Source organism: Pongo abelii, chromosome Y (assembly GCF_028885655.2).
Source record: "Pongo abelii isolate AG06213 chromosome Y, NHGRI_mPonAbe1-v2.0_pri, whole genome shotgun sequence".
Classification (NCBI taxonomy): Eukaryota; Metazoa; Chordata; class Mammalia; order Primates; family Hominidae; genus Pongo; species Pongo abelii.
The window spans coordinates 8,413,880-8,558,058 of NC_072009.2; the positions used below are offsets into that span (position 1 = coordinate 8,413,880).

Here is a 144,179-nt window from a genome sequence, read left to right on the forward strand (position 1 = left end):
AAGGAAAAGTGGTGGGATCTTTTAGCCTGATTTGGACTGGAGGGGCATTGTTTGCCCTTCAAAATTGTCCTTCTAAGGCCCAGACCTCAAAGTTGATTCCTTCTTCAAGTAGGAGACAACAAATAGGTAATTTGTTCCCTATATTCATGTAGATAATGGTCCTAGCTTTGGCTAATATGTCCCTCCCTAATAACAGCGTTGGACTTTTGGGCATAACAAGAAAGGCACATGAAAAGACCAAAATCTCCCAGTTGCAGCTGAGGAAGTGAGATAAATACCTGGTTACAGGCTGTCCTAAGATTCCTTGGATAGTAACTGACTGTGAGGACAGTCATCCAGGGCAGGAGATTAAAACTGAGAAGGCTGTGCCAGTGTCCAGGAGGAAGTCCACTTCCTGGCCCTCAATGGTCAAACTTACCCAGGGCTCCGTGAGGGTGACGGCATGAGCTGGCACTTGCCCTGGGCACCCTCATCCTGTTGCTGAAACATCTGCTTGGGTGCTTCTGGCCCAGAGGGCCTTTATCCTCTGGGGCAGTGTGCCTTCCAGTGATTACGTTGGCATATTAGACATGGGTGAGGGGGCAGTTTTTTTGTTTTGTTTTGTTTTGTTTTTTTGACACTTTTTTTTTTTTTGAGATTTTGAGATGGAGTCTTGCTTTGTCACTCAGGCTGGTGTAGTGCAGTGGTGTGATCTCTGCTCACTGCAAGCTCCACCTCCTGGGTTCATGCCATTCTCCTGCCTCAGCCTCCCAAGTAGCTGGGACTACAGGCACCTGCCACCATACCAGGCTGATTTTTTGTATTTTTAGTAAGAGATGAGGTTTCACTGTGTTAGACAGGATGGTCTTGATCTCCTGACTTTGTGATCCATCTACCTCAGCCTCCCAAAGTCCTGGGATTATAGGCATGAACCACCTCGCCTGGCCTGGACAATCTTTCTTAAAGTGTCCTTGCAAACCACACTGATAACAAGCCCTACTAGGCAATTGGCCTGCTCCTCTCTCGGTTCCCTCTGAGTCACCAAGGTCTGTTTGTCTGAGGGCCATGACTAAGGCTGCAGCCTTTCTCTTATCTCACTTTTCCCTTTCTGTCTGTTCCTCTTGGTCCCTGTTATAGAACACTGAGGTTGCCAGGTTTAATAATGTCTCCAAATTTTGTTCTGGTCCTAAAGCAGACTTTTGGAATTTTCACCTAATGTCAGCCACTGATTGGGTGACAAATTTATCCTTTAAAATAAGTTGGCCTCCTACAGAATTTGGAGTTAAGGAGACATGCTTTCTGAGGGCCTCCCTTGGCCTTTCTAGAAAAGCAGAGGTTTTTTTTCTTTCTTTTCCCTATGTAATTGTGGATAGCATTGAATAGTTCATCGGCTTTTTCCTAGTCTTCCTCAACCCTTCTAGAATGCAAGTTAGCAAATGCTTGTGGCTCCAATATCCATGATCAGAGTCAGTATCCCAGACAGGGTCTACAGTGGGGACTGCCTGTTGCCCTGTGGAGAATTTTTCCGTCTCCTCCAGGGTCATTTGATCATTTATCTGGCTAAGGTACCACAGATCCCCAAATTGATGAGGTGCTGCTAAAGCTGATTCTTTTTCAGTAGGACTTAAGGTCTGATCAAGAAGCAACAAGATATCTCTCTCTATGTTAGATCAAAGGACTGCCAGCATCCTTGCAGGACATCTATACAGTTATCAGGATCATCTAAGAATTTCCCTAAATCTGACTTTATTTGTTTTAAATCTGAGAGTGAGAAGGGGGTATGCATGTGAATGGACCCAAATTCTCCTCCTACTGTTTGTAAGGGACATAGGTTGGATATCTGGCTCATGGAGTTTACATTCTCTTTCCAGTGTGCCTTTAACACTTCAATGGGGATGGATGGAGGAGAATCAATAGGGGAGGAGAATGGGGCTGAAGGAAGAGGCCCTGAGTATGGAGGTAATTGTGGGCCTCTGTCATTTTGGCAAAGCTTGCAGGCTTGGCACAGGGCAGTATTGTCATGAAGGGCAAAGAAAGCCTGTACATAAGGGACTTTATTTATCTTCCTGTTTACAGAAAAGTTCTAGCTGTAGAAGGGTGTTATAATTAATACTTCCCTCAGGGGGCCATGTTTTTCCATTTTGTAAGAAATTCCATGGCCAGGCAGCTGTACAGAAGAAAATCAGCTGCTTCTTTTTTAAGGTTTCAGGGCCAAATTTGTCCCAGTTATTCAGGACATATCTTAAGGGAGAGTCTGGTTTTGAAGGTGTGGTGCCCATCTGGAATTTTAAACACAGAGATGCCCATACCCCTGTTTAGTCCTGGGACTCATCTTCTCTTAGGATGTCCCCCAAGGGTCAGGTCCAGTTGTGCTCAAAGCTCATGGCTGCTTTTCCTGAGCCCTCCATCTACCGGATTTAACCATGCTTACCAGCAGGATGGAAATTTCCTTTGCCCCTGCCGTGCACCCATTGAACATTAAATGGGACATAAGGACTGTTGAATTTATTGTGGTCCTTCTTCCAACACATCCTACCTGTTCCAGGGTGGCAAGGCCTGGGTAAGGAGAACCACTGATGCTTGCATACAAAGGCCCAATTTACATGGGCCTGGCCATAAAACTGTCCTTCAAGGAAGAATCTCTGAATTAGTGACAAGAGGCTTAGTAAGCTTTAAGGGGGTGGTGCATGTCCTCTAGGCAAGGGCTGAGAAAACATCTGCTGTACTCTAGCCTTCTGTCCACACTTGCCATCAAAGGAGTAAGCCCCTCTTTTAAGGTGGTACAAGTATCTTGTGTCCTAACTGACTTTATTTTCTTTCTTCCAATACCAACTATTGAATGGTTCAAATAGCAATTCAATGGCTCTAAGAGCTGTACCCATGCACCACAGATTGTACTTCAGAGGCCCCAAGGAAGGGGAAAGTCTACCTGGGGAGCAATGGAGGAAATGCCCTAAGGCTTTTATTATCCACATGAAAATTATAGACCTGTTTTTAAATTGTCCTGATGTGGGGGACCATACACTATGGTGGGGAACTGGCCCTTCAAAATAGCCATTGAATGGTGACACCTGTCTTAACCCTGGAGGGCACCATGAACAGGGATCTTCTGGACACCATCCCAGAATTTAAGGCTTCTAAATAGGGAATCTTGATCCTGCATAGCAAGAATAACCTTGCCTGTGAGATGAGGAAAGAAGTCTAGCCAGTGGACATTAGCATCTAGGAGGCTGGGGTCAGAAAATGTTGTGGTTTCATGCTCAGTAACCCTTGCAGAGGGAGCCTCTGCCAGGGCCATGGTCTTAACCAGGAGATCTGGGAGACTAGAACATCTGCTGATAACTCCTGGGTGTACTTTGGGACCACCACGGAAAGTTAAGGAGTATGAACTAGGTCCAGACTAACTAATGTTCCCAGTCTCGGAGGGTCAGGAGTTGTTACAGAACACTTTTCCAGACAGCCTAACACCTGTGCCTTCAGTCCGGTGGCTGTGCTAATAGCTTTTAGTGACTGACAGTTGCCCAGTTGAGCCTCCAGATTCTAAGGAAGGACAGGACAGAATAGCAAGTGAAAGAGGTCTAACCATACTCACTACATGATGATCTGGATGCCTTTCCTGGAGATCCTCCTGGCTGGCTTGTGAAAATGTAATGCCAAAGTTTCTTGCCTTAGCCATGCCAAAGATTTGGTGTGGTGGCAGCCCACGTTGACAGAGGGACACAGATCAGACTGAGAGAAAAAAGCGTAGGCTTCATTGAGCAGAGTGACAGTACAAAGCTTCCACAGCATGGAAGGGGTCCCAAGTGGGTAACCAGTGTTAGATTTTTTCATCACCTTTTAAACTCTTTAAGGTGGGAAATACATGCAGTGGGAAGATGTTACCAGAGCAGGAAACAAAGACAATTAACATGTCTTAGATCTTGAGGGAAACCAAAAGTGTAACTTAAGTTTTATATGCTTTATGACCTTGCAGCGGCATGACAAAGGAAACAGGATCTCACAGGATTTTGCAAATTGTGTTTACAAGGAATTGAAATTGGGAGCACAGATAAGGTCTTCTGGTCACAGAAAAACAGGCTTTTAACGTTCTGGGTACACACTGAAGCTTGCAGCAAAAGTTTCACTGTTTATAGCTTTCTTGGGGAAGAAAACACACGCACAAATTCTGATGTTAGGAATATTTTAAGCATATATCTTCAATATTATTCATCCAAGACCAAAGTAAGTCCTGATGCAGGAAATAAGTGAGTTTCACAGCTTTCTCAGCCCCTACTCTACCCAGGAAGCCCAGCTGGAACCTCCTCTCAAAATAACTTTAAAAATTGTTCTATTGGAATAGAGAAAAGAAAACCAAACTTCTAGGATTCTCATGAAAATCTAATGTGTTAAAAGTTGCTAAACATTTTGTTTCCAGTCAAAAGAACTTATTTCTTTACAGCTCTTTGCAACTTTTAACAAGTGAGTAAAATATACTCTTGTAAACAAAATTTGAAGCATATTTGTTCCTATCTGATTTCTCCATAATTTGGAAACTATTAGTAAATAGTCTCAATTTATAGCAATATAGTTAGTTGTGTAAGTGCAATTAGAATGTTTTCTTTTGTAACAGGACACAATTGGAAAAACTGATTATTTTACCAAGGCTTTCAATGAAATGATATGCTTTTTTAAAATAATCAAAGTTGACTTATAAAGCCAATAAATGTCACTGTGGAATCTGGCTGCATACCATGTCCACACAGAGTCCCTGTACAGCATTTCTGACCTGTGGTAAGTAAAAATTGTTACTTACTAATAGGCCCGGGAACCCCAAGTTATCTTGGGACCTCAAGAGGAAAGAAATTTACCTAACTCATAGGTACTTGAGGGTACAAACCCATTGCTAGGCTCAGCTTTTAAAAGGTCTTATCTGAGATTCTTCATGAAATAAAATTCTATTAAAGCTAATTTAAAAGGCCTGAATAAAAAATAATTATTCTTGATGAACTTTATGCAAATAATTAGCCAAGTACAGTAAAATTGAAGTTTATTTTATAAACAAAACAGTTCTATCATGATTTGTTTTTAATAAAAAAATGGGACTGGAAAAATAAAAATTATGCTTTAAAAGAAAAACTATAGTATGCAGTTGTTAGCTGTTCTTGAGGTTTTTTTCCTGCAGTTTAGACTAAATTCTAAATTATATATTGTTTGGAAGTCACTAAACTAATGCTTTCAACTCTTTGCTTTTGAAATTGGGAATTGTAGACCTCATCCTAGGACTCATTATTTATAATATAGTAGACTGTTCACTTAAACCCTGTAGTAAAACTGTAGATAAAAGTACTAGTGATTCTGCCATGCAAGTCTTCGAAGCCCTGTCAGACCTGCATGAGTACACTCAGACAGTAGCAAAGTGGTTCTACCCTTCTCAACTTGGGGTTCACTACTCTTCCCACTAAGTCACCTGTCAGCAGGAAGAACCAAAGCTATTGATGACTTTTTCCCATCTTCATAGCCTACACCTTAAAATTAAAGTGTTACAAAACTCAGAGGGAGGGATTGAAACCATGTTTTCAAGCTGCACATGGTGGCTCACACCTGTAATCCCAGGATTTTGGGAGGCTGAGGTGGGCAAATCACAAGGTCAGGAGATGGAGACCATCCTGGTGAACACGGTGAAACCCTGTCTTTACTAAAATACAAAAAAAATTAGCCATGTGTGGTGGTGCACACCTGTAGTCTCAGCTACTTGGAAGTCTGAGGCAAGGGAATTGCTTGAACCCAGGAGGTGGAGGTGACAATGAGCTGAGATTGTGACACTGTACTTCAGCCTGGTGACAGAACAAGAGACCATCTCAAAAAAAAAAAAAAAAAGAAAGAAAATAGAAAAAAGAGACTGCCTTTGCAAAATTATGACTGAGATAGTGAAAGAGATCTGACTTAACTGACCTCATCCTGCTTCTAACCTCCAAGTTGTACTTTTTCATTCCTGGGCATAGGCTAAATTAACTTTGGGAGAAACTTAGTTTATGGTTTAAACAAACATGGTAACAGCCCCTTCCCAAAGCAGAATTTCTTCTTACCTGTAGACTAAATTACCTTTGTAGGACTAACTTAGCCAGAAAATTAGAAATTATGGCTTCAGAATCATGCAGCTGGAGGCTACACAACTCTGACCCTCCCTAAACTGCTCCGAAGATCTGTGATTGAGATATTTTGCAGATCTTGCAGTTGATGAATCAGCTGGCCCCATCCAGATCAATAAACTGGCTCATCTGATCTTGTGGCCCCCACCTAGGAACTAACAATGCAGGAAGACAGGTCTGACTCCCTGTGATTTCACCTCTGATCAATCAGGACTCCTGGTTTGCTGGCTTTCTCCAACCCCACCAAGTCATCCTTAAAAACTCTTATCCCTGTATACTCAGAGAGATTGGTTTGAGTAATAATAAAACTCCAGTCTTTCACACAGCCAGCTCTGCATGAGTTTTTCTGTATTGCAATTCTCGTGTCTTAATGAATCAGCTCTGTCTAGGCAACAGGCAAGGTTAACACCTTGAGCAGTTATAGTTTCAGCAAATAGGTCAGGTGATTTTATGTTTATTTTAGCAGTAAAACTTTGTTCTATCTGAAAATTTTTTAGTCACCAATAAAGTCAAGGGAGGTTTTCATGATCAATGGACTCTTTCTATGCTTTTCAAAAATGAAGTTGGTTCAATGACTATGATTTATTGGGGGAACTCTTTACAATACTGAAATTATTAATGACCTGTTACATATGTTCTCATGTTACACTATTGCCAGTGACATAGATGCTCTGAAATACACTTCTTAGCTTAAACTAAGTCCTGCAATGTTTCATCTCTGCTCTGATTTGTGCCATAATTATATTTGAACAAAGAGAGATAAGCAGAACTCTGAGCTGTTAAATCCCTTAGATAGCTCACAGTTCAATGCACCCTTGAAGAAAGGGAAATAGAATCTGATGAACGTATGTATTGGCCCTACATCAAGCAGGTAAAATTCACAGAAGCAATACCAAAAATGTTGCCTGGCTTCTAACCTAGTGAGATTTCCAAAGCTCTCTTTAATACAACAGACCTACCTCAAAATCTGGCCCCTTAATCTGTAGCTCAAATATCGACATCATCTCAGCTAAGCCATGCAGTAGAGAAAGGCTCAATTATGCTTCTCAGCTTGGCTGCACCTTGGAATCACTTGGAAGCTCTGGAAAAAGAAATGCCTCCAAAAATAGTCTATCTATCAGAGACTTACTTAGGTGTTTAGAAATGCAATCATGAAAATGTAAAATTTGAAAGGTTCCAAAGTGGGGCTAATGTGCAGGTAAGTTCAAGAACCAATACTCTATGTAAACCTAGAAATGAGGGATCCATGGTCTCCCATGATGCTTTTTGCATAGGCTTTCACTATTTTTATGTGTGTGTCAAGCACGATACTTTATCTAAGTACAGCGCATGTTAATATGCATTGTAAAAGAAGTTGCATAGTTTGTTTTTTATTTTGTTATTATTATACTTTAAGTTTTAGGGTACATGTGCACAACGTGCAGGTTAGTTACATATGTATACATGTGTCATTTGGATTTGCTGCACCCATTAACTCATCTTTTTGCATTAGGTATACCTCCTAATGCTATCCCTCCCCCCTTCCGCCACCCCACAACAGACCACGGTGTGTGATGTTCAACTTCCTGTGTCCATGTGTTCTCATTGTTCAAGTCCCACATATGAGTGAGAACATGCGGTGTTTGGTTTTTGTCCTTGCGATAGTTTGCTGAGAATGATGGTTTCCAGCTTCATCCATGTCCCTACAAAGGACATGAACTCATCATTTCTTATGGCTGCATAGTATTCCGTGGTGTATATATGCCACATTTTCTTAATCCAGTCTATCATTGTTGGACATTTTGGTTTGTTCCAAGTCTTTGCTATTGTGAATAGTGCCGCAATAAACATATGTGTGCATGTGTCTTTATAGCAGCATGATTTATAACCCTTTGGGTATATCCTAGTAATGGGATGGCTGGATCAACTGGTATTTCTAGTTCTAAATCCCTGAGGAATTGCCATACTGACTTCCACAATGATTGAACTGGTTTACAATCCCACCAACATTGTAAAAGTGTTCCTATTTCTCCATATCCTCTCCAGCACCTGTTGTCTCCTGACTTTTTAATGGTCACCATTCTAACCATTGAATGTGTGTGAGGTGTGAGGTGGTATCTCATTGTGGTTTTGATTTGCATTTCTCTGATGGCCAGTGATGATGAGCATTTTTACATGTGTTTTTTGGCTGCATAAATGTCATCTTTTGAGAAGTGTCTGTTCATATCCTTTGCCCACTTTTCAATGGGGTTGTTTGTTTTGCTCTTGTAAATTTGTTTGAGTTCATTGTAGATTCTGGATATTAGCCCTTTGTCAGATAAGTAGGTTGCAAAAATTTTCTCCCATTCTGTAGGTTGCCTATTCACTCTGATGGTAGTTTCTTTTGCTGTGCAGAAGCTCTTTAGTTTAGTTAGATTCCATTTGTCAATTTTGGCTTTTGTTGCCATTGCTTTTGGTGTTTTAGACATGAAGTCCTTGCCCATGCCTATGTCCTGAATGGTATTGCCTAGGTTTTCTTCTAGGGTTTTTATAGTTTTTGGTCTAACATGCAAGTCTTTAATCCATCTTGAATTAATTTTTGTATAAGTTGTAAGGAAGGGATCCAGTTTCAGCTTTCTACATATGGCTAGCCAGTTTTCCTAGCTCAATTTATTAAATAGGGAATCATTTCCCCATTGCTTATTTTTGTCAGGTTTGTCAAAGATCAGATAGTTGTAGATATGTGACATTATTTTTGAGGGCTCTGTTCTGTTTCATCGGTCTATATCTCTGTTTTGGTACCAGTATCATGCTGTTTTGGTTACTGTAGCCTTGTAGAATAGTTTGAAGTCAGGTAGTGTGATGCCTCCAGCTTTGTTCTTTTGGCTTAGGATTGACTTGGCAATGTGGGCTCTTTTTTGGTTCCATGTGAACTTTAAATTAGTGTTTTTCCAATTCTGTGAAGAAAGTCATTGGTAGCTTGATAGAGATGGTGTTGAATCTATCAATTACCTTGGGCAGTATGGCCATTTTCATGATATTGATTCTTCCTATCCATGAGCATGGAATGTTCTTCCATTTCTTTGTATCCTCTTTTATTTCATTGAGCAGTGGTTTGTAGTTCTCCTTGAAGAGGTCCTTCACATCCCTTGTAAGTTAGATTCCTAGGTATTTTATTCTCTTTGAAACAATTGCAAATGGGAGTTCACTCATGATTTGACTCTCTGTCTCATTGGTGTATAAGAATGCTGGTGATTTTTGCACATTGATTTTGTAGCCTGAGACTTTTCTGAAGTTGCTTATTAGCTTAAGGAGATTTTGGGCTGAGACAATGGGGTTTTCTAGATATACAATCATGTCATTAGGGCATACAATTTTCCTAATTTAATGCCGTTTATTTCCTTCTCCTGCCTGATTGCCCTGGCCAGAACTTTCAACACTATGTTGAATAGGAGTGGTGAGAGACGGCATCCCTATCTTGTGCCAGTTTTCAAAGGGAATGCTTCCAATTTTTGTCCATTCAGTATGATATTGGCTGTGGGTTTGTCATAGATAGCTCTTATTATTTTGAGCTACGTCGCATCAATGCCTAATTTATTGAGAGTTTTTAGCATGAAGGGTTGTTGAATTTTGTCAAAGGCCTTTTCTGCATCTATTGAGATAATCATGTGGTTTTTGTCTCTGGTTCTGTTTATATGCTGAATTACATTTATTGATTTTTCTATGTTGAACCAACCTTGCATCCCAGGGATGGAGCCCACTTGGTCATGATGGATAAGCTTTTTGATGTGTTGCTGGATTCAGTTTGCCAGTATTTTATTAAAGATTTTTGCATCAATGTTTATCAGGGATATTGGTGTAAACTTCTCTTTTTTTTTGTTGTGTCTCTGCCAGATTTTGGCATCAGGATGATGCTGGCCTCATAAAATGAATTAGGGAGGATTCCCTCTTTTTCTGTTGATTGCAATAGTTTCAGAAGGAATGGTACCAGATCCTCCTTGTACCTCTTGTAGATTCGGCTATGAATCCATCTGGTCCTGGACTGTCTTTGGTTGGAAAGCTATTAATTATTGCCTCAATTTCAGAGCCTGTTATTGGTCTACTCAGAGATTCACCTTCTTCCTGGTTTAGTCTTGGGAGGGTGTATGTGTCGAGGAATTTATCCATTTCTTCTAGATTTTCTAGTTTATTTGTGTAGAGGTGTTTATAATATTCTCTGATGGTAGTTTTATTTCTGTGGGATCATTGGTGATATCCCCTTTGCCGCTTTTTTTTTTTTTTTGCATCTCTTTGATTCTTCTCTCTTTTCTTCTTTATTAGTCTTGCTAGCAGTCTATCAATTTTGTTGACCTTTTCAAAAAACCAGCTCCTGGGTTCACTGATTTTTTTGAAGGGTTTTTTGTGTCTCTATTTCCTTCAGTTCTGCTGTGATTTTACCTTCAATGTGCACTGACAAAAACTCTCCCTGCCTTCTCCATTGGGAATGCCATATGAGACAATGGCCAGAAGGTGGTGATGTTTATTTGACTTGCTAAATCAGGAAATTTTCCATAAAAATCTGGCATCTCCATGTGACCCCCTCATAGGTTTGCTTTGTTTTAACTACAGCTGCAGCTGCCAATGCCTGAAGACGGTCAGTTATCCATAGCGAGCACTCATAACTGAGGTGCTGAAAGCAAAACTTTGTCATGGTATTTGCTCAGATCATGCAAATGCTTCAATCATCTGTATTTTTTCAATATTCTGGTGACATGAAAATATAAATACCTAAATGAAGTCTTTCCAGACAGGTATTTGGTGATGGGCATTGATTGCAGAAAAGGAGCATTCTCCAAAAAAGATGCTGATGAGGAGAGCAAGTCAACCTTTTGCAAAGAAATATTTACCTGGGTGTGACAAAGGAAGTTGAACCAAGCTGAAAAGAACTGTATTTCTCCTAGTTACATTAATGGACCCTTCAGTGAATTAAACATTATTTTTCATTTCTGCACACTTAAGAAAATTGAATTCCACCCCAAACAGATGGGTGAAAAGAATTAGATTTTCACCCATCAGAGATGAATTTGAAATGCTAATATGACCAGGTTAGAACTAGGAAAAAGACATAATCAGGAATATTTCTGGATAATTCACTTAGTTTCCATTTCAGTGAAATGGTTATAGACAGCATTGTAATTTGTATTGGCTGTATTTTTCTTCCACACATGTCAGTATAGGCATTAGACTATTAATTGGTCACTTTGTCCATTCGTTGAAGCTAGATCAAGTGCCCACTGTGTGGTAAAGACTGCACACTGTGTAGCCCTTCAGAGACTAAAGTAGATTACTTTCAGTTTTTTCTAGAAGTTGTTCTCCCACCTTTGGTGCTAGATCTAAATCACCTACCCTTTGATTTCTATTCCCTTTTCCATGTTAATAAATATTTCTGACATTTAAAAAATTATGGACAGAAACTACAACTTCACTCAGAGTAATACTTTTAAGGACATGCCTCTTTTTAAAAAATGCATTTGAACATTCTACTGAATGCCAGCAATTTAAACTCAGGGTTTTAAGCAGATTAGCTTGAAGCCCTTCTTCTTTACAAAATAAAAAGTTTAGCCTTCTAGCTTACATTTAGGATGTAGAAAGCTGGCAAGAAGATCATTGCTCCTGAAATAAAGGCAAAATGAAGGACATATCAGAAATGAATTCAAATTTTCTTGAATCTGTTAGAAAACCACAGTTGCAGGGTGTAATGGTTAATATTAGGTGTCAACTTGATTGGACTGAGGGATGTCTTGATAGCTGGTAAATTATTGTTTCTGGGTGTGTCTGTGAGGTTTTCACCAGAGGAGATTGACACTGAGTCAGGGGGCTGGGAGAGGAAGACCTACCCTCAATGTGGATGGGCATCATCTAATTGGCTGCTAGTACAGCTAGAACAATGCAAGTGGAAGAAGGTGGGAGAATCTGGCTTGCTGGGTCTTCAGGCTTTCATCTCTCTCCCATGCTGGATGCTTCATTCTGTTACTTCTGATCTTGAACCTGAGACTCCAGGTTCTTTGGCTCTGGGGCTTTTATTTATTTTATTATTATTATTCATTATTATTAGTGGTATTTTTATTATTTGAGACAAAGTCTCACTTTATCATCCAGGCTGGAGTCCAGTGGCATGATCTTGGCTCACTACAATATTTGTCTCTTGGGTTCAAGTGATTCTCCTGCCTCAGCCTCTTAAATAACTAGGATTACAAGCACTCACCACCATGCCTAGTGAATTTTTGTATTTTTAGTAGGGACAGCATTTCACCATGTTGGCCAAGCTACTCTTGAATTCCTGACTGCAAGCAATCCACCTGCCTTGCCCTCCTAGAGTGCTGGGATAACAGGCATGAGCCACCATGCCCAGCTAGTTTTTGGGCTCTTGGACTTACACCAATGATTTGTTGAGGGCTCTTGGGCCTTTCACCACAGACTGAAAGCTGTGCTGTCAGCCTCCCTGCTTTTGAGGTTGTTGGACCCTGACTCAACCACTATCAGCTTTTGTCTTCCCCAGCTTGCAAATGGCCTACAGTGGGACATTGCCTTGTGATGGTGTAAGCCAATTCTCCCTAATAAACTCCCTCTCATATAGACATAGATTCTATTTGTTCTGTCCCTCTGGAGAACCCTAATACATAGTGCAAAGAATCAGCCTGAAATACAAGGAAAGGCAGGTGTTTCTAAGGTGAGATAGCATTTGTGCACATCTTGCCATGAACAGACATGGAAAACACACAAATGGATAAGACACATGCAGAGAAAGTATCAAAGGGCTTGCTGAGGCTGACAGTGGACTAGGGTAAAGTTACTGGATATCTGGGAGATGTGGCCACAAGAGAAATTTGCAGCTTTCACTGAGTCTTCACAAAATTTTCCTGGTACCTACAAGGAAGAGTGGGGACAGGTTGAGGGAACTGAAGAAGCACCCACAAGATGATGTCTGGGGAGAATTGAACAGCAGTGGAGGAGACTCTTCTCCATGTGTCTCTTGTCCTCCATAACTTATGGGTGTGATAAGAAAGAATGCCAGACTCTGAGCACCCTTTACCTGGAGTATTTCTCATGGTTGTGATTCTACTCCTTGTTCAACCTTGAAGGAGGCGGTGACATATTCCTCCAGGACAAGAGCAGGCTCTGCTTATTGGGGGTTACAAAGTGGTAGAGTTTTCCCAGGCTCCGTGTCTCCATCTTGTAATACAGCCCATGGCAGGTGCAGGTTCCTATCCAAGTTCATCCACAGCACCCCCTTGTAATACTGATAAAAAGAAGCTGATGTTCTGGCAATGACTTTGGTGGAAGCAAGCCTCTCTATTCTTAGACCTAAAAGTTCTGTGTCTTCTGCCAGCATCCATAGAATTGCCGCAAGCTATTTTGTTAACTTACAAACAGGATATAGTCCCAGACTCCCCATAGTTCTTGAAGCATGGCCATTGTGAGAAAGGCAGGAAGCCTCTCCTGGCTTGTAGTTTGCAAGTGAAACAAAAGCCTTTAGCTTCAGGAAATCCTGTGTAGCTGAAGATACTATAGAGCCTTAAGAAAATAATAATAATAATTTTATTACATATTATACTATATATAAGGAGTATTATATACAATATACACAGTTGATCCTTGCACAACATGAGTTTAAACTATGAAGATCTACTTATCAATGGATTTCAGTATGCTGTTAGTTACGTTTTGGGGGATTTAATATACGTGAACTTTTTTTGAGATTGCGTCTCACTCTGTCACCTAGGGTGGAGTGCAGTGGTGCAGTTTGGGCCAACGGCAACAATCCCTTCCTGGGATCAGTAATGTTTCCTGTCTCAGCCTCTTGAGTAGCTGGTTACAGGCATGCACCACCATGCCTGGATACTTTTTGTATTGTTAGTAGAGGGTTTCAGTGGGTTTCACCATGTTGGCCAGGCTGGTCTTGAACTTCTGACCTGAAGCAATTGTCCACTTTGGCATACCAAAGTGCTAGGATTCTAGGCATGAGATACCATGCCCAGCCTACATATGAACTTTTAACTGTACAAGAGATTGGTGTCCCTAACCCTCACCTTGTTCAAGGGTCAACTGTATACAATTATATATATAATATAATCATATGAAATATATATTATATAATTGCATATTATGCATTATGGATATTATATATAGTTATACATATATGATGTATATTATACATTATATTCTATATCATATATAATATATTTAAGTATGTAATTTATAATATATATTTTATAACATATAATTATTTTATTATTAATTTTTAATATAATATACTATGTAATATATATCTGTATCTGTCATCTATCTTTCTGTGTATTATCAATGTATCAAATCTATCATTTCTGTATATTCTATGTATCACCTATGTATCTATCGTCTATCACCTATTGATCTATCTATCTATCTATTATCTGTCTGTTATCTGTCTTTCCTATATCTATCTATGATCTATTTCTCTATTATCTATCTATCTATCTATCTATCTCTGTATCTCTGTATCTATCTATCTATCTCTTTATCTCTTATCTATCTATCTATCTATATCTGTCTCTCCATGCTAGTGAGATGATGAGAAGGGCACTTCATTTCTGTAATATTTTTTCCAGCATCCCCTAACCCCACTCTTATAATAAGACAAACAACAGACAAATCTGGCATTGGAAGTATTCCACAGACTACTTGAACAGTACTCAAGACTGTGGAGGTCACGATAAAGCAAGAGAAGGCTGAGAAATGCCACAAACAAGAGGAGACGGGGGAGAGGTGACAAGTAAATGCAGTGTGCTCTTTCACTGGGATCCTGTGATAGAAAATATATCATTCACAAAATTCTGGTGGAATCTGCCTAAAGCCTGAGGTGTACTTAAGAGTACTTTATCAGTGACATCGGATTCTTAGCTTTGGAAAGTACACCATAACCATGTTAGATGTTAATAATGAGAGGAACTGGATGACAGTTGTACAAGGAGTTCCTGCACTCTATGGCAATCATTCAATCAAGCCTATTTTAAAAATTCCATCTTAAAAAATGCACAGTCTGGAATACCAAATCAACAATCCAATTAAAAAATGGACTAGTAGGGCCAGGTGCGGTGGCTCATGCCTGTAATCCAAGCACTTTGGGAGGCTGAGACGGGCATATCACGAGGTCAGGAGATTGAGATAATCCTAGCTAACATACTGAAATCCTGTCTCTACTAAAAATACTATGTGTGTGTGTGTGTGTGTGTGTGTGTGTGTGTGTGCGTATATATATATATATATATATATATATATATGCATGCAAGGTGTGGTGGTGGGCCCCTGTAGTCCCAGCTACTTGGGAGGCTGAGGCAGGAGAATGGCATGAACCCGGGAGGCGGAGTTTGCAGTGAGCTGAGATCGCATCACTGTACTCTAGCCTGGGCAACAGAACAAGACTCTGTATCAAAAAAAAAAAAAAGGACAAGTAGTTTGAACAGAAACTTTACCAAAGAAGTTACAGAGTATAGTCTCATGAAAAGATGCTCAACATGTTTAGTTAAAGAAATGCAAATTACAACCACAGGGCAATATTACTACACATGAGTGAGAAGGTCTAAAATTTAAATCAACGTACAAGAACAAAAATACTAAACCATACCTATAACAATATGAGTGTCAGTGAGGAGGCGGAGTAGCAGAGAACCTTTCTATGTTATTGGTGGGAATGCAGAATGGCACAGGCACAGGAAAACAAAGCAGTGGCTTCTTATGAAACTAAACATGGAAGCACTATTGAAACAGGTGAGTTCCCTGACCTTCCTTGTGGGGTGTGTAACAGGGGTGTGACATGTCTCTTCGGCTGCTGCTGCTCAAACCCCTTATGGGAAGAGGACCATGCAGACAGGCAAGCACAGGAGCTGGGTTGAGGGACTTTGGGCCCTGACCCCATGGTAGTATCCAGAGGTGGGTGCCTGCCACTTCTGAAGCCCCAGTGGGTGTGTTACAGTGCTCTTTTAGCTTTGCCATCCACAAATGGCTTAAGTTTTAGCCATTTTAGTGCCCAAGTACCCAGGTTCTTGTCTGGCATCCAGGAAAAATCAGGACACACAGACAATTTGGAGAATGGTAAATATGGGGTATTTTATTGCCAGATGGAGGTGGCTATCAGTAAGATGAATGGGGAGATGGAAAGGGGATGGAGAGGAAAGATGATCTTCCCCTTGAGTTTAGCCATCTAGTGGATAAGCTCCTTTCTGACTGCCCCTAGTTGAACTCTAAATGTTCGGGTACTCCTTCTCTTCTCTCCTCTGCTATGCCACTCTTCTGCTCCTCTGCTCCTCTGCTTGTAGAGCCTGGAGTTTATATGGGTACAGAACAGGGGGATGTGGTGGGCCAAAAGGCAACATTTGCATTTGAAAACAGGAATGCCTGTTCCTGTTTAGGGCCATGGGTTTCCAGGCTTGAGGGTGGGGCTTTTGTTGGGTAATCTCCCTCTTCAACCCAGTATTTCCCTGTCTCCTGTCCATATCATTACCTGACTCAATAGGACTCAGAAATCTCTTCCTAAGCGTTAGCAAAGAGAAATGAAAATTAATGTTCATTTTAAAAAAAACCTGGTACTTAGTATTTAGTGTGTCTTTAGTTGTAATCATCAAAAAATGGAAACAACACAGGTGTCCCTTCAAAGATGAGATGATTAAGTAAAAGAAAATGAAACTGTAGTATATGTACAGAATGAAACACCATCCAGCAATAAGAAAGAAATTAATTGCTGATATGTACAACAATGGGGGAAATCTCAACTGTATTAACCTACATGAAGCAAACCATTGTAAATAGGGTGTGTATTGTGTTACCCAGTTATAAAATATTCTGGAAAATGCACTATACAAACGAACTAGTTGTTAGATTGGTAGTAATTGCAGGCTGAAGTAACAGAAAGGTTAATGACAAAAGATCAAAGAATGACGTGTAGGTTGAGGCGCTACTTTATGCACAGATTATGTTGTCCGTATGCTAACTATTTTTATCAAAACTTGCAAAACCCTACAATAAAAAGAATGAGTTTTACTTTAGATATAAGATAACCACAATTATTTTTAAAATCATCATTGTGAGAACACACATAAGAAACATATGAAACATAAAACAGGTGCCAGGCTTGCAGTATATTAGATTTAGAATATTTAGAATATTAGATTTTCTACAATTCCCTTTGTGAGTTAGAAACCACGATTCATTTTCAGCATAGAAGAGAAAACCAAAGCTCAGAACAGTTTGACCACACGTCCTCAGTCACACAACTGAGAAATGCTCAAATGCAGGTGGGATTAGCTCGAAAGTCAACACCTTTCTGAGTGCCTCTCTGCAGTTCTTAATTTCTGGCACAATCATAAAGCTTTGGGGGAAAACAAAGGCAGAGAGCTCAAAGGGTACTGAAATGGAGCAACTCACAATACATTTGTTATTAAAAAGACTAATTAATGAGTCATTTTTTTCCTGTTACATGAGACTGTAAGACTGTCAGCACTCATGATAACAAAAAATTTATTCACAGACTTGATGAGAATAAAAATGCCTCAGATGAAATGTATGGTTTTTTATTGTTAATTTTTGTAAGTACATAGTAGGTGTATCTATTTATGGGTTACGTGAGATATTTTGATACAGGCATACAATGTATAATAATGAACATCAGGGCAAATTGGATATGACACCCTCAATTATTTATCATTTGTGTCCAGTGATTTGCAACAACATGGATGGAAGTGGAGGTCATTATGATATGTGAACTAAGCCAGACACAGAAAGACAAACTTTGTATATTCTCATTTATTTATGGGAGCTGAAAATCAAAACAATTGAACTATGGAGATAGAGGGTAGAAAGATGTTTATCAGAGCCTGAAAAGGGTAGTTGGGGTTTTGGTTAATGGGTACAAAATATAGTTGGAAATAATAAAACCTGTAGTATTTAATGAACTTTATATGGCCTTTCAGCAAACAGATGCTAAACATACCACTTATATGACCTTTCAGTGAACTGATCCTAAACTTAATGTTTTAGAAGGGAATGTGCCTCTTAAAGGGTTGTGTGAACCTGACTTTCAAATTCTCCAGTGTTGGGACTGTATCTAATTTATCTACTTTCCAAGGATATTAATTTTAGGCATCTGCTTAGGTGTGTTATTTGTAGTGTACTGAAAAAGGCAGTTTTGTGGTAAAGGTTTTCCATAGTTTTTTAGGTTTAGTGGCAGAATCCCTTTGCGTTTGATTAATATTTTTCTACCTGCTGGGATGACTATGGAATAGCTGTGCATTGAGGCTGAAAGAACTCGTGATTCAAAAGACAGAAAGATACAAAAGCCTTGGTATCTTGGTATTCCAGGAGTAGCAATTAGGTGAATTTAGATAAACAATGAGAGGTTGAGCATTTTGTAAACTGTCATTCCTGAGATCAGTGGGAACGGTCCACTCTAGGGACCCCAGCCTTTATATGTAGTCTTACTTTAAAAAAAATCATCAATCCTGGCTTTTTAGCTGATGGAAAAAAAAATCCAGCTAGTTTTCTGGTATCCATACTACAGCTCCCAAAACAATGGAATAGATTTAGAGTATGCTTATAATATTCTTTCAACACTGAAGTTAAAATTACAACAGGACAAACTTCATTTAGAATCTCTTTCCATAGCTATTTTCTCCTTGGTTTTTCATTTACATCAGATTCTAATATTAAACATACTTTAAATTTATCATTCAACAGGACACAGAAGCAAATGCAGTTCTCTCAGTAATCAGCATTATGAGATTTTGTTTCTTACAAAGAGGCTAGTGCTTATGTAAAGGTGGCTGAAAATATATTTTCTAAAAAGCCAACTGGAAAAAAAAGGGGATAAGGCCCCAGTAGAATTCAAGTACAGGATTAAGTCAAACAGCCAAACACACTCCTACATGGATAAACTGTTGAATCAGATTCACTGAAACCTGAAACAATGAACAAAAAGTCTCTCTAATGTTCTAAAGTAGTAGCAAAAATTAACTCTCCTTATGTATACTTAGTAAACCTGATGCATCATGCCATTAGTTAACATTTGTGCATTTTGTTGTTTATGTGCTATACTTTAAAGAAAAAAGCAATAAAAATAAAATAACATGACAAACTATGCTGTTTCTTTATAATCAAACTTTTTCTTTCATCTCCCCTGGCATTTTGTGGTATGACAATCATTTTAAAAGTGCCACTAAATTTGTGACTTCTTTAAAAAAAAAAAAAACTTTAAATTCTCGGGTACATGTGCACAACATGCAGGTTTGTTACATAGGTATACATGTGCCACGTTGGTTTGCTGCACTCATCAGCTCGTCATTTACACTAGGTATTTCTTCTAATGCTTTCCCTCCCCCAGACACCCCACCCCCTATAAGGCCCTGGTGTGTGATGTTCCCCACCCTGTGTCCATGTGTTCTCACTCAGCTCCCACCTGTGAGTGAGAACATGCCATGTTTGGTTTCCTGTCTTTGTGATAGTTTACTTAGAATTATGGTTTCCACCTTCATTCATGTCCCCGCAAAGGACAGGAACTCATCTTTTTTTATGGCTTCATAGTATTCCATGGTGTGTATGTGCCACACATTTTCTTAATCCAGTCTATCATTGATGGACATTTGGGTTGGTTCCAAGTCTTTGCTATTGTTAATAGTGCCACAACAAACATACCTGTGCATATGTCTTTATAGTAGCATGATTTATAATCCTTTGGGTATATACCCAGTAATGGGATCACTGGGTCAAATGGTATTTCTAGTTCTATATCCTTGAGGAAATGCCACACTGTCTTCCTCAATGGTTGAATGAATTTACACTCCCAATAACAGTGCAAAAGCATTCCTATTTCTCCACATCATCTCCAGCATCTGTTGTTTCCTGACTTTTAGTGATTGGCATTCTAATTGCCACAAGATGGTATCTCATTGTGGTTTTGATTTGCATTTCTCTGATGACCAGTGATGATGAGCATTTTTTCATATGTCTGAAGCCTGCATAAATGTCTTCTTTTGAGAAATGTCTGTTCATGTTTTGGCCACTTTTTGATGGTGTTGTTTGTTTTTTTTCTTGTAAATTTATTTAAGTTATTTTTAGATTCTGGACACTAGCCCTTTGTCAGATGGGTAGATTGCAAAGATTTTCTCCCATTCTGTAGGTTATTTGTTCACTCTGATGATAATTTCTTTTGATGTGCAAAAGTTCTTTAGTTTACTTAAATCCCATTTGCCAATTTTGGTTTTTGTTGCCATTGCTTTTATTGTTTTAGTCATGAAGTCTTTCCCCATGACTATGTCCTGAATAGTATTGCCTAGATTTTCTTCTAGGGTTTTTTATGGTATTAGGGCCTACATCTAAGTCTTTAATCCATCGTGAGTTAACTTTTGTAAACGATGTAAGGAAGGGATCTAGTTTCCGCTTCCTACATATGGCTAGCCACTTTTCCCAGCACCATTTTTAAATAGGGAATCCTTTCTCCATGGCTTGTTTGTGTCAGGTTTGTCAGAGATCAGATGGTCGTAGATGTGTGGTGTTATTTCTGAGGACTCTGTTCTGTTCCATTGGTCTATATATGTTTTGGTACCAGTGCCATGCTGTTTTGGTTACTGTAGCCTTGTAGGATATTTTGAAGTCAGGTAGAATGGTGCCTCCAGCTTTGTCCTTTTTGCTTAGTATTATCTTGGCTATGTGGGCTTTTTTTTTGGTTCCATATGAACTTTGAGGTAGTTTTTTCCAGTTCTGTGAAGAAAGTCGTTGGTAGCTTGATGGGGATGGCATAGAGTCTGTAAATTACCTTGGGCAGTATGGCCATTTTCATGATATTCTTCCTACCTATGAGCATGGAATGTTCTTCCATTTGTTTTTGTCCTCTTTTATATCATTGAGCAGTGGTTTGTAGTTCTCCTTGAAGAGGTCCTTCCCTTGTAAGTTGGATTCCTAGGTATTTTATTCTCTTTCTAGTAATTTTGAATGTGAGTTCACTCATGATTTGGCTCTCTGTTTGCCTAGTATTCGTGTATAGGAATGCTTCTGATTTTTGTACATTGATTTTGTACCTTGAGACTCCGATGAAGGTGCTTATCAGCTTAAGGAGATTTTGGGCTGAGATGATGGAGTTTTCTAAATAGATAATCATGTAATCTGCAAACAGAGACAATTTGACTTCCTCTTTTCCTAATTGAATACCCTTTTTTTCTTTCTCTTTTGTGATTGCCCTAGCCAGAACTTCCAACACTATCTTGAATAGGAGTAGTGAGAGAGGGCATCTTTGTCTTGTGCCAGTTTTCAAAGGGAATGCTTCCAATTTTTTGCCCATTCAGTATGATATTGTCTGTGGGTTTGTCATAAATAGCTCATATTATTTTGAGATATGTTCCATTAATACCTAGTTTATTGAGAGTTTTTAGCATGAAGCGGTGTTGAATTTTGTCAAAAGCCTTTTCCTCATCTATTGAGATAATCATATGGTTTTTGTCTTTGGTTCTGTTTATGTCATGGATTATGTTTATTGATTTGCTTATGTTGAACAACCTTGCATCCAAGGGATGAAGCCGACTTGATTGTGGTGAATAAGCTTTTTGATGTGCTGCTGGATTCAGTTTACCAGTATTTTATTGAGGATTTTCACATCGAAGTTCATCAGGGATATTGGCCTAAAATTCTCTTTTTTGTTGTGTCTCTACTAGGTTTTTGTATCAGTATGATGCTAACCTCATCAAGTGAGTTATGGAGGATTACTTCCTTTTCTAGTGGTTGGAATAGTTTTAGAAAGAATGGTAACAGCTCTTCTTTGCACCTCTGGTAGAATTAGGCTGTGAATTCATCTGGTCCTGACTTTTTTTGTTGGTAAGCTATTAATTATTGCCTCAATTTCAGAACCTGTTATTGATCTATTCAGAGATTCAACTTCTTCCTGGTTTAGTCTTGGGAGGGTGTATGTGTCGAGGAATTTATCCATTTCTTCTAGATTTTCTAATTTATTTGTGTAGAGGTGTTTGTAATATTCTCTGATGGTAGTTTGTATTTCTGTGGGATTGGTGATGATATCCCCTTTATCATTTCTGTTGTATCTATTTGATTCTTCTCTCTTTTCCTCTTTGTTAGTCTTGCTAGTGGTCATTGTATTTGGTTGATCTTTCAAAACTCCAGCTCTTGGATTCATTGATTTTTTTGAAGGGTTTTTGTGTCTGTATCTTCTTCAGTTCTGCTCTGATCTTAGTTATTGCTTGCCTTCTGCTAGTTTTGAATTTGTTTGCTCTTGCTTCTCTAGCTCTTTTAATTGTGATGTTGGGGTGTTGATTTTAGATCTTTCCTGCTTTCTCTTGTGGACATTTATTGGTGTATTAGACATATTGGTATGTAGTGGCCTTCTTTGTCTCTTTTGATATTTGTTGGTTTAAAGCCTGTTTTATCAGATACTAGGACTGCAACCTCTGCTTTTTGTTTTACATTATTTATTTCCCTCTACACACTGCTTTAAATGTGTCACAGAGATTCTTGTATGTTGTGTATTTGTTCTCACTGGTTTCAAAGGACATCTTTATTTCTGCCTTCATTTCATTATTTACGCAGTTGTCATTCAGGAGGAGGTTCTTCAGTTTCCATGTAGTTGTGCAGTTTTGAGTGAGTTTACTAATCCTGAGTTCTAATTTGATGACACTGTGGTCTGAGAGACATTTTCATGTGATTTCCATTCTTTTATATTTACTGACGAGTGTTTTACCATTTCGTCAATTATACAATAAGTGTGATGTGGTGCTGAGAAGAATGTGTATTCAGTTGATTTGTGGTGGACAGTTCTGTAGATGTCTATTAAGCCCCATTGTTGCAGAGTTGAGTTCAAGCCCTGGATATCCTTGTTAATCTTCTGTCTTGTTGATCTGTCTTATACTGACAGTGGGGTGCTAAACTCTCCCATTATTGTTGTGTGGTAGCCTAAGTTTCTTCATAGGTCCCCAAGGACTTGCTTTATGAATCTGGGTGCTCCTGTATTGGAGCTCCTGCATGTATATTTAGGATAGTTATCTCTTCTTGTTGAATTGATCTCTTTACCACTATGTAGTGGCCTACTTTGCCTCTTTTGATATTTGTTGGTTTAAAGTCTGTTTTATCAGATACTAGGATTGCAACCTCTGCTTGTTTTTTCTTTCCATTTGTTTGGTAGATCTTCCTTCATCGCTTTATTTTGAGCCTATGTGAATCTTTGCATATAAGATGAGTCTCCTGAACATAGCATACTGATGGGTCTTGATTCTTTATCCAATTTGCCAGTCTGTGTCTTTTAATTGGGGCATTTAGCCCACTTACCTTTAAGGTTAATATTGTTGTTTGAATTTGATCCTGTCATTATGATTTTAGCTGGCTATTTTGCCTGTTAATCGATGCAGTTTCTCCATACAGTTGATGGTCTTTACCATTTGGCATGTTTTTGCAGTGGCTGGTACCAATTCTTCCTTTCCATGTTTAGTGCTTCTTTCAGGAGCTCTTGTAAGGGAAGCCTGGTGGTGACAAAATCTACCACCATTTGCTTGTCTGAAAATTCTTTTCTTTAAGAATGTTGAATAATGGCACCCACTCTGTTCTGGCTTGCAGGGTTTCTGCTGAGAGATCTGCTGTAAGTCTGATGGGCTTTCCTTTGTGGGTAACCCAACCTTTCTCTCTGGTTGCCCTTAACATTTTTTGCTTCATTTCAACCTTGGTGAATCTGACAATTATGTGTCTTGGGGTTGCTCTTCTTGAGGAGTATCTTTGTGCTGTTCTCTGTATTTCCTGAATTTGAATGGTTGCCTGCCTTGCTAGGTTGGGAAAGTTATCTAGGATAATATCTTGAAGATTGTTTTTTAACTTGGTTTCATTGTCCTCATTACTTTCTAGTACACCAATCAAATGTTTATTTTGTCTTTTCACATACTCTCATATTTCTTGGAAGCTTTGTTCATTTCTTTTCACTCTTTTTTCTCTAATCTTGTCTTCTCACTTTATTTCATTAATTTTATCTTCAATCTCTGATATCCATTCTTCCACTTGATTGAGTTGGCTATTGAAGCTTATGCATGCATCATGAAATTGTCATGCCATGGTTTTCAGCTCCATCATGTCATTTAATGTTTTATCTACACTGTTTATTCTAGTTAGCCATTCATCTAACCTTTTTTCAAGGATTTTAGCTTCCTTATGATGGGTTAGAACATGCTCCTATAGCTTGGAGAAGTTTGTTATTACCCACCTTCTGAAGCCTACTCTGTCAACTCATCAAACTCATCCTCCATTTAGTTTTTTTTTTCCTTGCTGGTGAGGAGCTGTGATACTTTGGAGTAGAAGAGGCATTCTATTTTTGGAGATTTTCAGCTTCTCTGCTCTGTTTTCTTCCCATCTTTGTGGTTTTATTTACCTTTGGTCTTTGATGCTGGTCACCTGCAGATGGGGTTTTTGTGTGGATGTCCTTTGTGTTGATATTGATGTTATCCCTTTCTGTTTGTTAATTTTCCTTGTAACAGTCAGACACTTCAGCTGCAGGTCTGTTGGTGTTTGCTGGAGGTCCATTCCAGATGTGGTTTGCCTGGGTATCACCAGTGGAGTCTGCAGAACAGCAAATGTTGCTACCTGATCCTTCCTCTGGAACTTTGTCCCAGAGGAGCACCTACATGTTTGCAGTGTCTGTTGGCTCCTACTGGGAGGTGTTTCCCAGTCAAGCCACACAAGGGTCAGGTACCGACTTCAGGAGGCAGCCTGTCTGTTCTTGGAACTCCAATGCCATGTTGAGAGTACCACTGCTCTCTTCAGAGCTGTTAGACCTGGATGTTAAAGTCTACAGAAGTTGTCTGCTGCCTTTTGTTCCTACTATGCCCTGTCCCCAGAGGTGGAATCTATAGAGGCAGTAGGCTTGCTGAGCTGCAGTGGGCTCCACCCAGTTCATGATTCCTGGCCTCTTTGTTTACACTGTGAGCTACTCAAGCCTCAGCTGTGGTGATGCCCTCACCCTATCAAGCTGCAGCATTGCAGGTCAATCTCAGACTGCTGTGCTAGCCCTCAGCAAGGCTCTGTGGGTGTGGGACACATTAAGCGAGGCACAGAAGGGTATCTCCTGGTCTGCTGGTTGCTAAGACTGTGGGAAAAGCACAGTATTTGGTCAGGAGTGTACCATTTCTCCAGATACATTCTGTCACAGCTTCCCTTGGCTAGGAAAAGGAAATCCCCATCTCTTTGTGTTTCCTGGATGAAGTGATGCCCTGCCCTGCTTTGGCTCTCCCTTGGTGGGCTGTACTCACTGTCCAACCAGTCCCAATGAGATGAACCAGATAACTCAGTTGGAAATGCAGAAATCACCCATCTTCTGTGTTGATCTTACTGGGAGCTGCAGAACTATGCCTATTCAGCCATCTTGGAAGTGACCAATTTGTGACTTCTAATATCACTTTGGTCACTTACCTGTGGTTGTTTAAATTATTCTTCTATGGAATCTGTAATATTACAGTTTTTAATATTGATAAGATTTTTCTGCTGGAGCCTTTTCATACAATAAATTGAGTTTTTTGTTTGTTTGTTTGCTTTTATCTTTTTTCCAGATTTTGTTGTTTGTTTTGTTTTGTTTTAACACCATGATTATCTTTCTTCTTTTCAGAGTCTTTTTGGAGTCTCAAGTTTGATAAAAAACTACCAATAATGATTTGTTAGAAAAAAACTTTTGCAACTTTGCTGTGCCTCCTCAGAGTAAATGCTGTAAGACCATGTATTATATCTTCTCCAGCATATAAAAAGAAGAATTTTGGTCAGTTCAGGGTAAAACTCAAGCAGTAATGCTAACACATAATATGTTGTGATTTAATAAAAAGAGTTGACATAATAAATACCAGGCATGTGATTGAATGACCAAGTCTCAAATATAGTATACCCTACAGCATTATGATTTGTGTTCTTTTTTTTTTTTTTTTTTTTTAAGTTCAGGAGTACATGTACAGGACCTGCAGGTTTGTTACAGAGGGTAAACATTTGCCATGAGGGTTTGTGGTACAGATTATTTTATCATCCAACTATTAAGCCTGGCATCCATTAGTTATTTTTCCTGATCTTCTCCCCTTCTCAACCTCCACTCTCTAATAGACCAGTGTATGTTGTTCCCTGCTAAGTGTCCATGTGTTCTCATTGTTTAGCTACCACTTAAGGGAGAACATATGGCATTTGGTTTTCTGTTCCTGCATTAGTTGGTTAAGGATAATGGCCTCCATCTCCATCCATATCCTTTCAAAAGACATAATATTTTTGTTTATTAAGGCTGCTTATTATTCCATGGTGGGTATGCACCACAATTTCTTTATCCAGTCTATCATTGATGAACAGTTGAGTTGTGTCTTATTATAATGACTTCTCATGGTTTCCAGCATAGGTTAGATGAAGGATGAAAAATCCTACTTCATTCAACCAGCATTTATGAAAACCTTTAAACAAGCATCAGTTGCCTACCAAGTCTAATACATTTTTTTTCCCAGAACTTGATGAGGTCTGAGATATTGTCCCCATTTTGTACATATTGGACTTCCAGAATTAACAGAATAATTATTAGCTGGGTCCTCTGTTCATCACCACACATGCTTAGGTTTACTTGGAAGTGAGAGATGACTTGGCCCAAATTGTATTTCTCCAAAATATTTTGTTGTTGTTTTCTAATTTTGGATATTTGCTGCAACCACACTTTGTCATTGAAATTCCTTCAGTTTCTCTAACCCAGGTGCCCATCAGTCAACAAGTAGATAAATAAACTAGTATACATACAATGAAATACTACTCAGTTATAAAAAGGAATGAATTAATGGCATTCACAGCAATCTGGATGGGACTGGAGACTATCAATTACAAGTGATGTAACTCAGGAATGGAAAACCAAACATTGTAAGTTCTCACTCATAAGTGGGGGCTAATCTATGATGACACAAAAGAATAAGAAAGACTTAATGGACTCAAGGGAGAAAGGGTGGGAAGGGGGTGAGGGATAAAAGGCTACAAGTTGGGTACAACATATACTGCTTAGGCAATGGGTGCACAAATGTCTCACGAATCACCACTAAAGAACTTACTTATGAATACCGATACCACTTGTTCCCCAAAAACTTATGAAAATGAAAAATTAAAAGAAAAGAAAAGAAGAGCTTGAGGTTTCAAACTGTCACATGCTGGTGGATTTCATTCTTAACTCATGGTCCCATTTTTCTAATGCTGACCTGCTATGGATATATGTTTGTATATTTTTAAGTATTTGTAAGTACAGAAAAATGAAGGAAAAATAATGAAATCCCAGTAGCCACCATCTAGAATTAAAAAATGCAAATATTACCTTTCCATTTAGATATTTATATTTAAAAAATGATTACAGGATTATCCCTTTAGACTTATGCTAAATCTGTCTCCCTCCATCACCAGAAAATCATTTTCATGAATCAGTCTTGTATCATTCCAGTGCAAATGAGAACACTTTCAAAATACTAATACACGGAACGATTAATCATAGGATTTCTCTTTTTTTTAACATTCAAATGAATCATTATTCTTCTTAGAACATTTTCACACATTAAGTCATATATAATAGCTCTCGTTCATTCACTTCAACTGCTGAGATAATTTTTTATCCATTTTTTATTACATGTATGACTATAAATTTGTCCATTTCTTTTTTATATATAACGTATTATTTTTTCTGTTTTCTGTTCCTCCTATTTTGTTTTTTTATTGGTGCCATCTCTTAGATTGATAAGGTTCATCAGCCTTTTTTCCCCTTACATTGGTTTGGAATGTCACTTTCATTTTTAATCACTTCATCTTTAATAATGGTTAATTCTAAAATGTTAACATATATGTATATGATTTATCAATATCTCTAATTTTCTTCTAGATAACAAGAGTCATAAAACACCACAAACATCACCTTCATCTTCTATCTTTCATGCAGTATTTTTCAGTATAATAAATCTGCCTTTTTACATACTCCACAAAATTAAACATTTTATTTACTAGTATGGCTACAAAAAAGAAAGAAAGAAAGAAAGACCTAGTATTTGATACCATAACAAGGGGACTGCAGTCAATAATAATTAATTGTACATTTTAAAATAACTGAAACAGGCCAGGCATTGCAGGCATTGTGGTTCATGCCTGTAACCCCACTATTTTGGGAGGCTGAGGTTGGCAAATCAGCTGAGGTCAAGAGTTCAAGACTAGCCTGGCCAACATGGCAAAAACCCATCTCTAGTAAAAATACACAAATTAGCCAGGCATGGTGGCAGGTACCTATAATCTCACTTACTTTGGAGGCTGAGACAGGAGAAATGCTTGACCCAGGGAGACAGAGGTTGCAGTGAGCCAAGATTGCACAACTGTACTCCAGCTTGGGTGACAGAGTGAGATTCTATCTCCAAATAAAATAAGTAAATGAATACTAAAATAAATAAATGAACAAATAATTGAACTGATTGTAACACAAAAGATAAATATCTGAGGGTTGGATAGACAATTTTGCATGCTGTGATTATTACACATTGCATGCCTGTACCAAAATATCTCTTGTGCACCATAAAATATATGTTCCTACTATGTACCCAAAAAAATTAAAAAATAAATTTTTTAAAGTACATTTACTACCATAGTTACTAGTTTCTGGCTTAGTATTGTTTCTTACATCACAACTTTATTTATGCATCCAATTGTCATGGTTTTGAAGCATATTTTCTGGAAATTGTTTTTATTAGGGTCATATTGGCAGCACATAATCTGTATTCCTGGATGTCTAAAAATATTTTCTTGGGTCCTGAATCTTGAATGATATTTAAATGTTTAGATATTTAAATATCTAAATGATATTTAAAGGTTTAGAATTCTTTGTTAATATTTATCTCCATGCAACTTTTTAAAGATACCTATATATTCTGTAGTCTTGCCTTGAGTGGAATTATGTATATTTTTATTTCTTTATATATAATTTGCCTTTCCACATCAAAGCTTCAGCTCTGTGTTATAATTTAGAGTGTTATTTTATCTTCTATGCTGACCCTTGGAATTACTCTTCCTTGCTTTTGAGGTCAGTGATGGCTTTAACGTTCCCTGCTCCCCCTCAGTATTCCTTAGTTTTTGCAGCTGCACAGGGATTCCTGCGTCAGTCAGACAGGATGTGATACAACACTAGCTTAATTGAGGCTCTGATTTGTGTTTTCTTCTTGTTTAGACTTCATGAACCTTAATTTGTACCTACCTATGCTATCTGGCTTTTCTTTAGCAGCCACTGTATTTAAAAAAAAAAAAAAAAGTTTATAAAGCCAAGACAATCTAGGTCACTGCTCTCAAGGAATGCTCTTGGGGAATGTTTAGTATAATCAGATACATTAATAATTACGTATGTGTTTTTGACATAGTGCAATCATTTCTACCACAGTACATAGAGAGTGCATTAAGACAGAGAAACATCTGCCTACCAAATACCTGGGGAAGAAAATATAAATGTTTACTTTCGAAAGACAGTTGAACTCAGTTACTCAGGGTGTTGTTACTCGAGGAAGTGAGGCCAGTGTTGGACCTCTGGACAGGTTACTTTTTTGCAAAAGTTCCTTTAGCTCTCTGAGTCTCAGTTTTCTTGCATTGTTACACAGATGGCAACCGTGTGCCCCACGTGAGCTCCTTCCCATATTAAAGTAGATAATGCCCTGGAGACATTACCTAACACATAGAAAGTGCTTGCTACAACTTAGCAATTGTGATGTTTCAAGGGAGTGATATTTGGGCTCAGTGCTGCAATATGGACAGCAGTGAGCAAGTGGAGGAAATGGGAGCATGTTGATCCATGGGGATGGACAAGCAGATAGAAATGCACAACCATGTTGGGCATGGTAGGCAGAGATGTGATATCTATATCTTCTATTTGCTTCAGCAATATTGGCTGTATTTGCACATTCACATCTTTTTTCCTAAAGCCCAGGGCAGTCAAGGCTATGAACTGCAAATAATAGCATTATTCTACTGCAAATAATAGCATTATAATATTAATGTTAATATGCATGTTCCAATTTATTGCAATTGCCATGGCAATTGTTATGTGTCCTAAAAAATAATAAGGGAGTGACATTTGTATTGGAGAGTTTAGGCTATATTCGAGGGAAAAAACTTAAGATGAAACGATTCAAATATTGACTCTTGCGTGTCCACACACACAGACACACACACACACACACACACACACACCTTTACAGAGATGGTCCAAGGTAAGGAGTACAGTTTCTCATAGAAGGGAAATAAAAATACACTCTTGTGTCTTCATGATAGTTATTTTTCCAGATGTGTCCTGGCTGGAACCAATCTCTGTAGGATTAATAGTTTCCTTGAGCACAATAAAAATTGTAATTTCTTAAAACTTTCCTCATATTATTCATTTTTTAATTTGACAAATAAAAATTATATAAATATTTAGGGTGTACTATGTGATCTAAAGAATTTTAAAGATCTAGCTGGTGCTTTAATTCTTTAAGAAACTGAAAATCATGTACATCTCAAAATATGATTTTTATACTAAGGGATGAAGAGGAGTTGGCATATGAAATGTGTGTTTAGGGATTCTTCCATAATGTTGTGTTTTAAAGGTGGTGCTGGTGGGCATGGTGGCTCATGCCTGTAATCCCAGGACTTTGGAAGGCCGAGGTGGGCACATCATGAGGTCAAGATGTGGAGACCATCTTGGTCAACATGGTGAAACCCCATCTCTACTAAAATACAAAAAATTAGCCAGGCATGGCGGCCCACACCTGTAGTCCCAGCTACTCAGGAGACTGAGGCAGGGGAATCGCTTTAACCAAGGAGGTGGAGGTTGCAGTGAGCTGAGGTCATGCCACTGCATGCCAGCCTGGTGACAGAGCAAGACTCCATCTCAAAAAATGAAATAAAATAAAATAAAATAAAATAGTAAAGTAAAATAAAATAAAGGGGGTGCTGTTTGCTGGGGCACTTCAAACTGAGGCTTATTCTTATAATTAAATGTCTGGGATGGTGCTTTTTAAGACCTCTTTGAAATATGTATTCATTTCAAGCTAATTAACATATGCATTACATTACATACTTTTCAATTTTTTTAATGTGAGAACACTTAAATCCATTATTGTAGCCATTTTCAAGAGTATGATATGTTGTTATTAGATGTAATATTGTATCAGGTAGTGTTAGACCCTTAACATAGTGTGATGCCGCTATGCTGTACAATAGATTTCTTGGAGTTATTCTTGCTGTTTAACTAAAAGTTTATATTTTGACCAATGTCTCCCCAGACCACCAAGCACTTCCAGCCCCTGTTAACCACCTCTTTATGCTTCTGTAAGTTTGACTGCTTTTATTTCTAGGTATAAATGAGATTATGTAGTATTTGTCTTTGTGTGCCTGGCTTATTTGACTTAACATAACATCTTCTGGGTCCATCCATGTTGCTGCAAAAATCAGATTTCATTCTTTTTGGGGCTGAGTAGTATGCCATTGCAGATGCATAACATAATTTCTTTATTAATTCGTCCATTTATGGACACTTAAGTGGATTCAATATCTTGTCTATTATGAATAGTGCTGCAATAAACATGGATTGTACCCAGGTATTTTTCAAAGAGTAAAATTTCAATTAAGGCTATTTATCAAATATTAAAACTGAGATGATTTAATTGCTTAAGTAAAAGATGGATGGGTTTCTGGAAAGATGATAGTGGTAGTAACTGCATAGTTTTTATCTATTGCCAAATTCCCACCCAAAAACAGACAGAGCAACTAGAAATCAAACCCACTAATTCATGGACAATATGGCCAGCAAACTAGATGCCAGAGTATCTCAGAACCACCAACACATTAGGTCATTCTATGCCACCAGCAGCCCCTTTGTATGAAGTCAGCTGTCAGCTGTCTCTGTGAAAAAATTTAGGTGGTGCTTCAGTTCTTTAAGAAATTAAAAATCACATACATATCAAAATATGATTTTTATATTAAGGCATGAAGAGGAGGAGTTGGGTGCTTATTTGACATTGATATGAAATGGGTGCTTATTTGACATTTCTATAATTGTTGTGTCTTAAAGGTTGTGCTGTTTGTTGGGGCACTTCAACCTAAGATCCATTCTTATCATAAAATATCTGCAATGATGCTGTTTTACATCTCTTTGTTTGATGCTTTTCATACTATACCCAGCTCTGGAAACACCCAGCTTTTAGTCTTTTATATATATATATTTTTTTAATGTATGTGTGTGTGCATGTGTGTTTGAGTGTGTGTAAACACACACTATATATATATATAAAATCTCATATATTCAGATTTTAACTATAAGTCTATGCCGCTATACACCCAATAAAACATGTATGATGTGTCCCATTGGGCTAATTTATATAAAGAAATCATAAAATACATAAGCAGAACCAGTCTGTTTTCTTTAAGAGGGATCTCATAGATATATTCCACAGAATAAAGATCTAACTCTCCTAAATGATAAATTGCTAGGTAGTCCTAAGGAATTAAAATAAAATGAACCAGAATTTATTTTTGTCAGTTTTTTTTGGTAGAGTCACTACTCTAGCTAAAATAAAAATATTTGCTCTGATGTTGAAGTGTTTATGAAGAACCTCCATGTATCCATGTACCTTCTTATTTGTCTACACAATCTTATGACCCATCCCTAACAAATTAAGAGGCATATTAGCTCTTGTATTCTCTATTCTCACTCTGGCAGTTATGCCCATGCTTCACACATCTAAACAACAAAGAGTGATATTCCAACCATTAAGTCAGGGCCTATTCTGAATTCTGGGTGCATCCAATGACAAACTCTACCAGTAATAAGCAGAAGACCCCCCACACACATTTGCTCTGTAACTATGATTTTTTTGTTTGCATTGGCTTAACTAATTGGAGAGACCAATTTCTGAAACTTATAAAGAGTAATAAGAAAAGTATACTTCTCTGTAAAATTCATTTACCTGACTTACCTATTCGTGAATTAAAATAACAATTTTAGTGGAAAAACAGTCCCCTGATACAATAAATTGTGATGTCAATATTTTTATTAAGTATGGCCTCTGGTGTTTTCTTAGTCCATTTGGGTTGCAAAATACCAAAGATACTGGACAGGTAATAAACAACAGACATTTATTGCCCACAGTTCTGGAGACTGGAAGTCCAATATCAAGATGCGGCAGATTCAATGTCTGGTGGGGTCCCACTTCCTCATTCATAGACAGAGCCTTCTCGCTGTGTCCTCACACTGTGGAAGGGGCAAGGTAGCTCTCTGGAATCCTTTTTGTAAGAGTGCTCATCCCATTCATGAGGCTCCACTCTCATGACCTCACCACCACCCAGAGGCCCCACCTGGAACTACAATTGCATTGAGGTTTAGGATTTCAACATATACATTTCAGAGGACACATTTGGAGTTAGATTTCCACATATGAATTTGGCTAAGGAGCAAGAATTCTGCCTATAATTGGTCATAAGCAGACAAGTGTTTTAAACTCATCAAAACAAACATAGATACTGGTTTAAATGTGTAGAAAGGCCAGATGAGGTGGCTCAGGATTATGCCTGTAATCCCAGCACTTTGGGAGGCTCAGGTGGGCAGATCACCTGAGGTCGGGAGTTTGAGACCAGCCTGACCATCATAGACAAACCCCATCTCTACTAAAAATACAACAACCACAAAAAAATTAGCTGAGTGTGGTGGTGCATGCCTGTAATCCCAGCTACTCAGGAGGCTGAGGCAAGATAAGCACTTGAACCAGGAGGAGAAGGTTGTGGTGAGTTGAGATTGTGCCATTGCACTGCAGTCTGGGCAACAAGAGTGAAACTCCATCTCAGAAATAAATAAATAAACAAACAAATAAAATCTAGATAACCACTGGATTTCAGAAAGTGCTAGAATCAAGACATGGCAGGAGATCAAAGAATGATTCTCACCCTCATGCCTATGACTTCCTGATACTTTACTATTTTCATCATTTTTCTAGAAAATGTGACAGAATGTGCACCTCAACAGCTCATGGAGCAATGAGTTCTGCCTCCGTCCACCACTGGAAAAAGTCATTTGATGGGCCCACGTTGCTTCACTCTTAGTCGGCTGGGTAAGGCTAGAGATGGTCAGACATCAGGCATGGAGACTTGAGAACTGCACTTGAAAATAGGGCTGTGTTTCTCAGAGAAGAAGGAAATGCAAAATTGCAGAATGCTATTGACTAAATGTTTGTGTCTCCTAAAAATTCATGGTGAAGAGCTAACTGCCAAGGTGATGGTATTACAGATGGGGCTTTTGGTCAGTTATTAAATTTAGATGAGACTATAAAGGTAGAGTTCCCTTGATGTGACCAGGGTCCTTATAAACAGCAGAAGAGACCAGAGCTCTCTCTCTCCCTTTCTCTCTCCACTGTGTGATGACAAAACAAGATGACTATCTGAAAGCTGGGAAGACAGCCCCTACAAGGGACTAAATCTATCAGCACCTTGATCTTAGACTTGATAGTATCCACCTAACAAATATCTCTCTCTCTCTCTCTCTCTGTCTCTCTCTCTCTACCCCTCTCTCTCTCTCTTTCTTTTTAGAGATAAGTTCTTTTTAAAGATAAGGTCTCTGCTGTCCAGGCTGGAGTGCAGTGGCATGCATGACCTTGGCTCACTGCAAATTCCAACTCTGGGCCCAAGCCATCCTCTCACTTTATCCCCCCAACTAGCTAGAACTACAGGTATGTGTGACTATGGCCAGCTAATTTTTAAAAATTTTATAGAAATGGGGTCTTTCTATGTTACCCAGGCTTGTCTTCTATGCCTAGCCTCAAGCATTCCTGCCTTAGCCTCCCAAAGTACTGAGATTTATAAGCGTAAGCCACTATAATTAGCGTAAGCCCAGCTAATCCTCTTTTTGAAGAAGCCCAGTCTATGGCATTTGGTTAAAGCACCCTCAGCATTCTGAGTCACAAATGAGGCAGACACCCTTCCTTGCTAAATTGAACCTATTCCATTGCCTCCTGCAAGTCATAGGAGAAGGGTATGTGTGGGGCATTTCCATATATGCTCCAGAGGAATTTGTTAATGATAAGCCTGGCATAGGTGCAAATAATCTGTCTCCTGTTCCTCTGTTTGACTTCAAACTTCCTCCAAACATAACTTCTTTGTATTTCCTGGAGGTGCTGGTGATATTGACTCCTATTTCATTCAAATACGATTTTCAGCTAAAGAATAAATATCTTCCTCATCATCACTGTGATGGTCAGATTTATGTGCCCATGAGGCTAGGCTACTGGGCCTAGCTTTCTAATTAACTATTAATTTAGAGGTTGACATGAAGTTATTTGCTAGATGTGATGAACCCCCTTGTTTGTCGATGTAAAGTAATGGAGATTATTCTATATAATCTTGGTGGGTCTGACTCTGTTAGGCAAAAGGCATTAAGAATAGAGGTGCAGCCATGCGCTTGTATTGCAGCACCATTCACAATAACAAAGACATGAATCAACCTAGGTGCCCCTCAATGGCAGATTAGATAAAGAAAATATGGTATACATACACCATGGGATACTATGCAGCCATAAAAAAGAATAAAATCATGTCCTTTGCAGCAATATGGATGCAACTGAAGGCCATTATCCTAAACAAATTAACTCAGGAACAGAAAACCAAATACCACATGATCTCACTTTTAAGTGGGAGCTAAACATCAGGAACTAACGGACGTAAAAAGGGCAATAATGGAAATGGGACTATAATGGGGAGAGGAAGGAAGAAGGGCAAGGGTTAAAAAAACTACTAGGCAATATGCTCATACCTGTGTGATGGGATCATTTGTATCCAAAACCTAATTATCATGCAATATACCCAGGTAACAAACCTGCACATGTACCCTCTGAATCTAAAATTAAAGCTGTGGGGGGGAGAATGTTAGGTGAAGTGCTAACAAAATAAATAAATAAAGTGCCTCTATTTTTATATCATAAAAAAAAAAGAATAGAGGTGCAGCTTCCTGGGCCAGAGAAGATTCTGCTCATGGACAGGAGTTTCCACTCACTTCTGAGAGTTCCAGCTAGTGTTTCTTGCCTTATAGATTTCAGGAATGCCTCATCAGCTCCATGATCACATAAACCAATTCCTATGTCTTCATTTCTATCTCCCATTGCCCTTGCTGGTTTACCTGAACTGACACATTCACATTTTCTTAAAATGTACTATGAAAGTCTTACTGTCTTGCAGCTTCCTTGCAGAACTGTAACTTCCCCAAAACCACAACCATGCAGCTCAGTTTTTTAAAGTAAATGTTCCTTTTTCATACTTTGTTCTTGTGGGAGGATACATTGAGATGTGAAACATGTGTTTCAAAATGAAGGGGTGATATGATTTGACTATGTCTCCAGCCAAAACTCATTTGGAATTGTAGAACCCATAATCCCTACCTGTTGTGGGAGGGACCCAGTAGGACATAATTGAATCATGGGGAAGGTTTCCCATTCTTGTGGTAGCAAATAAGTCACAAGATATCTGATGGTTTGAAAAAGGGTTCCCCTTTCTTTTGGCTCTTTTCCTCTCTTGCCTGCCACCATGTAAAACATGCCCTTGCTCCTTCTTTGCCTCCTGCCATGATTGTAAGGTATCCCTAGCCATGTGAAACTGTGAGTATATTAAACTTATTTTTCTTTCTTTGTTTTTTGTTTTTTGACACAGAGTCTAGCTCTGTCACCCAGGCTGGAGGGCAGTTGCATGATCTCGGCTCACTACAAGTTCCACCTCCCCAGTTCATGCCATTCTCCTGCATCAGCCTCCCAAGTAGCCAGGACTACAGGTGCCTGCCACCGCGCTTGGCTAATTTTTTGTATTTTTCGTAGAGATGGGGTTTCACCATGTTAGCCAGGATGGTCTCGATCTCCTGACCTTGTGATCCACCCACCTCGACCTGCCAAAGTGCTGGGATTACAGGCGTGAGCTACCACACCCAGCCACCTCTTTTTCTTTATAAATTACTTAGTATGTCCTTATAGCAGCATGAGAATAGACTAATACAAGGGAAATCCTGAAAATAATGAAATTTCAATGGACTTATCCACAACTCATGATGCCCAGTGGTATCATTCAAAGACCTAACAAGGCGGGTTCTGTACAGATGCTGGACACAGGATCTTAGCTTTTATAAATGAGATATGAGATTTGATATAAAAGACCTCAGAGGCAAGTGACAGGCTAGACTTTAAGTTAGTCGTGAGTACACAGCTATTCATTTATCATTCTGCATTCTGCTGTGTATTGCAGCAGATTGAATGCTAGCTCCCAAAAAGTATGCCTGTGTCCTAATATTGGCAACCTGTAAATGAGATTTGACTTAGAATAAGGGTGTTTGCAGATATAATTATGTAAATAATCTTGTAATAAAGTTATCCTGAATTAATGTGGACCCTAACTCCAGTGACTGATGTCCTTATAAGAGACAGCAGAGGAGACTCACATAGAGGATAAGGCCATATGAGATGGAGACAGAGAATGGAGTGATGGGTCCACAAGCTCAGGGACTCCTGGAGCTACCAGGAGCAGGGAGAGGGGTGAAGGATATTCCTCTAGAGTCTTCAGAGGATGGGTGTCCCTGATTCACCTTGATCTCAGACTTCTGGTCTCCAGGACTGGGAGAAAATTTATTTCTGTTGTTTCAAGCTCCAAGTTTGTTATATTTTTCTTATTACAGTCATATACACATAGCTTATGTTCTTTTATCTCCACATAGAATTAAAAAAGAAGAAACAGTAAGCCTGAAGTTATAACTACATGATAATTTCTCACTGGTTTTCCAAGTGGTACACTCAAGAAACCCAGGATGTTTCTTGGAGAACCCTCCATAATTTTCTTCATTCTAACTTGATTCTCCTCTCTGTCTACTATGTTAAATGCATTTTCTCTGTGAAGATGGGTTCTTTTCTGAGGCCTCTCCAGATCTTCTACTAGAAAAAATAATTGTAATTGGACCAGAGTTTCTTGGGGCTTTTCATGTGTCTAAGTTTCAACTAATTTTGAATAAACATTGAAATTTACAATTTTTACCTGAATAGGGCAGTGTCCTCTACTTAGCTCCAGTTTCATCTGTGACTTTAGAATATCACTTAACCCTTATGAGCCTTGATTTCTTCATCTGTAAAATGCACTTCAGAAGAACTCACCTCATTTGATTTGGACATTTAAAGAGTAGCTGTAGGGCATGTTGTACAACTTTTAGAAACTTTCTGAAATGTTGGCTGTATTTCATTATTTGACCCTCCACTTTCATCTTCCAATTATCTCTTTGGAAAATGCTGTGGCTTTCAAAAAAAAATATTTCTAAACTGTGGTTTACCATTATTGCCATGGGGTAATAAATACTCAACAGAAATTTCTAGCCAGTACCAATTCCCAACATGTTGTGTCCTATGAACAAATATGCTGAAATGTCATTGGGAAGGACAAAATTCACTTTATCTCAACCTGATAAGCATATATGTCTTTAGCAGTGGGAGTTATTTTCTTTTCTTTTTCTTTTACTTTTTTTTTCTTTTGAGACAAGATCTTGCTCTTTCACCCAGTCTGCAGTACAGTGGCATGATCATGGCTCACTGCAAGCCTTCATCTTCTGGGCTCAAGAGATCCTCCCATCCCAGCCTCCCAAGTCACTGGGACTATAGGTGAACACCACCATGACCAACTAATTTTTGTATTTTTTTTGTAGTGGTAGGATTTTGCCATGTTTCCCAGGCTGGTCTTGAACTCTTGAGCTCAAGTGATCTGCCTATCTCAGCCTCCCAAAGTGCTGGGATTACAGGGTGTGAGCTACTGCACCTAGCCAGAGTTATTCTTAAATTGTGAACCATAGTAACAAATAGGAAATAATCTTAAATGTCAATAATTTTCCATTATATTTCTGGAATTCATGGATCTTTCTGTTAGAACTGCATGCTTTATTCTGTCTAAAGCAAAAAAGTTCTTTAAATCTAAATATGTTCATAAACACTCATGGGAAGTTAGAGATATGATAATTCCTAAAAAGCCTGCATGGCAAAGATGCACACAATATCAATATGGAACAGACATAGAACATAATTGAACCAATCTTATTGGTACTCAATTTAGCAAGGTTGCGTTTTTTAGAGCTAACATTTTCATAGTTGCAGGCAGAGTAATGAAAGATGCTGGCAGACAGCCTCTTCATATAGACATCAGGAAGTGAAAAAACCAGCATGAATTGATACATAATTTAAGAGAAGGTGAAGGACGTAGTATGTAACAAAATGCTGAAACCAAAAAACATCCTGCACGTGCTTGGAGCAAGAAGTGTTGCTTTTAACTATTTCTGCATTTCAGCACTGATAGGTAGATAATCCCAAGGCCTCCTGGTGTTGCATTTGAACAACACAGAGTTACATGCTTTCTTGCAAAGTGTCAGACTATCCATGAGTTATTTTATATCACTCAAACAAAAGTCCATGGTAACACCCCACTTCTAAACTGTTAAGGAGAGGGCTTTAACCACATCTTCTAGGTTGATGAATTAAATGGAGTAGGGAGAAGATAAGAGATTTTCAACTATGCTTTTTAAAAAATTACTGTAGATACCTTTTTAAACTTTATGCCGTCTGAATTTTTTCAAGATCTGAGAAAAATAAACTTGAGAGCAAAAATTTTCATGCACACAATAAATAAGCAAAATAAAAAATCCTGTAAGCCCAACTTTCTCACTACATAGGGAAATGTGTCTCTTCATTAGAAATCTCCATCTTAGAAAGCTGAGCTCTGCACTGCCCTAACATAAGGGATGCTTACAGTGGTTATCCAAGTCTCAGAACTTGAGCCTTCTTGCCATTTATTGTCTGTTTGCAGCCCAAGATAAATTTTTCTTCCCCAGGGACAATGTTATGTGCTGACAGACTACAGGTCAGACAGAGTTCCTAGCAAATCATCTGCTTTTTTTCTTTCTGTTATATTTTCATTTACTTCTATTTTACAAAGTGTACCACTCTGACAGTCTACTGTATGCATGTGTCATCCCCTAAGCTGTGCTGGTTGAATCAAAAGGATAAAATTGACTTATTATTTAAGAGAAAAAAATGCATGAATTGATGAAACACATGGAAGGGCGGTTTTGCCATCATTTGGCATTCTACACTTTGCAGACCTTGGCATATTGCTTGGCAGGTAGTTGGACCTTAAATACTCACCCAGACTTTTTGGAAAACAAAGTTCACAGAATATATACCTGTTCTGCTCCAGTCTATTCTCTTTGGAGGATGGAATTTCTATAATTTTTAAACATAGCACAGCGATTTTTATTTTTTCTAGCTTCCAAAGGAGGAAACAGAGCAAGCTCTGGCTGCAGAGGCCCCAAGTATAGGCAGCCAATATGGAAAGAATTTTGGCAACCAATGATAGTTCACTTGTTAATGATTTCCTTTGCTCTTGCAAATCTCAGGGTTGTCTAAGGTAATTTTAAAAGGCACAAAATTTTGATTACACTATGTGAAACCAAACACCATTGTGTGTTAGAATTCAACTTTGTGGCAGATGAGTCATTCAATGTATGCCAGAACAAAATTCACGTCACCGAGAGAGAGAGAAGAAGAGAAGGAGGGAGGGTAGGGAAAAGAAGGGAAAGAAGGAGGGTGGGAGTGAGGAAGAAAGGAAACAAAGACAAAAAATTGTTTAAATAGACAAAGTAATATCCAGCAGGAGTGAAGTAATCTTAGGTTTGATATTGAAAATTCAAATTCAAATGCTATGGCAGCATCCTAGCTGGTAGAAATGCCCCCAAATAGAGGAAGAGTCTGAAATTAATAGATTTCTGTGTGCATTCAACCCCACTCATTTAAAGTTTAGGTATGTGATCATGACTGGCTTCTATTGAGGATGGCTGTATATTTTCACTTTTTCAGTATATTTGGGGGGATATCCTGAAAAATAAGAAGATACAGAAATAAGAAGATCCAAAGTGAAAATAGCACATCCTTGATTTTTGCTTTTATTTCTCACCTTGCTACAAGTGTTCATCATCATTTTTTTAGGGCCCAGTCTGTACATTTTGAAGTCTTCCTTTCTGATTTCTAAATTTGTATCTCTCATCTCAGCTTGAGAGGTGACAGTGTGCTGGCAGCACTCGCAGCCCTCGCTCACTCTCTGCACCTCCCCAGGCTTGGCACCCACTCTGGCCATGCTAGAGTCCTTCAGCCCTTTTGAGTCCATCAGCCCCCTGCTGTCCTGTGGGAGTCCCTTTCTGGGCTGGCCAAGGCGGGAGCTGGCTCCCTCAGCTTGCTGGGAGGTGTGGAGGGAGAGGCATGGGCAGGAACCGGGGCTGCCATGTGGCGCTTGCGGACCAGCGCCAGTTCCGGGTGGGCTTGGGCTCCGCTGGCCCCACACTGGGGGTGTCCAGCCAGTTGGCAAGCCCCAGGCAGTGAGGGGCTTAGCACCTGGGCCAGCAGCTGCTGTGCTCGATTTCTCCAGGGGCCTTAGCTGCCTCCTGGCAGGGCAGAACTCCGGACCTGCAGCCTGCCATGCCTGAGCCTCTGTCCACCCTGATGTGGGCTCCTGCATGGCCCGAGCCTACCTGATAAGCCTGCACCCTGCTCCAGCGCTCTGGATCCCATAGACTGCCCAAGGGCTGAGGAGTACGTGGGAACAGCAAGGGACTGGCAGGCAGCTCCACCTGCTGATGGGTGCAGGATCCAATGGGTGAAGCCAGCTGGGTGCCTGAGTCTAGAGGGGACTTGGAGAATCTTTATATCTACCTAAGGGATTATAAATACACCAATCAGCACTCTGTATCTAGCTCAAGGTTTGTAAACACACCAATCAGCACCCTGTGTCTAGCTCAGGGTTTGTGAATGAACCAATTGACACTCTGTATTTAGCTCAAGGTTTGTAAATGCAAACCAATCAGCACTCTGTGTCTAGCTCCAGGGTTTGTAAATACACCAATTAACACTCTGTATCTAGCTAATCTAGTGGGGACTATGGAGAACTTTTGTGTCTATCTCAGGGATTGTAAAGGCACCAATCAGCACCCTGTCAAAACGGACCAATCAGCTCTCTGTAAAACAGACCGATCGGCTCTCTGTAAAATGGACCAATCAGCAGGATGTGGGTGGGACCAGAGAAGAGAATAAAATCAGGCTGTCCGAGCCAGCAGTGGCAACCTGCTCAGGTGTCCTTCCATACTGTGGAAGCTTTGTTCTTTCGCTCTTTGCAATAAATCCTGCTGCTGCTCACTCTTTGGGTCCACACTGCCTTTATGAGCTATAACACTCACCGTGAAGGTCTGCAGCTTCACTCCTGAAGCCAGCAAGACCATGAACCCCCAAGAGGAATGAACAACTCAAGATGTGCGGCCTTAAGAGATGTAAGCCTCACACTGAAGGTCTGCAGCTTCATTCCTGAGCCAGCGAGATCAGGAATCCACCAGAAGGAAGAAACTCTGAACACATCCAAATATCAGAAGGAACAAACTCCAGAGACATCACCTTTAAGAACTGTAACACTCACTGCAAGGGTCTCTGGCTTCATTCTTGAAGTCAGTGAGACCAAGAACCCACCAGTTCCAGACACAAGCTCACCACTTGTGATCTCCAAAACACTTTGTTATGAAACTTTAATTTTAAACTTGCTTAGATTGGTAAAACAAACTAATGAATTTTTGTTGAAATGAGTTGGATACTTATATAGAAATTTTTTTAGGAGGTTTTATAACAATATCTACAAATCACTGTTATTATGGGTTATTTACTGAGGTCAGAAATGGCCCTATAATCTGGAAGTGGATCTTTTAACAATCCATTCCATTGATGCTGAGTGTCATATTTTACTTCTAGGTAATATGTCTCACTGGGATATATTTTATTGGCTCTATGAATATAAAATATGGGGCTCTTGTGCAAGAGCATGAACTTTTAAACTTCACAGACCAAGTTTAATTCTGATTCTGTAGATGGTAACACTGTTAACAGTAATTCTCTGAGATTCAGTTGCTCCATCTGTAAAGAAGGGGATCATGCTGGCATCTCAGAAATCATGTGAAAGGGCAAGGCATGGTGGCTGAGGCCTGTAATCCCAGCACTTTGAAAGGCCAGTACAGGCAGATCACCTAAGGTTAGGGGTTGGAGACCAATCTGTCCAAAATGGTGAAAACCTGTCTCTACAAAAAACAAAAAAAATTATCTGGGCGTGGTGACACACACCTGTATTTCCAGCTAACTGGGATGCTAAGGCAGGAGAATTGCTGAACCCTGGATGTGGAAGTTGCAGTGAGCTGAGACTGTGCCATGGCACTCCAGCCTGTGTGACAGAGTGAGACTCTGTATATAAAAAACAAACAAACATGTGAATGTCTCATTTTCCTGCCACATCTTGAGAGCTGGCTATCATCATTTGGTATATGTATAAATACCTATAGACAACATGTGGACAATTGGATGCATTTAATCAATAATATTATATGGTACTTATATAGTATATAATGTAGGTTACGTGTGCATCACAGTACATAGAGATCAGTATTATAATTCTGTATGTCTTTCTTTATAAATCATCACACCTATACAATGGCTTGTTTAGCCATCTCCCTACTAATGGACTTCAGGTTGTCTATAATATTTTGTTTTTATACACAAAGCCCTAATATAAGGGTAGATTTTTCTCTGGTTATTTGCAATAGTCAATTGTCTTTTTGTGTTGTTAATTAACCCTTTAATTTTTTAAAAAATTTCAATTACTCTTTACTTGTAAATAGAAAAGCAATTGGCTACATTAACTTTCTATTCTGTCATTTTCCTATAATCACTTATTACTTCCAGGAGTTTTTGTTGTAGTAGTTAATTCTTTGGTATTTTCCATATAAATGATCACATTATCTATACGGAAAAAGACAATTTTATATCTTCTTTACTAGTCTATATAATTATTATTTCCTTTTATTGTCTTATTACATAACCTAGAAACTCCATCACACATTGAACTATGAATAGTAAGAGGAGACATCTGTGTCTTTTTCTTGGTCTGAGGGAGAAAATATTCAATTTCTCCTGATTAAGCAGAATATTAGCATTAAGATATGTGGAGCTATTCTTCACAAAATCAAGGAACTGAGGACTTTACTTCTAACTTGCTCATAGTTTTTGTTTTCCATGAATTGGTGTTAAATTTTATCAAATGCTTTTTCTGGCTCAGTTTATATAATCTGATGACTTTTCTCCTTTAGCTTGCTGCTTACATTAATCGATTTGTAAATGTGAACCAGGCTTGCATAGACAGGATACACCTCACTTTGTCATTGTGTATATATATATTTTCATACATGGTAGAAATCTATTTGATAATATTTATGTTAATAATTTTTGCATCTATGTTTATAAGAGACATTGGCCTGTAGTTTTTCTTTTGTGCAGTGTCTTTATCTGTTTATCATATAGAATTCTATTTTCTATTACTTATGTTAAGAATTTTTGTATTTATGTTTATGAGAGACATTGGCCTGTAGTTTTTCTTTTGTGCGATGTCTTTATCTGATTTTGGTATTAGGATCATACTTGCTACATAGCAGGAGACAAAAAGATTCCCTTTACTCTTATTTCATGGAAAATATTTAGAAAATTGGGATTGTTTCTTATGAGTTGGATTGCTACCCTGCAGTTTTCATACATTGAAGTCCTGACACACAGTACCCCAGACCTTACTTGAAGATAAAGCCCTTAAAGAGGCCATAAGTTAAAAAGAGGCCATTAGGATGGGGCCCTTATCCTGCATGACTGGTATCCTAATAAACAGACACCAGGTGGTTTGCACATAGAGAAAAGATGATGTGAGGACACAGGGAGAAGACAGTCATTTACAAGACCAGAGAGAGTTCTCAGAAGAAACCAAACCTGTAGGCACCTTAATCTTAGACTTCTAGTCTATTATATAGATATAAAATATAAATTCTAGTGTTCAGAATTGTGAAAAAATAAAAGTGTGTTATTTAAGCCATGCATCTTGTGGCATTTCATATGGCAGCCCAAGCAGACTACTGCATGTTTATTCTTTAGAAGTTCGGTTGAATTCTATAGTTAAATTAGGTGACTCTGGTATATTTTTGAAAAAGACATTAATTAGCAATTAATTTTCTTTATACCTATAAGCCTATTCAAATTATCTATTTGTCTTTGTATGAGTTCTGACAGTGGTGTCTTTCAGGAATTTTGTTCTATTCATTGAAATTATCAAATTTGTGGGCATAGAGTTATTTATAATTTTTTATTACATTTTCATGTCCATGGGATCATTCATGATAAACCCTCTTTCATTTGTGATATTACTAAAATGTGCCTTTTCTCTTTTTGCTTGAGTAGTATACATAGAAGTTTTTTATTTATATTGATATTTTAAAATAACTTCTTTTTTGGTTGCTGATTTTTTCTGTGGGCTGTTTTAGAATTTATTTTTCTCTGCTCCGATTTTTTTCTTTTCTCCTACTTGCTTTGAATTTAAATGTATCTCTTTTTCTGTACTTTACTAAGATAGAAAGTTAGATTATTGATTTTAGATTTTTCTTCTCTTATATATGCACTTATTGGTTTAAAATTTCATTTGCACTCTGTATGTTTTGGTAAGTTGTATTTTTATTTTCATTGAATTCAAAATATTTAAAAGATTTACTTCAGACTTTTTCTTTGGCCCATGTATTTTTCAAGAGACCATTATTTCATTTTCTGATATTTTGGGAATCTCCATCTACCTTTCTGTTATTGATGTCTGGTTTAGTTCTATTGTGGTTTGAGAATATACTTTGTTTTGTTACAGTCTCACCAATGCACCACAGTGTAGTAGTCTCATTGTTTCAGGTATCATCAAAAATTATTTCCCTTATGGCCAAGAAAATTAAGGCATGTGGACACAAATGGTGAGGCTGGAGTGAAAGTTTAATAAGCAAAAGAAGAAAGCTCTCCACAGTGGAAAGCAGGCCTGAAAGAGGTTGGCCAAGTATGAAGCTGAGTCTGGGATTTTGATGGACTGGGAAGGGGAGAAATGTGCCGACTGGGCTGCAGACTCTATTCGAGAATGCAGCCCTTAGAAAGAGGTATGAGAGTGTAAAGGACCAATTGGAGACAGAGGCCCAGAATCTTGTCATGGGAACAATCAGCAGCTGAAGTGATGATTCACCCTATGTAAATGTAGACTTAGCCTACAGCCAGTTACAGGAAGGTAAGCATATGTAAAATAGGTGAAAAGTAAGAGACTAAGGCATGCCCAGGACAGAGAAATTTGCCAAAAAGGAATCTCATCTGGGTTAACAGAGTAAACATTTCCATTCAAGGACATGGGCTCTTTCTTATCTGGGGCCTGCAGTTTGATTTTCAGGCTGTTCTTTGAAGAAATTTTACCAAGAACCTACCCTAACTGCCTGTGTGACCAGTTTTTTACTTTCTCTTCTTTAGTATGATTTCTATTTCTATGAATGTGCTAAGTTGTATTGCCCAGAATGTTTTCTGTGTTGGTGAGTATTCTACATAAGCCTGAGAATAATGTATATTTTGGTTCTGTTGAATGACACATGCTATAAATGCAAGTTAAGTTAAATGATAGTGCTGTTTAGTTCAACTACAATTTTTCTGATTTTTTTTTTTTTTTTGCTGTTTCCTCTATCAGTTACTGACAGAGAGGATTTTAAATCTATAACTAAAACAGTGGATTAGTCTGTTTCTCCATTTAGTTCTATCAGTTCTCACCTCATGCAATTTTATACTCCTGTTTTTGGTGAAACATCTTTAGAGTTGATATGTTTTCTTTGAAAATTGTTCCCTTTGGCATTACAGAATGTGCATGTTTATCCTTGATAACTTTCCTCATTCTGAAGTCTGATTTGTATGAAATTCATTAAGTACTCCAGATTTGTTTTCATTAGTGTTTACATGGCACACCTCTCCATCTCTTTATTTTAACATGTCTGTGTTTTTAAATTCAAAATGAGTTTTCTTTAAACACATATAGTGAGATTTTTTTCCTTTAAATTATAATCACATTATAATCTTAGTCTTTTAAATGATGTACATAAACATGAGGGTTTAAAGTAATATAGTTGAATGAATTTTTAACATGTTGGTAATCATTCAATTTGATATAGTTGTTATTTGTTTTTTCCCCATTTTCAGCTTTCCCTGCTTGAGTATTTTTAAAAATTATTTTTATTTTTTGTATGTACATAGATGTATATATTTCTGGGATATGTGGGATGTTTTGAGCAGTTTAAACAATCTTATTTGTACCTTCTCTTGGCATACATATTAGACTTCAAAACAATGTGGTATTTTCCTGAACATTACTAATATATCTTTTTAGCTCATACAGGTCACCTGTTGAATACTATGACACTGCTTCCTGGACAATAGAACTGTCTCTCAAGAATATTCTTAATTCCAGCTTCCCATTACTTATATAATTACTGCCATGTGTTTATTTTTATTTGCATATATGCTATAGTCTCAATACATTGCTATTATGATTACTTTAAATTTCTATCTGTTTAGTCATAGGCAGAAGATTGAAACTGTACTCCTTCCTTACCCCATACACAAAAATCAACTCAAGATGGATTAAAGACTTAAATATAAGACCCAAAACTATACAAACTCTGGAAGACAATGTAGGCAATACCATCCTAGACATAATAATTGGCAAAGATTTTATGACAAAGATGCCAAAATAAATCTCAACAAAAGCAAAAGTTGACAACTGAAATCTAATTAAACTAAAGAGCTTCTCTACAGCAAAATAATCTATCAACAAAGCAAACAGACAACTTACAGAATGGGAAGAAATTTTTGCAAAATATGCATCTGACAAAGGTCTAATATCCAGCAGCTATAAAGAACTTAGACAAATTTACAAGAAAAAACAAACAACCCCATTAAAAAGTAGGCAGGGACATGAACCCACAATTTTCAAAAGAAGACATACATGCAGCCAACAAGCATATGAAAAAAAGCTCAATATCACTGATCATTAGAAAAATGCAAAACAAAATGACAATGAGATACTATCTCACATCAGTCAGAATGGCTATTATTAAAAAGTCAAAAAATAACATGCTGATGATGTTGCAAAGGAACATTTATACACTGTTGGTAGTAAATTAGTTCAATGATGGTGGAAAGCAGTATGGTGCTCCTCAAAGAGCTAAAAACAGAACTACCATTCCATTTGGCAATCCCATTACAGGGTATATACCCAGAGGAATATAAATCATTCTACCATAAAGATATATGCACACAAATATTCATTGAAGCACTGTAGACAATAGCAAAGACATGGAATCAACCTAAATGCCCACCAATAACAGATTGGATAAATAAAATGTGGTATATATACACCATGGAATACTATGCAGTCACAAGAAACAATGAGATTATGTCTTTTGTGGGAATATGGGTGAAGCTGGAGGTTATTGTCCTTAGAAAACTAATGCAGGAAAAGAAAACCACATAACACATTTTCTCACTTATAAGTGGGAGCTAAATGATGAGAACACATGGGCACAAGAAAAGAACAACAGGCCCTGAGGTCTACTTCAAATTGGAGGGTGGGAAGAGGAAGAGGAGCAAAATAAATAACTATAGGTTACTAGACTTAGTACCTGGATGATGAAATCATCAATACAACAAATCTCATGACACAAATTTATCTATATAGCAAACCTATACATGTACCCCTAAACCTAAAATAAAAGCTTAAAAAAGAAGAATAGAATTTAATTTTTTAACCATCTTTATTCCATCTCTAACACTCTTCCTTTATTGATGTAGATCCCAGGTACTGCATTATATATTCTGCACTATATTTTTCTCCCTATAGGGCCTCTTTTAACATCACTTGCAGGACAAGTCTACTGGCTTGAAATTCTGCAGCTTTGTCTGTCTGAAATATATTTTATTTTTCTTCACTTATGAAAGATTACTTAACTTGATCTAGAATTTTAAGTAGGTGTGAACTTTTTCCTTTCCATATTTTAAATATTTCACTTTACTCTCTTTTTGTTTGCATAGTTTCTAATGAGAATTCTGCTGCAATTTATTTCTTATTCCTATTTGGGAGACAGAGAGAGAAGGGGAGAGAGAGAGAGAGAGAATTCTGGCTTATTTTAATGTTCTGTGTCTGCACAGTTTGCACTTTGATAATAATTTGTCTAAGTTTTTGTTTATTTGCATGTTTTGCTTCATTTTGAATATTTGATCCTGTTTGATATTTTCTGAGCTTCTTGTATCTGTAGTTGGATATCTGTCATTCATTTTAAAACAATCTCAGCCATTATTGCTTCAAAACTTTTTACTGATTCTGTTCTCTTTTCTCTTTCTGATAAAACAGTTATGCATTCACTGTACTTTCTGAGATTTTACCTTGTGTCTTGGGTGTTCTATCTCCTATTTTTTATTTTTATGATTTTCTCCTTTTTTTGCATTTCAACTTGAGAAGTTTCTATTGAGTTGTCTTCCAGTTCATTGACTATGTAGTTTCCTGATGAGCCCATCAAAGCCATTCTTCATTCTGGTTATATGTTCTTGATATTTAGTGTTTTCTTTTGTTTCTTTAAGGAGTTACATCTCTGCTCTTACATTACCCATCTGTTCCTGCATGTTTCCTACTTTTGCCCTCAGAAGCATTGACACAGTAGCCATGACATTTTAAATTTCCTCTCTGGTAATTTCTTCGGTGGTATATGTGAGTCTGGTTTTGTCCTTCATCCTGTGTTGTTGTTGTTGTTGTTGTTATTATTATTATTATTATTTGCCTTTTAGCACTCTTTAAATTTTTTTTCTGAAAGCTGAATAAGTTGTATCAGGTAATAAGAATTGGAGTAAATAGTCTTTTAGTGTGAGTATTCAGGTAAATCTGTCCAATAGTGATGCCATGTCACTGTGTTTCTCTTTCTCTCCTATCTATATATCTATCTATCATTTGTTTTCTATCTACCTGTCTATCTATTATCTATCTATGTATCATCTACCTATTAGATACATCTGTCTATCCATATAATCTATCCTCTGTCCATCATTTATTAGGTATTTGTCTAGTATCTATCTATCTATCTATCTATCTATCTATCTATCTATCTATGTCAGAGGTGTCAAATTCCTCTGGCATTCTTGTGCTTGCTACTGTCTTGACTTTCCTAGATAATTCTTTTTGGAGAGAGTTTGGCAATTTGGGCTTTTTCTGCTGAAGTTCACTATTATTAAAGTGGAGGCCTTTTAGTGTGGAAATCAGGTTAGAGGAAAGAAGAAATCCATAATCTTAATATTAAATTTCAGTTGTTTTTTTGTTGGGAGGACTATAGTTCTGAGCTGAGAACTTTAAAAATGTTTCTCCAGTGATAAGCATTTATATTCTCCTTTTTTGTGAGGCAGGAAGATTAAAGGTTGTCTAAGATGTGAAGTATGATTTTCTTCTAGTTAGATTAAAGCTGAGTAAAGCCATTTTCCCTAAAGCAGGAGGAAACTTGATCATTTTTTACAGTGCTTTCATTTCTCAGCCCCTTGAAAGCCACAAGGAATCTGTTTGGAATCTTCATAATGAAAACCTGGTGGAGTTTATGGAGGTAAGGTCCATTAGAGTTACGGTTCCCCCTTAAGAGAGTTGACTCCAGAAGGTCCTCACCCTCATGCTATTCCACAGTCAGCCTCTAGTAATTGTGCAAACTTCCCATGGACATGTTTCCCTACCAGTTAAGGACTATGTGTCTTCAGCTCCAGGTGAGCTGACCTTGGCTGTGCATCTCTGTATTCACCTGTCTCTCCAGTTTTCTGAGTGGCAGCTTTCTGTGCCATTAGTTCTCAGCAGACTTACTGATTTTACTTTGCTCAGCATTTTTATTCTGACAAAACAGAGTGTCAGCTTCTAAGCTCTCTACCTGTCATAGCTAAAACCAAGTTCTACTTACTATCTTAGTTTTCAAGAGGTCACCATGTCAGCCTCAGTGACCATGGGGCTTCTGGAAGTCACATGAAGGGGGCTGAGGGCTGAGGTGAGACCTGGTCTTAACAGAGCAGAGACCAGAAATGGAAGTCACAGAGAGGGAATTGGAGAGCAACATGCCATCTGGGATTCACAAGGAGAATTCATGGGCAGAAACTGAGAGTTGAAGTCCCAGCTCCACCTTCATGGAGAAAGGTCACAGTTCCAGGTCATAAGTCAGGTATTGGTGACACAGGTCATGGATGGAGATCACAGGTCAAACTTGAGGAGCATAGTTCAAGCTTAAGGAGAGTGATTCACACATCAGATACGAGGAGCAGTGTCACATCTGAGTTCACAGAATGGAGCCTGGAGGTTATAGGTCAGAAATTACCCTCAGAGTCCACATTTAAGGGTCACAGAGTGGTAATCATGGATAGAGTAACAAGTAAGGGTTAAAGTAGGGATCTGAGATGGAAGACCAATCTGAGGTTCACAGGTCAGAATTCAGAAGAAAGAAGACCAAACTGGAGTCACAGGTCAGAGTTTAGCAGATGAGGGAGGGGTGCATCTTGGGTTCAAAGGTCAGAGTTCAGGACCAAAGATCACATCTACGAGTTAGAGCAAGAAATGCTTGGCTTCTTGGTAAGGAGACAACTGATGCAGAGAGTTGCTGGGGCCATACCAGTGGTGAACTGTCCCTATGTGCATTTGCTCATTGACATCCTGGCTCAAACATGCAAATCATGTGCAGTCACTATAGATACCACCAAAATCCTCAAATTCTGCTGAACTTCTGGAAAATCAAGTCAGAAGACTGGGTCTGACATCTCCGGGAGTGAGGGGGTGGGTAGCAGAATATTCAAAACAGAAAATTATCTTTATTTTAAAGATGTATAAATTCATTTGTAGTTAAAGCTTCAGATATTAGCATTTTGAACAAATTTTGAGCTGAAAAGCTCATTTTAAAACACTGACTTTTTTTTTCTTTCCTTTCATTTTCTTCTCTTTTATTTCTGTTTTGTCCAGCTGGTGGAAAACTCTGCTTTGTATTGTTTTGTTTTGTTTTTGTCCCAGGGATCTATGAGGAAGAATTGCCTGTGTCATCAATAGGAAGCACTGAGGACTCCACAAAACTCCCAGTTCTCAGGTTTGCTATGGAAGGAGCAGAAGGCCACAGGGATGTTAAGTTCATATACCTGAAATCACAAGGTGCCATTTCCCTAGGTTCCAAAATCCGGTCTCAGATCCAAGCATGCTTGCATGTGATCTGAGAAGGCCATGCTAAGAGAAAACTCTTAAGTACAATACAGTTAAGTTTTACAATAGCAAAGTAAACAAAAGGGCTTGAGACTTAGCAACTGTGTAGTGATGTGAAGTAAAAGGAGAGAACCTTGCTGCAAACACAGTTTTGTGGACAGTTATGTAAAGGAGTTGCCCCTCAATGTCCTACACAAAGAAACTGTCTGGGAGCTTACAGGAGGTTGTAAATCTCAGATCAAGAGGGCAAGAGGAAAGACTTCAAGGATGAAAGGTTTTCTAGCACTGAGATTATCTAGGGATGAGAGTACATACTTCTCTGATAATTTATTCTATTTTTGGTCAAATGCATATATTGTTAAAGGAACCGTGATAGAGTTAAACACTGGATATATGAAACTTGTACCATTATAAAGGCTCTCCTGATATCTGAATAAATATTGATATGTTTTGTGAAAAAGAACTTATAGTATAACAAAAATAAAATAACTATGGGAAAATGCATATTCTCTGACTGTTGTAAAGAATTAATTGGAACTTTCATTGCTAACACAGTAGTTTCAAGAGGTTGTATATTTCTTGAAGAAGATAAATTTCATAAAAGTTACTAAATCCAAACACAGGCAACCAAGAGCTAAAATATGGTCTGAAAACTAAATAAGCTCTACCAAAAATCCTGACTTCTTATTCTACTGCTGAGGCAGAACTGGCTCCCTTAAAATCTCAATTTTTAACAGAATTTGTTTATTGCATGGGAGTGGTTAAGAGTGTCAATGTTGAGCTGACTTCTCCACATTAACATGCATTTCAGATACATGGAGTTTTAAATTTGTTATTATATAATGTAAGATTTCTTGAATCTGAAATGTATACTGTAAATACGCTGAGGTGCATTATAAACTAGAGTGTGGTTAGATGAGAACATATATGTTTACATAGACTTTTAAAACCCTCTTTTTATGGCATTTTTAAGCTCATCAGTTACTTACATTTTTAGATGCAATGGTATTTAAGTATTACTGTGAATATTTCATTTCTACTTGTAATTATTTGGGCTTCTAAACCAAAACTTTTAATTTATGCTCAAGTTTTCCATGAATCAGCATAAAATTTTCCTCTCGTGGCCTTAAGTGGTGGCTCGTGCATGTAATCCCATCACTTTGGGAGGTCAAGGTGGGAGGAATGCTTGAGGTCAGGAGTTTGACACAGGACTGACTAACAAAGAGAAACCTCATCTCTGCTAAAAATATAAAAAATTAGCTGGGCGTGGTGCTGCATGCCTGTAATCCCAGCTACTTGAGAGACTGAGGCAGAAGAATTGCTTGAACTGGGGAAGCAGAGGTTGCAGTGAGCTGAGATCCTGTCATTGCACTCCAGCCTGGGCAAGAAGAGTGAAACTCCGTCTCAAAAAAAAAAAAAAAAAAATTCCTCTTCCTCTAAGAAAAAATTCGTTTTAAATTCTGTTTATCTTATTTTAAATGCTAAATCCATTTTTTTTTTGACAGATTTATCTGGGAGATCGTGTGTGTGTGTGTATACTCTAAAACATATTTATGTAATCGTATAACACGTGATTATATTATACAATATGTATACATTATACATATTTATATAATACATATGTATATAATATATATCAATATAATATATAAAACATATTTGATATTAAACACCTTTATTATAGATTACATATTACAACCTAACACTATATATTATATTATTATGTATAACATGTTATATAGCCTATGTATATGTAATGTATTATATATTATGTATTACAGTTTACATATATAATATTTAATGTATCATATATTGTATAGTTTCTATATTATATAATGTATTATATAGTATAGTATATATAATATACAATATTAAAATTTATATATAAAAATTTGTATGTGAAAACATATAAATATAATATGTAAATATATATTAAATAATACATTGCATATTATATATTAATATTTAATATATTATATGTAATTTAAATTATGCATTAAATTTTAATATAATATATAACATATACTCAAATATATAATTGAATAAATGTGATTATTTTATATCAAAATATATAAATATATATTAGTATTTATGTGATATAATATGTATTCTACATAAATATGTATATATTTATGTTATATATATACATATGATATAAATATCTATATATTTATGTAATATGAAATATGTATTCTATATAAATATGTATATATAATATAAAACATGCATTCTATATAAATATGTGTATATTTATGTAATATTAAATTTGCATCATGTATTTATGTAATACATATATTATATAGTTATGTAGCATATATACATGTTTATATAACACAAAGTATATATTCTTTGTATTATCTGTATGTATCTATAATGTATGTATTATATATGTAATATATGTATTTATAGTGCATAAATATGTACATGTGTAATACATATAGTATGTTTATTATAAATATGTATGTATTACAGATAGATTACACATGTACATGTGTTGTATAAGTATATAACAAACATAATATACATTACATATTCATGTATTTACATGTAAATATGTAATCAACACATATATAAATATGTGTTAATCTGTATATACTATACATGTTTTTAAAAATTAATACATATATGTATTATACTCATTTATAACATATACATATGTATATATTTTATATACAAATACATCATATATATGTGCATACATATTTACATACATGCATTTTATTCATACTCAAATGTTCTACATGTTTGCTAAAACTTGCCTTTTACAAATGACATACATCTGAATATAATTTTTAAATTCCAATTAGAAAATACTAACTATTAATAAAAATAAGCATACATTAAAATTGAAAACATTTCTTTAGTAAAAAGTTATATTCAGTGAAAAGACATGCTGTTTTTATTGTGGCAGTAGAAATTGAAAGCCCACATATCTGATAAAAGTTGTGTCCAAAGTGTGCAAAGAGAGTAAGAAGATCCTCATAAAATATATTTTTTATGGTGGGACCCTCTCTAATATCACAATTATTGCTTTTGGTTAGATCTTATGTTTACACAAAATCTACAAAAATCTGTGTAATAAACATATACGTATTAATATGTGTATACTTTAAAAATTAAATTTTGCAAGAATACATGACTTACCTGTTCCTGAATAAATACTCATTGTTATACAACTTATTGGTCTCCAGACTTCTGGCACCAATACATCACATTAGGAAGACCTTTACAATATCTAACCTGATTTTTGATCCAAATTGAATGCCTTTGAATATTAGTGTTTTATTAAATAAAAAAATTTCAAAATCAAGAATTACATCCAGGCGATATTCTATAACCTCAGAGGCAGGAGCTGCACTAGTGCTTGAGATGGTGGTGGGCTCCATGGTGTTCATTTATGATTCTGCATTTTAATGTTCATGGGCATGGGTTGAATGGCAGTCTCCTAAAACATATGCTCATGTCTGAATGCTTGGAAACTGTGCATGTGACCTTAGTTGAAAAGAAGGTCTTTGCAGATGTAACCCATTTAAGGATGGCAAAATTAGATTACTCTAAATTATTTGCATGGGCCCTAATCACAATGACAAGTCTCCTTATAAGAGACAGAGGAAGAGGAGACACAGACACTGAGGAGAAGAGCACATGAAGGTGAAGGCAGAGGCTGGAGTTAAGCAGCCAGAAGCCCTGGACTCCTGGAGCCACCAGGAGCTGGCAGGAAGGATTCTCTCCTAGAGCCTGTGGAGGGAACACGTGCATATATATGTGTGTGTGTGTGTGTGTGTGTATGTGTGTATGTGTTTGTATCATATATGTGTATATGGGTATATATATACATATGCATACTTATATGTATACATATGTATGCATATAAACATATATGTATATTTTTCATATTAATTTTTATAATAATGTTGAACTTACATATTATGAATAAAAGTCCCTCTAGTATAACTAGCTGGTCTCCATAGTCCTAGAACTAAGATACTGTGCCATAGCTAGGAAAAACTTTGTGATAGCCATCCTAATACTTGGCCGAATTTCAATGCTTTTGAATGTATTATTCTATTAATTCAATACAATTTAAAAAACCATAAATACATCCAGGCAATTTTCTGCCTGTTAGAAATACAGTTGATAAAATAGATCGAGAAAGACACCCACATTTATGAAAATTATCTTTGCAACTAGACACAAATTACAGTAAGCCAGTTATCTAATATTTTAGAATATTAGATAAGTAATATTACACACACTGACAATACAATAAAGTTATCTAGTATTTTAGAAGGTGTGGAGAACTATGCAAAAATAACAAAGACACAGCAGCATGGGGGTGATTACAACATAAAAGGTGGGGAGGTGTCAAATTTTCAGAAGAGTGATTAGGGAAGTTCTCATTGAAAGTGAAATGTTTGTGCAAAGATTTAGGAAGAGGTAAGAAAGTTCAGTAAAGTTCTATTTGAAAGGGATGGTAATAATTCAGGAAAAGGAATTAATAGCTAAAGCAAAGCCCAGATAGAAAAACCTTACAAGGATATTTGAACAGAAACCTGGGGGCCAGTGTGGCTGCAGTAATGTGGCTAAGAGGAGAGAAGTTCATAGATGAAAGGGGGCAGGAGCATCAGACCTATGGTGTTGCTGAGCACATAGGTTTTTATTCTAAAGGCTATATGAGTTATCATGGCATTCTGAGAAGGGAATGCTGCATACAACCTCATGTTTTCTGAAAGATAAGCCTGACTGTTGTGTTGAGACAAGGACGAGCCACATGAGAAGCAGGTAGGTCTGTTAAGAGGTTGTTGAGTTAAAAAAAACAAAACAAAACAAAACAAAAACTAGGAAATGATGGATGGGTCTACCAAGGTAGAGCAACAGAGTTGCCTTTAGAGTGTGGAGCACACAATGCCATGAGCAAAAGATAGAAACTAACAAAGAGAGGAAAGGCTGGCACGGTGGCTCACACCTGTAATCCCAGCACTTTGGGAAGCTGAGGAGGGTGGATCACTTGAGGTCAGGAGTAAGAGAACATCCTGGCCAATGCGGCGAAACATAGTCTCTTCTAAACCTAATGTCTATGATTTTTAGTCTCTGCTAAAACTACAAAATTAGTTAGGCATGGTAGTGTGTGCCTGTAGTTCACAACTACTTGGGATGCTGGGGCAGGACAATTGCTTGAATCCAGAATGCAGAGGTTGCAGTGGGCCAAGATCGTGCCGTTGTACTCCAGCCTGATAGAGTGAGCCGTGATAGAGTGAGACTCTGTCTCAAAAACAAAAGAACAACAACAACAATAAAGGAATGAACACAGACCCCAAAGATTTTGTTTGAACAACTGGAACAATGGAATGAGGAAGGAAGTAAATTGAGCAGGACTGTAGGTGAGTTACAGTATGATTTTTGACCTATTGAGAGTAGGATGTGCAAGAGACCAGGAAATGGAGATTTTGAGGAGGCAGTTGGGTGCAGAGTCTGGGATCAGAAGAGAATTCTAAGCTGGAATTGTAAATGTGGGGAAAATAAAGTATGCCAATGTTATTTAAAGTCATGATAGTTGGTGAGATCCCTAAGGACAGGAAGATAGTAAAGAAGAGGAGCAGTACTGACTTAGAGAACTCCAGCATGGATGAGTCCAGTAAGCAGGAAAGGCCAAGACAAAGGGATAAAAGAAAGCAATCAGGAAGAAGAAGAGAAGTCAAGATTAGAAAATCTTGATGAACGCAAGGGTGTTGCTGTAGGGAATAAATATACGTCGAGTTCTAATCGACCAGCTAAGATAATAAGCATTGAACAGTGGACTTAGCAACACAGCACTAATTGCCAACATGTGGGAAATGTCATTGGAAGATTGTTTCTCATTTTCCCTTCTCTAAGATTCCAGGATTTTGTTTATTTATTTATTTGATTAAACTCCAGGGAGGGGGAAAAAGAAAAAAAAGAGAAATAGGAAAACAATAAAAGAGAAGACGAGAAAAGGAACAAGGTCAAGTATCAGAAGAATGTAATATTTGTTCCATTCCTTGATAAATCTGGCCAAGCAGAGGAGTATGTTAGCACTCACTAAGTACTTATTCAGTCAATATAAAAAAGACAAATTTGATGATGGTAATAAACACAAGGTATGGGGAGGCAGAGAATCTTGTTCCTGAAGTTTCAGTAATGTGTAATAAGAAAGTATTCCAACATTTATGTCTGCAATCATGAAAAGACTGTATTCTGAGATTTATGTTTGCAGTTGTGAAATAAGTTTCAGCACATATGCCTGAAGGTCAAAAGGCATTTGTAAGTCTGTTGAATGCATTTAAATTTTATTTTAATCCTTTGTCTCAGATGAATGCAAAAAGAGAGCTTTTAAATGTAGTACATTAAAGAGGAATGGACTTATCTTTTCCTCTTGCTACACCTAAAGGAACAGATTGCAGCTCCTGGTGGTGGACAAATAGTGCTCTTGAGAAATGCTGCCTGCAGATTTAAGAACATTAAGACAAAGGTAATATGGCAATAATACCATTTCCAACAAGGTGTCTAGTAAATTTTGCATTCACATTGTGACTAAAGATTGCCAAACTCATGTTAAAATATACACGGGCATTCACTAAAGAGCAGAGAAGTCATAAATTATCCCTATTATTGCAGTGGAGTAAATATGCCTAACAGATGGAAAACTAAGTACCAAAAGATTAAGGGTACAAAGCCACACAGCAGGAAAGCAAGTGTCAGGACTAAAATTGAGGTCTCCTTATTGCCCCTTCACCTGCAGCTTGCTACAACTTTATTTTTACAGCTAAACTGAGTTGCAGAGGACATGAATGAGTGAAAACATTTATCACATAGCATTCCAAAAAGAAAATGTTCTCTCCTTGAATGCCAAGAAGGAAAGAAAGGAAGAAAGGTAAAAGGGGATGGAGGAAGGTACAAAAAAGAAAGAGAAAGGGAAGCAAGGAAAGAGAAAGAGAAGAAGGCAGGGAGGGAGGGGAGAAGAAATAGAAAGAGGAAGGAAGAGAAGATTCAAGGATTCAAAGATTCAAAGATCCAGGATTTAAGCCTCTGACATTAAATCTGTTAAATCATGGTAATAATTGTCACCTCACTGTGCTACTTGTGATGAATGGAGGGAGGGAGGAGAATTAAAGAGAGAAAAGAGGGAGAAGGAAGGCAAAGAATAAAAAAGGTGAAGGAAAAGGAAGAAAGAGAGAGAGGGAAGGAAGGAAGAAAGGAAGGAAGGGAGGGAGGGAGGGAGGGAGGGAGGGAGGGAAAGACCATCCCTTTGAACCCCACAGTGACTTCTGAGTGATTATTAAAGTCTTCAAAATATTTATATAATAGAAAAAAAGATGAATTCCAAATTTGTTATAAATGTAAATGTTAGCAACAATAGAAACAACAACACTTTTGGCTGAAAGTGATCCCTCACTAGAAAGGTCAATCTGCCATGGAGACTTGCTGCCGGCTTCCAGCCTCCAGAACTGTGAGCAATAAATGTCTGTTGTTTAAGCCACCCAATCTATTTAGTTGGCAGCCTGTACTAAGACGAGACTTTAAAAGGAAAGAGAGATATAATTTTTGGAAAGGATCTTTATGTTTTTAAAGATGATATAGTTAAATACATAGACAATTCGGGACAATCAAATTAACACATGACAATTAATAAATCTAAAGGCATTTCTAAGCATTAGCAATGATTAGTTAAAAGATAAGATGGAGAAAATGAATCAACTCAAAGAAACTTTAACAACTTTATAAGGAAAAATATCAAATCTAACTAGCATAAATAAAGAGGAAAATTATATGTGCTGTTTATGACTGGATACTATAGAAAAAGACAGAACAGGGAAAAGGGGAGAAAAAGGAAATTTTCTACCATGTTGATATAGAGCTTTAATGAAGATCAAACACATTTCCAATTACATTTACTTTGTGACTTGGCACAGTCTATTATGAAAAATGAAAATATGTAATATATAATATTTAATAGGTATTATAAATGTAATATGCCTGTAATATAAGTGTGATGTGTTTGAGAATACATTACCAAATATCCTATGTATTACCTTTCAAAATAGGCAATATGCATTTTTAATTGGAAAAAATCTACTGGATAATTTATATATTAGAGTGGGCCTTGGATTCACATTCACATGTAATATGCATGTAATATAATAAATGTAATGTATTATCAAATACATTATCAAATGTAATATATATTACATTTCAAAATAGGTAATACGTATTTTTAGAGGGAAAAGTGTCTACCAAATAATTCATATATTATAGTGGACTTAGGATTCACATTCAGAGCACAGAAAGGAAGAGATAATTTTGAAGCTACCCCTACTGTATTACAGTAAATTACAGATGAATTTACTTTAAATAGATTGCTAAAGTAATGCCATATTGTGAAATTAACTTCTTGTGATAAGTAGAGTGATAGTCATCATTTCCAAATGAGTTATAGGTTGAAATTAAAAGACTGCACTCAGAAGAAAAAAAAGGAAGTTCTCAGTCATGGATGGTGTCCTTGGAGGCCAGACAGATATAAACCCACACAACCTTCATCATGGCTATACAGGGCCAGTAGCAAACAAAGAGAGGCAAAGTGGTATGGTGAAGAGACATTCTGGAATGAACAGGCTGGGTATAGATTCCAGGATTCAAGCCTCTGACATTAAATCTGTTAAATCATGGTAATAACTGTCACCTCACAGTGCTACTTGTGATGAACTTTTAAGAACTAATATTTGCAAGGAAAGTGGGGTGTATGATGTCAAAAGGCCTTGTTCTAGTTGGAGTAACTTCCCTTTAGCACAAATATCTCTAATAAATCAGACAGAATTCACTAAGCAGAACTAATATTTGCAAGGCTCAAAAGCAGATCTTTAAATGTGAAGAATACGATAAAATTTTCTTAGATGAACCACCAATGGAGTGTTTCAATGGGCTTTGTGATGTTTTCCTAGGAGACCCAGCAGAAATATTCTTGGCAGCTGGGAGTTTTCATATGATGGAATGTCAAGGGATTCACGATGAAAAGTACAATATTCTACTTTGTATATGTGTTACATATACACCAGGGAATACTATGCACTCTCCAAAGGAACAGTGCCTGGAAAAAGAAAACCTCATAGATCTCCCTGATTTGATCTCATAACAAGAGAAATGTTACCAAAACACCAGGGGTTTGGTTTAGGTCTTGTTGCACCAGAAAGAAAGCCAATCACTGAGACAAGTGTTACCAAGGAAGGCTTTTATGGGCGCTTCAGCCAAGGAGACAGGAGATAAATGTCAAATCCATCACTGCAACCAAGTCAAACTGGTGGTTTATATGGTGGGGAAGGAATCTACAGGAATTGGGGGAGGGCTGTAAAGAAAAGTTTCAGTTCCTTGATACTACATGGGAGGCCTGAGAGTCAGCTTCCTGAGAGAGGAACTCAGATTAAATCAATGAGTTTCAAGCTTTGAGAAAGGAAGAAACTATTTCTATGTTGATTAAACATAGAAATGTACCATATTTTCATTATTCAGTCTATCATTGATGGGCATTTGTGTGGTTTCCATATTTTTGCTATTGTAAATAGTGCAGTGGTGAACATACACATGAGGGAAATTAAAAAATTAGCCAGGTCTGGTGATGTGAGTGTGTAATCCCAGCTCCTCAGGAGGCTAAAACAGGATAATCACTTGAACCTGGGAGTTAGAGGTTGCAGTGAGCCAAGATTGTGCCACTCTACTCCAGCCTGGGTGACAGAGCAACACTCTGTCTCAAAATAAATAAATAAATAATTAAAATTAAAAATTAAAAATATTTAAAAAAATTAAATTTAAATATGTAAAAATGTAAAAAATAGAAAGCAAAAATAAAAAATAAACAAAAATAAAAACTAAAACAAACAAAAACAATAAAATAAAAACAAATAAAAATTAATAAAATTAAAATATATAAATAAACATTATAAAAATAATAAACATCAGTTCTATGGTAAAACTGGGCTGGTTTCAGCAAGAGGAGATGCTGAATAGAAAGATAATGGTAGATAAGTAAGGTACTATTCACTTCATTTGTAGTGAAGAAAATATTCTCTTCATCTCTCAATTCCTCATGCTAGACGCTTGGGTCCTAACAGAAAATACAAACTCCCTCCAAGGAATTCCTCATGATTGGCCTTGGACACTTCTCCATAGATACTTGACCTCCTCTCATTTAACTTGGAGGTTATCTAAGTTTCTAATACTGGAAGAAGCAGTTTCACACTCCCACAGTATGTCTACCTTGGCAAAGATAAGGTAGTTTCCACTTATTGTGTTGTCCTCAGGAAAAAATAAAGTAGTGCATCATGAATAGTTGTCATTAAAAAAAATGAGGCAGTAGAAAAAGTTGTCTTCAATGTCATGTCAAAACACATAAATTTTGTTTTCTTTGTATGCAAACTTCTTCTCTAAGATTTTAGGAAAAGAATACTGAAAACCCCCACAAAAAATGGGCAAAGTGTAGAAATAAGTAATAAATAGGGAGATCAAATGTGCGTGATATATAAGAAGCATGTGACATAATTAATCATCAAAAATGCCAAAGAAAATAAAAATAACATTAGGTGAATTTCATAGCACAACAGGGCTAGTACAGTCAATAATAATTTAATTGTACCTTTAAAAATAACTAAAAGAGTGTAATTGGATTGTTGGTAATTCAAAGGATAAGTGCTGGACAGGATGGATACCTAATATACCCTGATACTATTAGTACACATTGCATGCCTGTATCAAAATATCACATATACTCCATAAATATATCCACCTACATTGTATCCACAAAAAAATAAAAATTAAAACAGATGAAACAAAATTACAATGCACCTTGCTCACAATAGCAACAGAGATTGAAGAAAAGAGTCAAGAGTATAATCAAAGGTAAATTCAAGAAAACTAAATGAGTTTAAAAGGAGCCTATTGATAAGATAATTGAAAAGATATTTAAAGGAGTTCTCATAGATCAAGAATGACTTTTTGTCTTTTCAAAAGAGAATATCAAGTGGAACAGAAAATATATTTCAAAGAGATAGTAATGGATAGACATAAAAGCAAAAGGATCTCCCAGGAAATGTGTATCCACACCTATAATCACTAAGATGCAATAAAATAAAGCTAACACAAAAATTTGTGATATTTGGGTGATACACATGGAATCTGGAGGGGGGAAAACTCAGATTTTTTTTTTCTATAGCAGCATCGAAGATGGTAAGTAATGAGAAGATAGTTATAGAATCTCTAGGAAAAGAACATACAGCCCAATAATCTTGTACCCTGACTAATTGTCAGTCACTGTTAATCTATCTATCTAAATGCAATAAATTCAAAATTTGATATGCCTGGGTCTACACACACACATTTTTAAAAAGTACAAGAGAGTGTTCTTACCTAAATTAATGTTGGAGAGTAGTTCTGGCAAAAGAGGTCATGGGAAAGACTGAACCAACTTAAAGGTACTATTAAGAGTGTGCAGTTCTTCTTTCTGGGTTCTCTATTCTGTTTCATTGATGTGTATGTCTGTTTTTGTACCAGTACCATATTGCTTTTGTTATGGTACCCTTGTAGTATAGCGTGAATTCAAGTAGCATTATGCCTACAGCTTAGTTCTTTTTGCTTAAGATTGTTGTGCCTATTTGGTTCTTTTTTGATTCCATACAAATTTTAAAATATTCTTCTCTAGTTCTGAGTAAAATGTTCATGGTAGTTTCATAATGATAGCATTGAATGTATAAATTGCTTTGGGCAGTATGACCATTTTAATGATATTGAATCTTCCTACCTATTCATGAACATGGAATGTTTTTCTGTTTGTTTGTGTCATCTCTGACTGGGTTGAGCAGTGGTTTGTAGCTCTCCTAGAGAGATCTTTCACCACCTGAGTTAGCTGTGTTCATAGGTATTTGATTGCTTTTGTGGTAATTGTAAATTGAAGTTTGTTCCTGATTGGGCTTTTGTCTTGACTGTTGTTGGTGTATAGGAATGCTAGTGATTTTTACACACTGATTTTGTGTCTTGAGACTTCACTGAAGTTGTTTATCAGCTTAAGAAGCTTTTTGTCTGAGATTATGGGGTTTTCTAGATGTAAGATTATGTTGTCTGCAAACACAGATAGTTTGACTTCCTCTCTTGCTATTTTGATGCCCTCTTTCTCTTACCTGATTGCCTTAGCCAGGAATACCAATACTAAGTTGAATTGGAGTGTGAAAGATTCTCTATTCAATAAATAGTGGTGAGATAACTGGCTAGCCATATGCAGAAAATTGAAATGGGACCCCTTGTTTACATCACATACAAAAATTAAATTAAGATGGCTTAAAGACTTACAAGTAAAATCCAAAACTATAAAAGCTCTGGAAGACAAGTTAGGCAATACTACTCAAGACATAGACAAGGCAAAGATTTCATGATGTTGACAGAAAAAGGAATGGAGACAAAAGCCAACATTGACAAATGGGATCTAATCAAACTAAAGAGCTTTTGCACTCCAAAATAAACTATGATTAGCATAAACAGACAACTTACAGAATGGGAAAAAAATTGTGCAAATGATGCATCTGACAAAGATCTAATATCCAGCCTCTATAATGAAATTAAGCAAATTTACAAGAAGAAAACAACTCCATAAAAAAGTGGCCAAAGAACATGAACAGACACTTTTTAAAAGAAGACATATATGTGTCCAACAACCATATGAATAAAACTCAGTGTCCCTGATCATTAAAGAAATGCAAATCAAAGCCATGTGATACCATCTCACATCAGTCAGAATGGCTATTATTAAAAAGTCAAAAAATAATAGATACTGGCAAGGTTTTAGAGAAAAAGAAACACTTATACACTGTTGGTGAGACAGTAGATTAGTTCAGCCATTGTGGAAGACAGTGTTGTGATTCCTCAAAGATCTAAAGACAGAAATACCATTCAACCCAGCAATCTCATTGCTGTGAATATACCCAAATGAATATAAATCATTCTAATATAAAGACACATGCCTATGTATGGTCATTGCAGCACTATTCACAGTACCAAAGACATGGAATCAACCTAAATGATAGACTGGATAAAGAAAATGTGGTACATATATGCCATGTAATTCTATGGTGCTATAAAAGTAATGAGATCATGTCATTTCAGGGATGTTGGTGGGGCTGGAGGCCATCACCCTTAGCAAACTAATGCAGGGCCAGAAAACCAAATACCCTATGTTCTCACTTATAAGTGGGAGCTAAATGATGAGAAAACATGGATACATAGAAGTGAACAACACTCAGTAGGGACTTTTGAAGAATAGAGTGTGGGAAAAGGGAGAGGATCAGAAAAAATAACTACTGAATACTAGGCTTAATACTGGGTGTTGAAATAATCTGTACAGCAAACCCCCACAACGCAAGTTTACCTTTGTAACAAACCTGCACTTCTACCCCTGAACTTAAAATAGAAGTCAAAAAACAAAAATAAAAATACTAAAGTAAACTAATTCTAAATGATTAATGTGGAAGAAAATACTAAAATCTTAAGGCTGCAAAGATGAAACAAAAAGGAATTAGATGAGGCACAATATATGCTGATTGATTCATTATTTTTCCAAGCAAGCACTCAAAAATCTTGTTTTATCTTGTATACACACACACACCTACTAGTGCTCTTTTTCTCTCTCTCTCTCAAGAAATATAAAGGAGAAATAAAAACAAATTTTACTGAACAAAATCAGGTGATAAATGGAAGTGGACAAATAATCATAAATATACCAAGCTAACTATAGTCATCAATTGTATTAAATAAATTATTTAATACAGGAATGCAAGACTGTCAAAAATAGTGAAAGATCTGAGATATCACCCTCATTGCAAACAGACAATTTACTCTAGCATGTTTCCATAAATGCTGATGGAAGACATGAGGTTCTGGAATCAGAGACAAAAGACATTATTACTCATGCAGAGCAGGCAACATGAGCTTCCCATGTGTGTGAGTTCTCCCCGCATTCTTGCTGTCATTCTCTCTGTAATTTCTGTAGACATGACTTGGAGTATGTAGGTAAACACTGCTCACACAGTAAGTTTGCATTACAGCTGAGGAACTTGAAGATTAAGATATTCCCCTCTTTTGTGAGAGACTGCAAGCAAAACTGCCTACCATTTGCCTCTGGGTGAGATGTTATCTTTATGATACTGAATAGTTCTCCCCAGTAGACAGCCTTCCAACTGTGTTGGGAGATTCTTCCAACTATTTTGTTATATTTCAAACATCTTTGAAAAACATTCAGAATAAACGTTGTTGGTTCTCCTCAGGCAAGAATTCTATCTCAAGAGAGACACTGTTTACTACTAAAGCCACTTTAACTTGATTGCTTTTGACAACCTACCTGAGATGAAAGCAATTTTTAAAAATCATACAAAGTCAGGAAGAAATAACACATTAGCAATATTTGTAGTTAATAAGAAGGCAAAACTGAGGAAAATATTGAATTGAACTTCTTCCTTAAACAATGGTGTTATGCAGGACTTCTGTAGGATAAATAAATGAATACATAAAAATTAAAAGCAAATTATACACACAAGCACACACACAATTTAGGAAAAAAAAAAGAAATAACCTACACCAGCAAATATAAACTAAGGATGGAATTATGATTGTCCAGGATCTCAGGAGTGAAATTACTGGAGAACACACATAACCTTTATAAAGAATACAGTTGAGAGTTCACTTAGGCACAGATTTTTTTTTTCAGCCGAATGCAAATTAAAAATACATTATTCATGAGATAGGAAACCTGAGTGTACTGAGGTCCAATTTACATAGGTTCTGCAGGGCACGCTTTGGGACTTGAGTATGCATGATATTGGTATAAGCAGGAGTCCTGGAGTCTACCTCTTTCATATTCTGAGGGTGATTATAATTCCAGTGCTACAAAGGAGGATACAGTCTATGTGGATTAAGAGAAACAAGCACTACCTTCTTGCCCAAGTTATCAATATTAGATATCAATTATCTTCAAGTTAAACTATAAGTGAATTCAATTCTACTTTTAAGATATCACTTTTTAGAAGGAAAAAAAAATCAGATGTGGTAGCTATTTTACAGAAAACTAAACTGGGGAGAATAGAATATTCTAAAGCAAATGGATAATGCATGGATTTTTTTCTACCATATAATTTATCCTAGTGCTTTATTTATACCTTAGACAAATATGCAGCTCTGAACAGAAACTGGGGACTCCAAATGCCTTTGTACAACTCTTGCACTACCTCTTACTAGACTCAAGACATACAGCAAATTTTTAGCATCATTTTATGTTTTCTCATCTTTTCAATTGTGACAATAAATCACTAATATTGTCAGTCTTTGTATAAATAGAAGCGGATTCATATGCAAGAGGAGGTAGTTAAAATATTGTCCTGTATGTAGTATGTATATAGCCACCAATGTGTAGGGGGTACCTAATTGTTAGCCATGGTGCCATTATTGTTGGCATAATTGGAAATAGAGTAATGAGTTGGGATTAGTATATGAAGAGTTGAATAAATGCTTGGAATAAATTAGTGCATCCAGGAACAGATCCCCAAACATAAAACAAGTTAGTATATGATGTAGGCATCCATCAAATTTGAAAATTTGTAATTGGAAGTTTCCACCTTGAGGAATTCATTTCCTCTGGATTAAATATTTCAAGCTTAAAAGAAGCAGCAGAAAAAAGCTTGAAATTACTTTGCTTAAATGATCTCAGAGTGGTAAATATGATTTTAGCACTGAAATCACCTATTGTTAAAAGGTTGGTATGTTGGGCTACATTTTAATAGATTGCAAGTAATATCAATAACAACAAAGTATACATGAAGACATTAAATAGTAATGTATTTAATATATAAAATGAATATTATATATTTTAATATACAAATATATAAATAATATAGAAAAAAGATAATATACATTAATCCATTATTCACAAAAATAGTATTTAATTTACAAAAAAAGCTATTACACATCACATTAGGAGAAATGTCAATTAAGATTTATACATTCACTTTGTGGATTGGAAAAGAGGATGTTTTGTAACACACAGCAAATTAATGAGTGGATGGAGAAACTCTCTCATAAATAAGTGATGAAAATATTGACCATTGTAACATCATTGAGGAATTTTGCCATACCTATCATGATGAAAAATACACATATAGTTTGATTCAGGAGTTTCAGTTTTAGGAATATTTTTAATCAGGAATGTGTAACATATTGGGAATCTTGCTTTTCCCAGGGCAGTTCCTAGAAGCTCCACCCACCAACTTCCACTCATGTCTCATTGGTTAGGAAGAGGTCTAGATGGGCGTGATACCCTCTGGGGATTCTGACCAGGTAAAGATTTTTATCTGGACACATCGCCTTGCTAAGCAAAATTGCTATTACACAATGATTTATTTTTATTTTCAATTTTATTGGGAAGCCTTCAAAACCGGAAAAGTTTCAGAGAGAATCTCCATAGTGATTTCTTATGTAGATATGTAAAAAGATTAAACAGCAAGATAGTAGATGTTGTACAAATAAGTGTGTGTGTGTATATGCATTTGTGTACATATGTGGTGTTTTCTGGTGTGTTGTTTAAAAGGACAAAAAGATTAAACAGAAAGATAGTGAACATGTACAAATAAATGTTTGTATTTGTGTACGTGTTTGTGTGTGTGTGTATGTATATTTTGGAAGTACAAAAAAAATCATGGTAATAATATTTTACTCTCATGAATAGGAGTGGAAGAAGCATATTACATTTTATGTATTGAAATTCATTGAAATTTCTACCATGTATTTATCATCTTTTAAAAATATACTATTAAGAATATTACATGGTTATCCTCATCAAGCTGCCATTGACTTTCTTCACAGAATTAGAAAAAAAAACACTTTAAATTTCATGTGGAAGCAAAAAAGAACCCACATAGCCAAGACAATCCTAACTGAAAAGAACAAAGGTGGAGGCATCACACTACCTGACTTCAAACAATACTACAAGTCTACAGTAACCAAAACAGCATGATACTGGTACCAAAATAGATGTATAGACCAACAGAACAGAACAGGGACCTCAGAAATAACACCACACATCTACAACCATCTGATCTTTGACAAACCTGACACAAACAAGCAATGGGAAATGATTCGCTATTTAATAAATGGTGTAGGGAAAACTGGCTAGCTAACAGTCCAGAAAACTGAAACTGGACCCCTTATTTACATCTTATACAAAAATTAACTGAAGATGGATTAAAGATTTAAATGTAAGACCTAAACCATAAAAACCCTAGAAGAAAACCTAGTCAATACCATTCAGGACATAGGCATGGGCAAAGATTTCATGATTCCAAGAGCAATGGCAACAAAAGCCAAAGTTGACAAATGAGATCTAATTAAACTAAAGAGCTTTGGCACAGCAAAAGAAACTATAATCAGAGTGAACAGGTAACCTACAGAATGGGAGAAAATTTTTGCAATCTATCCACATGACAAACAGTTAATATCCAGAATCTACAACAAACAAATTTACAATAAAGAAAATTCCTATCAAAAAGTGGGCATAGGACATGAGCAGACGCTTCTCAAAAGGAGACATATATGCAGCCAACAAACATATTTGAAAAAGCTTATCATCACTGGTCATTAGAGAAATGAGATCAAACCTACAATGAGAAACCATCTCATGCCAGTTATACTGGCAACCATTAAAAAGTCAGAAAACAACAGATGCTGGAGAGGATGTGGAGGAATAGGAATGCCTTTACTCTGTTGGCAGGAGTGTAAATTTATTCAACCGTTGTGGAAGACAGTGTGGTGATTCCTCAAAGATATAAAACTAGAAATACCATTTGACCCAGCAATCTGGGTATATAACCAAAGGATTATAGAGAATTCTACTATAAAGACACGTGCACCCGTATGTTTATTGTGGCACTGTTCACAATAGCAAAGACTTGGAACCAACCCAAATGGCCATCAATGATAGACTGGATAAAGAAAATGTGGCACATATACACGGTGGAACCTATAAGTCAGGAGTTTGAGATCAGCTTGACCAACATGGAGAAACCCCGACACCACTAAAAAAAAAAAAGAAAAAAAAAAAAAATTAGCCAGGCGTCGTGATGCATGCCTGTAGTCCTAGCTACTCGGGAGGCTGAGGCAGGAGAATCACTTGAACCTGGGAGGCAGAAGTTGTGGTGAGCCAAGATCGTGCCATTGCACTTCAGCCTGGACAACAAGAGTGAAACTCTATCTCAAAAAAAAAAAAAAGAAAAAAAATGGATGAGTTGGATGAGTTCATGTCTTTTGCAGGGACATGGATGAAGCTGAAACAGTAATTCTTAGCTAACTAACATAAGAACAGAAAACCAAACACTGCATATTCTTATTCATAAGTGGGAGTTGAAGAATGAGAAAACATGGACACAGGGAGGGGAACATCACACGCTGGGGCCTGTCGGGGGGGTGGGGTGCCAGGGGAGGGATAGCATTAGGAGAAATACCTAATGTAGATGACGGGTTGATGGGTGCAGCAAGACACCATGGCCAGTGTATACCAGTGTAACAAACCTACACATTCTGCATATGTACCCCAGAACTAGTATAATAAAAAAAGAATATTACATAGGACATATTAGTAATACTAATACATATTGAATATATTAATACATATATATGATATCTATATACTACTTATATGAATATATACCTATAACATATGTGCTAAAATATTCTATATGTATACAATATATACACATATATACCATATGTTTTAGGTAAGTCATGTATATACATTATATAAACAAAGTATATATACACATTATATATACACAAAAATAAACTTAGAAGCTTACTTTTGGCTTACCATACATATATACATGCACACCATATATATGTATGTACACTTATGTAAATCATATATGTATATACCATATAAATAAACCATATATGTATATACCATATAAATACTATATATGTACATATATACCCATATGTATGTATACATATATATGTATATACCATATATATACACACACACACATATCATATATATATATGTATTGTAAGCCAAAAATGAACTTCCTAAGGCCTGCTCCAGGCATCTGAGTGTACCCCTCCTCTTGGATAAGGATATTCTATAGTTAATCTGAAGATCTAGTTCAGTCCATGATGGACGAGGGCGTCAGACTTGCCTCATTCTACCTCTCCAGAATTAACCTTAACACAGACCTTAAGTCTGATAGAAAATTTTTACAATCTGTTCTCCCTGAAGGCTGCCACCTGAAGGCTTCATCTGCATGACAAAAACTGGGTCTCCACAACCCTTTATCTTAAGGCAGATATTCCTTTCTACTGACAGTAGGTTGGTGCAGAAGTAATTGCTGTTTTTTGCTATGGAAAATAAAATGCAATTACTTTTGGGCCAACCTAATAATAACTCTTTCAACAAATTGCCAATCAGAAAAATTTTAAATCTACCTAAGACCTGCAAGTCCCCCACCTTCCTACTTCCAAATGTCCTGCCCTTCCCAATCACACCAGTGTAAATCTTATACATGAATTGACTGATGTTATGTCTCTCTAAAATGTATAAAAGCAAACTGTACCCCAACTACCTTGGACACATATCATTAGGACTTCCTGAGTCTGTGTCACAGGGTGTCCTTAACCTGGGCAAAATTAGTTAATTTTGCCTAAATTAATTGAGACCTGTCTCAGATATTTTGGGTTCACAGGGTACATTTTAAATACATACATACATAAATGAACATACATAGTTCATTATACTTAATTTTACATTGATAAGGTATTATGAAAGACTCAGGGAGTTAGTATATGAGAAGACACTTGGTAAAATGCACTCAAAATATACAAACCTAAATAATTCACTCACTGAGACAATTTATGTTTGTTTCACTTCAAAACTTGCTTCAAACACCAATTAAATAAAATTCAGTATGTCTCAAAGTTTAAACTAAAAACAAGATCAACAAAATTTTCTCACACATCAACTTTATCCAGACAAAGCCATTAGAATTTATCTGAGAGGAAAAGCATTTTAATTTTTGTATAATAAACATTGAAACTCTCCCAAGCTGAAATGCCTTAAATCAAGTTGTACTTATTAATCAGAGTATTGATTTAAATGTTGATGCTGCATCACTTCCACGCTATCTCATCTTCTGTTTTTATAATATTTTCTGATTTACATTTTTTGGGGGGTGTATCTGACTTTATCTTCAAATCAAAGCAGGAACTAGAAGTAAAACCTGATAGATTTTTACCATGGTAGATACAGTAGAAATGTCCACAGAGTGTTTCAGACTTGTATGCATGGGAATTAGTCCTCAATGGTGAAATTGAAGGGGTCAAAGATCGTTTTGGTAGCAATATTTGTGACAAAATGCCTTCACTCTATATGAATTATCTAAACCATTATTTAAATGTGAAACATTAGTAAGGTCCTTCACCCATAGAGAATTCAACACGCAGAGATTATGCATCTATTGTATCTTCATTTTCCATCTGGGAAAGCTTACAGCACTAATGAGCTCTAGACACAAAAAGATCCACAGGATGTTGTTTGGGTGCTAAAGAGCCTGTCATAACCACAAAGTAGGGGTAAATTAGCTGAGTAGAATGAGTAACAGCATCAGAGTAAGGTTCCAATCAAATTTTAGCCATGCAAACTTGAGTACCTTTATCTCCCTGACACTTACTTTTCTTGCCTTTGAAGTGAGAGGAATACTTCTGCACTGAGCTGAGATGTCTTCACAAGGATTAAGCAAGAATTTGATTGAAGAGCATCTATACTCATGTCTGATGCATGATGTGGAGACTACAAGCAAATTTTCCTTTTCCCTAAAACACAAATACTAAAATAAAAGGTGTAGAAGAAGGAAGAAGCAAGATAATGTACATAATATTTTGTGGGGAGGAGTCAGAAGAACTGATGAGAGATTATTTGAATCTTAGAAAATCCTAGGAAAAGAATCATAGACAAAAAATGGCCTGGTTTTGGGGCAGAGGAACAGTTAATGCTAATTCAGCAAATCTTAAAGACTTGGGGTAGATGGAGAAACCATGATTAAGACAGATGTGTTCACATGGTGTATCACACCTGTAATCCTGGCACTTTAGGAAGCCAAGGTGTGTGGATTACTTGAGGTCAGCCTGGCCAGCATGGTGAAACCCTATCTCTACTAAAAATAGAAAAATTACATTGGTATGGTAGCATGCACCTGTAATCCAAGTACTCAGGAAGCTGAGGCAGGAGAATCACTTGAACCTGGGTGGTGGAGGTTACAGTGAGCCGAGATCATGTCATTACACTCCAGCCTGCATGACAAGAGCAAAACTCTGTTGGAAAAAAAAGAAAAAAGAAAGAAATATGTAGGCTAACAAGGCATTCTGCAACTTCATTTTCAAGAACTTTCTAAGTGAAGAGCAAACAGTGCTATGCCATGGGAGCTGGTTAAGGAAAACTTAAAGCATGGGCTTTGCTTTGGAGTTTTCAGATAAAGATAACTTCTGGACACATGTTGAATGTTGAGTGATGACATTGAATTTGGAGAAAAGAAAGTCAATTATACCAATTTGTTCCTTTGTAAGGAACTGATTTGTCTCCCTCAAAAAATATGTTGAATTACTCACCTCTAGTATTTGTGAATGTGACCTCATTTTGAAATAGAGTCTTTGCAGATATCATTAAGATGTAAGTTAAGATGAGGTCATAGTGCAGTAGTGTGTGACCTTAATCCTGTATAACTGGTGTCTTTATAAGAAGAGATGGCTTGGCAAGGTGGCTCATCCTGTACTTTGGGAGGCTAGAGCAGGAGAATAGCTTGAGCTCACAAGTTTGAGAACAGCCTGAGCAACATAGGAGACCCTGCCTCTACAAAAAATGCAAAATTAGCCAGCTGTGGTGACGTGCACCTGTAGTCCCAGCTATTCAGTAGGCTGAGGTGGGAGGATTACTTGATCCCAGGAGGCAGAGATTGCAGTGAGCCAACATGGCACCCCACACTCCAGCCTAGGTGACAGAGAGAGACCCTGCCTCAAAAAAGAAAGAAAAAAGGAAGGAAGAAAGGAAGGAAGGAAAGCAAGAAAGAGAGAAAGAGAGAAAAAGAAGAAAGAAAGAAAGAGAGAAAGAAAGAAAGAAAGAAAGAAAGAAAGAAAGAAAGAAAGAAAGAAAGAAAGAAAGAAAGAAAGAAAGAAAGAAAAAAGAAAGGAAGGAAGGAAAAGAGGGAGGGAGAGAGGGAGGGAAGGAAGGAAGGAAAGAAGGAAGGAAGAAAAGAAAGAAAAAGAAAGAAAGAGAAAAAGGGAGAAGGAGAGAAGGAAGGAAGGAAGGAGAGAGACAAAGAAGGAAAGAGAAGAGAGGGAGGGAGGGAAGGAAGGAAGGAAGGAAAAGGAAGAAAACAGAAGACACAGAGACCAACACACATAGGGAGGAGAAGACAACAACACACAGTCATGATCCAGGCAAAGGTTGCAGTTATGTGTCCACAACCCAAGGATTACCAGAAACCAGCAGAATTGGAAGAGTCAAGAAAGTATTCTCTGATAGAGCTTTCAGAGACAGTGCAGACCTGCTGAATCCTTGACTTGTGGTCTCTTGAACTGTGAGAAGATAAATTTATCTTGCCTGAAGCAACAAGTTTGTAGAACACTGTTTCTGTAGCTCTAAAACTAATACGGATTGTAATATTATTAAATGCTAAACAAATGGAATGGACAGAAGGAACATCATCAGATGGGAACAGAGAACAAGGGATGGTTTTAATAAGTAATCAGTTATTAGGATCTGGCTGGGCACGGTGGCTCACGCCTGTATCCCAGGAGGCCTCAGATCACTTGATCTGATCAGGGCAGCAGTTTAGGACCAGTCTGGGCACAGAATGAGACCCCATCTCTATAAAGAAACAAAAAATTAGCCAAGTGTGGTGGCATACACCTCTAGTCCCAGCTACTCAGGAGGCTGAGTTGGGAAGATTGCTCAACTCTGGAAGGTTGAGACTATGGTGAGCCATGATTGTGACACTGCACTCTAGCTTGGGTGGGCAGAGTGAGACTGACTCAAAGAAAAAAAAAAATATTAGAATCTGATTCAGAGAAAACAAAAAAGGGCAAGGCTGATGCTGAAATCTCTCCCTACCATTGCACTCTAGTTTGGGTGGGCAGAGTAAGACTCTGTCTCGAAGAAAAAAAAAATGTTAGAATCTGATTCAGAGAAAACAAAAATGGGCAAGGGTGATGCTGAAGTCTCTCCCTACAAGGACTGGGCAAGTAATGCTTACTTTTATTATTATTATTAGTAGTAGTAGTAGTAGTATTAGTAGTAGTAGTAGTAGTAGTACACTTTAGGTTTTATGGTACATGTGCGCAACGTGCAGGTAAGTTACATATGTATACATGTGCCATGCTGGTGCTCTGCACCCACTAACTCATCATCTAGCATTAGGTATATCTCCCAATGCTATCCCTCCCCCCTCTCCCCACCCCACAACAGTCCCCAGAGTGTGATGTTCCCCTTCCTGTGTCCATGTGTTCTCATTGTTCAATTCCCACCTATGAGTGAGAATATGCGGTGTTTGGTTTTTTGTTCTTGCGATAGTTTACTGAGAATGATGATTTCCAATTTCATCCATGTCCCTACAAAGGACATGAACTCATCATTTTTTATGGCTGCATAGTATTCCATGGTGTATATGTGCCACATTTTCTTAATCCAGGCTATCATTGTTGTACATTTGGGTTGGTTCCAAGTCTTTGCTATTATGAATAATGCCACAATAAACATACGTGTGCATGTGTCTTTATAGCAGCATGATTTATAGTCCTTTGGGTATATACCCAGTAATGGGATGGCTGGGTCGAATGGAATTTCTAGTTCTAGATCCCTGAGGAATCGCCACACTGACTTCCACAAGGGTTGAACTAGTTTACAGTCCCACTAACAGTGTAAAAACAGAATCCAGCAGCACATCAAAAAGCTTATCCACCATGATCAAGTGGGCTTCATCCCTGGGATGCAAGGCTGGTTCAATATATGCAAATCAATAAATGTAATCCAGCATATAAACAGAACCAAAGATAAAAACCACATGATTATCTCAATAGATGCAGAAAAGGCCTTTGACAAAATTCAACAACCCTTCATGCTAAAAACTCTCAATAAATTAGGTATTGATGGGACGTATCTCAAAATAGTAAGAGCTATCTATGACAAACCCACAGCCAATATCATACTGAATGGGCAAAAACTGGAAGCATTCCCTTTGAAAACTGGCACAAGACAGGGATACCCTCTCTCACCACTTCTATTCAACATAGTGTTGGAAGTTCTGGCCAGGACAATTAGGCAGGAGAAGGAAATCAAGGGTATTCAATTAGGAAAAGAGGAAGTCAAATTGTCCCTGTTTGCAGATGACATGATTGTATATCTAGAAAACCCCATTGTCTCAGCCCAAAATCTCCTTAAGCTGATAAGCAACTTCAGCAAAGTCTCAGGATACAAAATCAATGTAGAAAAATCACAAGCATTCTTATACATCAATAACAGAAAAACAGAGAGCCAAATCATGAGTGAACTCCCATTCACAATTGCTTCAAAGAGAATAAAATACCTAGGAATCTAACTTACAAGGGAAATGAAGGACCTCTTCAAGGAGAACTACAAACCACTGCTCAAGGAAATAAAAGAGGATACAAACAAATGGAAGAACATTCCATGCTCATGGGTAGGAAGAATCAATATCGTGAAAATGGCCATCCTTCCCAAGGTAATTTACAGATTCAAAGCCATCCCCATCAAGCTACCACTGACTTTCTTCACAGAATTGGAAAAAACTACTTTAAAGTTCATATGGAACCAAAAAAGAGCCCGCATCGCCAAGTCAATCCTAAGCCAAAAGAACAAAGCTGGAGGCATCACACTACCTGACTGCAAACTATACTACAAGGCTACAGTAACCAAAACAGCATGGTACTGGTACCAAAACAGAGATATAGATCAATGGAACAGAACAGAGCCCTCAGAAATAATGCCACATATCTACAACTATCTGATCTTTGACAAACCTGACAAAAACAAGAAATGGGGAAAGGATTCCCTATTTAATAAATGGTGCTGGGAAAACTGGCTAGCCATATGTAGAAAGCTGAAACTGGATCCTTTCCTTACACCTTATACAAAAATCAATTCAAGATGGACTAAAGACTTAAATGTTAGACCTAAAACCATAAAAACCCTAGAAGAAAACCTAGGCATTACCATTCAGGACATAGGCATGGGCGAGGACTTCATGTCTAAAACACCAAAAGCAATGACAACAAAAGCCAAAATTGACAAATGGGATCTAAGTAAACTAAAGAGATTCTGCACAGCAAAGGAAACTACCATCAGAGTGAACAGGCAACCTACAAAATGGGAGAAAATTTTCACAACCTACTCATCTGACAAAGGGCTAATATCCAGAATCTACAATGAACTCCAACAAATTTACAAGAAAAAAACAAACAACCCCATCAAAAAGTGGGAGAAGGACATGAACAGACACTTCTCAAAAGAAGACATTTCTGCAGTCAAAAAACACATGAAAAAATGCTCACCATCACTGGCCATCACAGAAATGCAAATCAAAACCACAATGAGATACCATCTCACACCAGTTAGAATGGCGATCATTAAAAAGTCAGGAAACAACAGGTGCTGGAGAAGATGTGGAGAAATAAGTAATGCTTACTTTAATCAATTGATGAATACTCCAGGAAAATAACTTTTGGAGAACTAATGAGTTAATTGTTCATCATATATTTGAGCTGTCTGCTGGGAAATTAGGAGGAAATATCTAGACATAGAGAGAGAGAAATCAAAGAACCCTGAGATGAAGCAGGCTAAATGCTGCCTAGCAGAATCCAAGCTACAAAACCAAGATAGAAGGCACTTTCATGAGAACAGGTGGCCAGCACTTCCAAATGCATGCTTCAGTGTTGGGGAGATCTACCTCTGATAAGTAGACCAGGAGAGGTCCGTTTAAAGTCATCATTCTGATAAGAACCAGAGTCAAGAAGGGAATTTAGATTTTCCTCACTCATCATTCACATTTTGATGTCAGTTGAAACTTAAATTGACTGCCAGTACAGACCTCTACAAGACTATAAAATTTCTAGCAAAGAGGAGCTTTAGAAATTGCTGTAGCTCTTAGAGTCCATCATGCCCTCATACAAGGTCAAACACATCTGATGATAGGTACTTCCTCTTATAATAAAAATTTTAGATTCTCCTCCCTCATGCATTCTAAGGAGGCTTTCCCAGACGTCTGCACATTCCTTGACAGAGAGAGAGAAGAAGAATGGCCATTTATTACCTGCAATTTGCCCAGTACTGTTAGGTGCCCGATTAAATCATCTATCAGCCCTGCTAGGTACAACATTTTCCCGTTTTCCACATGATGAAGCAGGTATGGGATTTTTCAAGGTCATGCAAGTTGTGGCTCACCCATGCTGTCTTTGAAACCAAGCCTGAGCCTTTTCCATTTTCACAATGCTGCACTCTTGGCTGACATCTAGTGCTTTGGTGCATATTCTAGATGACCATCAAGGTAATGTATATCAGGGCTTTCTTTGACATTATTATGGTATACCTCCCTGCTCCTTCGGATATATATACTTTTTTTTTTTTTTTTTTTTTTTTTTAGACAGAGTCTCACCCTGTCACCAAGGCTGGAGTGCAGTGGCACGATCTCTGCTCACTGCAAGCTCGACCTCCCAGGTTCATGCCGTTCTCCTTCCTGAGCCTCCCTAGTAGCTGGGACTACAGGTGCCCATCACCATGCCTGGCTAATTTTTTTGTATTTTTAGTAGAGGCAGGATTTCACCGTGTTAGCCAGGATGGTCTCGATTTCCTGACTTCATGATCCTCCTGCCTCGGTCTCCAAAAGTACTGGGATTACAGGCATGAGCCACCGTGCCCTGCCACCCCTTTGGATATTTTTAAGATGAGCAAGGAACTTGTGCCTCTTCCTGCTTCATCTAACAACTTAGCATAATGAGTACATTCCCTGCTTTTGTTTTGTTTTGTTTTGTTTTTGACAACTGCCCAACTCCATTAGAACTCTGCTCGTGTTTCAGGGTTTGATATTGTTTTCTAAGGTGTCCTTTGAGTTTGATGAGTCTCGAATTATTCTCCAAAGGATTCATGCTCCTTCTTTTCTTGTGAGTGCCAGAAATAATATAAACCAGACAACATAAATAATTCATGGGCACTATTTCACATCACAGTTATTTCTGGCTCCCAGTGTCTGTCTGTAAATAGTGCATTAAGAGCAGGCACTGTTTCCTTTTTTTCTTTTTATTATGATAGAATAATAAAAATGATGAACTGACTATTCAGCCTTAGAGGTTCTTGCCGGAATGTAATGTGTCTATATCTGATACTTTTTTAAACAGATGTGAAGAGGTTTTGTGGTTTGGCAGGGAGAATCCTAGCTCTATTTTCATGTGTTTTGTTGTCTTTATAGAAACGGAAAGGGTGGATGTTTTGCATACCATTCTGGACGTGGCATTCTTGTTGTGTGGCAGGTGATTGAATAAGTTATTTCAAAGATCATCATGGCTTTCTCAGCATCTTCTATTATTGGATAATAACCACAGCTCCTACAAACTGCCACCACTAATGACCTGTTTTTTATGATAGCTTACTTTGCACCACAGTTGAGGTATTTTTTTTTTCCCATTAGGAGCTTAAGTGTTTAGCAGTAAAATTGGCAGGAAAACCATTTGTTGGCATAGAAAGCCTACAGGTTGCTATTCTAATGACTTTCTGTTCAAATACACATTACAATTGCAAGGAGAATGTGGAGACCCAGTACAGACAAAGATGAACAGCCAAGGATCTGGAAGCCCTCCAGTGTTCCATATATTACATAACACAGCCTTCCCTACATGTTAGAATCTACTCCCTCTGTTTCTGATGATGCGTCTGACTCTTCATAAAACTCTTATCATCCCAGAGTGAGACTCCATCTCAAAAAAAAAAAAAAAAAACTCTCATCATCCTGAGTTTTTTATATTGCTGAGACATATTACACATTTGAAGAGCTTTAATTTTGATGTCTTCTGTGTTTGAGGTTTGAGGGAAATATTTCTTCCTGCCAGGTCCAAACAATTAAATCGTACTTTGTTGGACTGAAAACAGGATTTCAGAGATGTGGTCTGACTCACATGAGTCTCTTTTATTCAGAAGCATTTAATATCTGTACACTGTCGGGCACTAAGCCAAGCAACAAGGGAACACATATAAATGAGTCTGAGTTATTTTACTGAAAAAGTTTTTAGATTACTACTGAGTGAAAACCATGTAAGGCCTCTAAAAAAAAAAAAAAAAAAAAAAAAACAAGGATAGGGCTAAAAGAAAAATGAATACTGGGTCCAAAGGGGTAGAAAGGGATCAGATATTTTGTCACATAGGCCGAGTTGGGAAGACTTTGAAGAAAGAGATAACATTTGAAGTGGGACTTCAATAATCTTGAAGTTGGACTGGCACAAAAGGAAATTTTCTGGTAATAATGATAATTTTAAAAGCTACAAAAAAGGATTGGTTTCCTTAGGAGCCTGGAGGGAAACTGGAGTGATGCAACATCCCAGCATGAACATCAAGAAAAGCAAGAAAACTTAAGACCCCAATGTTGGTCAGGTAGCAGAACCTGTTGGTTTTATACGTATAATATGGGATAGTGTTTCAACTTTCTCCTCTAGGCAGTAATGGGCTGGCCTGGGGAAGGGTATGCTTGCAGCAGACAGGATGATTAAAATGCAGACATGATTTTTTTAGGATGTGACACTCTTTAAGTATTGATGTGATCTTGATCAATTGCAATAGTAAAGAAAAAGAGGGAAACTAAATTAGGAAAACTATAAAACAAGAATCCATGGAATTTGGAGTCCAAATAAACATGAGTATAGGATGAGGACACAGTCTCTGCTGAGGTTTTAGTTTGGAATCCAAAATGAGTTAAGAAAATTATTACAAATATAAATCTCTGATGGAACAGACAGCTTTTGGGAAGAGGAGGGAGATGCCTCTTGCTTTAGAAATTTTAATCAGACCCAATCCCATTATCAGGTATATATCCAAAGGAATATAAATCCTTCTGACATAAAGATAATGCATGCATACGTTCATTGCAGCATGATTCACAATAGCAAAAAACATGTAATTGTCCTAGACACCCATCAACAGTGAACTGGATAAAGAAAATCTGGTACATATACATATATATACATATATATATACATATATATATACAGCTAAAACAAAAGTGAGATCATGTCCATCACAGCAACATGTTGGAGCTGGAGGCCATTATCCTAAGTGAAGTAACACAGGAACAGAAAACCAAACACTACGTATTGTCACTTATACATTGAGTATAACATTGAGCTAAGAATTGAGTACATATGAATTCAAGAAAGAAATGAAAGACACTGGGGCCTATTTGAGGGTGGAGGAAGGGAGGAGCGAGAGAATGGAAAATCTGCCTATCTGGTACTATGCTTATTACATGGTTGACAAAATTATCTGTACCCTAGATCCCACAATGTATCTGTAAAAAACCTGCAGATGGACCACTGAACCTAAAATAAAAGTACAAAAAAAAAAAGAAATGTTAATTTGAGATAGTTTTAATCATTTGAGTAGAGTTCAAATATTGGTCTGGAACTCAAAAGAGAAAAGGCAGATGCAATCAGAGACAGTGAATGCTGAGCTAACTAGAGGGTTAGTTTCTCAGGGCTGCTATAATAAATTGCAGTAAACTGAGAAGCTCTAAACCAAGGTGTCTTTAGGGCCATGCTCCAGTGGAAGGCTCTAGAGAAAGATGCCTTTTTGCATCTTTCATTTTCTAGTGGCTCCTGGTGTTCCATGGCATGTGGCTGCATCAGTCCAATATGTCTCCATTTTCCCATGTTCTTCTTTCTCTTGTCTCTGTGTCCTCCTTCTGTCTCTCTCTCTCTTTTATCATGAAACTAGTCATTGGATTTAGGGCCCATGAGTTTATATCAAGATCTTAATTAATTACATCTGCAAAGACCCTATTTCCAAATAAGGTCACATTCTGAAGTTTCCAGAGTACATGAAGTTTAGGAGTGCACTCTTCAATCCAGAATAGCTACAGACAGATGAAGTTGAAGTACGGAGGGCTGATAATGTTGACCAGAGAAAAAAATAGTGTTAATGCAGGACTGAGACACAAAGGATACCCTAGAGAATATAATTGATGGGAAGACCAATGGAAGTAAACTTCAAAGAAGACTGAAGTCTGTCTCAAGTGCTAAGAGGAAACCAGGAGAGATTACAAACTCATGGCAATAGGATGCTTTCAAATCCATTAGGGTGAATTCTCAGAGCTTATTGCCTCAAGTAGGGGGAAATAATAAATGAACCCTTTAGAGTCCTACAGGACTGGAAATAACATGACAGAAGCTCTGTTCATCAGTGCATTTTCAGTGTTTTTAGATTTGTCAGGGAAACCTCTTCAATATCAGTCAAAGCAGCATTTCTAAATTCGCCAACATGTCTCATCAAAAACAAGACAGACAGAAGAATGAATGTTGTCAAGTGTTGTTTTTTATTTCTTTAAATTTTGTTCAGATTTAAATGAAATTTTTTTTGAGACAGGGTCTTGCTCTGTTGCCTAGCCTGGAGTGCAATGGTGTGATCATAGTTGAATGCAGCCATGACTTCTTGGAATCAAACAATCCTACCGTGTCTGTTGGGAGCAAGCCCTCCAAAATCTGGCCATAAACTGCCCCCAAAACTGGCCATGAACAAAACCTCTGCAGCACTGTAACATGTTCATAATGGCCCTAATGCCCACACTACAAGGTTATGGGTTTACCAGAATGAAGGCAAGGAACACCTGGCCCAGCCAGGGCAGAAAACTGCTTAAAGGCATTGTTAAGTCACAAACAATAGCATGAGCGATCTGTGCCTTAAGGATATGCTCTTGTTGCAGTTAACTAGCCCAAACTATTCCTTTAATTTGGCCCATCCCTTTGTTTCCCATAAGGGATATTTTAGTTAATTTAATATGTATAGAAACAATGCTAATGACTGGTTTGCTGTTAATAAATATGTGGGTAAATCTCTGTTCAGGGCTTTCAGCTCTGAAGGCTGTGAGACCCCTGATTTCCCATTTCATACCTGTATATTTCTGTGTGTGTGACTTTAATTCCTCTAGTGCCACTGGGTTAGGGTCTCCCTGACTCAGCTGGTCTCAGCGAAGTCAGCCTCCAAAGTAGTTGGAATTACAACCACATACCACCACGCCTAATATTTTTAATTTTTTTGTAAAGATAGGGTCGTGCTTTGGTGTTCAGGCTGGCCTTGAACTCCTGGGTTCAAGCAATACTCTTGCCTCAGCCTCTGAAAGTGTTTTGATTATAGGCATGAGCAGCCACACCCAGACTTGAATGCATTCTTTAAATAAAGATGACTTGGTTGGTGTTAAGTGTGCAATCAAAGATGTTTCATAACTAGCAGAAACTGTTGCAGAAGAGTTAACTTCTGTTTCCTTATAAAAAGTCATTTTGCAACACCTTAAATTTAAGTTCTGAGACTCTACAAAATAGCTGCAAAGGAGGCTGACTCTACAAAAGTCAGCCTCCTTCACCACTTGCTTCACAATATATTGGAGAATATACTTGCTCACCACTTGGTTAAGAATATATTGAAAAATATATTTGCAGAAAATAAAAAAGCAAAACAACAGCAATAATATTGTGCTTGGCTTCACTTGCCAACATGGGAAGAGTAACAATAACAACTCTTTGACTTTCTTCTTTAATCGAGGAGTAGGTTTATAGACCAATAAGTTCATGTGCCCAATTTAGATTACTCAAGTTCTTGACAAGGCCAATTTTAGTAATTGAAATTATATTAAATGTAGCTTTTAGTGTCTTGTTTCTGCATTGGATCCATATGTTTTTGAAATAGGCAGCAATAGCAACTGCTACTACATTTGTTAAGTGGCAATTACAATTTCACAATACAATTTTGAGAATCCAAATTCCAAATGCATTTCATGAGGGCATTAGCCATGTTGCCCTATCTTTGTATTCAAACATAAGTTTATTTCATCATGTGAAGCTATTGCTGGATGTTATCATATTGTTTCATTGGTACTGAGGAGACAAAACACTGATGAAACAAGAAATGTTTAAATATGCTTTTAATTTATCTCTGTGTTTGCTGGACCCAATGGCTCATTCCTTTAATCCCAGCACTTTGGGAGGCAGAGGCAGGTGGATCACCTGAGGTGAGGAGTTTGTGAACAGCCTGGACAACATAGTGAAACCCCATTTCTACTATAAATACAAAAATTTGCTGGGCCTGGTGGTGCGTGCCTGTAATCCCAGCTACTTGGGAAGCCGAGGCATGAGAATCACTTGAACCTAAGAGGCAGATGTTGCAGTGACCCAAGATGCCACCATTGCACTCCAGCCTAGGTGATAGAGGAGACTCTGTCTCAAAAGTAAATAAATAAATAATAAATTACCTCTTTGTTTCAAGAAATCTGCTGAAAGTAAGGATAGTGTGAAAAGTCTAAGATAAATGGCTGTTTCAACACAATATGAATATGAACCAAATTGCAAGAAGTACCATCTTTCACCATGAGCAGGGCTGTCAACTCTGTTTACTAAGCATTAATAAATTCCATTTATATTATAATCTACTGAGAAGATACTATTATGTCAATGTTAAAGACAGTGGCACTTAAACTTAGAGAGTTTAAATAAATTTTCCAGGAGAACTTAACTAGCAAAGGGACACTCCAGGTCTAGAAACTTTCCCTTTCTAACTCTGAACTCCATGTGTTTAACCACTCAACTATGTCACATCCCTGGACAACCATAATGTCTAATTAATTGCTAAACAAACTGCATTAGGAAACTGAGGGATAAAGACAGATTCTGTAGAAGCAGAAGTGAGCCATGGTCAGAAGACAGCCGCAATAATACTAGATTGGAATATACATATCTAGGCCAGATATGGTGGCTCATGCCTGTAATCCAGCACATTGGCAGGCCGAGGTGGATGGATCACAAGTTCAAGAGCTCAAGACCAGCCTGGCCAACATGGTGAAAGCCCGTCTCTACTAAAAATACAAAAATTAACCAGGTGTGGTGGTAGGTGCCTGTAATCCCAGTTACTCGGGAGGCTGAGGCAAAGAATTGCTTGAACCTTGGAGGCAGAGATTGCAGTGAGCCAAGATTGCACCACTGCACTCCAGCCTGGGTGACAGAATGAGACTCTGTCTGAAAAAAAAAAAATAATAATAATAATATACATATCTCTGTTGCTATATTTCATTTGTGTTGGGAAGGTCTCATAACCAGGTATAATTTTCTATATGCTTACTCATGTCTTAAGTGATTTAGAAATTCAGAATGTTTTTCCTCACACTGACAATTTTAATGAAATTACATGTCTTCAAAAGTTATTTCAGAAAATAGAGAAGGAACACTCAGGGACTTACTTTATGTCAATTTAATTTTAATAGGAACTCCTGATCAAAATGCTACAAAGAAGAGCAAATTATAGCATGATAATTTCTTACCAAAGTGGATACAAAAAATACTGAAGATAAAATCTCCATACACTAAGAATAAAAAAATTATTTATTTATATATTTATGTATTTATGTATTTACATATTTATTTATTTTTTATGGACAGAATCTCACTCTGTTGCCTAAGCTGGAGTGCAATGATGTGATCATAGCTCACTGTAGCTTTCAACTCCTGGGTTCAAGCAGTCCTCCAGCCTCACCCTCCTGAGTGGCTGTGACTACAGTATGCCACCACACCCAGCAAATTTTTTAAATTTTTGTAGAGCCATATTGCCCAGGCTGGTCTTAAACTCCTAGGCTCAAGTTATTCTGCTGCCTCAACCTCCCAAAGTATTGGAATTACAGGTGTGAGTCCATAATCTGGCCTGGAATTTCTTTAATTTGGTCAGTGGCACCTAATTTAAAAACTTACAGCTTAACATTCTGCTTTAAAATGAAATATGGAACACTGTTTTTTTGAGATTGGGAGCTAAGCATTGATACTCATGCTCCCCTCATTTCTTCAAGATTGCACTGGAAGTCCCAGCCACTGCAGTGTTCCAAGAAAGACAAATACATTTCATATAGATTTTAAAACAATGAGTGAAATTGTCTCTATCCAAAGACAATATGCTTTTCAAATGCAGAAATTCCTAAAGAACATTCAAAATGAATAGTAGAACCATTAAATGAACTTTGCAAGGTTGCAATTTACAGAGTTGATATAAATAAATCATTTTTTCTACCTACTAGCAGCTAGCTATTATAAGTAAAACTTTAAAAATTTATTCCTTTTAGTACAAAAACAAACAATAAATGTTTAGAATTTTTTTCTTTTTTTTCATTTTATTATTATTATACTTTAAGTTTTAGGGTACAAGTGCACAATGTGCAGGTTTGTTACATATGTATACATGTGTCATGTTGGTGTGCTGCACCCATTAACTTGTCATTTACATTAGTTTTATCTCCTAATGCTATCCCTCCCCCCTCCCCAACCCCACAACAGGCCCCAGTGTGTGATGTTCCCCTTCCTGTGTCTATGTGTTCTCATTGTTCAATTCCCACCTATAAGTGAGAACATGCAGTGTTTGGTTTTTTGTCCTTGAGATACTTTGCTGAGAATGATGGTTTCCAGTTTCATCCATGTCCCTACAAAGGACGTGAACTCTTCAATTATTATGGCTGAATAGTATTCCATGGTGTATATGTGCCACATATTCCTAATCCAGTCTATCATTGTTGGACATTTGGATTTGTTCCAAGTCTTTGCTATTGTGAATAGTGCCTCAATAAACATACATGTGTTTTTAAATACATGTGCATGTGTCTTTATACATGTGCATGTGTCTTTATACATGTGCATGTGTCTTTATAGCAGCATGATTTATAATCCTTTGGATATATACTCAGTAATGGAATGTCTGGGTCAAATGGTATTTCTAGTTCTAGATCCCTGAGGAATCGCCACACTGACTTCTACAATGGTTGAACTAGTTTACAGTCCCACCAACAGTGTAAAAGTGTTCCTATTTCTCCACATCCTCTCCAGTACCTGTTGTTTCCTGACTTTTTAATGATCACCATTCTAACTGGTGTGAGATGGTATCTCATTGTGGTTTTGATTTGCATTTCTCTGATGGCCAGTGTTGATGAGCATTTTTTCATGAGTTTTTTGACTACATGCATATCTTCTTTTGAGAAGTGTCTGTTCGTATCCTTCACCTACTTTTTGATGGGGTTGTTTGTTTTTTCTTGTAAATTTGTTTGAGTTCATTGCAGATTCTGGATATTAGCCCTTTGTCAGATGAATAGGTTACAAAAATTTTCTCCTATTCTGTAGTTGCCTGTTCACTCTGATGGTAGTTTCTTTTGCTGTGCAGAAGCTCCTGAGTTTAATTAGATCCCATTTGTCAATTTTGGCTTTTGTTGCCATTGCTTTTGGTGTTTTAGACATGAAGTCCTTGCCCATGCCTATGTCCTGAATGGTATTGCCTAGGTTTCCTTCTAGGGTTTTTATGGTTTCAGGTCTAATATTTAAGTCTTTAATCCATCTTGAATTAATTTTTGTATAAGGTGTAAGGAAAGGATCCAGTTTTAGCTTTCTACATATGGCTAGCCAGTTTTTCCAGCACCATTTATTAAATAGGGAATCTTTTCCCCATTTCTTGTTTTTGTCAGGTTTGTCAAAGATCAGATGTTTGTAGTTATGTGGCATTATTTCTGAGGGCTCTGTTCTGTTCCATTGATCTATATCTCTGTTTTGGTAGCAGTACCATGCTGTTTTGGTTACTGTAGCCTTGTAGTATAGTTTGAAGTCAGGTAGTGTGATGCCTCCAGCTTTGTTCTTTTGGCCTAGGATTGACTTGGGGATGCGGGCTATTTTTTGGTTCCATATGAACTTTAAAGTAGTTTTTCCAATCTGTCAAGAAAGTCATTGGTAGCTTGGTGGGGATGTCATTGAATCTATAAATTACCTTGCGCAGTGTGGCCATTTTCACGATATTGATTCTTCCTACCCACGAGCATGGCATGTTCTTCCATTTGTTTGTATCCTCTTTTATTTCATTGAGCAGTGGTTTGTAGTTCTTCTTGAAGACGTCCTTCACATCCCTTTTAAGTTGGATTACTAGGTATTTTATTCTCTTTGAAGCAATTGTGAATGGGAGTTCACTCATGATTTGGCTCTCTTTTTGTCTGTTATTGATGCATAAGAATGCTTTTGATTTTTGTATGTTGATTTTGTATCCTGAGACTTTCCTGAAGTTGTTTATCAGCTTAAGGAGATTTTGGGCTGAGATGATGGGGTTTTCTAGATATACAGTCATCTCATCTGCAAACAGGGACAATTTGACTTCCTCTTTTCCTAATTGAATACCCTTTATTTCTTTCTGCTGCCTAATTGCCCTGGCCAGAACTTCCAACACTATGTTGAATAGGAGTGGTGAGAAGGCATCCCTGTCTTGTGCCAGTTTTCAAAAGAATGCTTCAAGTTTTTGCCCATTCAGTATGATATTGGCTGTGGGCTTGTCATAGATAGCTCTTATTATTTTGAGATACGTTCCATCAATACCTAATTTATTGAGAGTTTTTAGCATGAAAGTTGTTGAATATTGTCAAAGTCCTTTTCTGCATCTATTAAGATAATCATGTGGTTTTTGCCTTTGGTTCTGTTTATATGCTGGATTACATTTATTGATTTGTGTATGTTGAACCAGCCTTGCATCCCAGGGATGAAGCCCCCTAGATCACAGTGGATAAGTTTTTTGATGTGCTGCTGGATTCAGTTTGCCAGTATTTTATTGAGAATTTTTACATCAATGTTCATCAAAATTATCTTTTTTGGTTGTGTCTCTGCCAGGCTTTGGTGTCAGAATGATGCTGGCCTCATAAAATGAGTTACGGAGGATTCCCTCTTTTTCTATTGATTGGAATAGTTTCAGAAGGAATGGTACCAGCTCCTCCTTATACTTCTGGTAGAATTCGGCTGTGAATCCTTGTGGTCCTGGACTTTTTTTGGTTGATAAGCTATTGATTATTGCCACAATTTCAGCTCCTGTTATTGGTCTATTCAGAGATTCAACTTCTTCCTGGTTTAGTCTTGGGAGGGTGTATGTGTCAAGTAATTTATCCATTTCTTCTAGATTTTCTAGTTTATTTGTGTAGAGGTGTTTGCAGTATCCTCTGATGTAAGTTTTTATTTCTGTGGGATCAGTGGTGATATCCCCTTTATCATTTTTGATTGCATCTATTTGATTCTTCTCTCTTTTCTTCTTTTTTATTCTTGCCTTGCTAGTGGCCTATCGATTTTGTTGATCTTTTCAAAAAAACAGTTCCTGGATTAATTAATTTTTTGAATGGATTTTTGTGTCTCTATTTCCTTAAGTTCTGTGCTGATTTTAGTCATTTCTTACCTTCTGCTAGCTTTTGAATGTGTTTGCTCTTGCTTTTCTAGTTCTTTTAATTGTGATGTTAGCGTGTCAATTTTGGATCTTTCCTGCTTTATCTTGTGGGCATTTAGTGCTATAAATTTCCCTCTACACTCGGCTTTGAATGTGACCCAGAGATTCTGGTATGTTGTGTCTTTGTTCTCATTGGTTTCAAAGAACATCTTTATCTCTGCCTTCATTTCATTATGTATCCAGTAGTCATTCAGGAGCAGGTTGTTCAGTTTCCATGTAGTTGAGCAGTTTTGAGTGAGTTTCTTAATTCTGAGTTCTAGTTTGATTGCACTGTGGTCTGAGAGACAGTTTGTTATAATTTCCGTTCTTTTACATTTGCTGAGGAGTGCTTTCTTTCTAACTATGTGGTCAATTTTCAAATAGGTATGGTGTGGTGCTGAAAAAAATGTATATTCTGTTGATTTGGGGTGGAGATTTCTGTAGATGTCTATTAGGTCCTCTTGGTGCAGAGCTGAGTTCAATTCCTGGATATCCTTGTTTACTTTCTGTCTCATTGATGTGTCTAATGTTGACAGTGGGGTGTTAAAGTCTCCCATTATTATTGTGTGGGAGTCTAATTCTCTTTGTAGGTCACTAAGGACTTGCTTTATGAATCTGGCTGCTCCTGTATTGGGTGCATATACATCTAGGATAGTTAGCTCTTCTTGTTGAATTGATCCCTTTATCATTATGTAATGGCCTTCTTTGTCTCTTTTGATCTTTGTTGTTTTAAAGTCTGTTTTATCAGAGACTAGGATTGCAACCTGTGCCTTTTTTTTGTTTTCCATTTACTTGGTAGATCTTCCTCCATCCTTTTATTTTGAGCCTATGTGTGTCTCTCTATGTGTGATGGGTTTCCCAAATACAGCACACTGATGAGTCTTGACTCTTTATCCAATTTGCCAGTCTGTGTCTTTTAATTGGAGCATTTAGCCCATTTACATTTGAAGTTAATATTGTTATGTGTGAATTTTGTCCCATCATTATGATGTTAGCTTTTTATTTTGCTCATTAGTTGATGCAGTTTCTTCCTAGCCTTGATGGTCTTTGCAATTTGGCATGTTTTTGCAGTGGCTGGTACCGGTTTTTCCTTTCCATGTTTAGTGCTTCCTTTAGGAGGTCTTTTAAGGCAGGCCTGGTGGTGACAAAATCTCTCAGCATTGGCTTGTCTGTAAAGTATTTTATTTCTCCTTCAGTTATGAAGCTTGGTTTGGCTGGATATGAAATTCTGGGTTGAAAATTATTTTTTTAAAAATGTTGACTATTGGCCCCCACTCTCTTCTGGCTTGTAGAGTTTCTGTCAAGAGATCAGCTGTTAGTCTGATGGGCTTCCCTTTGTGGGTAACTCAAACTTTCTCTCTGACTGCCCTTAACACTTTTTCCTTCATTTGAACTTTGTGAATCTGACAATTATGTGTCTTGGAGTTGCTCTTCTCAAGGATTATCTTTGTGACATTCTCTGTATTTCCTGAATTTGAATCTTGGCCTGCCTTGCTAGATTGGGGATGTTCTCCTGGATAATATCATGCAGAGTGTTTTCCAACTTGGTTCCATGCTCTCCGACACTTTCAGGTACACCAATCAGATGTAGATTTGGTCTTTTCACATAGTCCCATATTTCTTGGAGGTTTTGTTCATTTCTTTTTATTCATTTTTCTCTAAACTTCTCTTCTCTCTTCATTTCATTCATTTCATCTTCCATTGCTGATACGCTTTCTTCCAGTTGATTGCATCATCTCCTGAGACTTCTGCATTCTTCACGTAGTTCTTGAGCCTTGGCTTTCAGCTCCAACAGCTCCTTTAAGGACTTATCTGCATTGGTTATTCTAGTTATCCATTCATCTAATTTGTTTTCATGGTTTTTAATTTATTTGCCATTGGTTTGAATTTCCTCCTGTAGCTCAGAGCAGTTTAATCATCTGAAACCTTCTTCTCTCAACTCTTCAAATCATTCCCTATCCAGCTTTGTTCCATTGCTGGTGAGGAGCTGTGGTCCTTTGGAGGAGGAGAGGTGCTCTGCTTTTTAGAGTTTCCAGTTTTTCTGCTCTGTTTTTTCCCCATCTTTGTGGTTTTATTTACTTTTGGTCTTTGATGATGGTGACGTACAGAAGGGTTTTTGGTGTGGTTGTCCTTTCTGTTTGTTAGTTTTCCTTCTAACAGCAGGACCCTCAGCTGCAGGTCTGTTGGAGCTTGCTAGTGGTCCACTCCAGACTCTGTTTGCCTGGGTATCAGCAGTGGTGGCTGCAGAACAGCGGTGGCTGTAGAACAGCGGATCTTGGTGAACTGCAAATGCTGCTGCCTGATCCTTCCTCTGGAAGTTTTGTGTCAGAGGAGTACCCAGCCGTGTGGGGTGTCAGTCTGACCCTATTGGGTGGTGCCTCCCAGTTAGGCTGCTCAGGAGTCAGGGACCCACTTGAGGCAGTTGTCTTCCCATTCTCAGATCTCCAGCTGCATGCTGGGAGAACCACTACTCTCTTCAAAGCTGTCAGACAGGGACATTTAAGTCTGCAGAGGTTACTGCTGTCTTTTTGTTTGTCTGTGCTCTGCCCGCAGGGGTGGAGCTCACAGAGGCAGACAGGCCTCCTTGAGCTGTGGTGGGCTCCAGCCAGTTCGAGTTTCCCGGCTGCTTTGTTTACCTAATCAAGCCTGGGCAATGGCAGGCACCTCTCCCACAGTGTTGCTGTCACCTTTCCGTTTGATCTCAGACTGCTGTGCTAGCAATCAGAGAGACTCTGTGGGTGTAGGACCCTCCAAGCCAGATGCGGGATATTATCTCCTGGTGTGCCTTTTTTAAGCCCATGAGTAAAGTGCAGTATTAGGGTAGGAGTGACCTGATTTTCCAGGTGCCACCTGTCACCATTTTCTTTGACTAGGAAAGGGACCTCCCTGACCCCTTGAGCTTCCTGAGTGAGGCAATGCCTGGCTCTGCTTCAGCTCACACATGGTGCGCTGCACCCACTGTCCTGCACCCACTGTCTGGCACACATTAGTGAGATGAGCCCAGTACCTCAGATGGAAATGCAGAAATCACCTGTCTTCTGCATTGCTCATGCTGGGAGCTGTAGACCAGAGCTGTTCCTATTCGGCCATCTTGGCTCCACCCCCCCCTTTTTTTTTTTTTGAGACAGAGTCACACTCTGTTGCTTAGGCTGGAGTGCAATGATGCAACCTCAGCTCACCACAATCTTCACCTCCTGGGCTCAAGCACTTCTCCTGCCTCAGCCTCCTGAGTAGTTAGGATTACAGGCATGCACAACCATGCTCAGATAATTTTTGTATCTTTAGTAGATATGGGGTTTCACCATGTTGCCCAGGCTGGCCTTAAACTCCTGACCTCAGGTGATCCACACTCTTCAGCTCCCAAAGTGCTGGGCATGAGCCACCGCAACTCACCAGAATATTTAAAAGAAAAAAATTATCCAAGATCTCACCACTGAAATCCACATAGCATGACTCTAAGAAAAGAAGAATGCTGAATTAAAAAGGATGAGTTCATGTCCTTTAGAGTGACATGGATGAAGCTGGATATCATCATTCTAAGCAAACTATCACAAGGACAGAAAACCAAACACCACGTGTTCTCACTCATAGGTGGGAGCTGAACAATGAGAACACATTGTCATGGGGTGAGGAACATCACACACCATGGCTTATTGGGAGGTGGGAAGCTAGGGGAGGGATAGCATTAGGAGAAATACCTAATGTAAATGATGAGTTGATGAGTGCAGAAAACCAACATGGCACATTTATACCTATGTAACAAACCTGCACATTGTGCACATGTACACTTTAACTTAAAGTATAATTATAAAAAAATGAAAATAAGAAGGCTGAGATACATTGGAATATATACCACGTGTATGGTTTAAAAGACTTTTTGTTGTTAAACATGAAACATTCTCAAATTGGTTGAAATATTTAATGCAAATTTTCTCATTATACTGATAGGATTTTTAAACAGAAATGGAAAAGTGTTATAGTGTTATCTAAGTATTATCTGGAAATGTGAAGGACCAAGAAGAGACATATGATATTGAAAAAGAACTGCACATATAGGAGGCTGTGTAATTCCAGAATTTACTGTAAACATCAGGAATTCAAAGGTCCTGTTATTATCATACATAGAGGCAAATTAGCAATGGGTAAAGAAGACATACACTGACCCTAATTTATATAGGATGTTGCTTTTTGGCAAGAATGCTAATGGAATTAAATGGGAAAGGATGTCTAATAAATAGGGATAAAATAACTCGGTATCCATATAAAACATGGATTTCTAAAACAGAACTACTTTTTAAGAAACCTATAAAATTAGTAAGCTCTGAGTATGATTATGATTATTATTATGATTATTATTTCAGAGACTGAGTCTTGCTGTGTTGCTCAGGCTAGAGTGCAGTTATGTGATCTCGGCTCTCTGCAACCTCCACCTCTTGTGTTCAAGCAATTCTCCTGCCTCAGCCTCCCAGGAAGTTGGGATTACAGTTGCATGCCACCACACCCTCTATATGGTGTTTCACCATGTTGGCCAGGCTAGTTTCAAACTGCTGACCCCAAGCGATCTGCCTGGCTCAGCCTCCCAAAGTGCTAAGAATACAGTCATGAGCCACCACACTTGGTGAGCACTGTTTTTTAGAGGAATCAATTTCAAATTACCTATGTGTGTTCATTATTCACATACATACATATATATGGCATAGGTGTATAATTATATATGTCAATGTATAACCCTACCTCCCAATATTTTTCTTGGAAAATTCCTTTGAGTTAGACTTATAAGGTCTGCAAAAATGACACGCAGTCCTTCATAACCAGCTATTTACAGAAAATTGTTATAGGTAAAATATGAGTTATGGTTTCACATTTGTGTACGATATACACAATGGCTAAAGGAACATAGATGCTGTTAGATTTAGTAGATAATTTCAGTGACAAGAGGCCAAATCCAATTTATTTTTGCCCTTTTCAGGTATATTTCTTCCTATAACTAATAAATTGTTTTAGATCATCTCTGATGTTGCTGTTTTGTACATGAGACATTATATTATTCTGTTACTCTATTTTTCCCAATTTTTTTGGTTTCAAAATTAGAATGATGTTTTCTAAAAATAGCAAGTTTTGTGAGATTGATCATTTTATCTTCCTGATGCTTCTCTCTTCCTCTCATTTTTCATTCTTGACCTTACCCAGACATTCATAGACTAAGACTCATTTTCAAAGTAAACAAATCTCAATGTTTTTCACTGTAGTCCAAAAGGGAATAATGTTTAATGAGAAATGCAAAGATGACTTTGGAAAGCTATTTTGTAATCCCCTCCCCTCAACATTATGATTATTGATTTACAACTCAGTGATGAAATCCCATGAGAACCAATGAATAAAAATAATATTTGAAGCAAAAACAGTGCCAGCTTTGAAAGCCTCTATCACCCATATCAGAATGATCTAACATTGTAAGTCAGCATACTAACATCATCATATACAAGCAGAAAGTCTTGTTGCTTTTAATTTTTTAAATTTATTTTAAAGTCAGGGTCTCACTATGTTGTGTAGGCTAGCCTTGAATTCCTGGGCTAAAGTAATCTTCAGCTTCAGCCTCCCTACCATGTAGCTGTGACTACACATGCATGCCACCAAGCCTGGAAAAAGAAAAAAAGAAGAGAAAAAGAAAAATACTCTAAGCTTCAAAAATACTTTGGGTTTTTAATGTTCTGCATACAAGTTTTCATAGCTCAAGGGACTATTTTGAATTGCAGCATCTGTCTCAGTGTGGAGTTACTCCTTCAATCTAATAAAAACAAGAGAATTTTCATCTCTATCTAAGGGTGCTATATATCTTAGTGATAGCCCTGAGTTGTGATAACTTTTAAAAAGCCTATAAAATGATATTTAAATAATTTTAAAAATGCAGCACAAAGAATAAATCAATGATTTTACAGAAATAAATGGTAATAGGAATGAATACACAATTATTCATGCCATTTTAAAATTAAGCCTTTTCTCCAAGATCTGGCAGGGGAAAAATAAAGGTTAGAAAGTAATGAGATATATATGAACATGACAAGAACAATTTTAAATTGTACTAATTTGTCACCTGTCATTTAAGTTAAGCTGATACTTTGCTCTTAATCATTCCTCTAAAACCTACCCCAGTGTCTAGGTTTTTGTCCCAGACTCCATTTATGGGATGTCTGGTTTAAATTTCTTTTCAGGATAAATGTTTATAAAAGCAAGCAGGATGATTCACTCATACCCAAATGGACAATTCTATTTAAAACACAATCAAAATGGAAGTTAAAATTATTAAAAACATTTAAAATTTAATAATTACAACATGTTTACTTTTGACTTCTAATCACTATCTTACAAATTATTATCAGTGATTGGGCCAGAAAACCTGCCTTATATTGGAATTGATCTCCCAGGACCTTATTTATTTATTCAGCTTAAATGTAGCTCATTGGTGAGACTTGATTTATAGTCAGAGTATATGTTATTACTTAGAAAGGGCAGACCACTTTTAATAACCTGAAAGGAATATCTCATTAGTGAGATATAAAGAAAGAATGATAATGGCTAATCTAAAATATTGATAGCAACTAACTATAGTAGTCATTTTTAAATAAAATATACTCAAATATAAAAAATGTCAATTCAGATACAGAATGAGAAATTTCTAATAAAAATGTAATTTCTAATAAAATTAACTTCCAGAATTAATTTGGAATAAAATTTTATTTATTAAAGAATCTTGATGTCATGATGCTTGAATGATAGGATAAGAAGTGACTTGATACCAGAAATTGAGGGACAAGTTATGCAATACAAAGAAAAGGTAAAATGAGAACTTGTTATTGTGTTTTTGTTTTTAACATGTAGAGATTTGGAAATGAATTCATAGGTAGAAATGAATACTTAATATCCAGGAATTTAAGATAGAGCCAATTTCTCTCTGAATCTATTGTGGGTGTTCTTAATTGTAACACCCAATTAATGATATTTAATTATGTCTGTAACTATTTGTGTTTAAAGCCGTCACTCATGCATCTCATAGAATTATGAGTTTAATTACTGATCTATCATTGCTTTGTATGAAAAAAACATTACATAATCAAAATAAGCAAAAAAAAGAATTCATACAAATAGCATAACATATGTATAATGGACTCTGTGGGCATGTGTGTGTGTATCTGTGTGTTTGAGGTTCTATCTGTATTTCTGGGAATTTATTTTCCATGTATTTGATACCAATGAGTCTAATGATTTATTGAATTAATTCAAACAATTTGGCTGAATATGGATGCAAATAAAACCTACACAAGATCAATAACTGATTAATATCTGTCTCCAAGATATAGATGCCAAATGTTTTAATATCAAAAAAGGAGTATTCCTAGAAAATGTAAAATGGTCATCTGAGGAACAATTCATTTTTTAATTTTAGTCAATGGTTTGGAAAAACAAATATATAGGAATATTAAGTTATGATTATAACTGATATAATCAATTACATAAATATTATAATTGTATAACTGATAAGATAAATACATATCAATATCAATGTATAGTCATGATTATAATTGTTTAAACCTGTAATGAAAAACAAAAAACACTGCTCTCTTTCTTGAAAGTATTATTATGTATATAGAAACATAGTTGTCAGGGACTGTATATATGTAACATTGGAGAAAAAGAAAAATGCAAAACTACTTGTTAGTAGAAATAGATTGAAAAAGTTGACTTGGATGGGTAGCATTTCTTTTTTTTTTTTTTTTGCTTTATAATTTTTTTTTGTTATACTTTAAGTTCTAAGGTACATGTGCACAATGTGCAGGTTTGATACATAGGTATATATATGTCCTGTTGGTTTGCTGCACCCATCAACTCATCATTTAAATTAGGTATTTCTCCTAATGCTATCCCTCCCTCACGCCCCCACCACCTGACAGGCCCTGGAGTTTGATGTTCCTCACCTTGTGTCCAAGTGTTCTTGTTGTTCACTTCCTATCTATGAGTGAGAACATGTGGTGTTTGGTTTTCTGTCCTTGTGATAGTTTGCTGAGAATGATAGTTTCCAGTTTCACTCATGTCCCTGCAAAAGACATGAACCCATTTTTTCTTATGGCTGCATAGTATTCCATCATGTATATGTGCCACAGATTTTCTATTAATTAATTAATTAATTTATTTATTTATTTATTTATTTTTTAGACAGAGTCTTGCTCTGTCACCCAGGTTGGAGTGCAGTGGTGTGATCTTGGCTCACTGCAAGCTCTGCCTCCCAGTTTCATGCCATTCTCCTGCCTCAGCCTACCAAGTAGCTGAGACTACAGGCATCTGCCACCACTACTGGCTAATTTTTTTGTATTTTTAGTAGAGACGGAGTTTCACGGTGTTCACCAGAATGGTCTCGATCTCCTGACCTTGTGATCTGCCTGCCTCAGCCTCCCTGCCCACATTTTCTTAATCCAGTCTATCATTAATGGACATTTAGGTTGTTTCCAAGTCTTTGCTATTGTGAATAGTGCCATAATAAACATATGTGTGTAAGTGTCTTTATAGTCACATGATTTATAATCCTTTGGGTATATACCCTGTCATAGGATTGCTGGTTCAATTTTAATTCTAGTTCTAGATCCTTGAGGAATCATTGCCACACTATCTTTCATAATGGTTGAAATAATGTACAATCTCACCAACGGTGTAAAAGCATTCCTATTTTTCCACATCCTCTACAGCATCTGCTGTTTCCTGACTTTTTAATGATTGGCATTCTAATCGGCATAAGATGGTATCTCATTGTGGTTTTGATTTGCATTTTTATGATAACCAGTGATGATGAGCATTTTTTCATGTGTCTGTTGGCTGCATAAATGTCTTCTTTTGTGAAGTTTCTATTCATATCCTTTCCCTACTTTTTAATGGGGTTGTTTGTTTTGTTCTTGTAAATTTGCTGGAGTTCTTTGTAGATTTTGGATATTAGCCCTTTTTTCAGATGGGTAGATTGCAAAAGTTTTCCCCCATTCTGTATGTTGCCTGTTCACTCTGATTGTAGTTTCTTTTGACTTGCAGAGGCTCTTTAGTTTAATTAGATCCCATTTATCTGTTTTTGCTTTTGTTGCCATTGTTTTGGTGTTTTAGTCATAAGATCCTTGCCCATGCCTATGTCCTGAACTGTATTGACTAAGTTTTCTTCTAGGGTTTTTATGGCTTTAGGTCTAACATTTGAGTGTTTAATCCATATTGAATTAATTTTTGTATAAGGAGTAAGGAAGGGATCCAGTTTCAGCTTTCTACATATCACTAGCCAGTTTTCCCAGCACCATTTATTAAATAGGGAATCCTTTCCCCATTTCTTGTTTTTGTCTGGTTTGTCAAAGAGCAGATGGTTGTAGGATGTGTGGTGATATTTCTGAGACCTCTGTTTTTTTCCATTGGCCTATATATCCGTTTTGGATACTGTAGCCTTGTAGTATAGTTTGAAATCAGGTAGCATGATGCCTCCAGCTTTGTTCTTTTTGCTTAAGATTGTCTTGGCAATGTGAGCTCTTTTTCAGTTCCATATGAACTTTAAAGTAGTTTCTTTCCAATTCTGTGAAGAATGTCATTGGTAGCTTGATGGGATGGCATTGAATCTATAAAGTACTTTGGACTGTATGGCCATTTTCATGATATTGATTCTACCTATCCATGATCATGGAACATTCTTCCATTTGTTTGTGTCTTCTTTTATTTCATTGATCAGTGGTTTGTAGTTTTCCATGAAGAGATTCTTCACATCCTTTTTAAATTCAATTCCTAGGTATTTTATTCTCTTTTTAGGAATTGTGAATGGTAGTTCACTCATGATTTGGCTCTCAGTTTGTCTGTTAATGGTTTAGAGGAATGCTTGTGATTTTTGCACATTGATTTTGTATGCTGAGGCTTCACTGAAGTTGCTTATCAGCTTAAGGAGATTTTGGGCTAAGATGATGGGGTTTTCTAAATATACAATCAGGTCATCTGCAAACAGGGACAATTTGACTTCCTAATTTCCTAACTGAATATGCTTTATTTCTTTCCTTTGACTGATTGCCCCTGTCCAGAACATCCAACACTACGTTGAATGGGAGTGGTGAGAGAAGGCACCCTTGTCTTGTGCTGGTGTTCAAAGGGAGTGCTTCCAGTTTTTGCCCATTCAGGATGATATTGGCTTTGGGTTTGTCATAAATAGCTCCTATTACTATGAGATATGTTCCATCAACAACTAGTTTATTGAGAGTTTTTAGCATGAAGTGCTGTTGAATATTGTTGAGGGCCTTTTCTGCATCTATTGAGATAATTATGTGTTTTTTGTTGTTGGTTCTGTTTATGTGATGGATTACGTTTATTGATTTGCATATGTTGAACCAGCCTTGCATAACAGGGATGAAGCCAATTTGATCATGGTAGATAAACTTTTTGATGTGCTGCTGGATTTTGTTTGTCAGTATTTTATTGAGGATTTTTACATCAATGTTCTTCAGGGATATTGGTCTAAAATTCTCTTTTTTTGTTGTTGTGTCTCTGCCAGGCTTTGATATCAGGATGCTGCTGGCATCATAAAATGAGTTAGGGAGGATTCTCTCTTTTTCTATCGATTGGTATAGTTTCAGAAGAAATGGTTCCAGCTTGCCTTTGTACCTCTGGTAGAATTCAGCTGTGAATCCATCTGGTCCTGTACATTGTTTGGTTGGTAGGTATTAATTATTGCCTCAATTTCAGAGCCTGTTATTGGTCTATTCAAGGATTCAACTTCTTCCTAGTTTAGCCTAGGGAGGGTGTATGTGTCCAGGAATTTATACACTTCTTCTAGATTTTCTAGTTTCTTTGCATAGAGGTGTTTATAGTATTCTCTGATGGTAGTTTATATTTCTGTGGGATTGGTGGTGATATCCCCTTTATCATTTTTTATTGCATCTATTTGATCCTTATCTCTTTTATTCTTGATTAGTCTTACTAGTGGTCTATCAATGGTGTTGATCCTTCAAAAAACCAGCTCCTGGATTCATTGATTTTTTGAAGGGTTTTTTGTGTCTCTATCTCTTTCAGTTCTGCTCTGATGTTAGTTAATTCTTGCTTTCCGCTAGCTTTTGAATTTGTTTGCTTTTGCTTCTCTAGTCCTTTAATTGTGATGTTAGGGTACAGATTTTAGATCTTTCCTGCTTTCTCTTGTGGGCATTTATTGCTGTAAATTCCTCTCTACACACTGTTTTAAATATGTCCCAGAGATTCTGGTATGTTGTGTCTTTTTTCATTGGTTTCAAAGAACATATTTATTACTGCTTACATTTTGTTATTTACTCAGTAGTCATTCAGGAGCAAGTTGTTCAGTTTCCATGTACTTGTGTGGTTTTGAGTGAGTTTCTTAATCATGAGTTCTAATTGGATTGCACTGTGGTCTGAGAGACAGTTTGTTGTGATTTATTTTCTTTTATATTGGAGAGGAGTGCTTTACTTCCAATAATGTGGCCAATTTTAGAATCAGTGCGATGTGGTGCTGAGAAGAATGTATACTCTGTTGATTTGCGGTGGAGAGTTCTGTAGATATCTATTAGGTCTGCTTGATGCAGAGCTGAGTTCAAGTCCTGGATATCCTTATTAAGCTTATGTCTCATCAATCTCTCTAATATTGACAGTGGGGTAGTAAAATCTCCTAGTATTATTGTGTGGGAGTCTCAGTCTCTTTGTAGGTCTCTGAGGACTTGCTTTATGAATCTGGGTGCTCATGTATTGGGTGCATATATATTTAGGATAGTTAGCTCTTCTTGTTGAATTGATCCCTTTACCATTATGTAATGGTTTTCTTTGTCTCTTTTGATCTTTTTTGGTTAAAAGTATGTTTTATCAGAGGCTAGGATTGCAACCTCTGCATTTTTGTTTGTTTGTTTGTTTTTTGCTTTCCACTTGCTTCGTACATCTTCCTCCATTCCTTTATTTTGAGCCTATGTGTATCTTTGCATGTGAGATGCGTCTCCTGAATATAGCACACTGATGGGTCTTGACTGTATCCAATTTGCCCATCTGTGTCTTTTAATTGGGACATTTAGCCCATTTACATTTAAGGTTAATATTATTATGTGTGAATTTGACCCTTTCATTATGATGTTCACTGGTTATTTTGCTTATTAATTGATGCAGTTTCTTCATAGCATTGATGGTCTTTACAATTTAGCATGTTTTTCCAATGACTAGCACAAGTTGTTTCTTTTCATGTTTATGCTTCCTTCAGGAGCTCTTGTAAGTCAGGTCTGGTGGTGACAAAAATCCTTCAGCATTTTCTTGTCTGTAAAGGATTTTATTTATCCTTCTCTTATGAAGCTTAGTTTGGCTGGATATTCTGGGCTGAAATTTCTTTTCTCTAAGAATGTTGAATATTGGCCCCCACTCTGTTCTGGCTTGTAGGGTTTCTGCCAAGAGATCTGCTGTTAGCCTGATGGGCTTCCCTTTGTGGGTAACCCTACCTTCCTCTCTGGCTGCCCTTGACCATTTTTCCTTCATTTCAACCTTGGTGAATCTAAAAATTACGTTTCTTGGGGTTGTTTTTCTCAAGGAGTATCTTTGTGCTGTTATCTGTATTTCCTGAATTTGAATGTTGACCTACCTTGCTATGTTGGGGAAGTTCTCCTGGATAATATTCTGAAGAGTGTTTTCCAACTTGATTCCATTTTCCCCATCAATTTCAGGTACATCGATCAAACGTAGATTTTGCCTTTTCATATAGTCCCACATTTCTTGGAGGATTTGTTCATTTCTTTTTACTCTTTTTTTCTGTAACCTTGTTTTCTCACTTTATTTTATTAATTTGAGCTTCAATCACTGATACCCTTTCTTCCAGTTGATTGAATTGGCTATTAAAGCTTGAGCTTGTGTCATGAAGTTCTCATGCCAAGGTTTTCAGCTCCATCAGGTCATTTAAAGTTTTCTCTACACTGTTTATTCTAGTTAGCCATTTGTCTAATCTTTTTTTAATGTTTTTCGCTTCCTTGTGATGGGTTCAAACATCTTCCTTTAGCTAGGAGATATTTGTTATTACCAACCTTCTGAAGCCTATTTCTGTCAACTCATCAAAGTCATTCCCAGTCCAGCTTTGTTCTGTTGCTGGTGAGGAGCCAGGATCCTTTGGAGGAGAAATGATGCTCTGATTTTTAGAATTTTCAGCTTTTTTGCTCTGGTCTGGTTTCTTTCCATCTTTTCCTGACTCAGAGGGGTTTCCCAGTTAGGCTATGTGGGTGTCTGGGACCCACTTGAGGAGGCAGTCTGTCTGTTTTCAGAGCTCAAATGCCCTGCTGGGAGAACCACTGCTCTCTTCAGAGCTGTGAGACAGGGATGTTTAACTCTGCAGAAATTGATGCCTTTTAACTCTTCACCACAGAGGCATAGTCTAGAGGCTGTAGGCCTTGTTGAGCTACAGTGGGCTCTGCCCAGTTCAAGCTTCCTGGCTGCTTTGTTCATCTACTCAAGCCTCAGCAATGGCAGATGCCCATACCCCAGCCAGACTGCTGCCTCACAGATTGATCTCATATTGCTGGACTGGAAGTGAGCAAGGCTCCTTGGGTGTGGGACCTGCTGAGCCAGGCACAGGAGAGAATCTCCTTCTCCACCGGTTGCTATGAACTTGGGAAAATTGCGGTATTTGGGCAGGAGTGTCCCATTTGTTCAGGTAGTCTGTCATAGCAACCCTTGGCTAGGAAAGGGAAAACCCCTGACCTCTTGCATTTCCCCAGTAAGGGGATGCCTCACCCTGCTTCAGCTCTCCCTCCATGGGCTGCACCCACTGTCCAACCAGTCCCAGTGAGATGAACCAGTTATGTTAGTTGGAAATGCAGAAATCACCCATCTTCTGTGTCAATTACACTGGCAGATGCAGACCAGAGCTGTTCCTATGCAGCCATCTTGGAATGCCCCTTCTTGTATGGGCAGCATTTCTATTCTTCAGGTTAAATACTTGTTTTTATGTTAGACACTGATGGTTTCTTGCCCCATAGTTCTTCCCAATACTTTCACCTCCTCCACTGCTGACTTTCTGGCTGCAAAATTTCAAAACTAGTGTTACATTTACAGTTACCCCATGACCAAGCAACAGCAATGAATGAAAAATGAAAGTATCCACCTAAAAGATGTACACCTATGTTCAAAGCAGCATATTTGTGAGAGCCCAAAAGCAGAAAAAGCCCAGTGTGATTGTTGGATGAATGCCAACGCAAAAGGTGGTGTATCCACTGAAGGGAATATTTTTCAGGTATACTTAGGCATGGATCACTAATATGAATTACAACATGGATGAACCTTGAAAACACTATATGAAGCAAAAGAACAGCCACAAAATGCCATATATTACATGATTTTGTTTACACAAAATGTCCAGGAAAGGCTAATCCACAGACAATAAGTAGATTAGTTATTACCAGGAACTGTGGAAAGGTAAATGTGAATTGACTGCTAATGCTTTTTGAGTTTCTCTTTGGGATGATGAAAAGTGTTCTGTAACTAGAGAGTGGGGTTGATTGCACAATATTGTGAACACAATAAAAACTGCTAAACTGAGCAATTTGAAATAGTGGCCTTTATGGATTGTGAGTTAAATTTCATATTGAAAATGCATGATGATAGAAAAATAGAGTAAGGTTTATTAAGTTGAAGTATTCTAAATCCATGCAAGTTCAGGAAAGTAGGAAAAATTATGAATTTTGATTGACTTCAACATCATAAGAAGGCACATTTTAATTTCAAGAAGATTTATTTGAGTAATTGTAAAAACTTTGCAAAACAAACTAGTAAATGGCTAAAAAATGAATATGAACTATGAGAAAAAAATAAAAATTATTGATAGAAGCTATGGCACAGCAGAAAAAGAAACAAAGCACAGGCAAGAAAACAACACATAATAATCAAATAATAATATAATAAAACAATACAATAAATTAATAATACAATGCATATGTAATATGTTTAGTTGAAATATGTCAGTAATTATGCTAGATGTTAGTTATCTAATATTTCAAAATTTATTTTAAATATTTTCAGGGTACATTAAAAAGTAAAATACAATTATATGCTGTTTACTAGAGAAACATATTAAACACAAGATAATATAATATTTTAAGTAGAAGAGTATAAAATTAATGTCATGTAAACATTAACAAAGCCAGATTGGAATAATTATCCTAATGTTGTTCTATTAGGCTAGAAAGCAGAATTGCCAAAAAAAATAAGGTTTCATAAAGAAATTCAGTACAGACATAATAATTTTTATTCATATGCATGCAAATGATGAAGCTCCAAAAAATATGATTGACAGAAACAGAGGAAAAGTTAGATATATCCAAAATCAGAGTGAGTTATACTAATACAGAAACTGATATAAATTTAGCAAAAACAAGACAAAAACCAGTAAGGGTAAAGACTATTTTAACAACATGATTAACAAAATTGGTCAGTAGGCATTCACTTTAACAATACTTGGAACATCTTCCTGATTTGATTATATGCTGGAACACAATTCAAGTTTAGGCAATTACCAAAATGATGAATTTTCAGTGAACTATCTCTGGTCTCAGAAAAATTAACTTAGAAATAAATCAGACAAAACTAAATATCAAATTATTTGAACATTAAACAATACATTTCCAGATAAGTTATTTGTCAAATAAAGAATTACAATGCAAATTAGAAAAAAAATATGGAAATGTACAAGAATAAAAACTAAAATGTGTCCATGCAGGTGTTATGAAGCTCCAATTTTGAATTTAATGAAAATTTATGGATGCTAATGCATATGTCAGAGAAAAGGAAAAGTTGAAAAATAAGTATGAATTATCTATATCATGCATGTGGAAGCAATTCCAGAAAATAGTATACAAAGAAAGCAAAAGGGAGAACATACATTTTAGTTCACAGGAGATATTAAACAAATAATAAACAGTCCAAATAATGGTGTGAATCAACAGTGCAGTAAGTTTTGTCTTTGCATAGAGTAACATAATATAAACTTCCTGTAAGTCTATCACCAGAAAAAAAATAGAGATGATCCCATTAATAAACCAAGAAACCAAAGGTAACATCATTTTACATTAAACTACTTTAAAATACTCTATGTATAAATATGCAGTTATTCAGTAGAAATCTAGATGACAAGGAGAGATCCTTATATAATATAACAAAAATAACAATCAAAGAATAGAAACTCAATAACTCCCATTAACTTTTTTAAATTTTTCACTATTTTTAAAATTTTCACAAAAGAATCTCCAAGCACAATGGACACAATAGTGAATTTATCCAAAAAATTTATGAATAAACAACATAAATTTTGAAGAGAATAGAAAGAGAAAGAAAATCTTCTTAATCATTTCATGAGAACAGCATTACCTAATGACAAATCTGGAAACTGAATGAAATACAATGTCTACCATAACCAGAAAGGCAAATATAGATAAAATATTAGCAAACAAAAGGTAAGGTAAGAAAGAGAAATAATGTACCTTGTTTACATGACGTTTATTGCAGAAATACAAGATTGATTTCATATTTGAAAATTCTCAATATATTTATCCACACAACAGAATAAAGAAAAAGAAACTATGTGATTATCTTATCAGTTCAGATAAAGCACTTGGTAAGATCCATTATGGATTTCTAATAAGGGTGTTCAAATGCTATGAATATGAGAACACCACTTTTAGCAGAAAAACTATGTTTCCAACACCTGTTAGCCTAAAACTTTTCTTAATAATTTATTTGTGGGAGACTCAGAGGGATGAGCCAAGATGGCTGAATAGGAACAGATCTGGTCTACAGGTCCCAGCGTGAGCAATGCAGAAGTTGGGTGATTTCTGCATTTCCATCTGAGGTACAGGGTTCATCTCACTAGGGAGTGTGACAGTGGGAACAGGTAAGTGGGTGCATGCACTGTGTGCGAGCCAAAGAAGGGTGAGGCATTGCCTCACTCAGGAAATGCAAGGGGTCAGGGAGTTTCCTTTCCTAGTCAAAGAAAGGGGTGACAGACGGCACCTGGAAAATTGGGTCACTACCACCTGAATACTGTGCTTTTCCCATGGGCTTAAAAAATGGCACACCAGGAGATTATATCCTGCACCTGGCTCAGAGAGTCCTATGCCTACGGAGTCTCCCTGATTGTTAGCACAGCAGTCTGAGATCAAACTGCAAAGCAGCAGCAAGGCTGGGGGAGGGGTGCCCGCCATTGTCCAGGCTTGCTTAGGTAAACAAAGCAGCTGAGAAGCTCCAACAAGGTGGAGCCCACCACAGCTCAAAGAGGCCAGCCTGTCTCTGTAGGCTCCACCTCTGGGGGCTGGGTACAGACAAACAAAAAGACAATAGTAACTTCTCCATACTTAAATGTCCCTGTCTGACAGCTTTGAAGAGAGCAGTGGTTCTCCCAGCATGCAGCTGGAGATCTGAGAATGGGCAGACTGCCTCCTCAAGTGGGTCCCTGACCCCTGACCCCCAAGCAGACTAACTGGGAGGCACCCCCAAGCAGGGGCAGACTGACATCTCACATGGCTGGGTACTCCAGCAGACCTGCAGCTGAGGGTCCTTTCTGTTAGAAGGAAAACTAACAAACAGAAAGGACATCCACACCAAAAACCAATCTGTACATCATCATCATCAAAGACCAAAAGTAGATAAAACCACAAGGATGGGGAAAAAACAGAGCAGAACAACTGGAAACTCTAAAAAGCAGAGCACCTCTCCTCCTCCAAAGGAATGCAGTTCCTCACCAGTAATGGAACAATGCTGGATGGAGAATGACTTTGATGAGCTGAGAGAAGAAGTCTTCAGACAATCAAATTACACTGAGCTACCAGAGGATATTCAAACCAAAGGCAAAGAAGTTGAAAACTTTGAAAAAAAATGAGAAGAATGTATAACTAGAATAACCAATACAGAGAAGTGCTTAAAGGAAATGATGGAGCTGAAAACCAAGGCTCAAGAACTACATGAAGAATGCAGAAGCCTCAGGAGCTGATGCGATCAACTGGAAGAAAGAGTATCAGCAATGGAAGGTGAAATGAATGAAATGAAGTGAAAAGGTAAGCTTAGAGAAAAAAGACTAAACAGAAATGAGCAAAGCCTCCAAGAAATATGGGACTATGTGAAAAGACCAAATCTATGTCTGACTGGTGTACCTGAAAGTGACAGCGAGAATGGAACCAACTTGGAAAACACTCTGCAAGAAATTATCCAGGAGAACTTCCCCAATCTAGCAAGGCAGGCCAACATTCAGATTCAGGAAATACAGAGAATGCCACAAAGATACTCCTCAAGAAGAGCAACTGCAAGACACATAATTGTCAGATTCACCAAAGTTGAAATGAAGGAAAAAAATTTAAGGGCAGCCAGAGAGAAAGGTTGGGTTATCCTCAAAGGGAAGCCCATCAGACTAACAGCAGATCTCTCAGCAGAAACTCTACAAGTCAGAAGAGAGTGGGGGCCAATATTCAACATTCTTAAAGAAAAGAATTTTCAACCCAGAATTTCATATCCAGACAAACTAAGCTTCATAACTGAAGAAGAAATAAAATACTTTACAGACAAGCAAATGCTGAGAGATTTTGTCATCATGAGGCCTGCCCTAAAAGAGCTCCTGAAGGAAGCACTAAACATGCAAAGGCACAACCAGTACCAGCCATTGCAAAATCATGCCAAAATGTAAAGACCATCAAGACTAGGAAGAGACTGCATCAACTAACGAGCAAAATAACCAGCTAACATCATAATGACAGGATCAAATTCACACATAATAATATTAACTTTAAATGTAAATGGACTAAATCCTCCAACTAAAAGACACAGATTGGCAAATTGGATGAAGAGTCAGGACCCATCAGTGTGCTGTATTCAGGAAACCCATCTCATGTGCAGAGAAATAAAAGGATGGAGGAAAATAAAAGGATGGAGGAAAATCTACCAAGAAAATGGAAAGCAGAAAAAGGCAGGACTTGCAATCCTAGTCTCTGATAAAACAGACTTTAAACCAACAAAGATCATAAGAGACAAAGAAGACAATTACATAATGGTAAAGGGGTCAATTCAACAAGAAGAGCTAACTATCCTAAATATATACGCACCCAATACAGGAGCACCCAGATTCATAAAGCAGGTCTTGATTGACCTACAAACAGACTTAGACTCCCACACATTAACAATGGGAGACTTTAACACCCCACTGTCAACATTAGACAGATCAATGAGACAGAAAGTCAAAAAGGATACCCAGGAATTGAACTCAGCTCTACACCAAGCAGACCTAATAGATATTTACAGAACTCTCCAGCCCAAATCAACAGAATATACATTTTTTTCAGCAGCACACTACACCTATTTGAAAATTGACCACATACTTGGAAGTAAAGCTTCCCTCAGCAAATGCAAAAGAACAGAAACCATAACAAATTGTCTCTCAGATCACAGTGCAATCAAGCTAGAAATCAGGATTAATAATCTGACTCAAAACTACTCAAATACATGGAAACTGAACAACCTGCTCCTGAATGACTACTGGGTACATAATGAAATGAAGGCAGAAATAAAGATGTTCTTTGAAACCAATGAGAACCAAGACACAACAGACCAGAATCTCTGGGATGCATTCAAAGCAGTGTGTAGAGGGAAATTTATAGCACTAAATGTCCACAAGAGAAAGCAGGAAAGATCCAAAATTGACACCCTAACATCACAATTAAAAGAACTAGAAAAGCAAGAGCAAACACATTCAAAAGCTAGCAGAAGGCAAGAAATAACTAAAATCAGAGCAGAACTGAAGGAAATAGAGACACAAAAAACCCTTAAAAAATTAATGAATCCAGGAGCTGGTTTTTGAAAGGATCAACAAAATTGATAGACTGCTAGCAAGACTAATAAAGAAAAAAAGAGAGAAGAATCAAATAGATGCAATAACAAATTATAAAGGGGATATCACCACTGATCCCACAGAAATACAAACTACCATGTGAGAATACTACAAACAGCTCTACACAAATAAACTACAAAATTTAGAAGAAATGGATAAATTTATCAACACATACACTCTCCCAAGACTAAACCAGGAAGAAGTTGAATCTCTGAATAGACCAATAACAGGAGCAGAAATTTTGGCAATAATCAATAGCTTACCACCCAAAAAGAGTCCAGGACCAGATGGATTTACAGCTGAATTCTACCAGAGGTACAAGGAGGAACTGGTACCGTTCCTTCTGAAACTATTCCAATCAATAGAAAAAGAGGGAATCCCCCCAACTCATTTTATGAGGCCAGCATCACCCTGATACCAAAGACTACAAAAAAAGAGAATTTTAGACTAATAACCCTGATGAACATTGATGCAAAAATCCTTAATAAAATACTGGCAAACCGAATCCAGCAGCACATCAAAAAGCTTATCCACCATGATCAAAAGGGTTTCATCCCTGGGATGCAAGGCTGGTTCAATATACGCAAATCAATAAATGTAATCCAGCATATAAACAGAACCAAAGACAAAAACCACATGATTATCTCAATAGATGCAGAAAAGGCCTTTGACAAAATTCAACAACCCTTCATGCTAAAAACTCTCGATAAAATTAGGTATTGATGGGAGGTATCTGAAAATAATAAGAGTTATCTGTGAAAAACCCACAGCAAATATCACACTGAATGGGCAAAAACTGGAAGCATTCCCTTTGAAAACTGGCACAAGACTGGGATGCCCTCTCTCACCACTCCTATTCAACATAGTGTTGGAATTTCTGGCCAGGGCAATTAGGCAGGAGAAGGAAATAATGAGTATTCAATAAGGAAAAGAGGACGTCAAATTGTCCCTGTTTGCAGACGACATGATTCTATATCTAGAAAACCCCATTGTCTCAGCCCAAAATCTCCTCAAGCTGATAAGCAACTTCAGCAAAGTCTCAGGATACAAAATCAATGTACAAAAACCACAAGCATTCTTATACACCAACAACAGACAAACAGAGAGCCAAATTATGAGTGAACTCCCATTCACAATTGCTACAAAGAGAATAAAATACCTAGGAATCCAACTTACAATGGACATGAAGGACCTCTTCAAGGAGAACTACAAACCACTGCTCAAGGAAATAAAAGAGGATAAAAACAAATGGAAGAACATTCCATGCTCTTGGGTAGGAAGAATCAATATCATGAAAATGGCCATACTGCCCAAGGTAATTTGCAGATTCAATGCCATCCCCATCGAGCTGCCAATGACTTCCTTCACAGAATTGGAAAAAAACTACTTTAAAGTTCATATGGAACCAAAAAAGAGCCTGCATCACCAAGTCAATCCTAAGCCAAAAGAACAAAGCTGGAGGTATCACACTACCTGACTGCAAACTATACTACAAGGCTACAGCAACCAAAAGAGCATGGTACTGGTACTAAAACAGAGTCATAGATGAATGAAACAGAACAGAACCCTCAGAAATAATGCTGCATATCTACAACTATCTGATATTTGACAAACCTGACAAAAACAAGCAATGGGGAAAGGATTCCCTATTTAATAAATGGTGCTGGGAAAACTGGCTAGCCATATGTAGAAAGCTGAAACTGGATCCCTTCCTTACACCTTATACAAAAACTAATTCAAGGTGGGTTAAAGACTTAAACATTAGACCTAAAACCATAAAAAACCTAGAAGAAAACCTAGGCATTACCATTCAGGACATAGGCATGGGCAAGGACTTCATGTCTAAAACACCAAAAGCAATGGCAACAAAGGCCAAAATTGACAAATGGGATCTAGTTAAACTAAAGAGCTTCTGCACAGCAAAAGAAAGTACCGGCAGAGTGAACAGGCAACCTATAAAATGAGATAAAATTTTCGCAACCTGCTCATGTGACAAAGGGCTAATATCCAGAATCTACAATGAACTCAAACAAATTGACAAGAAGAAAACAAACAACCCCATCAAAAAGTGGGTGAAGGACATGAACAGACACTTCTCAAAAGAAGACATTTATGCAGCCAAAAAACATGTGAAAAAATGCTCACCATCACTGGCCATCAGAAAAATGCAAATCAAACCCACAATAAGATACCATCTCACACCAGTTAGAATGGAAATCATTAAAAAGTCAGGAATCACCAGGTGCTGGAGAGGATGTGGAGAAATAGGGACACTTTTACACTGTTGGTGGGATGATAAACTTGTTCAACCGTTGTGGAAGTCAGTTTGGTGATTCCTCAGGGATCTAGAACTAGAAATACCATTTGACCCAGCCATCCCATTACTGGGTATATACCCAAAGGACTATTAATCATGCTGCTATAAAGACACATGCACATGTATGTTTATTGCCGCACTATTCGCAATAACAAAGACTTGGAACCAACCCAAATGTCCAACAATGGTAGACTGGATTAAGAAAATGTGTCACATATGCAGCCATAAAAAATGATGGAATACTATGCAGCCATAAAACATGATGAGTTCATGTCCTTTGTAGGTACATGGATGAAATTGGAAATCATCATTCTCAGTAAACTATCACAAGAACAAAAAACCAAACACCGCATATTCTCACTCATAGGTGGGAATTGAACAATGAGAACACATGGACACAGGAAGGGGAACATCACACTCGGGACTGTTGTGGGGTGGGGAGAGGTGGGAGGGATAGCATTGGGAGATATACCTAATGCTAGATGACGAGTTAGTGGGTGCAGTGCACCAGCATGGCACATAAATACATATGTAACTAACCTGCACATTGTGCACATATACCCTAAAACCTAAAGTATAATAATAATAATAAAAAATAATAATAATTTATTTGTGAAAGATGTCTCATGAATATCTGAAATGACAAAAGGATACTGGCAATAAATTTTATTCGTTCTATTTATCCTGTGATGAAGATTCTTTTTGGGAATTTTAGAAATTTTATTTTGTTTTAAATTAACAAATAATAGTTTGACATATTTGTGGGGTACCGTGTCTGTTTTCACACATACAGGCATTGTGTAATGATCAAATCAGGGTAATTAGCATATCCATCACCTCCAATACTTGATATTTCTTTGTAGTTAGACTATGCCAAATTTCCTTTTCAAGTTTTTTTTTTTTTTTTTGAGAAGGTGTCTCCCTCTGTTGCCCACGCTGGTATTTAGTGATGCAGAGTCAGCTCACTGCAACCTCCACTTCTTGGGTTCAAGCAATTCTCCTGCCTTAGACTTCCGAGCAACTGAGTTTACAGGCTTGTGCCATCAAATGTGACTAATTTTTGTACTTTTTAGTAGAGTCGGAGTTTCACCCTGTTGGCCAGGCTAGTCTCTAACTCCTGACCTCAACTGATCCACCAGCATCAGCCTGATTACTGACATGAGGCACCCATCTATGCTTTTCTAGATGTTTTCAAGGACAGTACACATTATTGTGGACTATAGTCACCCTACTATGCAGGAGAACACAAGAACTTATTTTCCCTGTCTAATTGTAACTTTGCACCCAAGATCAATCTCTCTCCCTCCCATCTCCCTTGCATAGTCACTGGTAACTACTGTTCTATTCTCTGCTTCAGTGAACTCAGCTTTTTTACTTTCCACATGAGAGTGAGGTCATGCAGTATTTGCACTTCTGTGCTTTATTTCACTTAACATAATACCCTGCATGTTCATACTTATTGCTGCCAGGGACAAGAATTCATTCTTTTTTGTGGCCGAATAATATTCCATGGTTTACATACACCACATTTTCTTTATTTATTCGTACTCATTGATGGACACTTAGGTTGATTCCGTATCTTTGCTGTTGTGGATAGTGCTGTAATAAATGTGAGAGTGCAAGTATTCCTTTGACATGATCATTTCTTATTCTTTTGATAAATGGCCAGTAATAGGATTGCTGAATCAAATGGTAATGTATTCTTAGAGTCTTATGGAACCACCATATTGTAATCCATAGTGGCTGTATTAATGTTTATTCCCCAAATAGTGTGAGTTTTTGTTTCTTACAGATTCTTTCTTTGAGTTTTCTTTCTTACAGATTCTTTCTTTGATAATCAGGTGGTTTTAAAGCAGAGGTGAGTTTTTCAGGCTGAATATGGTCTGGGTAGTATGTTTCTTTCTTCTTTTCTCTCTATCTCTAGTATATAATTTATCCAAAAGTCAAAAACCATCATTAGCTCAGCTACAAACAAAAATGGACCATGGGCTTGATTTGGTCCATGTGCTGTAATTTTCTGACAACTATTTAAAAGGTGTGTGCTTCATTTATGTCTTCATATTTGTTTGATTATTTAGTATATTTGATGCATGTAGGATCTGTAAGGATAACCTATGTCTCACTTCTGATGTTGCTAATTGATGTTTTATATATTTATCTTGATCAATAACTGTAATTATATCAATTTTTTTCAGACTAAACTTGGATTTCAACAATGGACTGATATTTTAGTGGCTAATTTTTAGTTCTATATCAGTGGGTTTTACCCAAAATTTGGCACACTATAGACCTCAGGTCAGCTCTAGCCTACTGTGTGTTTTTGCAAAAAAAAAAAATTGGAAAGAAGCCACACCATGAAACTGTATTGACATGCAATTTCAATGACTAGTAATGTGCATGCATGACCCAGGATCCATTTGACTAGCTGTATTACAGCTGATCAATACTAGCTGTATTACAGCTGTATTACACCTGTATTACAGTCTGATCTGTAGACACATGCACATACACACAGACACATATATCATATATATGTATATATATTGCTTTAGAATAAAAATATAATATATATTTCTGAATTAATAAATAAAATGAATATCTTAACCAGAATCAGTATACATATATATGTTTCAAAATGAAATGTATTATTTATAGAAGCCATCATTGCCTATATAGAAAATTCAAAAGAATCTTTAGAGAAACAATTTACAATAATTTAGAAAGGTCTCTAGACACAAATAAATATGAAAACATCAATTTTTATACGGCAGAAAGCAAGTCAGTTTAAATTCAATAGTGAAAAAATTTGTTACAATATCAGACATAACATATATTTGAAAATTTTAATGTGATATACTAGTCATTTATACTCTACACTGCAAAATATTTTGAAGAAATAAAAGTCTAAATCAGAAGAATGTACCATGTTCCTGAATAAGGATGTCACTTCTTATCAAATTTATAGATTTAGCATGATGACTATAAAAATCCCAGCAGTTTATTATGAATATATACAGTCCAATATATACCAAAATATTAATTTCAAACCTTTTATGGAAACATAAAGGAAAATGCATAGCTAAGATATCTTGAAACTGAGGAAAAATACTTGAAGATGTTCAGTATCCTGTATTACTCTGTAATGAGGAATATAGTCTTTACAAAAAATGGTGTTAGTTCAATTGAACATCTGTAAGAGGGAATACACATATTTACTGACAGTTAACATCATTTACACAAATTGTTTCTAGGTGTATTGTACACTGAAATGGAAAATATGGAATAATAATGATTTTAAGGGAAAAAACAGAAAATATCTTCATGACATTAATTAAGCAAAAATACTTAAATAGGATAATATCTTTCTATCCATAGAAGGAAACACTGATCAATTGAAATAAAACAAAATTAAACTCTTACATCTATGAAAAGATACCATGAAAAATTAAGAATAGAATAAAAAATATAAGTATAGTAAATATATCCAGCAAAGGATTCATATCAGTTATATTTATCTATCATCTATCTATTTATGTTTATCTATCTATCATCTATCTATATAACCTATCAACTATATCTATCTGTCATTTATGTGTCTAACTGATCTAGCCTTTCTGTTATTCATCCATCCGTCTAACTATTGATCCATCACCTCCATTAAACACTTCATGAAGAAACAGACTTTTTTTTAAATTTTATTATTATTATACTTTAAGTTTTAGGGTACATGTGCACAATGTGCAGGTTAGTTACATATGTATACATGCCCATGCTGGTGTGCTGCACCAATTAACTCATCATTTAGCATTAGGTATATCTCCTAAAGCTATCCCTCCCCCCTCCCCCCTACCCCCACCCTACAACAGTCCCCAGAGTGTGATGTTCCCCTTCCAAGAAACAGACATTTTAATGATTACATTTAAATGAACAACAAAACTGTAATCAGGTTCTTAATATTACTCTTTATTAAGAAAATGGAATCAAAACAAAATATAGTATCACTGTACTCTTACCAAAGACTCAGAATAGAATGCCAGGAAATACTGAGTGTTGATGACCTCATAGACCAACTTTTTACACAGTTAGAGGAAGTGTCATAAGGCACAGACACTGTGTAAGACTTTTGTTATGCACTGTAATCCAAAAATCCCATGCTTAAGTATACACTCAGTATAAATGCATAACACATGCATGAGAATCTGCTTAGCAGCACTTGTTCAAAATAGCCTTGTGTCAGAAAGAAGCCAGACACTGGAAATAACAGAAATTCCCACCAATATCAGAATGGAAAACAGTTGTAAACTCATATATTAGATGATTTTATATTACAACCATCTGCATATAAAATGAATGAATCTCACACACATAATGAAATAATCCACTTACAAAAAAATTATATTCCACATGGTTTCAATTTTAAAAGATATAGAAACAGGCAAAATGATATGCTAGTGTTAAAATTATACTCTTGTCTTAGAACTATACTCCAGTGTTGAAACTATAGCTTCTACACTAAGGCGTGAGGCTACCTAACAAAAATATAATAATAATAGACCAGACACAGTGACTCAAACCTGTAAACCCCACAATTTGAGAGCCTGAGGCAGGAGGATTGCTTGAGCTCAGAAATTTGAGAACAACCTGGGTGAAACCACATCTTTGGGAAAAAAAAAAAAATAGATGAACATGGTGTCATGTGCCTTATAGTCCCAGCTACTTGAGGGACTGAGGTGGGAAGATCACTTGAGCCCAGGAGGTTGAAGCCATAGTGAGCCATGATTGTGCCACAGTACTCCCTCCTGGGTAACAAAGTGAGACCTTGTCTCAAAAGAAACAGGCAAACAATAACAATGACAAAAGAAGAATTCTGCATGTAGAATTATTTACAAGATTGCCTGAAACCCATTTTAAATGAAATTTGAAAAGAAATGCAGTGATGTTTCTATAAGGGTAATTCATATGACAGAACCATGTCCCTTGCTTCAGGGTAGTGAAGAGTAATGATATCAACCCTAACTTTTAACTCTTGACCTATCCTAAGAAGAGAAATTTCCTGATGATAAAAATGATGGCTTAACATAAGGGACATAATTTCAAAGCTGGAAAAAAAATGATTATATAGAAGAAAAGTGCCATCTTTGTTTCTGTGAGTACAGTTGTGCAATGAAGTCTGCACAACATGTGTAAATGTTATTCGATGTTTTCTTCTTTCTGAAACACATCCTTCAGCAATTCTGAAACACCATGTCTTCAAATTCCCATGGAACAGCATCTTGTCATTCACGAATACTTAATGATGATGCACCACAATTTGCAGCACATACTTTTATTCTGACACATCACTCCTTCCAAACAACATAGGAGGTGCAGATATCAGAGCTGTTGGATAGGGCAGGGCAGTGACACTGTGGTTCAAGAGAGATAACTGAGATCATCAGGGGTCCTGATTCTATGAGGAGTAGAGTCACCTATGCATTAAGGATCAACTGCACCTCTATGTCTGTGGGGGACCTGATTGAGCCTGGAAAAAGAAACAGATGCAGAGTGTACCCTGGCTTCACTCTGATGTTAACAGTTGTTTGCCTTGAGTGCTTTTGATGGAATCCTGTGGAGGAGGTAATTTTGGAAGCTGCATTAACTGGATGAGACCACCAGATGATGATTTGGAGCACTGTCACTCGAAGTCATTTTCCACAAAATAATTTAATGGCCTGAAAACTTAATATATCTCTCAAATCACCTCTGTTACTGGGATGGAAGCATATATTGAAAGAATTGGTTCCCTTGTATCTTGCACAGAAACAAAAGAAACACCATCATCATTTACTATTTATTAAAGGCCTTGGGCCAACGGATGTGCAGTGTCCAAGCTAATTTAATGGTTTCAGGTCTGCTTCAGGGACCATGACATGGGAATTTTAAAGTCATGCACAGAAAGAAGCTCCTCAACTTGCTCTACTGGAAAATCAAAATAGAGACCTGGCCTCAGCAGCCAGCTTCTTTCCCAAGCTTGGAAATCTCATCTCATTTCCATTCTCATCTCCCAAATGGAAATGAAGGTTTCTTCTATTGCTATCCTGAAGACATGGTAGAAGTTTAATAAATAGTAGCAATTATTCACTAAGTATTTTCAAATACTTACTGATGTGGTTTTGCTCTTTGTCCTCACACAACTGTCAAGTTGAATTGTAATTCCTAATGTTGGGGTAGGGACATGGTGGGATATGATTGGATCATGGGAGCAGATTTTCCTCATGCTATTCTCATGATAATGAATAAGTTCTAATAAGACCTGATGTGAGGAGGTGGCATATCCCTCTTCATTCACTCTCTCTCTCCTGCTTCACCACATTCCTTCTTCCCTTTTGCCTTCCACCATAACTGTAAGTTTCTTGAGGCTTCCCAGTCATGCTTCCTGTGTGCCTGCAAAACTGTGAGTCAATTAAACTTATTTTCCTCATAAATTACCCAGTCTCAGGTAGTTCTTTATAGCATTGAGAAAATGGACTGATACATTACTATTACTAACTGTCTCAGACTCTTGTTGTCTAATCATTTTAGAAGATAACTAATGTAGCATCCATCATTGTAGCTCAGATTTGGGGGGGTAATTTGTTCCCATTCATAGGTCATTTGGCAATTCCAGAGACATCTTTGGTTGTCAGAATGGAGGCATGGGATATTACTGGGATCTACTGGGTAAAAGCAAGGAATGCTGCTAAACCTCCTAGAGTACAAAGGAATATTAAAAGCCACTACTGAAAATCTCTAGAATTTGCAACTTTCAATTGTTTTTGAGGCTGTTGAAAGAAAGCAGGGAGGGATAGAAGTCAAGTTTTGAAGATGCTGGAAGGTGTTCTGAAACTCAGTCTTTGAATCAGAACTAATGAAACATTAGCATTCAAGTATTTGTGCAAGAAACCTGGCAAACAAGTAGTGGAAACCAAGGGAAATAGTTGTGATTTTTTGTAACCTCAAGAGTTTGTACAAAGGACAGGCAAAATGAGAATTTCAACTATTTCCATGAAACCATCCTTAAGCTTGCTCATGGAAGGCAGAACAGTAGAAAATGGGGGTCTCCTGTCTTGGGTTTGAAGCCCTCCTCCTTCTGTCTCTGTACAGGGCAGCTTCTTTCTTTCTTCTCCATTCTTTCTTGCTTATTAAACTCTCCAATCCTTAAAACCAGTCGACCTGTGTCCATGTCATTTTATCCATCTCATGTGAAGCAAGAGTCCTGGTGTTCCTCCACTCATAGGAGCCATATTATTTTGGTGCATTGGCTGGGAATACAAGGTAAGACCTATTTGCAGTGGTAAGTAGGGGAGAAAGCTCAAAATCTGTTCCATTGTTTCAAGGCACCCTTAGCCTCTATATTAAAATAAACAAAATGAATCACTGGGCATCCATCAGTCTAGTACATACACTTAGCATTGGCTACCATACTAAAGCCTTGGATGTGAGGTTTGCTGGGGAGAACATGGAGAATCCATCATTACCCATGGATATTGGGAATGTTGGCCATGTTTGAAATAGCTTCTTTTCAGGGGAGATTTCACCATCATGTGAGGCTGGGAAAAGTTCTGGGGCAACTGAGAATTTCTGGACAGATCACATCCTGGTATGATTCAGAGGCCTCTGAACTGGACACATCCTCCAACAGCCCATTCTGGGTGTTGGCAGACAATCCTCAGCTATTTGTGGCCAAACTTTCTTTCTCTATCCACAGTCTCTTACTTTATCTGTGTGTGTCTAATGTGCAGGAATCCTTACAGTTCAGGGAAACAGGTCTGTTAGAAAAGATTGCAAATTGTGGCAGGCAGTAACTCAATGAACACCTCTCTCTATAGTTTCTCTGCCGAGGACATGGTATTTCTATGCCACTTAATGGAAATAAAAATCCTCTCTATGAGACACATTGCTGGTTCTCTGCAGTACATTGAAGCTTTGCAACTTTTATATTTTGCGGTTTTTTACTGGTACTTCTGTGGATGGAAAAGCTCTGTTTTTAGCAGTTAGGAGTAAAATGTCTTCCACAATTGGGTGTTAGTTTTGATATTTTCCCACTGGCAGAAATATGGCCATTTAGTTCTTATGTTCCTTTAAGGCATCTATTCTATTTTTGATTAAGACAGTACTTAATTAGTAAGGGGATTTTAAGTCCAGAAGTTAACCAGAGTCATTTTCTATGGGGAAATGCTTTGCTATAGGCCATAATAGCATGACATAGAGTTCAATCTAGCACACCCCTTCCCTTAAAGGGGCCTTGTCTAACTATGAAAATACCTTGTACACTCACGGCTAAGTCATAATCTTATTAACGATTATTAGTTTTGCCTGTGAGGTTACTTTTTGTAAAGTTCAAAAGCTGAAAATCTTCACTGTTTGGCATGGCTAAAGAATTTTCTTAGAGAGTGTTCAGCTTAATTAAAACTGGATATTCAGGTTGTAGGTATACTTAAAAGGCCTTTATGCTTTTCAATTTTGAATCTTGTTTTCTGGAAAAAGGCTCTTTTCTTCCCAGTCAACTGAATTACTTCTCAAAGCCCTAAGATAACTTCTGGAAGCATAGGACTTCCTGGGGAAAACAGTGGAGGTGCTACAAGGCCTGTTTGGGGCAGGTGGAAATCTTTTCCTCCTGAAACCCCCAAAATTAAAGGCAGATAGTTCCCTCCAAAAATCAATGGCTCTGTTCTGTTATGTATTGTGTTATCTATCATTTTGCATTTTGAGGGTATCAAATTACTTCATTTCATGAGAGAGCTTTGGTGTGTAATACCTAGGTAGAAAATACACTGTAAGGGATGGCTAATTGTTGTTAAAATTCACAGAAGCAAGCTCTTGGCCTCCTAAACAATATGGAAATATCCCCGCTCCCCACCTAAAAAATATGGAAACATCCCTATTCTTCACTAAGAAATAATACTCCCATGGTGGATGGGCTAATTTTCTTCAGCTGTGTCTGCTTATTAGGCCTTAAAAATGCATGTTATCTGAACCTCTTCCTCCAAGGGCTCTACATTGAAGCTGGTAATCCAGTGAAGAAACTGGAAAATAAAAAATCTTAACAAATACTAAATCTTCTGACTGTTTATGTTGCTATATATGTGTGCTATGTGTAATGTCTATAATAAGAGCTCTGGTTGATTGGCTTAAAGAAAAATAAGCACTTAAATCAAGGATTTATTAGTTCATGTGACTTTCAGAAATAAAAATAGTCTTAAGGATTATTGGTAACATGCAAGTGTCACCAAAATGCAATTAAGTGGTCTAAATCATACAACTCTGATACTAAGGTTGCTAGAAGTTCCAGGGTTGTATACAACCTTGGAACCCTGCTTTACAGATAGTAAGGCCTGGGAAGAGCTAGATGCTGAAAAGTCAGACTTTATCAGCAGTTCTGCCTGCATCCTAGAATCCACACCTTGTATACAATTGAAATTGCTTACTAACAAAGTTTTTCATCAGAAATAAAAGTTGAAGGGTAAAGTTATTGTAAACCATGGAGATAAATAAATTTCTTTGCTAGTCATGTTTTTAACTGTAACTATACTGGAAATTTTGTCCTTAGCAAACAATTTTTGTCCTTTTTTTTTTTTTCCTTCTCAAAAGACAGTTTAAAATCAAGCTACTTTAAGGACTTCAACAGGTGTTCTGAAATGCAGGTTTTTAATAGTTTTGAAGATTGTAATATTGGAATAGAGAAAAAAATTATGGGACTCATAAAGAACAGACATGTTCAGAAATATCAAACAAAACAATAGTTAAATAAATGGACTGCACTCAGAAAGTTAAAGCTATGTTTTAACTTTTGCTTAAAATATTGCTGATTCTTGTTTTGTTTTTCAAAGTCAAGGAAACTTATTTTGAACGATTTATGGTCTTTAATAATTGAGTAAGATATACTCCTGTGGACAAAATTTGGAGCAGGTTTGTTTCTCTCTGCCTAGTTCTTATAGAATTTGGAGACTATCTGTGAGTACTCTTAACTTATGGATATACAGTTGTTTACATCAGTGCAAAGAATCAATTTTTATTTGTCAACATGACACAATTGGAGAAAGTGGTTATTTCATCAAGGCATTGACTGAAATGATGTGTTTCCCTTTAAGGAATAAAGCTTAATATGCAGAGCCAATAAAATCCCCTAGTGGGCAGGAACTGGCCTCATACCTTGTCTACACAGTTCCTGAACAGGGTTCCTAATCTGTGATTAGTAAAGAATGTCATGTTCCAACAGATCTGGGGGCTCCAAGTTTATCTTGGTACATCAAGAGAAAACGATCGCCAAACTCACAGTTATTTGACGATACAAACCCATGGCTGGGCTCAGTTTTAAAGGTCTTATCTGAAACTCTTGTGGAACAGAGTTTCATTAAAGCCTATCCAAAAGGGCCATGTAGAAATAACCACTTTTGCTACACTTTATGCAAATAATCAGGCCAAGTATAAGGCCAAAGTTTATTCTAAAAACAATACACAGGTCAAGGCAGATGGATCACTAGGTCAGATCAAGACCATCCTGGCTAACACAGTGAAACCCCGTCTCTACTAAAAATACAAAAAAAACTAGCCAGGTGTCCTGTAGTCCAAGCTACTCAGGAGGCTGAGGCAGGAGAATGGCATGAAGCCAGGAGGTGGAGCTTGCAGTGAGACAAGACCCCACCACTGCCCTCCAGCCTGGGTGACACAGCAAGACCTATCTCAAAAAAAAAAAAAAAAAGCTATACACATGGTCCTATAATAATTTATTTTTACCAAAAATTAAGACTGGTGAGAAAAACTGTGCTTCAGACTTATTGTAGATTTGTGATTAAATCCTAGTTTCATTAATTGTTTTTAAACTTTTTGTCTACATTTTAAACTAACCCTGCTTATTCCTGTGAATCAAATGGTGAACTCCTGCAGGTTGGAAGAAAGAAAAAGCAAAGGGTAATGTAAAAATCTCAATCAATATGCTAGTTCTTGGCAATTATCTTGCAAATTCTGTCAGGTAATGAGTGAGTAGGCTGTCCATAACCAAGACGTTTCTTTGTGTGGGAAAATAAAACCAAGGAAATTCATAAACCCCCAAAGGAAAATTCTATATCTTGGCAAGCAAAATTTTAGATGGGCATTATCTACTGCATCACACTTATGGGAATTGCTATACTCACTCTACTATTTGCAATAGAGTTATACATGGTAGCACCTTCTAACACAAATATTGGACAGTTTCCATAGCTGTAGTATTTTGCTTAATTATTATCCTTATAGCAGGAATAATAGTTACTGACAAAAAGAAAGCATGAAAGTTTGACTATCACGGAGTGTTCTAGGACATTTTATTAGGTATAGTGATGCACTTTTAAATGAAACATGCTGCTTCTGAATTAACACCTCTGCTAAACTAGAGGAAAATCTACAAGTGCATAAAGATCAAATCAGAACCATTGACAGGCTTGGGAAAAAGCAATCTTCAGCCCTGGGTGGCTACAATCCCCCTTTAATGAATTCCAGTCTTCTTTATAGAATTGGTTAACCCCTTATTAGGCACTCTCTTTCTTATGTGTCTTGTTTTAATATTTGAACTTTGTATACTCGATAATATAAGTCAAATTGTTTCCTCTCACTTAGAAACAATCAAACTCCAAATGGTGCTGCAAGCTGAACCATGCACAGACATGCCATTCTTCTGAGGATCCTTAAATCAACCCCAGGAAGAACCTTAGCTGCTGTTCCACATTCCATGCCCCTTTTCACCAGCAAGTAGCCAGAAAGTGTTGTCACCTAAAATCCCCTAACAGCAGTTAGGGTGACATCTTCACAGGGGGAAATGTTATGGGAGCTATTAAGAAATTATTTTAGGCAGATAGAGAGAAAAAAAGGGTCCTTGGAAAATTGCTTCCTTTAAAGTGGCTCCAGAAATGTTTTTTGTCTAGCAGGAAAGCCCTAGGTCTTGGAGCTAGGCTGGCAACTTTTGATATACAAATGAAGGACATTAGGAGCTGGGTCCACCCAAACACGGCCATTCCCATCCTGTTTTTCTTGCCCTTGCCCCTACATGTGCCTGGCAACATGGGTGCCCCTCACATACCCCCACATGTGTAGAACATAGCCCTGCATTTGCATATCAAAAGGCTAGTGTGCGAGGGCCAGGTTTTCCACAGGATATGTGAGTGACATGTCTGGTCAAACCCGTCGCCTAAGTTCTATGCAAATCAGACCCCAAGTCCTCCAGCCTCCTCATATAAGCTGCCACTTTTCTGCTGCACATGGGATCTCATCTCTTGGCTTTGTAGTCCCCCTCTATGTCTCTGTACAGGAGTTCTTCTTCTTTCTTCTCTCTTCTTTCTTGCCTTTTAAACTCTCTGCTCCTTAAAACTAAAAAAGAAAAAAGAAAAAAGGAGAGAGGAGAGAAGATATTTATACACTTCTGAACTTACAGGTATTAGCAAAAGAGTACAGGTTAATTGCAGAGTGATGATTTTAGTGACAGATTTTACCAAAAGAGCTCCTTATTATGGTCTTAGGTTTTATAATTGAAGGATGTTAATTTCTGATTCATTCTTCATCTGGCAGATCAAGAACAAAGTCAGTTTCTTGATGTAATAGGTTGAATTATGTTCTCTTAAAAAAATCAGTGAAGGCCTGGTGCAGTGGCTCATGACTGTAATCCCAGCATTTTGGGAGGCCGAGGAGGGTGGATCATGAGGTCAGGAGATAGAGACCATCCTGGCTAACATGGTGAAACCCCGTCTCTACTAAAAATATAAAAAATTAGCTGGGCGAGGTGGGGGGTGCCTATAGTCCCAGCTACATGGGAGGCTGAGGCAGGAGAAAGGTGAGAACCCTGGGAGGCAGAGCCTGCAGTGAGCCAAGATTGGGCCAGGGCAGTCCGGCCTGGGTGAAAGAGCCAGACTCCGCCTCAAAAAAAAAAAAAAAAAAAAAAATCAGTGAAAGTCCTGACTCCTCCTATTCTAAATTTGATCTTGTTGGGAAATATGGTCTCTGCAGATGGAATCAAGTTATAGAGGATTAAGATGGACCCTAAATCCAATGACTGGTGTTCTCATAAAAAGAAATATTTGGGCACAGTCCTGCATACAACAAAATCTTGTGTGATGACAGAGGTGGAGTTTGGAGTGATGCAGTTGCAAACCAAGACACTCCAAGGACTGTCAGCAGATAGCAGGAAGCAAGGAAGGGGAAGGGAAAAATTCCACCCAGAGTCTCAGAGAAAGCACAGGCTTGCAGACACTTCAATCAGAGACCTCTGGCCTCCCAACCTGTGACACAATGCATTTCAGTTTCAAGACACATGATTTGTGATGTATTCTTACAGCAACCCTAGGAAATGAATGCACTTAATTTCTTTTTGTCTTAAAAGCCAGTGATGTTTCATGATTTTTTTTTTTTTTTTTTTTTTAAGATGGAGTCTCACTCTGTCTCCAGGCTGGAGTGCAGTGGTGCAATCTTGGCTCACTGCAACTTCCACCTACTGGATTCAAGCGATTCTCCTGCCTCAGCCTCCTAAGTAGCTGGGACTAAAAGCATGTGCCACCATGCTCAGGTAATTTTGGAATTTTTAGTAGAGATGGGCTTTCACCATGTTGGCCAAGATAGTCAAGATCTCTTGACCTCATGATCTGCCCACCTTGCTCTCCCAAAGTGCTGGGATTACAGACATCAACCACCGTGCCTAGCCTCATGATCTTAATTTTATTGTCATGTATGTATACCCAACTGCCTGTCAAAGATAAATTCATATTTATGCAGAAACCATGGGCAAGTATTTAGGTTTTAAGTTTAACTTTGCATTTTTAGATTTACTTCCTACAAAGGGTAAATTTCTAATTTAAAGAAGAAGCCTAGGATTTAAAAAAAAAAAAAAACAGTATTGTGAAATAGTAATAACTAAATGACTTTAAGTAGAAAAACACATCAATAAATGAAACCATAATTTGTGTAGTCTAAAACTATAAATTCTGTAACTTAATGTAATTTGAAAACATTTGCAAGTAAATAAGATCATTAGAGAATGTTATAATGTATTGAGGATTACAAAAACATCAGTAACAAACACTCCAAACCCAAATGGCCAAGTAAGGGTAAACAATATTAGGAAATCTGGTACAGAGTAGAAACTGAGATGCTTCTTAAAATAGGAGATTTATTTCTGTAAGAATGCAAATAAGAATAATCTATGAACAATAAACATTTGCATCCTTATCTCTTGAGCAACATTTTAAAAACTAAGCATATGAACTTAACATTGATGGGTTTAACTTTCCTGGGTTTCAGAATTGCCAGGTGAAGGTCAGGTGTTCTGCTGCCTTCACTCAGCTGTGTTTTGGAAATGAAATTGTCAGCCAATCTGAGAAAATAGATTGGTACAAGAGTGATTGTGGTTGTCCTGTTACTTATAAAAGTGCTATATATAGCAAATATGTATATTTTGCAAATACATATATAGCACATATCTAGAGAAATATATATATTGCAAAAATATATAGCACATATAGAAATACATATTTTGCAAAATAAATATTGTGAAAATATATATTTCTCTCTATATATGTGTTATATATGATTTTATATGTGCTATATTTAGCAAATATATATATTATTTCTTTTTATCTAAAAACATATGTTATGTGATGATAAGTTACTATGCTATTTACTAGTCAAAGAGTGTTGAACCCATTCCTTTATCTTAAACTTACTTGACAGCAGAAGTTTAAATGATACAGTTGATTCATTTCTTTATTATATTTATTTGTTTTCTCTTTGTTTATCATTATTGTGCATGTGTGAAAAAGCACACCTTATTAATTTTAACATAACTGGGAAAATTGATGTCATCATATTCAATCTTGGTTTTTTTTTTTTTTTTTTGAGATGGAGTCTCACCCTGTTGCCAGGCTGGAGTGCAGTGGTGCAGTCTTGGCTTACTGTAACCTCTACCTCCCAAGTTCAACTGATTCTCCTGCCTCAGCCTCTCGAGTAGCTGGGACTCCAAGCACGCACCACCACGCCCAGCTAATTATTGTATTTTTAGTAGAGACAGGGTTTCATCATGTTGGCCAGGATGATCTCAGTCTTTTGACCTGTGTTCTACCCAACTTGGCCTCTCAAAGTGCTGGGATTACAGGTGTGACTCACCATGCCCAGCTCATATGCAATCTTTTAGTGAATGTTTGCTTTGAGCTTTTCTAAATATGCAATAAAATTTGAAGCAGCTACACAATGCATTAAAATATTGCTTGCTCTGTATACGCCTTAGCTTTTGGACTTTATCTTAAGTCTGATTTTATATATCTATATATACAGATATATCATATATATATGATCAGTGGATAGCAAATATATAGATATATTACATCAGTAGATATAGCCTATATATATGACCAGTAGATAACAAATATATAGATATATTTGGAATATATTATATCAGTAAATAGCAAATATATTTCACAAATATATATAAATATATTTATAACAAGGTAAACATACAACCATACAAACATATATATTTGCTAAATATATATTTGTTATATAAAGCACATATATAAACCTATATATGATATTTACATATAGTGTTTGTATGATATATATATATATTTGGCAAAAATAATGTATATACAGTGTTCTGAACAATAAGTGAACATTAAACAGCCACCCAAACATATGTATTTCTAGGTTACATGCTTCCATATTCTAAGACTTCTAACATTTGATTTTTCCTACTTGATAATAAAAAGAACATTTGTCATACTTTTATGGGAAACACTATTCCCACTACCATTTGTGGGAAAGGCTATTCCCACTACCATTTGTCCCAGTATCAAGTTTGTACTACCATTTGTCAAACTTTTGTGGAAAAGGCTATTCAGCCTGTGAGAGATCAGCTTCCAGATTTGTATATCATGCATTATATGGATGACATACTGTATGTGGCTGAAAATCAAGACCAACTTATCCAGTGTTATTCATATTTACAGTCAGTGGTAGCCAATGTTGGCTTGCTCATAAAATTCAAACGGCCACTCCTTTCCAATATTTGGGAATGCAAGTTTAGGAAAGGTTCAAATTCAAAAAGACTCACTGCAAACTTCGAAAGATTTAAAAAATTATTAGGGGCTGTCAATTGGATTCAGCCTACTTTGGGAATCCCTACTTATGCTATGTCTAATCTGTTCTCTATTTTAAAAGGAGATCCTGCTATCAATAGTAAACAAGAATTGACCCCTGAGGCTGCCAAAGAATTACAAATGATTGAAGAAAAAATGCAACAGGCCCAGGTAAATAGAATAGATTCAAGTTTACCATTACTGTTCATTGTGTTCCCTACTGTCCATTCTCCTACAGGAGTTATAGTTCAGAGTGAGGACTTAGTTGAATGGTATTTTCTGTTTCACAATACTGTCAGAACACTCACAGTATACTTGGATCAGATGGCAATCTTGACTGGACAAGCTCACTTTACAGTTGTTAAACTTTGTGGCTCAGATCCAGATAAGATTATATTTCCAATGAACAAAAATCAGATTCGGGAATCCTTTGTTAATTCAGTCAATTGGCAAAAATATTTAGCTGGCTTCATTACAGTTCTTGACAATAATTATCCAAAAAACAAAATTTTTCAGGTTTTAAAGCTAACAACATGGTTCCTTCAAAAAATTACCCATAGCACTCCACTGGAAGGAACAGAGATTGTGTTTACAAACAGCACTAGCCATGAAAAAGCAGTTATGTGGCACCTCAAAACAGAATTATTCAAACTGACTTTGAATCAGCACAGAGAGCTGAATTACAGGAAATTATAGCTATGTTAGAAGACTTTAAGCAACCTGTAAATATTGACTCTGATTCAGCTTATGTTGTTCAAGCCATTCAATACATAGAAACTGCACTAATTAAATATCTTGTGGATGAACAACTCTATTAGCTGTTTATTTCTTTACAAAAGGCAGTGCAGGATCACTGTTTTCTTTTCCATATTACACACATTCAAGCACACACTAATCTTCCTGGAACCCTTGTAAAGGCTAATGATCAAGCTGATTTACTAGTTTCCACTATGCTTACTACTGCCCAAGATTTTCACTCTCTAACACATGTTAATGCAGCAGGACTTAAACAAAAATATTAAATTACTTGGAGACAAGCAAAGGACATTGTGAAACATTGCCCTCAGTGCGAGGTACTACAACTGGCATGTGAAGGGACTGGTGTTAACCCATGGGGATTAACTCCCAAAATATTGTGGCAAATGGATGTAACCCATGTATCTTCATTTGGGAAACTTTCATATGTCCATGTTACTATAGATACCTTTTCTAATTTTGTATGGGCAACTTGCCACACAGGTGAGGCAAATGCTTATATTAAAAGATATTTAGTTTCCTGTTTTGCTGCCATGGGCATCCCACAAAAGATTAAAATGGACAATGGCCCAGTCTACTGTAGTAAATCTTTACAAACGTTCCTTCAACAATGGGACATTGAGCACAGTACTGGAATATGCTATAATTATCAAGGCCAAGCCATTGTTGAATGGGCTAATTGAACCTTAAAATCTCAATTAGAAAAACACAAGACAGAAGGAAGAACCAGAGAATACTCTACTCCCCATATGCAGCTACAATTGGCTCTTATCACTTTAAATTTTTTGAATTTGTCTAGAGATTAGATTACAATGGCAGCAGAGTAGCATTTGACAGGGCACAAAATAAATCCTCATGAAGGAAATCATGTGGTGGAAGGACATCAGAACCAAAACCTTGGAAAAGGGCAAAATGATTACATGGGGTCAAGGGTTTGCTTGTATCTCACCAGAAGAGAAAGTTTCCTGTCTGGATACCCACAAGACATCTTAAGCTGTGCAATGAGCCAGAATCCAAGAAAGAGGAAAAGACCTTGGAACATCCCTGCAGCCCCAGTTGATCAGATGGCTCAAATGAACATCTCTGTTGAGCAGGTGGAAACCAGTAAAACCCACCAAGCAACTCCACTGACCTGGGGGCAGATGAAGAGACTAGCTCACATTCCAAGAGGGAACCTGGGGTCTCAGAAAAAGCCACCGACCACCAGTAATCTAATGGTAGCTATGATGGTGGTAATCTCCCTGGTGGTGAGTCTCCCTGCAGCTGAGGCAGATCAAAATTACACTTATTGGGCCTACATTTCAGTCCCACCACTGATTAGGCCTGTTACATGGTTAGACCCCCCAGTGGAAGTTTATGTTAATGATAGTGTCTGGATGCTTGGATCAACAGACAACCAAGGTCCTACTCATCCAGAGGAAGAAGGAATGTCAATGAATGTTTCCATTGGTTATCACTTTCCTCTCATCTGCCTGAGGCCAGCGGCAGGATGTTTAAATTATGATAAACAAAGTTGGATGGTTTATGTCGCTGCACATAATGGATCAAAAATTTCTATTCATGCAATCAGTGGAAGAACATTTCAATCTTCGGACACTATTAAATATCTTGAGCACAACTATGTTATGACACATTACCAGATTAATAAATTTAAAACTAATAAGAAGCCCTGTCCTAGGCATGACACTAAATGGTCTGAAAAGCTAGAGGTGCTAACCTGTGAAGATTGTATTACAAACAGCGCTACTGTACTGCAAAATAATTCCTACAGAATTGTCATTGATTGGGCCCCTAGGGGATGCATTGTAGTAAATTGTACTGGACAGCCTGAAGATTGTAGAGAGACTTCTTTTGCAAATGACTATCCAGATAATGCAGCAAAATTATACAGAAGAATTGAAATAAATTTCCCTATTAAGTAGAAGGAGAATGGTATGGCTCCTCCAAGCCCAAAAATGATTGATCCAATTATAAGTCCAAAACATCCAGAATTGTGGAGATTAATGATGGCTCAAATCTCAATTTGCATTTGGAAAGGAGAATATAAAACAGAGACTCATAGTAAAAAACTTCAATTTGCTGTAGTCGTGACCTCTAATTGGACAGTCCCATTGCAGAGTTGTGTTAAACCTCCTTTTATGTTGGCAGTGGAAAAATTAATATCCTCCCTGACTCTCAAACCATCTCATGCCTCAACTGTCATCTTTTTACCTGCATTAATTCTACCTTTAATAAAGAAAATAACATTTTACTGGTTAAGGCCTGAGAAGAAGTTTGGATACCTGTTTCCCTCAATAGACCCTGGGAGGCCTCTCCCTCCATACATTGTATCACTGAAGTACTGAAAGGAATACTTAATATATCAAAGAGATTCATATTTACTTTAATAGCTGTGATCATGGGCCTTATAGCTATCACAGCTACTGCTGCTGCTGCTGTTGGTGTGGCTTTGCACTCTTCTATTCAAACTGTGGGCTTTGTGGATAGTTGGCAGAAAAATTCTTCTAAGCTTTGGAATACCCAAAGCCAAATAGATCAAAAACTGGGAAATCAAATTAACGATCTCCATCAAACAGTAAGTTAGTTGGGAGATCAGATTATGAGCTTGCAGCATACAATTCAAATGCAATGTGATTGGAATACTTCTGATTTTTTTGTTACTCCTAGCTTTTATAATGCCTCTGAACACCATTGGAAATGATTAGACATCATCTACAAGGAAAAGAAGATAATTTAATATTAACTGTTGCTAAACTGAAAAAAAACAAGTTTTTGAGGCATCTCAGGGTCATCTCACCCTGTTGTCTGGAGCTGATATTCTTGCTGGAGCTGCTGATGGCCTTTCTAATACCAATCCTTTAAAGTGGATTGAAACCATAGGTGGATCAACAGTTGCAAATTTTGTTTTGGTTTGTGTCTGTTTATGCTGTTTGTTTTTAGTCTACAGATGTGGACGGCACCTTGGGAGAGAAGTCAGACACCGTGAATCAGCCATGATAGCAATGACAGTTATTAAAAAAAAATAAAATAAAATACAGACAAAAATGGGGGACATGTGGGAAAGAGAGTTTCTGGAGTGCCAGATGAGTTGGTCTGCCCTGGGTGAGACACCCATGGGGAGCCATAGGTGGCCTCTGAGGAGAAAAGTCTCCTTATTGTCTTTATGTCTTTGTGCCCTGAGAGCATAACAGCTCAGCAGCATTCTACAGGTTTCTCAGGGAGATAACACTCCCTTGAAGCAGTGGAGTATGATCAAACATGTTGGCTCCTACTGAAACCCACTCCCACCCATTTTAGTCCTGATAAGTTAAATATCTTAAGTAGTTTAAGACACAAGCCTTTGCTTAACGAAATTCACAGGAACTGCCACTGCTATACATATTGTTGAATGACTCACAAGTTCTCCTTTACTGATTAATCCTTTTCCTCATCCCTTCCTACCCCTCCCATCTGCTCTAAGAACAAATTGCTTATAAACCAGTAAATTAGGTGGAGTCCAAGAGCTCTGGGCTGTGAGCAAGCCTCCAATGCTCCAGTCCCCTGGACCCATGTTTTAAAAGCTTATTCTGTCTCTTTCTAACTTCTTTATCTCCCCCGAACTCAGAGTACCCGCCAGATGGTGTGCGGCTGGTTTCCCCAACAGTTAGCTTTCTCGCACTGGGTTAGAACATACTCCTTTAGCTTGGAGGAATTTGTTATCACCCACCTTCTGAAGCCTACTTCTGTCAATTTGTAAATCTTCTGTGTCCAGTTTTGTGTCCTTGCTGGAGAGAAGTTGTGATCATTTGGAGGAGAATAGGAGTTCTTGCTTTGGAAATTTTCAGCATTTTTGCACTGTTTTTTTTCTCATCTTCATGGATTCAGTTCATGATTGCAACACAGTTGTGTAGCTGCAAGAGAGACAGCACATCTTGCAACATTGAAAATATTTACTACATTCCCCTTTACAGGGAAAAAATTTCACCCTTGCTGGTATATTAGAGTAGCTTATTATTTTCGTAATACACTGAAGAATTAGACCCAATTTATCAATGAATGACTTACAATTCCATATTTTATCATCTAATTTGAAAGCTTAGTATAGATCCATTTATTTTATGCACTACTTTTATGTCTTAGCATATAATCAGAGTCTGGAATTTAAAGATGACACTATGGTGAGTAATATAGTTGAAAATCTAGTTGGTCTAAAGAAAAGGAACAAATATGTTCATAGAAGTGAATGTGAAGATTCTATTTTTAAAATTTTGAAATTTGGAACTGCTTTCTACTTCCTGGCCTATTTTTGAAAGAAATGAAATATCTTACTGGTTCCCTGTTAGTTATCACACAGAACATAAGGTAGGTTGTTCTAAAAGAAAAAAAAAAAAAACACCAATTTTTTTTTCTGCCAAAAGTTTCAGAGAAACTACAGGATTACAGCTATGATATTCTTTCCTGATGCAATGAAATTTCAGCAAACTGTAATGGATGTAATCAAATGATTTGATAAAATGTAGCATGATGGCTTTGAGAGAATGTTTTAAAATTATTTTTTAATTACATTACCTAATAAAAGGTATCAAGGACCTCTGCTTTTTATGTATATGTATTTAAAAACATTTTATTAATTTACTAATTCTAGGTTATATTTTTCTCCTCTTATTTGAAAATATTTTATGTAAAATTTATTAAAAACAATCTAAGGATTCCAACATTCATCACAAAAATAAGGGAATTTTTAAAATAATGCTTCCTTCATAGTAATTTACATTTGCCAGCCTTGAAAATATACCTAACACATCCAGAAGTACTTTCTTGATGAAGTCTGTGAATATAACACACATTCATACATGTTATAATCTCATCAAAAATTAATAGTATTCATCTATCTCTTAACCTACCACTTCTTTGTAGTATGAATTAAGTTTTGCTTCAAACTTTTATAACAGTTAGGCAAGTGGTAACATCTTTATTCACTTTTTAATGCCAGTTTCAACTAAGCCACTCAAATAAAAAAAGGCTTTTATTTGGAAGAATTACTGTGGAAACGTTAAAAAATAGTGTACTTTTGATCAGCTACAGTGGCTCACGCCTGTAATCCCAGCACTTTGGAAGGTCAAGGCAGGAGGATAATGAGGTCAGCAGGTGGAGACCATCCTGGCTAACAAGGGGAAACCTTGTCTCTACTTAAAATAAAAAAAAAAAAAAATAGCTGGGTGTGGTGGTGGGCACCTGTAGTCCCAGCTACTCAGGAGGCTGAGGTGGGAGAATGGCATGAACCCAGGAGGTGGAGCTTGCAGTGAGACGAGGTAGCACCACTGCACTCCAGCCTGGGTAACAGAGTAAGACTCTGTCTCAAAAAAAAAAGAAAAAAAAAAATGTATCCTTTTCACTTTTGAATACCTTTTAAAAAGGGTGAGGTTTTCAATATCAAACCGTTTTAGATATATTGTATCCTTATGAACACAATAGCAAATGGAGGTGTTTTGTTGTTGTTTTTTTTTGATAAAGAATTGAAATTATGAGTGGAATTGTTCAAAGATACAATGTAGAAGTAAACTTGACACAAGGTTTTAATAAAAGTGGTCACATAATTTGTTTTATCCCAAGTGCTTAGCTTATTATGAATATTATTCTAGATTTTACTGAAAAAAAAATGAAAAGGGAAAACCATAGCTATTTTCCTTTCCCACAAATATTTGTTATCTATGTAAAAATAAGGTAGCTTGGTTTATTTCATTAAATAGCCAGTGAGTAAATAGCTTAGCAATTGTCGATAGACATGGTGCCCTCAGCTTGGCAAACTATTGTTCTCTCTGAAGGACTAACTAATAGTTTTGTTTGGTTTATTTGTTTGTTTTACATTTTACAGATTAAAATGTTCAAACCATTCTTAGCTAGCTCACAGTCAAATTTGTCTCTCTTGCTTTTAACAACTGGTATACTAAGAGGAAGAATGCATATGCACAACAAAATGAGAATAAATCTGGAAGTTCTTACCACAGATGGAAATCCTTCATCCACAGTTTTGAGATGGAATTATCTGTGTTCCAGATAACGCAACAAGGAAAGGAAACACACATTAGAGGGCAGAAGAGGGGCTTTATTTCTCTTTTAATTTATAGAAGGTTACCTGCAAGTTCTTATACAGCATTTTTCCTTTCGCTCATTTTCAACAACTTAGCCCCATGATCTCAGCAAACAGCAACGCAGGCAGGAACCTCTCTCATTTTGAACTGCTATGTTTGAACTGCACAGCTAAGAAATCTGTGGGTTTTTTATTTTTATTTTTCAGATTGCAGAATGAGTGTCCATGAGTCCACACAAAACCCTGACTCAGAAATCATAATTTGGATTTTTATACTCCATTCTCACATCCAAATTTCTCTGTTTGATATATTTCTTATAATGGAGTATCACATTTTTGATAAGTTCTTGCAACATTTTTGGCACAGAGACTATGTTCAGCAGGAGATATTTGAGAGTGGATGCTCATTTGTTATCTTTCTTTGGCTTGCTGGGTTTATTTTTATTTTTTGGTCTCGGATTTCCTTGTTTCTCAGCTGGACAGCATTCTCAAAGAGTCTTTTATTCCTGTTGCCACCTTTTCTTGGTGTTATCTCTTTCTGCTTCTTCACTGGCCTTATCTTTTCTATGCCAAATTGAACAAGCAAAATTCAATATAAACATTTTTTTTTCAATCCTTGTATTCACTGCTATCTAGCAGAAGCTATCATTTAAGTTATCTTTCTTTGAATGAGATTTGAGCTTTGGCAGGGATTTGGGGAGGAAAGCTTAACTTTTTTTTTATTTTGCCATGATTTAATTGCAGCAAACTGAGTTCCCTTTATTTTCATAAGCTCTCAAACCATCTCATCTGCACTTATTTTACAATAAGTAGATAGGAACAGGATCCTAGAAGATCTTTTTTTTTAATGGATGTTATGTATTCTGTACTGCACCCTTTAACAAAATTTCACATGACTGAGATTCATTTCATGAATTCAGTTAATGTAAATTGTATTTCTTTAAGTCCAAAGTGGATGAGGAAAAATAGATGTTACATCTTATCTTTAATTCCAAAAGGCTCTCTTAAAACCTATTATTATAGTTATTACTATTATTGTTATTTACCACAGTCAGTATCTGGACTTCTGTTTTCAATAATAGCTATGAAAATTCAGGCTAGAATTAGAATATAGATGCAGAAAATTCCCTTCTGAGTTTAATACCATTTTTCAATTACTAGATTTCTTTAACCCATTTATGTGTTTACAAAGAACTGTAAAAATCATAACCACTTATAATTTTATGTTTCTATTTCTTTCCCTGTTGATCAAATCCAGACTGAAGCAATTTCTGTGGAACTGCCAATGCTTTTAACATTTTTTTGGAGTACTTTCTAATTCACTTTTTATTATTTGCAAATCAGATTTAATTTCTAAAAGCCATTTGGTGCAACAGAAAGGAATTCTTTTATCTACACAGCATGCCAACCTAACATTTTCTTATCTCTTTTTTTATCTAGAGTTTAAAGAGAAAAATTGAGCATGATTTATATATATATGTAAAAAAACACCAAACACACACAGACATTGGCCATGCAGCTGATGAAAAAGAACAAGAGAAAAACTGTGGGATCAAATGTGTAATAAGATAAGAGATATATTTTTTCTTATTTATAAAATGGGGTTTTAACAAGAAGTTTTTCTGTCTGATGGAGACCTGAATTTCTACCTAATTTTGTTCTTCACCCACTCAAGATGAATTTATCCCTGTTGCCTCACAGTATAGCTAGAATCCAGGGTCTCAGGGAAATTATGGTATCTATTTTCCCTTAACAGAGGAAACAGAATTTTCCTTCTACACAGTTCGTTAAACAGATGATGTTCATAAAATCCGTTGGTTTCCAAGTCTGCATGGTTTTTCAAATAGCCACTGGACTTTCTAAAGAAAGGGAAACCAGGATGTCCCTCTGGGTTCAGTGTGGACCTGCTTGGAGTAGGGTAGGTGAGTTGGTATCTCCAAAAATTCTGAGCAGGTTAACTTCTTCTTCATCATCATCATCATCCTTGAGCATAGATGAATGCTGAACTATGGTCTTTAAGAATTAATAATGATTATTTTCATTACTAGTAATTTGTAAACAATAATATCCACACTTAAAATTCACATTTAAAAATGTAGAATTTGATAGATTCTGAGAAATATATGTATACATGTAAAAATAATCACAGCCAAGGTATAGGCCATTTCCATAACTCAAAAATATTGTATGGGCCCAGTTTGGTGGCTTACACGGTAATCTCATCATTTTGAGTGGCTGATGCAGGAAGATCACTTGAGCCCATTAGGTTAAGACCAACCTGGAAAACAAATTGAGGTCCTGTCTCTACAAAAATAAAAAAGTTAGCTAGGCATGCTGGCACATGACTGTAGTTCCAACTATTTGGGAGACTGAAGTGAGAAAATTGCTTGAGCCTAGGAAATCAGGGCAGCACTGAGCCATGATAACACCACTGTACTACAGCCTGGGTGACAGAGCAAGATCCTGTCCCAAAAATAACCTCCTAGTCTGCAACAATTATTGAGTCCCAAGCCACTAGTTTTTGTTTGTCAAGGATCTCATATTGATGGAATGAATCATTCTTTTCTGCCTGCCTGGTATAGTTCACTTAGCATAACGTTTTTGTGTGTGACCCATGTTGGCATGGATCTCAGTAGTTTGTTCTTTTTTATCATTGAAGAGGATTTCATCCTACAGATGTAGTCATCAGTTGATCGACATTTCGATTTTTTTTTCCCAAGTTTTTGCTTAATATGGCTTCAAGTGACCTGAACATTCACATGCTGGTCACTGAGTAGAAGTATCTTTTTATTTATCTTAGATAAATAAAAAGGAGAATCATTTCAGTGTGATATGTCAAGTTTACATTGAACTTTACCAAAAAATGTCAAATATTTTCCCAAAGTGGCTTGCTAATATTACATTTACAAATTGCATGTGTGACTTCTAACAGGCTATAAAAGACTTTGTTTGTCTCCCATTTCTGAGTTGGTGGCTGTCTTGGTTCTATAGAATTATGCAGAGACCCGGACTTTGAACAGCTTTGCCATCTTCAACTACATTTTTACAAAGCCCCACTTGTTATTGATTCCAGTCAAGCTGGGGGTTGGGAAGGGGTATAAAGGAGGTCTCCAGCTGTTAGCATACCCAATATAAGACCTTTCTATACCCCATGTCGGCAAGCTCCTTTGTCTTTCATAATCTGGATTGGTGGCTGTCTCAGTTCCAAAGAGTGATTCAGGAACCCAGGTTATTTAGGGGCCTGTCCATTTCAACTATTTCTTTCCAAAATTTCACTTGTGCTTCATTCTAGTCAATTTAGAGGTGGAAAAGGCATATAAAGGAGGGACTCTAGCTGTTTATATACCCCATATCAGCTCTTTATATATTCCATGTCTGCAAGCTCCTTTGTCTTCCATAATCTGGGTTGGTGGCTGGCTCAGATCCACACAGTGATTCAGGGCTCCAGGCTATTAATAGCTTTACTGATTTCAACTATGACTCTTCCAAAGCCTCACTTGTGTTTGATCCCAGTCAATCTAGAGGGTGGGAAATGCATAAAAAGGAAGGACTGGCTCTGCTTATGTATCCAATATAACCCCTTTATATATCCCATGTCTGTATATTCCTTTGTCTTCCACAACCTGCGTAGCTGGCTGTCTTGGTTCCACAGAGTGATGCAGGACCCTGGGATATAATAGCTTTGCCATTTTTAACAACATACTTACTAAGCCCTACTTGTGTTGATTCCATTTAATTCGGGGGTAAGGCACAGTTTGCAGAAACTCCAGTTCTTCATGTAACCCATGTTAGCTCTTTGGAGACTCCATGTCTGCCGCTTTCCGTGTCTGGGTTGATGGCTGCCTGAGTTACACAGAGTGAAACAGGACTCCATGGTATACTAATGGCTTTGTCCATTCCAACTACATCTTTTCCAAAGCCCCACTGTGGTTGATTCCATTCAGTTTTGGGGGAAGGCAGAGGTAGGAGAAACTCCAGCTCTTTCTATAACCCCATGACAGCAAGCAAAGCACATCACTTCTACTTGTAATTAATTAGAGAGAACTTAGTCACTCAAATAACTGCAAGATGAAGTCTTGTCAGTTTAGTTTTTGGCTATTACCCACCATATGCAGCTCTCAGCTCATAATTAGAAAAGGAAGAAATGGTTTTACTTTACTTAAAACAGGCAGTTCTTTGTCATAGAAGGAACAACCTGTGGAATGAAAGACCTAAAACCAGAACTTTCTTTGGAGGTATATTTAATTTTCTTTGGGGTATTCAACTATAATAGGATTACTATAGAACTTTGACAAATCAATTTATTTTTAAAAGAATATAATAATCTGATATGGTTTGGATCTGTGTCCCTGCCCAAATCTCTTGTTGAATTGTAATCCCTAATGTTGAAGGTGGGGCCTAGTGAGAATGACTGGATCATGGAAGTGGATTTCTTCTTTGGTGCCATGTCATGACAGTGAGAGAGTTCTCACAAGATCTGGCTACTTGCAAGTGTGTGGCCCTTCTCTCCTTCTCTCCTTTCATCCTGCTGCTCTGGCCATGTAAGATGAATCTGCTCCCCCTTTGTCTTTCACCATAATTATTAGTTTCCTGAGGCCTCCCCAGAAGTGGAAGCCATCCTGCATCCTCTTCAGCCTGCAGAATCATGAGACAATTAAACCTCTTTTGTTTATATATTACCCAGTCTCAGGAACTTCTTTATAGCTATGCAAGAGCAGACTAATATATAATCAAACTATGAAAAAAATCTGTAAGTGTGTATCCATTGTTACATGGTTTGTTTCTATGTGAATCTCCATAGCATAATCTACCTCAAGGTTGAAATAACAGCTTCCTGAGCAAGCTTTCTGTGTTTACTTATGACAACAGCAGAACATCATGGTTACATTTTTAAAAAGTAATATTCAGAAAGGACATGTTTGATTTTAACCTTTTCAGTAGGAATTTGTTACATGAAAGTTTGGTTGCAATTTACAAAGAAAATGAAGAAAAAATTATTTCTAATACTGCACTTGTACCAACTGTGTTTATTTTGTTTTCTTTTACTACAGCAAAGAACCCATAGAAAACATTGCACTGAGTCTCTGTCATATCAATTATAGAGTTGAAAGCTCTTTACCAACTTGATTAATAGGGCAGTCTCTTTCTGTCCAAATATTTTTAAATGCAGTAACTCTAATATATTATTGACAAGGATTATGGAGTCCTATAAACCAATCATAATATGATGTTTCATAAAAATAAATAACAACTCATATTTGGCTTTCATTTCTTCAAAACATTCTTTTAAAACAATGTATTATTTTTAAAGGGAAAGTAAAAGTCAATAAAGATTCCCTGAAAATGGAGTGATGCTTCTTTCTTTTTAAATGAAATAATGTTTTCTTCTGTGAAACAAGAAGTGATTTATATCTGAATTTAGTTAGAAGAAGCTGCATCTATTTATGTCAAAACTGCTCCTCTTGTGCAAGACAGACTGAACATCTAAATAAAAGCCAGTAGTTCAGATGTGTTCCTTTGAAGTTATGACCAATTTCATTTCCCTGCTGTATAATACCAACTAATTGTGACAGAATCTTTGAGGGTTTATATATTTTATAATTAAATTGCCCTGAAGAAAGTTCTCTGTAATAATCATCATCCTTATTTTTCTGCAGCGAAGCACAATTAAGAATAAAGAATGCATCATGACACAGTGAAATTCTAAAATTTCTTAAAGGTAAAACTTATGTTTCAAAACTCATATATTAATTATACTTTGAAGCACCATCCTTTCTAAGTGACACTATTTTTATTTTGGACAACATCTAAATTGAGGGAAAAAAATTCAACCACTTCTGAAGACTATTTTTCATTGAGCTTGCTTTCTTGGCCCAGTTTCTAATCAGAGGCTCTGCTGTAAATTAAATGTTTTTGTTCCCCTGAACTTCATGTGTTCAAATCCTAACCCCCAAAGTGATAGTGTTAGGAGGAGTGGCCTCTTGGAAATCATGAGGTCATGTGAGCGTACAGCCTCATGAATGGGAGGAGTGTTCTCATAAAAGGGACCCCAGAGAGCTCCTTTCCCCTTCTACCATGTGAGGACACAGGGAGAAGGTGCCGTCTGTGAACCAGGAAGTGGGTCTTCACTAGACACTGACTCTCCCATGCCTTGATCTTAGACTTCCAGCCTCCAGAACTGTGACCAATAAATGTCTGTAATTTATAAGCCACCCAGGCAAGAGTAGTTTATTATAGCACCTGAAACAGACTAAGACAGGTTCTCATACAATTTTTCAAAGATTCTTTATCCACAATAGACTGATGCAAAACTAACACATTAACAATGGAGAAAAAGGGAGATTGACAAAAGAGACCAAAAAAAGTTTGTCTGATTCCTGTTAGAATGTTGCTAATTTTCCCCTGTAGTTTTTTTCAATGCTTATATCCTTCATAATCTCTCTCTCTTTTCCTCACTCCCTCTCTCTCTTGCTGTCTCTCTCTCTGTCTCTTTTCCTTTCTCTTTTTTCTTTTGAAATGGAGTCTCACTCTGTCACCCAGGCTGGAGTGTAGTGGCATAGTCTCAGCTCACTTTAACCTCTGCATCCCAGGTTCAAGTGATTCTCCTGCCTCAGCCTCCTGAATATCTGGGACTACAGGCATGCACCACCATGCCCAGCTAATTTTTGTATTTTTAGTAGAGACACTGTTTCATCATGTTGGCCAGGATGCTCTCGATCTCTTGACCATCCCCAGCCTCTCTTTCTTATGTATCTGCTGCTGCTATGTCTATGTATATTCTTACATAATTTGGACCATATTATATTAAATGTTTTGTACCAGGCATTTTCACTGAAAATCATGTGATAAAACTCTATTTTCATGTGTTTATCATTGACAATTTAAGTGACTTTTAGATGCTTATAACTTCAGAATGCTGTAAACAATCTCCTATACTAAACACAATTTACCTCTTTGACTAATTATTTAGAATATATTTTAAGACTGAAATTAGTTTAAGAATGTGAGCCAGTCATGGTGTCCCATGCCTAAAATCCCAGCACTTTGGGAGGCTGAGGTGGGAGGATCACTTGATGTCAGGAGTTCAAAACCAACCTGGCCAACATGGAGAAACCCCATGTCTACTAAAAATACAAAAACATTAGCTGGCCGTGGTGGCAGATGCCTGAAATCCCAGCTACTTGGGACACTGAGGCATGGGAATTGCTTGCATCCACGATGCGGAGGTTATAGTAAGCCGAGATTGTGCAACTGCACTCCAGCCTGGGTGTCAGAGCACAAAATTCCATCTCAGAAAAGAAGAAAAAGAAAAAGAAAAACAGAATTTGAATGTTTTAAGATATTCATTACATACTATGAATTATTCCAAAAAATGTTTGCATTGGCTGGATGCAGTAGCTCACACATATAACCCCAGCACTTTGGGAGGCCTAGGCAAGAGGATGGCTTGAGGCCAGAAGTTCAAGACTGGCATGAGCAACAGAGCAAGACTCCATCTCTAAAATAAACTAAAAATTTAAAAATTTAGCTAGGTGTAGTGGTGCATGCCTGTAGTCCTATTTACTCAGGAACCTAATGTGGAAGGATCTTCTGAGCCCAGGTCAAGGTCACAGTCAGCTCTGAATGTACCCTTACAATCCATCCTAGTCAACAAAATGAGTTCCCATCTCTTAAATAAATAAATATAATTTTTAGAAAAATTTAAACAGTGAAGATTCCTTTGTGTAGTAATGTAGTTGTGTTGATTCACCATTTTATGCAAATATAGTAATTAACATTTTTGATAGACTCATTTAAAAATAGATTTTAAGCACCTGAATGTAAAAACAAAAACAAAAACAAAAATCATATTAAGTTGTTGAAAATTAAGGTGTTAGTTCTTTAGGTTGAGGGCGAATACCATCAGATTTGGAGGCCTTTTACACTTTTCTGTGTTATGTATGTATGTCTGGGTAACAAACATTTCAGGTTAAGGAATTCTGTCTCCAACTTTTATTTCTTTATTGCAGGACTTCAGTCAGGATGCTGGGAAAAATTGTAAAATTAACCTTCCTGCAAGGCCAGAAGGTTTTTGCAAAATCCTCAGGAATAGAGTTATGACTGAAGACAGCCGAATCCCCTTTGAACTGAAGGCAGCCTAATCTGCTTTTAGCTATATGGAGGGTAATTAATATAAGAATGTAGAGGAGTCTATCTAAATAGCTTGTTTACTCATGTGGTCCTAAGACTAACATTTGACCATCTGAGAGTGCATGATTGTTCTCTACTTGGGTGGGGGCGGGGGGTGGGGGGTGGCGCTGGCAACAATATTTACCTTCTAGTGGTGTTTACTTGAGACTTCGGTCATTTAATATGTGCTGAATAAATTCTGGGAAGGCCAGTGAGTCAGGGCCACTGCTGCAACTCTTAACAGAACTCTCCTGGGAGTCTGTAAGCAGCCCAGACTCTCAGCCGGAGTGACAAGAATAATGTCTGTGTCAGTGTACATTATTCCTCTGTTAGTGGGTCAGCATCTGTGGGATGGACCTTGCACTTGACAAAATACCAAATGTGATTTTTTTGTTTGTGTGATTTTTTTTTAGGCATACAAAAATTATACATATATGTGTGTATAAATATATATATATATATACACATATATATATATATTTACTTCCCTTGAGAACACAATATGATTTATTCTTTTTCTTCTTATAGCAATGGTGTGATTTCAAAGAAATATCCTTAGTCTCTGATATGGTTTGGCTCTGTGTGCCCATCCAAATCACATCTTGAATTGCAACCCTTGCAATCCTCAAGAGCTGAAGGTGGGGACTGGTGGGAGGTGATTGGATCATGGGAGCAGTTTCTAATAATCGTTTAGCACCATCTTCCTTGTGCTGTCATGTCATACAGTTCTCATGATATCCGGTTGGTTTAAAAGTGTGTGGCACCTTCTCCCCTCACCCTCTCTCTCCTGCTGCCATAAAGGACATGCCTTGTTTCTCCTTCCCCTTCTGCCATGATTATACATTTCCTGAGGCCTCCCCAGTCATATGAAACTGTTAGTCAATTAAACCTCTTCTCTTTATAAATTACCCAGTCTCAGGCAGTTCTTTGTAGTGGTGTGAAAACTGACTAATGCAATCTCACTCCCATTTTGTAGCA

The 144,179-nt window shown here is 37.1% G+C and overlaps 1 long non-coding RNA gene across 1 annotated transcript; it reads right to left on the minus strand.

The window, feature by feature from the left end:
- Positions 1-33,133: 33,133 nt before the first annotated feature.
- Positions 33,134-96,156, minus strand: LOC129053161 (uncharacterized). Its single transcript, XR_008518246.1, has 3 exons — positions 96,038-96,156; positions 95,431-95,528; positions 33,134-33,461 (listed from the first exon to the last, which is right to left on the minus strand). It is a non-coding gene; the product is annotated as an uncharacterized LOC129053161 (long non-coding RNA).
- Between the last annotated feature and the right edge of the window lie 48,023 nt (positions 96,157-144,179).